General features: G+C 41.1%; 6 protein-coding genes across 6 annotated transcripts; 2 read left to right on the forward strand and 4 right to left on the reverse strand.

Annotated features, from left to right (window-relative positions):
• Nucleotides 1–11,546: 11,546 nt before the first annotated feature.
• On the forward strand, nucleotides 11,547–28,478 carry pax8 (paired box 8; the record flags this gene model as incomplete). The annotated part of the gene is made up of 11 exons (XM_080743138.1): nucleotides 11,547–11,568; nucleotides 15,372–15,537; nucleotides 16,817–17,014; nucleotides 17,428–17,504; nucleotides 17,722–17,847; nucleotides 20,427–20,605; nucleotides 21,228–21,348; nucleotides 22,641–22,880; nucleotides 24,644–24,742; nucleotides 27,124–27,210; nucleotides 28,408–28,478. The coding sequence occupies 11 exons, from the start codon at nucleotides 11,547–11,549 to the stop codon at nucleotides 28,476–28,478; spliced, it is 1,386 nt and encodes a 461-aa protein (XP_080599264.1).
• Nucleotides 28,479–65,696: 37,218 nt separating this feature from the next.
• On the forward strand, nucleotides 65,697–70,502 carry LOC308299330 (uncharacterized protein). Its single transcript, XM_080743090.1, has 3 exons — nucleotides 65,697–65,949; nucleotides 67,658–68,900; nucleotides 69,779–70,502. The coding sequence occupies exons 1-3, from the start codon at nucleotides 65,748–65,750 to the stop codon at nucleotides 70,230–70,232; spliced, it is 1,899 nt and encodes a 632-aa protein (XP_080599216.1). The 5' UTR covers nucleotides 65,697–65,747; the 3' UTR covers nucleotides 70,233–70,502.
• Nucleotides 70,503–72,021: 1,519 nt separating this feature from the next.
• Nucleotides 72,022–72,900, reverse strand: hcar2 (hydroxycarboxylic acid receptor 2; the record flags this gene model as incomplete). Its single annotated transcript, XM_080743428.1, has 1 exon — nucleotides 72,022–72,900. The coding sequence occupies one exon, from the start codon at nucleotides 72,898–72,900 to the stop codon at nucleotides 72,022–72,024; it is 879 nt and encodes a 292-aa protein (XP_080599554.1).
• A 5,721-nt stretch (nucleotides 72,901–78,621) lies between these two features.
• On the reverse strand, nucleotides 78,622–90,960 carry sapcd2 (suppressor APC domain containing 2; the record flags this gene model as incomplete). Its single annotated transcript, XM_080742555.1, has 6 exons — nucleotides 78,622–78,750; nucleotides 79,497–79,601; nucleotides 79,981–80,082; nucleotides 80,221–80,367; nucleotides 84,014–84,150; nucleotides 90,096–90,960. The coding sequence occupies 6 exons, from the start codon at nucleotides 90,958–90,960 to the stop codon at nucleotides 78,622–78,624; spliced, it is 1,485 nt and encodes a 494-aa protein (XP_080598681.1).
• Nucleotides 90,961–95,724: 4,764 nt separating this feature from the next.
• tmem141 (transmembrane protein 141) lies at nucleotides 95,725–102,091 on the reverse strand. The gene is made up of 5 exons (XM_080743044.1): nucleotides 101,948–102,091; nucleotides 98,620–98,686; nucleotides 98,108–98,191; nucleotides 97,347–97,463; nucleotides 95,725–96,159 (listed from the first exon to the last, which is right to left on the reverse strand). Exons 1-5 carry the CDS (start codon nucleotides 101,999–102,001, stop codon nucleotides 96,098–96,100), a joined length of 384 nt encoding a protein of 127 aa, XP_080599170.1. The 5' UTR covers nucleotides 102,002–102,091; the 3' UTR covers nucleotides 95,725–96,097.
• Nucleotides 102,092–131,366: 29,275 nt separating this feature from the next.
• Nucleotides 131,367–138,423, reverse strand: zmynd19 (zinc finger, MYND-type containing 19). The gene is made up of 6 exons (XM_080742715.1): nucleotides 138,285–138,423; nucleotides 136,362–136,421; nucleotides 136,143–136,249; nucleotides 135,378–135,518; nucleotides 131,892–132,072; nucleotides 131,367–131,551 (listed from the first exon to the last, which is right to left on the reverse strand). The coding sequence occupies exons 1-6, from the start codon at nucleotides 138,333–138,335 to the stop codon at nucleotides 131,408–131,410; spliced, it is 684 nt and encodes a 227-aa protein (XP_080598841.1). The 5' UTR covers nucleotides 138,336–138,423; the 3' UTR covers nucleotides 131,367–131,407.
• Nucleotides 138,424–144,179: the final 5,756 nt, after the last annotated feature.

Consider the following 144,179-nt stretch of genomic DNA (forward strand, 5'->3'; position numbering starts at 1 on the left):
AATATATTTGATCATCCAGGCTCAGACCAAATACCCTCCACTCATCACCAGCAGTCAAAATCACAAATCTTTTCACTCTATACTCCTTATTCTGGCTACCACTTGAAAAGTAACAAAGTCATATAGATGAATCAGAGTATTTAGACTAACCAGTGAAGTTTCACCAAGGGGCTGTCATGCAATTGTTATAATGATCAGTCAAGGCAGGAGATTGCAGCCATGTTTCTGTGGCCTCTTTGTCACAGTTGAGACTTTCCCTCATTGACTGTCATGTCCAGGCCTTGTCTATGTTCCTTGGTCTTAGTTCCATGTAGCTGTCTGTACCCTAAATCACCACTCATGTCATGTGTATTATTATCATGTGTCTTGTTCCCCAGTCAGTACTTGTTGGATCATTGTCATGTATTGTGTTTAAGTTTATGTTCAAGAGCTGTCTTTCTTATGTGCATTAAAATCACCCAGTCGTGGGATCTTAGTCACTCCTGTCTCGTTGTCTAGCATTTTGGTCACACATTTTGGTCGCACATGACATTACGCATGACAAACCACTAGCCCTTCTTGTTACACGTTGCCATCAACATAACATCTACCACCTCCTTGGTATGAATTAATTCTACCAAGACCTACATTTTAATAGATTTTCTTAACACAAACAAATACCATATTCTTTGTGACTGTGCAAATAGATAATTGCAAACAAACACACTTTCCTCAATGTAATAAGTGATCATAAGTGTCTATGTGATAGATAGATTGATTGATTGATTGATTGATTGATTGATTGATTGATTGATTGATTGGTTTATTAGCAGTTTGCAAACAGTACAATTATGCAAACAATGCTAAAAGCACAACACAAAATACTGGGCTTGTTTCCATCGATGGCTTGTTTCCATTGTGGTCCTAAGTATTCAATTCATAATCAAGACATACAAGAAACACACAAGATACAATACAATACAAATTGTATTGCTATTTGTGGGTCTTCAGATCATCTGAATGAGATTGATAAACTAACTGTTGTTTGACATTTATCACTATTACGACTACTACAATATAATCCATATGATTTCATCATGAGTTGCCTTGCAAATGAGCAAGGTTGAGGTATTTACCATCAGCTTGTATAACCCTATGCTAGTATATGTCCACTATCAGTCTGAAATAAGCGATTCATCTGAACAGGAGTTCCCACGAGGCAACTACACTCTGTATTATAGCCATTGGCCAACTTACTCACTCCCTGTGATGTCAGTCCCCATGGAGACCAAGTCTGATTGACAGGCACAAAGACAACATCTCTCTGATCATCAACAAGTAGGTGTGTGTGTGTGTGTGTGTGTGTGTGTGTGTGTGTGTGTGTGTGTGTGTGTGTGTGTGTGTGTGTGTGTGCGTGCGTGCGTGCGTGCGTGCGTGCGTGCGTGCGTGCGTGTGAGCGAGCGCATGTGTGTGTATGAATTATGTTTTATGACCTAGATATGCATGCGTAGTAGAAAGGACTCTCCTTCTCACATGACAGGTTGACAGAAATAGGTAGAAAAGTGCATCCTTCTATCATGGCACAACGATGTAGAAAATGTTCTCCTTCTGCCTGTGAGTCCAACTTGCAGGTTGAACTAAACACTTCTAAATGCTATACATGGGGCAGTGCCCTCTTTTGCTAATGGCTATTACAGCCTGTATGCCATTGTGGGCCATACAATGGCCATCATGCTGGGATTTTGTGAGGAGCTTGCTGGCAACAGTTATTAGCCACCGAGAAACTCAGGGGGAGCAAGGCAGCAGAAGAACAAGAAGATTTGGGGTTCTAGGGGTGCCAGCAGGAGGGAGGAGCAGAGAACAGGGTGCGGGGTCAGAGGGCAAAGCCGAATCGGAAATGGGAGGCAGAAGGGGAACAATGGATGGGGCTGGTCTGGGACAGACAAAGCTGGAGGGAGGGTGAACAGTGCACAAAACACAGGAAGATGTTCAGAGAAAAAAAGATGCAGGGGCAACATAGAGGGTCGTCAAAACAGATGGCAAAGGCTGGTTGGAGAAAAAAACGTGAACTACTGAAGAACGGGGAGGCGGAATCGACTATTAACAACACATGGATCATGAAAATAATAGTGACAATTTCAATGTGAATACATCATTCACATATGGCAACATATGGCTAATGCTGTAGGCTATTATTATATAAAGAAAAAAGACAATACTTGTATCCAGCTGTTGGTGTTTTGTACAGGAAGTGATTGCATGACTCTAGTCTAGGCAAAATATAGTAGGCATAAAGGTAAAAGTGTTCAACACCCCTAAAAGATGTTCCTATATTTTTTAGCGTGCTAACCACTCCTACAACTGGATTTGTCTGTATGTAAATATGTCCCGTGCCTGTATGGAGCAATTCTCGCTATTTCTACGTGTCATTATTCCGACTAAGGGTTAGGGTTGGGTTTAGGCATAGTTTGACTGAGGTTAGGGTAAGGGTTTGGTTTAGGTTTAGGCATAGTGGTTAACATTCACCAGGTTAGCATTCACCTTTGACAATTCAAGTAGGCTACAACTGGTCTCCGACAGGCCAGTGGGGGCGCTGTCGTACCTCTTCCTGAGTTGAGCGAAAAAGCAAGACATGGGCTCCATTTCTGCTAATAACTACAAAAATATCAACTAAATGTTACTGTTTGTGTCAGTTAATATTTGGCAGCAGCAGCATCTGCACCTGAGAGCCCTGTCCTGGAGTCTCAGCACACAGAACTATGGTTAGGCGTCACTGAACTGAAGTGAGTGAAGTTCATGCTTGCATAATATGTTGCCTTTTATTGGTTATTTGTGATAAATGTAATCCTTATCTGTCTGCCTGCCTTGAAGCTGTAGAAAATGTATGCACAGTCACTTAGCCTATCATGGAAATTGAAAGTTGGTCGCATGTTTGCTTAGCTACTCTAAAGTTTAAGTGGTAGTCCTACCCATCCCCCCCGGTCGCTTATCTCCCGATTAGGGAGTCTTGCTGGTTAAATGTGGTGTCATTAATGTTGTTGGATTGTATAATTATGATGTGTATGTCATTTGGTGAAAAAACCATAACCGTGAAGCCTCATCACCTCCTTGCTCAACTCAACAACAAAAGGCTTAAACGGAACTCCACTTTGTCCATCCATTCTTACCTATGTACCATGGTGATGATGATCAATACCCTGTGAACCAGTCAAACTAGAAAATCTACCACAGGCCTATACATACAGACTCTTATCGAATTATTTCAAAAGAATGACTGGTGTTGTGGAAAAGAGAAGTGCATGGCCTATAATGGAATCATCAATATTGAGGTGTTTTCTCAAGCTATTATGGCCTAATTATCTGTCTCATTTCGAATCGCTGACCACAAAGAGACAAGCGCGCGGGTAGATTTATAAAAGTTGTCATTAAGTGGGCTTTTCCTCGCGGGCCCATTCATCTCGCTGCCTGGGCGTGTGGAGCGACAAGAGGAGCCACGTGGAGCGAGAGGCGATGCATCACTCTGGGAAAGAACACGCACACATGCGAGTATAGGCCTAATCAGTGACGCACACACCGAGCACACTTTCCCTGCAACATAACACACACACACACACACACACACACACACACACACACACACACACACACACACACACACACACACACACAGACAGACACAGACACAGACACAGGCACACACGCACACACGCACGCACACACACACACACACACACACACACACACACACACACACACACACACACACACACACACACACACCTCTGCAGGAGTGAGAAATATTGACGCAAGAAATGCCTATAGCGCACTCCATGATCCATAAATATATCTATTATGTTTAGCAGATGCATGGGCACGGATCACCTCAAATGAAACTAAATTAATCTAATGTCTAACGAGTGACCAAAGTGGTTTTCAGTGACGACACTGTTTCATGTACACTGGTGTACACAATTAACGTACAATATGAAACCCATAGGGCCTAATATCTGTTTTATCTGTGATGGCTGGGACTGCTGGTGCTGGGTGGCAGAGAGCTTTGCCCGTCAAATCCAGGCTATCCATTAAGGCCTACGTCGTTGTCGGGTGGAAACCTTGTATCTCAAACCGTTCGTTTTGTATTTGTCATTTTAAAAATGATTTAAAGTAGTGAAAACAGCCGATCCACAAGCACACAACGCCTCCGCCGCGAGGCATTGTGTGCTTGTAGATCTGCTGTTTTCACTAGTCTTGTGCGGCATGAAGCAGGGCTTTACTTGAAGAAAAAAAATACAAATTTGAAACTAGGAGATACGAGGTTTCTGCCCGACAGTGACGAGGCCTACCTGTGACAATGTGAGCGAGGTGAGCGGATCTCCATTCAAATATGGTTCATATCATTGTTTTTGTCTGACCTTTTAACCTGGCCTCGTCTTGGCACCTGTCACGTCACAAAGTGGCCTGAGGAGATCCAAACTGAATCGTCAACAAGGCACCCCAAGAAGCACAACAACACAAACACGACAATGGAGATCTAATTCAATAGTTCAATCATGTGCACTTTGAAATTATATATTAATGAATTCAGCCATGGCCATTCATTTATTAATGTATTGTGGTATTCTTTTCAAGTTATTTGTGTATCTGCCTATATGTGGCCTAATTCGTCGTGTTTCTTTCGTTTGATATAGGCCTAAAAACATATTTTGAAACGTTTAACTTTACAATCAGTAGTGTTACAGTTTTCAAATAGGCCTATTTGTTTAGTGTTTAAAATAAAAGTGTGTGGAAATCTTTCATCTTTAAAGCTGATTAAAGTATGCAGGCCATAGGCCTACATATTAATTGTCCAGTAACCTGCGTAATTTTGGCTTTGTTTTAAATCTGTTCTTGTGATTGGAGTCGGGCGTTATTCGGTTTTGTTTTCATGGTATAGAAACTTCTAATGATCATACCCGCTAGTGACGCGCAAACCATCATGGTTTTAACTGACGACTGAGGAATTGCAGATGAATCAGTTGATGTGATAAGGATTTGTCTCTTAAGGGACAAACAAATCCAGAACACCAGAAGCTGTTTTAGTGTATCTGTTTAGTGTAGGCCTATCTGTGTATCGACTAGCACTACACAGATCCTTATTACATGTATATTGTAGGCTATGTGTAATAGGCCATATGAGGGGTCATTTTTTTATGGGTCACGACTAGAGTAAAAATCCCATATACAAAGAAATAGGCATAATAGCCTATATTTCACAAGATAGAATATCTTTTGAATCATTTCATTTTCAGAAATACATTTCTAAATTATTTTATAAACGTCCAAACAAACACACCAAAAATCCATAAATAAAATGTAATAATAATATTAATAAGTAGTGAAAATAGCCGATCTACAAGCCCTCAATGCTGCACGAACCACTGGCCGCCTATAGCCTATTGCTGCGTCCTGCGTGTGGATATTTTATCAGCTCTGGGGGGGTGATATATGAACACTGCCCCTTGGCAACAAAACACTTATATGTCACATTGTTATTGTGACAGATAGATACCAATCTGAGAGTTTTAATCCCTTGTTCAACTCTTGATAACCTCTCTGGTCTCTCATGTCCCTCGCCATCGGGCAATTGTCATTTTCGCTTTGGAGAGGAGTTCTGATGTGCTTCCATCTAAGGTTAGGACTCCCTTTAAAGTCTTTTGACAGTTTATTTATTTGAAAACACGCGCCCTATTGTCCCGTAGCGCACTAAGCGCACTGATGTAATGGCAGCATTATTTAGATTGTAATGTCGCTTGTGTTTGGTAAAAGATGGAGAATGAAGGACATCGAGATAAGGAAGTTAACTTAACGGTGTGATCATTAGGTTGGTGTGATATCATGGTTCATAGAGGCTTGGGTTTCTCTTGCATCCCAGCTATAGGCCGTTGTTTCTCAAAGTGGGGTCCGGGAACCCTCATCAGGGGTCCTTGAGGGAGTTCCAAGGGGTCCCCAGCTAAATGACAGTTAGAAACCAAATGGACCCTTATGGGTTCTGAAACTCAGAGAGTGTACAAAAATAATGTGGTCCGTAATGCATGTCAAACTGTCTGGGGGTCTTTGAAATTAAAATGGTTGGGAATCACTGCTAAATTCTTCTCTTATGGGGGTCCCTGGCAATGGCATATCTTTTCAAATAAGTCTGCGGGCTATAAGTGTCAAGTTGGGGGTCCTTGGAAAAAGTTTGAGTACACATGCAGTGAGTGAGGCTACAACTGGAATTTGGCAGAGACGAATTCAAACCTGTCGCCATACTGACCTGTAAATTATAGACAAGCTTTTGACTCATCATGCCAAATTGCTCCATCATCTAATGATGGTTGAATAAACCGACGTTGCGGTCGAAAATGGCCCATACCAACAGGTTCTCACCCCTATATGCGTAATTATTGTTGTTTGTTTGTTTGAGAACAACATTAACACTGTTAGAGTACTCGTGGGACACTGTGCAACCTGTTGAGATTTATTTCATTTTGTTATGAAAATAAATACATGTAAAAAATGAAAAACTCCTGGAAATGTATAATTACGCAAAAAAAAAAAAAAATCTGGATGACAACATTATGACTGAATTGTTTTGTGTTTGTGTCACTCACATTTTCGCAATCTATATAAAAAAAATAGCTGAAAGATTACATGGGCATGTTGGGCTACTTTTTCATTTTCTTTTTCATACGCGCATGCATTTCTATTACAGATGAGATCATCAGGCTCATCCTTTTAACGCAGGTATATCATGGAAGAGTGTATGGTTTTGAGGCGGGTGAAGTTACTCATAATTATGAGAAAAGAAACCCCCATAAAAGGATAAATATGGCCAGATCAGACCTGTTTGTTGTTTAAAAAGATGGATACAGGCACATGAGAATGCATAAATACGAAATTTAAAGCTAATTGTAAAATGTTACATGCACCCTCTTCAATATCACATACAGTGACCTCGGTGTGTCCATAAGCGCTAAAGGGTGCAAATGAATAGACATTGAACAACAGTGACTGACTGACCCTGCATGATAGACTGTCGTTGGACTGTCAGGAGGAGGACAGTCCAATTTGGCCCCCGTGAAACAAAGACCCTTTAAGAGTGAATAAACAGGACAGATCGATTATAGCTTTGTCTATGGCACGATCATTTTTCATCCTAATTGAAACGAAGCAATTAACTGATGACTATAATGGCATTTAGGTCTACTTCTCTCATAATAATTTAAGGAGAAAATTAGATAAAATTAACTTCGCATATAAATTGCGTTTTCATTAATTTGAGCATGTGTTGTCTCTATAAGATATTAGGCCTTTGTTTGTTTTGCACATTAGTCTCAGTTTTTTTTATCATAAAAATAAGTGTCATAAAAGGCCGATAGTTAAAATTACAATCTAAGAAACTTTTGTAATATGAAAATTGCTCGTTTTTCAACTCAGAAAACGGGGGTCGGTCCCTGCCTTTATTATCTGCCTGTCAGCGAATAGCCAATATACCCCTATACTGACGGATTGCAGCAAATCACGTAACAAATTGCGTGTGAAAACGGTGCACTCCAAATGAACCTGAATCCACGCGGACCCTCGGAAGGAAACACAGTGTCACACAACTTGTACACAATCTAATCAAAGTGGGAGAGCTGTCGCTGGGGGTGAACGAAAACAAGCCGTCTCTTAACAGTTTGACGAGTGTTTCCGTAAACGTCGCGGGCAGGTTTCGCCCAGTCAGTGGGTGGAATGCCATCAAAACAGAGAATCAGTCAACCATGTGGCTTTTGGGGGGACAGGACAGGTGACGCCCTCCTTTCAGAAAGACACGCCCCTCGTCCCTCGTTTCGCCCAGTGGCGTCAGTTCAGAAAAAGCTATTAAGGTATGGCAACATGACTGGTGTCTTGCACGCGCGCCTTCGCATGCAGGCATGATACATTTATTTAAGTACATTCAAATGTTCCCCTGTTTCTAGGTTTCTTGGGCTGGATATGGCAGCCTGGAACGGTTGTTCAAGTGCAGCTAAACTTGGCATGTTTAGTAAACGTGCCACAATTAACAATAATGAATTGCACCTGTGCAGCTGACCTGCGGAACCTGGGAATATACCATTCTGTCAAGATGGGGAGAATACAAGTGTGAAGAATATAATTCTAATACCTTGTTAAAGTGACCATTTTGTTAAATTTTGCATTTGTAGTTAATTTACTGTAATTTAACATCATAATAACCAGCACAGATAGACAAAGAGACATTCATGGATTTATAGTTAAAAAAAAAAGTAACTTTGATTTTCCGCCCTGGACCCAAGGTATGGCAGCTGCATACCCCTGCCATATCCATAATTGACGCCCCTGGTTTCGCCCCGCCCTCCTCCGAGCCCTCGTCCAATCGTCGCAGCGCGCCGTCCTCGGGTCTCCGCGGCCAGCGCTTACAGTTCAATAAAACCTAGCAGCAACAGCAGGGCATAGGCAGCGGCTCCTATAGACTCCCGTCTCCTCTATTATAGTGTTGAACACACGTCGAACGATCCTGGACCCACGGCAATCCAGGCGATTATATCATCATCTCCAACTTCAACTCTATTTGGATAATACTATAGCACCTGCTTCGGAAATTTAGCTTCACAGCAAAGGTAATTTTTTTAAATCCCTATTTGTTTGATGTATTTTTTATTTATTGTTAAAGGTCTGTCTGCGTGTAGCAGTGTACGGTTTAAGTTATAGAAACTAACGGGGAATCTGCATGTTCGCGCATCGCGAGCGAAATTGCGAGAGCTGCACCTGCGATCGTCTCCCGTTATTTCAATTTATAGTGATCTCTTAAAATCTGACAGCAAAGAAAAGGCTAATCCCAAAATCGAGGGTCATTCTGCACATGTATGAGATAATAGGCCTACAATAATATCAATAATTTGGTCAATGCAAATTGTTTTTGCTTTGAAAGGTGGCAGAGCACATGGGAATATTAAATAGGCTATAGGCTATGAAACGGAGTTGTTTTCCCAGATTAAAACAATACCAGTCACATTGATTCACTTTATTATTTTGCTGAGGAAAAAGTGCATTTCGGTCCAAACTAAAATTCAATATCCTATAATGTAAACGTATACAACTTTTCTTGGGATAGTTAGTTTAGGCTACAGATGGTGATAATATTGAACAGGATAGGCTAATTAAGCACGTGGCATTTATATGAGATATTGAGACCGACAATTTACTTTTAAATTCCGATTTTGCTTATATTCCGAAGCATTGCGTGCATGGCTTGGAGATTCCAAGCTAAAACTGCGACACCATATCATTTAATAGCCCATGCTCACTTGAAATAACAGCAAGAATGAAAACAAAAACAGTAATATTGCACCATTCACTTCTATAACTTTCAAAAGAGGTAGGCTATGGTATGGTTTGCATCAATGAGGGGCAATTAACATTTCAGATCCTATTACAGCAAAGCCAAAAGGACTGTATAATTAATAGGCCAAGTGAAAGTTGCTTTGGTATAACTGTTGCATTGATTACAGAATTTCGTTGTGTTTCGAGTGTGTTCAGAGTATAGTCTTTTATTTTAATAGCAGACTCATTTCGGTATATAGTTATGTATAGGCCTAAACCTTTCTTTTGTTGTGGTAATCCAGATCCAATACTCATTGACAAGTTCTAAAGTATTATTATTAGTGTTAAGAAACGCTCTAGCCCTAGTAAGCAGGCAATATAAGACTATATGTCATTTAGATGAAAACATTGTTGCTATAGCGACAACTGATAACGTTTTATTTCAAGCCAATATCGCTGAAGGTGTATGATTGTTTAAACAATGATGTCACACGAACATAGCATAATTTGAAATGTGTAAACTGATGTAAAGTTAAACTTGCGCTGGCATATGATTTAAAGTTTTACTTGCACACTTAGTGAGTAGGCCTATACATAATATCTATGTATTACTCCATAAAAAGAAAAGTTACTCTTGTGATGTTGAACTTCATTCCGTTAGAAATTTCAAACTCGTGACAGTAAAAATGCTCATTATATAACTATTTATATGATTTTGTACAAATATTAAATCATATATTTATACAATACAAATCTGAGATACATTATTATTAATATCTGAACCAGACCAAAGTCTGTATAAGTTGAGTTGAGGTCAGCTTAAGAGTAGACAAGACGTTTATTAGACCATCTTAGTGCTATATGGCGTGGTTAAGCACTGGTTTAATGGCATCGAATGAGTTTGTTTTAATATTTCAAATCAATCAAATCAATTTGCTGATAATTTAAGGAAATCAACAGATTCAACTCCGGACATGTTTGAAGGAAAACTGATGTGTTCACTGTTCAGTGTGTTGATCCAGGAGTAATGTCCTTCTTTTGGTCTGAAAAAGACTTGTACGTGATTATTAGCAGCTTATTTTTGGGGTTTGGTCTGTCTTTCTTTTTTTTAAAGCCCCATGCAAGAGCTGGGACTTTTAAATAAAAAGGAAAGTGTGGACTTAATCAAGCTTGAACACTTTAACTTTTTACTTTTTACATAACATAACATGAAGAACGATGTAAGACAGACACTGACGCCATGACATATGTAATGTTTAATATCTAATATTGCAAATTCAGCAAATCTTTGACTGGCCAGTGCATGTTGTGCAGTGCACTTGATGTCTTTATTCTGACAAAGACGCCTAAATATATGGTGCTAATTAATCACCATCATTTGATTTAAAGTTTTAACTTATTAGTATACATTGGTAATACTCATGGACCTAAAAAAAACTAAACTAAAACTATAAAGAAATGGAAATAGAAATAGTTTATTATTTCAGTGTTGAGATGTTTATTGGCAATCTGTTGACTGTTGACTGGCTGTAGGCTGATAACTGCAGTGACTGATCTATGCCCCTTTGTAAAGTAATGAGCAACTCATTATCATGTAATAAATACAGATGTAGGAGGACCAAATGTAGACTTTGGCATTTTTACTGCATGCAGCAACATCTATCTATCTATCTATCTATCTATCTATCTATCTATCTATCTATCTATCTATCTATCTTTCTTTCTAGTTTCAATACAAGTAGTCGCAGATTATAAAACTAAAGTGATCCAATACGGTCAACCAAATAAAGTAAAATAGATAGTAGGCTATACATTTTTGTTTTGCCCAGATGAAACAGAATACTGATGACAAAGCATACAGTATATGAGACAGGTGTGAAGGCCACGGATTCATACTCATCTTATTTAATTATTTCTGTCTTATATTCTTAATAGGCCAGAGCATATTAGGCATAATGGACTATTACCATCACACAACATAGCAATTAACGCGAAGCATATATACAACAGACAATCAATTTAGCAATCGATCTATCTCAATACCTCAATTAACAATGTAACACCATGCAATATATACTTTTGCAGTAATTTGAAGTGGTGGTGCTCTCAGGAATACACTCATGCCAGAAAAGGCAACACGTGGACTAAAAACGCCTTGTTAAAGTTGGACAAACTTGGACAGCCTTGCATTTGGCCAGGAGACCAAGGACCGAAACCTCAGGGATATGTCCAGTATTACGGGACGAGGTAAGTCAATAATAACTGATGTAGCCTCTATATATCCTCTTCTCTTGCCTGTGAAAAGTTGAAACGTATAGGCGGACAGCGGTCTAAATAATCGTTGAAATCGTGCACGGATCAATCAGATTCATTTTTTTTAAATTGCCAACTTTAGACAATAATTGTTAAGCAAGGCGTTGTCTCTAATTAAATTAAAAATTAAAAGGTTTTAATTGAGCTACTGTATTTTATTTAGCCTATATTGCTACCAGTTAAAACATGTCTCAAACTTATAACCCTTTTATATAAAAGCGCCTGTTGACACAAATATGCAGGCAGTTTATTCTAATTCTATTCTCACGACCTCCCCATTAAATATGCACTGACCTCAGGTATTCCATTTAAATGAACCATGTTTGCCTAAATGTATAACACTATCTCATACTAGGCCAACAACTTTGAAATCATATAGGCCTAGATATGTTTTGTGTACTTCTGTAGGCTATATGATATTGCAGTGGCGTGGCCTCGTTGAATTTCAAATGTTCAAACAAAATAACAATTGTGTTGTGTAGGCTTTGAAGTTAATTGCTCTGACTGTCAGATGGATGTTGGGGTCATCAGTGGCCATTAGCGCATCAATTGCATCAGTGATGGAGACCTGCTGGTTGCTTGGTGGGGGGGCTTGTTTATGTTTCATACCGTCGACCCGGCGGCATAAATTATGACTTCACTACAACAACAACACAACACCACCACTGCCTCGTCATTTTCTCTGAGTTCTAATAGGATGATGCTAGGAATCATGCCTTAATACTACTGACAAAACTATCCACTCACTCACTGGCCTATGTGACAACCACATTCAAGAAAAGCAGCAAGGATTATTGGCTATAGTTCAACAATTTGTTTTAACATTATGTTATATGTAGAACTATAATAGTTCTACATATAACATAATGTTAAAACAAATTGTTGATGCTTATTTTTCGCTACACGTATACAGCCTATTAATTTAATATGCCACATGATAAGACATGGGGGCTGCTAGTGCTCACAACAGCATACACGCCAGACCTACTATTTTCTGGGTGAAACCAAGAACAATGTAGCACCTTTTGACTGAGTTGAAGGGAAAGGCCTTTTTATGTATTTATCTATTCATTTTAATTTTAAAGCATATAAACAGAACAGCAGTAGGCCTATATAGGCTAATTCGGTCTAAGGGCCTATAGAATATTTTAACGAATTAAGTCACCTGTTCCCTATCTGTTTATGAATGGACAGACGCTAAAAGCAGGCTAGAAAACAATTAGTCTGTTTTTTTATTCTCTCCATCTCTCTCTTTCTTTCTCTCTCCCTCTCTGTCCGCGCGTGTGTGTGAGCTGCTTTTTTATGCGCGCGCGTACATAGTGCACCGTGCACGTGTGTGTGCGTGCGTGCGTATATTCCCCTGGGCTTTACTCCACTTTAATATCCTGCAGGTTGATGAAGCTTGGCGGGGAGATTTTTTGACACACTCCGCTAGCACCGTTAATAGCGCTCCCCTCCCAGCCTGGCCCGGCTCGGACCGCAAGCCGTTTGATGTGGAAATGAAAGCTGGGAAATAAGGGCTAAAGAAAGGAGCGAGGGGAAGCGAGGGACTCAAAAGGTTAAATTAAAAGCAATGGTATTCTTCTTACAGAGTCACTGATGCAGGCCAGAGTCAGAGAAGGGTACTAGGCGGCCAGTCGCAGCTGTAGCGTCTAGCCTGGCTATAGTGGACACTTTGGCTGTAATGTTATATATTTAAATTGAAACGTTTCTTTTTAATATTGTAATAAGTGGGCCTACACGGAAAAAAATGGAAAAATAGACAAAGTTGATTTAAACGCCACCCATGCAGTGAGAATATTATATAGGCTAATGTTCTGTATTTTACCAAACACATAGCCTAGATAGAATGAAAACAACCAACCAAAGTTGATTTAAACGCCACCCAGTGAGAATATTATAGGCTATAATGTTCTGCAGTAGGCCTATATAAGTATTTTACCAAACACATAGCCTAGATAGAATGAAAACAACCAACCAAAGTTGATTTAAACGCCACCCATGCAGTGAGAATATTATATAGGCTAATGTTCTATATATAAGTATTTTACTAAACACATAGCCTAGATAGAATGAAAACAATAGGCTACACATATAAATAATCCAACCTGAATTCAAAATTTTGAGAATTTTGTAGGCTATATCTACTACAAGGCCTATCTAGGATTTCGCCTAACAGGATAAATATATGACTATCTGCATCTTTCCCCCTTTCAAAACATCATGTGCTCAAATGAACAGCCATAAGGACTAAGCTACACATATGTTCTGCTTCATGCCACTGACCATTCAGATGCTAAGGCGTAATTATCAACCGCATTTTAAAGTTTGGAGCCAGACAAACAAGGGCGTCAGGAGGATATCATTTTGGGGTCCTTCACACGAAAATATTTGAGCACCACTCACTTAGAAACGTATTAAAAAAAAAAAGAAAAAAAAAAACCTTATAAGGATTTTAAATATTCAGACTCCGCACACATTTTCCGCACACATTTTCACGATTTTTCAAAAATCTACAAGCTCGCAGCGCGGCACCGTGAGCTTGTATATTTGCTGTTTTTCAATAGTTAAAGCAAATGGTGCGACACACCCCTGCAGACAAAACAATGATGAAGTCTCATGCGAGGAAACCCTCTGTGTTCAATAGGACAGTCCCAGGACTGAGGGGGGCATCCATCCAAGGATGTGGAGGAGTTGCTCTGACCTGTCTACACCAAAGGCTGTCAAAATTCTAGCTAGATCCCACTTATTTGGTCAGTTGCCTATACTTTTATCTCTGTTTTAAACAAGGACAAATACTTACACGTTATAACATCTTAACTCTGAATGTAACCAGATGTAACTGGTATAAATGGATAGAATAACACGTTTTACTGTGTATTAAAAACATAGATTATTTTCTTTACTGGCCGTTGCGACTGTAGAAGATCACCTTCTTTCAGGTTATTAGTGTTACTTTTAGTCTTTGCCTGCATGTCTCAAGGTCACTCTTTTAATTTACTTATAGTTTCTTTTTATAAAAATCATTTTCATTTAATTCTTAGAGGTGGTATCAGTATAGGGTACAAAGTTCATTCAATTTAAGCACGTAATTATAGGTTGTGAATTGTTCTTCATATAAACAATGCAGATTCCATTGTGGATGAATGGATCAATTGTGGAGCAATCTTTAGGCACACTTTGCACACTTGTAACAAAATGTTTCATATTCCTCAATGACTTGATAGTTACTTTGTAACATCAATATTAATTTCAATTCATTTTGTCCTATCAGTGCTACAACATCAACTGTTAATCAGTAAGCAAAAGTTATATTCATCACATGGATAATAAACCGTGCGCGTGTGTGTGTGCGCGTTTGCGTGCATGTGAAAGAGAGTGAGAGAAAGAGAGGTGTGTGTGTGTGTGTGTGTGAGTGAGTGAGTGAGTGCGCGCACGACCGCACGTGTGCGTACCTGCACATGTGTATGGGTGAGTGTGGGGGGCGTGAATGTTGCATTATGCGTTTGTAAGCGTGCATGCAGATATGTTTGGGTTCTGTGTGTGCAATGCATGCTAAAGCAAATGCCAACATGCACATGCTCTGTGTGCGTGCACCTGTGTGTGTGTGTGTGTGTGTGTGTGTGTGTGTGTGTGTGTGTGTGTGTGTGTGTGTGTGTGTGTGTGTGTGGTAGATGCAGGGGCGGGGGCTCAGGTTCCATGACATTTATGTGTGTTCATCCCCCTATCTCCCCCAGGTCATGGGGGTCTTAACCAACTAGGTGGAATGTTTGTGAATGGACGACCACTTCCGGAGGTGATCCGGCAGCGCATCGTGGACATGGCCCACCAGGGCGTTCGGCCCTGTGACATCTCTCGTCAGCTCCGAGTCAGTCACGGCTGTGTCAGCAAGATCCTGGGACGGTAAGGACAAAACGCACCTTTCGTTAACTTACTCATGCACAGCAAAATTCTCTGTTTTATTTTAACCAGTGAGAGTGTAAAAAATGCACATGTATTCTTTCACACTCTCTCGGTCTTATTAACACTGAGGATTTTAACGTGGATACTACTTATGGCCTTCCAGTACATTCTTTGTACACCGAAGGGAACTTTTAGGACAGCAGGCACTTTCCCTCGCTCATGTTGAACCGATGCACGGATTTGACCATGTATCAGACCATGTGTCACACACACGTCTGATATACATGTGATGTCAGATGACGATGAGTTTCTACAACATGGGAAGCTGAAACTTGCAGCCCATGTCGATACAATCCTAGATTTCTAAATCAAGCACTGTGTTCAAATTGAAGTAGATTGTATCGTGCCATCCTGTTGGCATGCAACTTGAACGACATGGTCGTCAGAGCAGCTATTACACCGCTCGGCACATGGCAATGGCTCGATGCTGGGGGTGCCACTCGGGCATGCGTCATGGGGCTCAAGTCCACTTCTGATTAGGGCATTAACGAAAAAGTCGACAAGTCGACTGAGTCGACTTCATTACACAAGTCGACTTGAAAGGGTAAGTTGAAAAAAAGAAATCCTTTGTATTTTTTTCTATCATTATTTTTGCTCTGTACAGCATTCAAACAGTAGGATTGCTTATTGTCAAGGACGGAATGATCCAATATTACAGTGCTATATTACATTTGGTATAACATGGTTCTATTGTGAAAATAGCAGATCTACATGCTCACAACGCCTCGCGATGCGAGGCGTTGTGAGCATGATGCGAGGGGTTGTGAGCATGTAGATCGGCTATTTTCACAATTTCTGCCTCTATATATTTGACAATTTGGACAATGTTTAATAAGAGGTATTAAAAAGTCCTTAAATTGGCACTTTAGAAATGTGAAGATACCCTCTATATACTTAAACTTTTTGTTGGTTTGTTTACAGTTGAGTGAGAAAACAATGTTGCACATTAAGTTAATCATCTGGGGACCACGCGAAATAATTGGGGGGTCGTGTGATGTGATGGCGTCATCAAACGATAAAGTCGACTTCAACTCAAACGTTTTACTGAGTCGAGTCGACTTGCAAAAATCACAAGTCGTTAATGCCCTACTTCTGATCAGCATGCCTGCCTTGAAATGCAGATATGCAATGTATCGGTGATTTGCAGAGATGTACAATGGCAATCTTTTAATTTGTTGGCAAACTCACTGAACCCCTTTCCTTGCATTCATTCCCACAGCTACTATGAGACAGGCAGCATCAAGCCTGGTGTAATCGGTGGCTCCAAGCCCAAGGTGGCCACTCCAAAGGTGGTGGAAAAGATAGCAGAGTACAAGAGGCAGAACCCCACCATGTTCGCCTGGGAGATTAGGGATCGATTGCTGGCGGAAGGAGTCTGTGACAGTGACACCGTACCGAGTGTCAGCTCCATCAACAGGTGACGAAAATAATCCCACCCGATGCAACTTGCACTAATAGAATCCTCCAGATGCAGCTTTGCACAGTAAAATCCTCAGCATTTCATAATGTACGTGTGCATGCTCAGAAAGAAATAGATAGGTTAACACTGAAGGATTTTATTGTGTTGCAGTAACATTGGAGTTCAAAGTGAGATTGTTAACGTTCTAAAATATGGGACAAAAGTACTGTATGTACAATGTGATAGGTGCGAGATTTTTGAGTTTTAGTGAATAAGATATTATGAAATGTATACATGTGTCTCTGTGGTTCAGCATAATCTCATAATGCTGGATGGAGTGTCATTCTTATGAAGTCATTCTTTGTTTGTTTTGCATAAACAGCAATCTTCCCCACTGAACATTACACTTTGATTATTTTATTCGGATCCAGAATAATTCGAACGAAGGTCCAGCAGCCATTCAATTTACCGATGGACAGCAAAGGACTAAGTCCAGGACACACGCTCAGTAAGTCTCACTCCACCCCAACACACACATCCATCTTTATATCATAACATACATCAACACACTACAGTCATGTGATGAGGGATTAAGCTCAGAGATCAGAGTATACTCAATATTTCACCAGATTAGACATGAGCCCTGGCTACAACAAACATTGGTATAATAATGGTGGCACTGTATATTTACTCTTGTTTCTGCATGTCTCTTTGTCCCTCTTAAGTCCCCAGTTCAGCAGTGACCCCTCCTGAGTCACCGCAGTCGGACTCATTAGGCTCTACTTACTCCATTAGTGGGCTGCTGGGTATCCCACAGGCCAACACCGATGGCAAGAGGAGCCTTGATGATAGTAAGTATAGACTAGAACAGTGTTTCTCAAACTTTTGCATGTGAAGGTCTTCCCTTAACTCTGACAGTAATCGAACCAAACGGGTCCATTCGGTTCCATTTGTATGCTGTTAGAGTTACATACTATGGTTATGGGTCAATTTAGACCGCCATAAAGGAACCCACAAATTGCAGGTGTGGTCACTGGTTGCCCTGACGTGAGTCACGAGGAATCTCCTGGGAAATGTAGTCCGTCTTACCATTTTGTCCCTTATGCCCATATATAGATATGTATTTGTCAGTCCTTGTCCCTATTCGAGCAGTGCTAACCGCCCATACATCTGTCTTTGTCTGTTTGTACATAATGGCCAGGGAGGGTCACATTGGCCAAGCTTCGCGGGACACTTAATGAAATTACCGTAACTCATAAATAGCACCACTCACTTCACACTGGGTGTGATTATTTGCCCGTTTCAGTCCTTGCCCCTTTTATGCCCATATATGGAGATAACTGACGTCATCAATATTAAGTCCTTGAAATGAAATTTTGAGAACCACTTGTCTAGGGCAGCTATTCTCAACCTTTTTAATTTCAAAGACCTCCAGTTTGATATGCATTAGGCCACGGACTGCCATTTGATACAATCTTTTATCTCAGCGACCTACATCTACTATGTAAAACTATATGAAAACATGGAAATGCAATATTAAGACAAAACAAACATAACACAAACAACTCCTCACCTGCACCTGAGTCATGCATGCACACAAACATAATATGGAAAAAAGAACAGCTTGTCTGGTCGAGGATCAGGAAAGCTACTGTTCACTCTAGGCCCGCCGGACTCATTCATGATTGCATCCAGGTGTACAAATTATTATTGTATACAGGTGTACAACAGGGGGCTTTCGTAGAGGGTCCCCAGTCCCTTTGGGATCCCCCAGCTCAAATGGACCTGTAAGGATATTCCATTTGTACACTCTCAGAGTTACAGACCAATTTGGTCCCAGTTTGGTTCCTAATTATCATTCATTTAGTTGGGGACTGACTGGAACCCCCCCTGGCCTGAAGGACCCCTGGGGGTCCCTAGACACCACAGTGAAAGCCAGTGTTTTAGGGGAGTCAGCCTCCAGTACTAAGGAGTGTGTGAAGCGATAATCCTGCACATACTTGGGTTTAAACAAAAGTCTTAATTGCTCCCGATGAGCATGTTGGTGCCTTGCATGGTTTCATCTGCCATCAGTGTATGACTGTGAGTGTGAAACTGTGAATGTATTAACGCACAATCATTGTAAAGTGACTTGGATAAAGGCGCTATAATGCTATATAAAGGCATGTTTTCATTGCAGTTCCGGAATTTTCCCGGCAAAATAAATAATTATAATTAGCATAACTTGCCGGGAGTTTAGTTTTTTGGGTGTTTTCACATGCCCTCATCGGCTCTTAACAGCGAAAACGCTCCCCCCATGCACTTGTGGCTTGTGGGCTTGTAGATTTAGCTTTTTTTTCCACGCGTCACTGTAAACGATGGATGACCAATTGACCATGCAGACTCGATGCTCTGTAAAACACTTTTAATCATGCAACGAGGAGAAACTATTAACTAATGATGCAGCTCTTTGAGTTGGTAAAGATTCCAGCTTTCATCACAACATTACGAGTGCATCGCATCCCGTATCATCACGTTCTCCAGACCGGACAGTTTAATTAAAAATAGGCTATAGAATACAAATAAGTTTGAACCATGAGCAAGCTCAGAAGGTTCAGAAAGGATCGCTGCATGATGCAACGTGTTGCACTCACTTGTGGGCTTAATGTAGATTATTAGCTGTGTTTTTTTTGGAGCTGTGTGGAGCTCCCTATACGTGGCCGTGTGTGTGGGTCTGTCTGTCTGTCTGTCTGTTTGTCTGTTTGTCTGTCTGTCTGTCTCCGGGTATGTAGCCTGCAGTAACCTTTTCTGGCCACACATGTTAAGGGAGGGGCGCTGTTGCACACACACACACACACACACACACACACACACACACACACAGCTCCACTTCGAACAGAGGTTCGATTTTTTCTTCTTCACGCGACACCATAAACGATGGATGACCAGAGAACGAAAGAAATAGACTTCTGCTGTGTTTGTCAATGCGATTCTAGCCTAAATAATTAATCCCCTATTCAAGGTGAAGCTGTAGACCTACTTTATTTCTATATATTCCTTTACATTCAGGTCGTTTTCAATCCCAGATACAATGTTTTAAACTGTTAACTGGCTCCTTTCATGCACCTGGTTGTCAAAAAAACGGCAAATTCACGGCATGCGTTTTCACTGGAGGGAAATTTGTATTGTCACGGTACTTTAAGCAAAAAATACTAGGTATTTTCCCGTCAAATTTCGGGCCCCAAAACTGCCGGGACACAAAATAAGTGGCCGTTTTCACATGGCGTGAATTTCAAAATTGCCGTCATTTTTGAAAAAACTCCCAGAAGTTTTGCTCAGTAAAAACGGGGCTTAAATGCACCATTTCATTTTTTTTCCCACCACGTCACTCTTTAATTCTGCCTCTCTTTCCACATCCCTCCTTGTCCCGGGCTTCCCCTTTTCTCCCCAGGTGATCAGGAGAGTTGTAGACACAGCGTTGACTCCCAGGGTAGCGGAGGCGTACCGAGGAAGCAGCTGAGAGTGGATCACTTCTCCTCGGCCCCCCAGCGCCTGGACTGTGGCTTTGACCGTCACCACTATCCCCCAGAGTCCTTCAGCTCAGCCTCCTCCAGCAGCAAGACAGAGCAAGTAAGAGTCCAGTACACAGCCCAGTGAAAGAGTAGATTCACAACACTGCAACACATTCCCCCGCCCAGCATCATCAAATACTGACGCTAGCTTGGTCAGGACCCCATGGCGTTCCTGGGTCAACGCACTGGTTACCCTTCTAGCGTCACATTCCTACGTTCACGGTGGTCCAAGCATTGCTACAGTATATAAGAAGTGGAGCGGGCACAGAAAGTCTTTTTGCATTGGGGATCTTTTTGGATAACATCATTTTCAAATGCATCGTGGGAATTGAAGTCTTTGCATCACTCCCAGGTGCGGGAGAGCGCAGTCTAGGGTTTACAACCGGAAACGCTTTTTGACTACTTAAGTCGCCGATGGCAGTGAATGTTAATGGGTAAAGTCCTTTAATAGTGTTTTCTTGTTCTATACTGTATGTGTAAACTGTTGCGCGCTCACGCTCTAACGTGACACACACACACACACACACACACACACACACACACACACACACACACACACACACACACACACACACACACACACACACACACACACACACACACACACACACACACACACACACAGCAACATACATGGACACTTGATCTACAAATAGTTAATCCCTTTGCGTCGTCCCCAGACTTTGTACCCTCTGTCCCTCATCAACGGCAACCTAGAAGAGACCAAGACCGGCCTGTCAGCATCAAACTCAGCCATTGGTCGGAATCTCTCAGCACACCAGGGTTACACCATGGTGGCTGGTAAGTCTCTTAACCACTTAAATCCAGGCCTAGTCAACACTAGACCTGGTCCTTTTCTCCTTCTACACCAAATCTCTTTGATGGTAGATCAGCTATTTTCGCAATGCTTAATGTCCACCCCAGGTAGGTAGGTGGGAGGGAGGGTGGATGATAGACAGACAGACAGACAGACAGACAGACAGACAGACAGACCGTGTATTAAGGCATTCGCCAACTATTCGAATATTTGAATATCAAAGTCACTATTCGATGTTGTTCACCGAAGTCGAATATTCGCTTTTTTTATTTTTTTTTATTGTATTCTCTATAGTTTATAAAGCTTGGCTAGATGTCAAAAGAATGAGTTGTCAATGCCCCTGGTGAATGAATTTGTTAATGCTCTATACCAGGGGTTCTCAAACCTTTTTAGGCTGTGACCCCCAAAATAAACATATTTGAACTGGGGACCCCCACCCTGACAAGCCCTTGGAATTGTAGGTATTAATGTGACTCGGTTCCACTGATAAATATTGTGAAAATAGCAGATCTACATGCTCACGTTGTGAGCATGTAGATCTGCTATTTTCACAATGTTTGCCTCTTGCTTACTTAATATTTTACAGTTTGGCCAGTCCTGTCGAATATTCGACTATTCGAATACTTTGAGGTCGAATAATTCGAATAATAAAAATCCCTATTCGTGAATGCCCTACCGTGTATGTATACTAAAACTCTTGTTTGGCCCTCTACACAGGGGCCCTATAGTGTTGGTTAATGCTAAATGCTACTTTTTAACCCCACCGGGAATAGAACTCAAAGGTCAAGTCCAATGTCTCATCAGCAACGTCTGCGTACAACAATGTTTTTGTAACAGCGACATGCAGGAAAATGACATGAACATTATGTAAATGTTGTTTAAGCCAGACATCAATGTTATTATGTTAGCGGTTTCAAGGCAACTATCAGAAAATTGATGTGTGTTCAACACACTGCATCAGCTTGTTCTGCATGCTCTTGTGTGAATAATTAATTAGCCTTATTATCTAAAGATTTCCACAGCATCCTCCGAATGCAGTTTTAACAGATGTGGAAGATGTACAATTGTACATTGTGTCTATCCAGTTCAAGGCACACTGAAACAAATCTATAAGCATACAGAACCACCCTTCATTTTTGTTTTATTAATTTCAATCAGTCTCAAGTCATTTTGTGTTCTTTTGTGTTTGTAGTTACATTCGTTCATATCAGTTATCCCATTTCTTTCCATTTTCCGTCCTTTGTGTCACACTACCCACTGCCTTTGCCACCCCCAGACCACCTACAGCCCCTACCACTTTGTCTGAAACAGGAAATGTCTCCGGAAGTGACCAGCACAAGCCCCTCCCCAAACATGGCTGCCTCCAACTTGGCCTTTGCAGAGTTGCAGGCATTACAGAGTCCTGTCTCTGTCAGTAGCACCTGCAACGGCTCCAGCCATTTCCCTCATGCCTTCAACTCATTCTCCCATCATGCACCTGTGTATGGCCAGTTCAGCAGCCAGTCATTCATTACAGGTAATAGATCCATCCATTTCATTCATTTACTATACAGTATATATATATATATATATATATATATATATATATATATATATATATCACCCATTCCATTCACTTACATAAAAACATCGCAGTCCACAGAATTGCTGAAAGTTTATTTTAACCATTTCAACCTGGCATCCATGTTTGGCATGCCATTATAGGTATACGTTTTTTTTTTCTTCAAACATATATACATTCTTTTCTTTCTAAAAATAGCAGATCTCGCTTCAATGTGTTGAAGTTGTGGCATGTAGATCAGCTATTGTCGTTATTCATCATGGTACAATGAAGTATATAGGGTTTTAAGGTATCCATAAATAAACTCTAGTAGTTGCAATATTATTATTGTATGCGCTCTTGTTGAATTGTCCAAAAAAGGGGGTTTTCAGTCAGGTGTGTAAGCCAAACAAAATGATCAAGAATGCAAAAGGAATGCTCCACAGTGGTTTTCAACACTTTCCATATCAAGGTCCATTATTTATTTGGCATTTGAGCCACGGACCACCATTTGATGAGATTTTGACAAATATTTTGTTATCGTTGGATGCAATTTTGTCTACAATACCATTCTGTATTGATGTTGATTGATTGATTGATTGATTGATTGATTGATTGATTGAAGACTTTATTAGAAGTTTGCATAGGAAAAGGTACAGTTTCATGACGGTACAGTTCACTGGTAAGGTCTACTAAAAGGAGATCCATGAAAAGACTAAGCTTATTTCCACAGGAAACCATTAAAGTATCTCATATAACATTGAATGACAGACGAATAGAACACAGTACTATGCAGTAGATATGTAAATAAAATAAAATGAAAGGACAAAAAAAGAAAACAGTAAGTCTAAACAAACAGAAAGTATGATACCATAGGAGAGCTAACAGGTAATGATGATCCATAGTGAATAAATCAATCAAAAAGTGCAAAGGTTTGCGAGCATTGCTTTCTTATTCTTAGTTACAAAATAATAACTAATATTACACTACAACTAACACAATTGCAGTGGTTGTAGCTTTAAAACAAAAGATTGGATATGTTCACATTTTCCAGCTAATAGATTTTGAGTCATTTGGAAGACTTAAAATCAGACATGATTTCTTCACTGTCAAATGTCAAAGTTTAAGGTGTGTGTGTGTGTGTGTGTGTGTGTGTGTGTGTGTGTGTGTGTGTGTGTGTGTGTGTGTGTGTGTGTGTGTGTGTGTGTGTGTGTGTGTGTGTGTGTGTGTGTGTGTGTGTGTGTGTTGGAGCAGAGCTGTCCCCCTGTCTGAGCTGCTGCTGACAGCAACAGCACAGCCTTTTCTCTACGGTCATTTTCAATTATTTTTCAAGTATGGGTCGGGCCAGGATCATGTATGTTATGATCGGGTTTGGGTAGTGTTCACTGTTCAGGTTTTTATCTTTGGGAGCCTAGGGCACAAACACAAGTTGGTTCTGAGGGGCCTTCAAATGGCCGGCCTCTCCAAAAGGAGGGCCAAACAGTTAGCACGGTACTGCTCTATATCAGCTATTATAGGAAGCCGCTCGATTTGGAGGAGGCGATATTTCCTTTATCCATGATTGTTGTCTGCTATGTTTGACTTGTATTGTATGTAACAACGTTCTGCCCTACATGCACTTTATAACTGGCTGTTTTCCTAATTATCTAACGGCACTGATATTGTTTATGTCCTTTGTACATTCGTGTACTTCTACTTATGTGGTCATAAATAAACATTTCAAATGTGTGTGTGTTTAGGTCGGGACATGGTGAGCTCCACTCTGCCAGGCTACCCACCTCACATCCCCTCTGGCCAGCCTGGCTACTCCTCCTCTGCAATCACTGGCATGGTAGCAGGTAAAATACACTGACACAGGCACAAGCATAGATGCTCAGACACAAACACACACACACGCACGCACGCACGCACGCGCACACACACACACACACACACACACACACACACACACACACACACGTACACACACACGTACACATACATGCTTGATTCTTTTTGAGATGCAGGTTTCTTAGCTTGTTTTCACCAAAAATGTAATTCCACATCGTTTTGCCCTTGAGGAAATGTAAAAATGGAATATTCCATGTGGGACAACTGACAACTTCTAACAAAGCACAGACACACAGCACATAAAACAATGTGTTGCGTTGAAGAGGCTATTACGAATAAAAAAAACGGATCCTAAAACAAAAGAGCCGCATACAACGGAATGAGGAAGAATTTAGAGGGATGAAGAGAGTAAGAAATGGAAAGAGAGAGGGAGAGTGGCTGGGAGGGAGACTTGCAGATTAACAGGGAGACTGAGTGGGTTAATGAGTTGCCTGGCTATGCTGGCGAAACGGTGTGTGTGTGTGTGTGTGTGTGTGTGTGTGTGTGTGTGTGTGTGTGTGTGTGTGTGTGTGTGTGTGTGTGTGTGTGTGTGTGTGTGTGTGTGTGTGTGTGTGTGTGTGTGTGTGTGTGCTCCTGGGCCCAGGGGGTATAGGGAACAGGCTGAGGGTTCCGCCTAGCTGCCTGCACCCCCACGCAGAGCCCTCTGACCACACATTGCCATGGGAACCGGGGGGCCCATGAGAAGGAGGTGGGGGCATATGGGGTGGGTGTTGGTATGGGGGAGGGGGGGGGGAGGCGTTAAAGGTGGCACAGTGGTATGAAGAGAGGAGTTTGGTGTGTACATGTATGTGCCCCATGTGTGTGCACCTGTGTGCATTTACATGTGTGCCTGTGTGACTATGCCTGTGTATGTAGGGGTGCCGGGTGTGCCGTTTTTATATGAAGTCTGTCCTTCGAAGCGCGAAATGAGAGGGTCTGATTTATTATTTTTCTGGTGGGCTCGCTGTGAGGAAGCGTTCATACACAATTACTCACAGGAAGGAGGGAGCCAGGCAGGCAGAGCCCATGGATTCAATCCAGCCAACATAATTACCAATTAGATATTGGAATATAAAAAGAGAGAAGAAGAAATAAAGATTGAGCATGAAAAGCTAATACAGGAAGTGTGGCGAGGAGAGGAAAGGAGAGTTGGAAGACATTTTGAAGGAGTGGAAGCCGGATGATAGGAGGAGCCAAGTGCTGAACAGAGGACATGGCGGCTAGCCACATACATACACGCACCATTGGGCTGAGGGATTTCACCCCCAGCCATCCACCTGCACCGTAGATTAATGGTTTACAGGCTGCTCTAACTGTCTCTGAGTTATGAGCTTAAACTGAGCAGATGCTGGCGTACAGACAAACAAACCTAGGAACGCTAAAGAGCTCTTGGACAATGCCATTGTCTTAACCACATGAACCCTAGCGCGTCCCTTAGCTCTGGTGGCGTTAGCGAATTCGCTAATGACATTGACCAGAGCTAAGTGTCCCTATTCTGGCCATTTTATAATAGGCGAACATTTGTCAAAAGAAGTAGATGAGCATTCTATGAAAATAGGTGAACATTCTGCCGAAATAGCAGACTAATAAGCTGCCTATTTGACATACAGCGCACCAAAGCAGGGTAGGCAGCCTTAGGCACAGGTGCCACCATTGGCACAGGAATAAGTGTGAGAGAGAATATTTTTTAAAATAAAGAAAGTGTAGTCAATTGATTAACTCTCGTCATGCAGCATATCCAGTTTAGTTTTGAGTCACACCTCAGAGCATGACTAGACTACGTCACAATTGTGCAATCACTCAGTTCTAGCTCAGAGAACGATGGCAACTAAGGTGAAGATAACTGAAATAGATGTTCGGGCATTCCAACCCTTATGGCCATACAAATATGATTTGTTTATGTTTATGGGTTGAAAATGTTTCTTGCCGAATGCCTAGTGATGATGAGCACAGTACCGCTTTAGGACTAAACAAGAGTCAACGATCAAGCAGACAACAAGGCAGGGTCAATCAGACATGATATCTCTCTCTCTCTCTCTTACTGATGTATATGTTCGGGTGGGAGTTGAATGATCATTAGAATGCCAGGATGTTAAAGATTACTACATCATACCCTATATGGACAATCAAAATCTATTGGGAATATTTTATTTTGATGTGGTGTCATAATTAAACATAATGCTGATATGGCACACTGACCATCTAGAAAATAAAAACAAGGCACCTCATGTCAAAAAGGTTGCCAACCTGTAGCAACCCCTGCAACAAAGTATATCGGGTTTAAGTGATTAATATAGTGAAGGCTTGGATATTGCTTTTTTCTAATGAAGTATTTTCTTTTCTGCTGCAGGTGCAGACTATTCCAGCCAGTCTTACAGCCATTCCCCTTACACACCCTACAGTGAAGCCTGGCGGTTCACCAACTCCAGCATACTTGGTGAGTACTGTATGACTAAAAACAACAGATGATATCAACTAATGCCTTTTACTTTACTGAATTTTACTTAGTTTCAAAATGGCAGCTGTAAAAGCTCACAACCCGTTGCACTGTGATGTGTAAGAGCTAGAATGCAATTGGAAATTGCAAGTGTGGTTGCAACTTGCAAATTAATTCCGTCTTACCATTTGCATTTTCCCCATTCAAGTCATCACAAAAAAATAATGGCCATAAATGGAGATCCCTGATGTCATCAATATTATGCCCATATTTTGGAATGCTCATATATGGATATACTGTGTCAGTCATGACGACAGACACCTATGATGTCCGTTAAATTAAGAAAGTCACACACCAATGGATAGTGTGAGGCTGTGAGCTAACGTAAAACTTCTGTTATGAATTGGAATGAGGAATTATGACATATTGTCATCTGTCCAAACTATTTCTGACTAGGAGATAAGTAGTTATTACCCATGTACTGTATATTATGGAAACAGGTTTATTTGTATTATTCATTTTTAATCCAAAGGATTTAAAAACCCAAATTCACCATGGAATTTCACATGCTTGAGTTGCTTTTTTTAAAATTCTTTTCATCTCTGATTATTACCTGCAGATCATCGGTTACTGGTAGAACAATATGAGCATCATGTTCACATCGTGTCTGTCCACATTTATCAGGATTTAAAAAGTCATATTCATTATTATATTCATTCATATGCATGCAATAATGGTGTATTAAAGTTCTGACCAGCTGCAGGAGTTTTGTAGTTGTCCGCTGTGGTGTTATTAAGTGTTATAAGTTATTATGGGTTTTCTTTTTTATAATAATGTTTACAGAACAGTGTTATGTTTTATGGCATCTAATACTTTAGAAGACCCGTAAGATTAAAGGAAGGGAATACAGAGTGTGTGTGTGTGTGTGCGCGCGCACACGCGCAAGCTTGCGTACTTGTGTGTGTGTGTGTGTGTGTGCGTGTGTGTGTGCAGTGCACGCGCGCATGTGTGTGCAGTCTGATTCCAGTCATAGGACAAGCGATCCAAGTCAGTCAGGTTTCCAGCACAACCATCTGCCACTGTGCCGCATAAGCAGGATAAAGAATATGTGACGTTCCATCAATGTCACAAGCTGGAGAAACATCCAGTGATCCAACCATTAGTGCTGACACTTCGTATCTCTGTCTCCCCCTACAGGTTCACCCTATTACTACAGCTCAGCCTCCCGTACAGCTCCCCCCTCCACGGCTGCCTATGACCACCTCTAGTTCATATGGCGCATTGATTGAAACACTGTTTCTCATTGTCTGGTCCAGGGCCCACCAGGGGTCAGACCCCGAACGGACCCTCACAGGTCTGTAACCAGGGACGTGCTGGCCATTGGGAAAAGCGGGACAACTCCCGAACGGCCGGTTCATTCCCATTAGGGAAAAATTTAAAATAAAATGTCGGCCTTCGTTCCATTTTGGGGGCTGGGCGGCCAACAAAGTAAATCGTCACTGTCGGGCAGAAACCTCGTATCTCCAAGTTTCAAATGTATAAATTATTTCGCAAAGCAAAGCCCTGCTTCATCATACAAGGCTGTTGCACAAAAGTAGTGAAAACAGCAGATCTACAAGCACACAACGCCTCGCGGTGCGAGGCGTTGTGTGCTTGTAGATCGTCTGTTTTCGCTAGTTTAAATCATTTTTAAAATGATAAATACAAAACAAACGGTTTTGGACATACAAGGTTTCCACCCGACAACGACGAAATATAACTAAAAAAAAAAGACAAAATGAGGGCCTCTCCAACTCTTTTTCCCGGGCTGACTCAGGGGCCCAGCATGTCCCTGTCTGTAACACTGGAATTTCTATCTCTCATGGGAGCCCAATCTACACTGTAAAATTCTCAGTGCTGATTTAACTCTGAGTGTCTATTAGGTTACATTTTTACACTTTCGGAGTTACAGACCCCGTTAAGGGTCTATTTGGAGTCCCTGGTGGTCCCAGGAACCGACGCTGAGCACCAGTGGATTGAAAGACTGATATGATACGGACCAAGAGTACACACTCATGAATATCATTGCAACTATCACTTCCAACTGAGGACCAAGGCATGAAAGTTGGAGAATAGATGTCAATTTTACACTGCTATGGAACTAGCTTATCGTCGTTGTCGGGTGGAAACCTTGTATGTCCAAAACCGTTCGTTTTGCATTCATAATTTTAAAAATGAGTTAAACTAGTGAAAACAGCCGATCTACGAGCACACAACGCCTCGCACCGCGAGGCGTTGTGTGCTTGTAGATCTGCTGTTTTCACTACCTTTGTGCGACGGCCTTGTATGATGAAGCAGGGCTTTACTTTGCGAAAAAACATACAAATTTGAAACTTGGAGATACGAGGTTTCTGCCCGACAGTGACGTTATGGACCATCAAGTCTGATTTATGTTTTGCCCGCGCAACGGTTTCACACAGTGAAAATAGCAGATCTACAAGCTCACAGTACATTGCAAATCTTATGTGATACTGATATACTGTCGTAGATCAAGTTCTTTCCGGCACGTGACACCGCCTATACGAAAAAGTATAAATCAGGCTTTTCACCCAAGTCATGGTTAATTAATAAGTTATCTATTTGCCATTGATGATGCCATTTCCCGTGGTAACGTTGACTCATGCACATTTACACAACTCCCAGCTGAACTCATCCAAGGAGCTGATTACAGGCCAAGGATTAATCTTGCAGTAGTACATATTGTCATTATAGCTCCAATGCTGTTTGCCAAAGAATTCCTTTCTGTCTCATCTGCAACATGGTCCAATATCAACTGAAATGAATGACTGGTGATATGCAATGTTTTATTGTCTGTTTTTGTTTACAATACTTTTTTATAAGAGGTTCTGTCCCACCATCACATATCCCTTTGTTTTTGTTTTTTTGTAATTTATGTCTGCTTGATAATTATGCTTGTTTTATATCATGGTGTAAATTCAGATGGCAGTGATGGACTTTGCTTTAACGTTTTTAACTGATGACTGCAGTTTCATGTGACACAAATCAAACTTCAAAATTCTGTCCAAAACTAATGTATATGTTTGATAATATGTATATTGTAAATATTGAACTATTATTGGGGATGTGATGCAATTTGGTTCCAAGAATAAGAAGGGTGGGTGTGGGGTGGTGATTTATCTACTGAAAAACTATGCTTGAAACATGTTTCTTTGGCTTTGATGAAATTTGAAGTTTGTTGTCATGCTGATGTTTGGTAAGATCCGTGACAATTTTTTCTGACACTGTTGTTAATATTATTAAATATGTAAATATGGAATTTCTAAGGAATTATTTTAATTAAAGCATGACACGTTATTCCGTTCATTTGTCTTTTTTATATGGCTGCATCAAAATGTTATGTATGAATTGAGGAGAAATGTCTTATATTGTTGATACACATTATTATTATTATCATCATCATCATCCTTATTATATGCAGTTTTGGCTGCATTTTAGCAGTCACCTGCAACTATGTCTATAATGTTCCATATTTTCTGCAACTCAGCAATTTAAGAGGACGAAAGCAATGATCCTGAAAGCACGCGCATCTGTTTAATTTCTTTTTTTATTTTCTGCATCATGTAGTTTTATTTGCAATTATTTTTCCTCTCTTTGCGGCCTCATTATTATACGGCCTTAACGAGGCCACGGTTCGGCAGTGCCATGGCCCCACCTGGAGCCACCACCATAACAGCCAGGCGGGGCGTGATGGATAGGCTCAGCTCTCTGTGACGGGTAGGGGCGAGCGGAACAGAATAAGCTTACTCAGCCCACCGGAAAGCTGGAGAATTTCAAAATCCATGTCTCGTTGCATTGGGAGCCTAAAAGCACTTTAACGGGTAGCCTACACATTATTGTCTATCATTATTTTATGCTTTAACTATTGAAAAATAGCAGATATACAAGCTCACAGCGCGGCACTGAGTGCCGCGCTGCGAGCTTGTAGATCTGCTATTTTTGAAAAATCGTGAAAATTAGAATTTTGACCCGATTCTATAAGTGTCTTTTGAATCCTTCTAAGTTTTTTTGAATACCCTATGTTTCTATGTCAGCAATCTGGCCAGCCATTGTCAAAGAAAAGGTCCTTTTCACTTAACTGGAGCTCAGTTAGTCTGTTCTTGAGAGACTACCATGGACTACCAGGTTCTCAAACCTTTTCATGTGAAGGACCCCCAAAATGATATGAATTTGGCCACGGACCCCCATCTCAAAATATTTAGTTCCAGGGACCACCCAGAAGCAAAATTTGAGTTAAACGTTCGCTTTGAAAATACATATATTCAAAGATTTGCACACATTTTCACGACTTTTTCCAAAAATAGCAGATCTACAAACTTGCAGCGTGGCACTCGGTGCCGCGCTGTGAGCTTGTATATCTGCTATTTTTCACTGGTTAAAGCATTCAATAATTCTAGGCCTAAATGGGTTAATGAGCCTAAAAGAACTTTGGCTTAAATGTTTTTTGTTCCCCCACACACATATACACTTCTCAGATAATATATTTTTGTTAATCGAATTGAGCGAATTTAACATCACATTGAACAGAGAAGAACTGTCATTTTTGTGTGGGCACACACTGGGCATTGGCTATCCTTTTCATTAGGCCACTGCACTGCTGGAGTAGGTTAGGCTCATTTTCAGCCAGCCATGTTCTCTTTGCTTCATGGCCTAATTCACCACCAATGAAACCTTCAAACCTAATAAAACAAGTCTTACATCAAATTACATTAGGCTATTGTCTGTGAAAATGACTTGGAACTACTCAATATCAGTGATAAACTGGCTATAAATGGGATGCGGTTGATGCAATGAACTATTGGCTATTCATCTTCTGATTAGGATTAATAGTGACACGTTTCTATTTACAGTAGGCAAAATGTATCTTTTGATCCCGGTGCCTTTGCCCTCTGCTTTTACCATCTTCCAGTGTTCACTTCCTTGCACCCCTCTCTGTTCCATATTCCACACAACTGTATGCATTGTGTAGCCTCCTGTAAACTTTGAACGATAGCTGCCTTGCACCCTGTCCCTTTGTTGTCTGAGTGGAATGCTTCACTTCAAACTGCCCATCGACTGGCTGAACACACTCATTTCTTTCCAGTCCCTTGCGCAGGCATGCAGAAACACACATCCATACATTCATATGTGTACGCATCCACAGGGGAGCTTTTAAGTGAATGTGCATTGTGCACTCTGTTTTAAACCGAGGCTAAATGAGTGCCCGTCCCCTCCCTGTGGCAGAAATATTCAAATTCCAGAGCTATGTACACAGAGCCAGCTGATGTAATGCCAAAGACATAATGACAGCAACTGTTAAACATTAACACACCCATGGAAAAAAAGAAAGAAAATAAATTATACTGACACAAACAGAAATATAACACATCTCCATGTCTCCCTATCTCTCTGTCTGTCTGTCTGTCTTACTCCCCCCCTCTCTCACACGCACGCACGCACGCACGCACGCACACACATACACACACAAACAAACTGTATTTCCTTGCTGTGGGTGACTGTGAGCCTATTAGCGATGAGGTTTTGGGCCACAGTGCTTCTAGTAATGAGCCCAACAGCACAATACAAGCACCCGTCCGGAACAGCTGAGGAGAGACAAAAGCCAGCAGGCTGGAGAGAGGGAAGAGGACACCGCTAGGGTTACTACTACATTTAGAGTGTGTGTGTGTGTGTGTGTGTGTGTGTGTGTGTGTGTGTGTGTGTGTGTGTGTGTGTGTGTGTGTGTGTGTGTGTGTGTGTGTGTGTGTGTGTGTGTGTGTGTGCGTGCGTGCGTGTGCGTGTGTTGTGTGCGTGCACACGTGCGTGCGCATGTGCAGCGGTGCACACATTGACATGGTGTTTGTGGATTCAACATCAGATGGTGGATTCATATACAGTATACTGTATGTGCGTGCGCATGTGCAGCGGTGCACACATTGACATGGTGTTTGTGGATTCAACATCAGATGGTGGATTCATGTATACAGTATACTGTATATTGCATAATATGTATTAGTGCAAGACAAGCGTACGTGTGTGGTGGGCACGTGTGTGCATGTGCGTGTGTGACTATATAGGGTGTATAACTGTGGCTTTGAAAGAGGGTCATGTGTGCCACAAACCTTACAGGGACAGATTCAGAGAGGGCTGGGGACCAGGGGCCCCTGGAGAACATTACAGGGACAGATTCAGAGAGGGCTGGGGGCCAGGGGCCCCTGGAGAACATGACAGGGACAGATTCAGAGAGGGCTGGGGGCCAGGGGCCCCTGGAGAACATGACAGGGACAGATTCAGAGAGGGCTGGGGGCCAGGGGCCCCTGGAGAACATTACAGGGACAGATTCAGAGAGGGCTGGGGGGCCAGGGGCCCCTGGAGAAATCGTTGCCCGAAAAGGCAGTTGCGGAGTGTGTGGCAATCAGTGGAATGACGGATCAGGGTTGTCCAGTGCCATGTCATCCGGAAAGCTCACTTCTTATCTCCGAGCCTGAGACATTGTCCGACCAGTGCAGACTGGCAAAGGTGGTGGTAGGTGGTGGTGGTGGTGATGGGGGGAAGCTCAGAATGCGGTCGTTTTAACCTCTTAGGCCCCATTTCCACTGTGAAAATAGACAATCTACAAGCTCAGAATGCATGGCATCGCGGCTCGATGCGTTCTGTGTTTGCTATAGCTGCTATTTACATTTTTTGAAAGACTGAAACATTTTTGAAAGTCTGGAAATATCGTGGACATTTTTTGAAAGATTTCATCTACATGACATGCCCATAAATAGGGACAGTGGGACACCAATTGTGAATGGCTACACTGAATGGGGCACCCATGTCTGTCTGCCCTGGCAGTTCAGCCTATTGTGGACCAGTAAAAAAAACAAAACACTGTGACTGAACACAGCACCTTCATTAATTGATTTGAATGGTGCGATGTGGGTGACTGATGTTCGGTCCCCCTCCACATAGAACCCACCCTGTCTCTTTGGGTGCCTCTCTGAATGTGAACAAACATTTTGAGAACCATTCAGAAAGAGCTCATTATACCGCTCTATGATGACATTTTCACAGCAATCCTCTGCAATAGTGTCCATGTCATTAAATAGTGCATGGCACGGCGGCATAGTCGAGTGGGTAGAGAGGCCGTCTGGGAACAGAAAGGTCCCTGGTTTGGGTCAAAGTTTCGCTGAGCAAGACACTTCACTGCTACCAGAACGGACCCCAGCATGCTGTGCTAATAGTGCTCTATGCTCTTAACTCATCTAGTGCCTATCCCAAAGATTTCCGGGTGGTTATTTTCATGTCTGTGGTGCCTTCTAACTAAAATACTATACAAGATAAAAGCTCACTTTCTTTTGCAGGTGAAAGTAGGCATTCTAATCTTCATTCAGAATGAAATTTGGATTTGCTGTGGCTCTGCAGAGTTGTGGCAAAATGGTCAAAAAAGGCTGGCACATATACCCACCCAAATTGGAAAAGATGCTGGCACTAAGTTAGGCTGGTAAATGCAGTGGACAAACACATGTGAAAATATACAATGACAAAAATGTTTGGACTCTACTTACTTTAGCCCCATAAAGTTTATTATGTTGTTACTTTTTATTATTGGCGGATTGTACCACAAACATACTGTATCTTCTATGTAGAAATCAATTGATTTTATATATATATAATATATATATATATATATATATATATATAATATATATATATATATATATAAAATATTTCTATTATAAAATATTAGATTTTCCTCAAATGAGTGGGCAATGAGATTTCATCTCCTCAGTGTAGGACCCAAACCAGAGAGGAACAGAGGCAGAGCAATCCAATTGTAGCCTAGCGCAGCTAAACTCTATCCACCCATGTCAACACCAGGGATATTTTCTGGTTAAAACAGGCTAGTCCAATTGCAGGAGGTTAATTTACAAAGAATAACCAATGTCCAAGAACATACACAGGCAGCAACACAAGGAATAACACAAGGAGTGTCAGAACACATAGAAGCCTAACCAGGTGTACAAGGCGAGGAAGTAACTTGACAATAGTGATATACACAACAAACTGACACGAAAACATTAAGAACAAGGGGTATAAATACTCACTCAGAAGGTAACTGAGCACATGTAATGAACACTGGGATAGCCTAAAAGACTAACAGAACACAGGTGCAACATTTGCTAATGACAGGACTGGTTAGACAATACAGGCAACAGCTACTAGGCAATACAGGAAACACTAGGACTAAACATCACAGTAAAGGTGCACATGTGTAAAAGTAAAGGCCTAACTAAAACTAAAATGCCTGGGTTTCTGAGGCTAAACTAAAACTAACAAACAAGAATGACACATTACTAGAAAATGTAAGAAATACAACTGAAAAGTAAAACAAGGACGACAGGAAAACAGGGAGAACATTACACAGGTCGTGACACCCACCTTTATGTGTAAGTCTGATTTATACATGGTTGAGCACCATTGTCGTGCACTGGAAATAGTCTGACTATTTCCAGTGCACGACTATCTATAAACCCACAACAGCGTGGGTTTTTAGATAGGCTATTTTCGACCAAGCATACGTTTAAATCAGGCATTAACTAATAATGGTTCTGAAACAAACGTGCCAGTCAAACAGAGAATGTTTTGGTATAGAAACTGTAGGTGGGGGAGACCAGCCTTAAGGGCAGGAAGTTAGTATTGACTAGAAGACATCAAGAGAAACGCACCTTTCAAAGCACACAACATCCGGATGTGCAGACAGACACACACAGACACACACGTGCACACACGTGCACACACATGCACACGCACACACACGCACGCACGCACGCACGCACGCACGCACGCACGCACGCACGCACACACACACACACACACACACACACACACACACACACACACACACACACACACAGTGCTATATATACACACACCCACCTGGATAAAATCAGCCAGGTATCAGGTACTGCCCTGAGGGAGTAGGTTGACCTCTGGGAGCTGCTGACTGCCTAGTCAAACACTCCATTGACAGAGAGGTCATTCTCTATCACACTGACCCTTTGAAAGAATACTGCTTTATCTCCAAATTGCACAGTGTAGATTGAGGATTATAGTACATTTAAGACATTCAAAGTGCATTTGATTCTGCCATTACACATAGAGATAAATAACCAATGTATTTGTTGGATGACAATTAACAATAAAAAGAGCGAAATTACAGAGAAACCCTATGCCAATGTTGGGGTTTGTTTTCATGTACAGGTTAATTACAGCAATGTAAAAACATGGCAGTCTGACCTTATAGTACATTGTGATGTAAGCAACGCAGATGCAGATAATTCAATTGATAATGGATAGATTTAGGTGTGTCGATGTGCAAGCATTGACAGTTGTTTTTAACCTGTACAGGAAAACAACCTACAAAATCAGCATATAGGGTTTCATGGCCCTTCAAATAACTGTGTAGATTTAACCTATGTAGAATGCCTTCAAGGTCCTGTATCCATATGTTTGTGTACAACTCCTGCATCTTAAAAGCCACTGAGTCCCTTCCCAGGTTGTATTGTTGGAGCCAGGAGGGTGTAGAAGAGCAGAGGGCAAAGTTAGGTCATGCGTTGCAATGCCCTTAAGCCAGTGACGTTACCTTAACTCCTGCAATGAGAGACTCCTTTGGTACAAAAGACAACATTTGCACAGGCCATGAAAGCACGGCTATGAAATGTAAAGAGTTATTCATGTTGTTGTTACTGGGTCTGCTTGGGGAGTAAAATAAAAATGTGTTATTTTAAAGTCTGGCCTTCAGAAAACGACATCAGTGAATGTAATGTGGGAGAAAGGGAGGGAATTATATTGTTAAATGTACATTGTTGTCTTTGTCTCTTGTGTTAAGATGGCATTGCGACAGCTATAAAGATGTATAATGAGTCACATGATGGTCGCTCTGCTCGTTCTGTAGACTAATTGCTTGGAAGTAACATCAGTTCATTACAGTAAGGACACACTTAGTGCACATTCTCTTCGTTTATTTTGTCCTGCACCATGAAAGCACTGTTGAGGGTGTAGAGCAGGCTATAGTGTTGTATATTTTGTTCATTATTGATTGATTATTCATGAAATTATGTGAGGTTAGATATTTAGTTGTCAAGGTCACCACCAGTTCATCTGTGGCATAGATGATGTGTCAAAGACAGAGGTTATTTTTTTTAAAACACCGCTTTGAAAATGTACACCCATATCCTATGAGGATACATACAGTAACATGAAATAAAATAAAGAGACTATACAAAAAACAACACTCAACCATTACACATACAGTATGTACCTTTTTATGCCATGTAGCACTTTGAGATTTGTGTCATATATAAAGTGTGTTACAAATAAATTGTATTATTATTTTCGGGCGGCCCAGCGTCTAGTCGGCGACCTGGCCAACTCGGAACAATGTAAATAGGGAATGAATGCCCCGCCCTTTAATGCAAACCCCATTATACCTGTTTTCATAGGACCCGTTTTGACCATCTGTCTGCCTGTGTCCATTTATGCCCATATATGGAGATATCTGTATCTGTCTGTCTGTCTGTTGGCGTCCATTTTATGTCCATATATGGAGATCACTGCAGTTATAGTTCTGGGTCCATTTTATGCCCATATATGGAGATATCTGTCTATCTGCGTCCATTTTATGCCCATATATGGAGATCTTTGACCATCTGTTTGCCTCTGTCCATTTATGTCCATATATGGAGATATCTGTATCTGTCTGTCTGCAATCCATTTTATGCCCATATATGGGGGCATTCATTTTATGCCCATATATGGAGAACGCGCGTGCCCGTGGGACGAACGGTTCTCGAGATACGCGGATTACATACATACACACACAATCACAGAGATTTTTTGTTGACTCATGTGGCGTACGTGATGTCAGAGCCTTTTATGAAGTGATGTCACAATGAGTCAGAGCTTTCGCCGATTTCCTCCGGAACAGCCTGATGTCAACAATCAACCCCGCATAAGGAGATTCCGAACGTTTCGCGCCGGTTCGGGAAAACCGCGCGTCGGGTCGGGTCGAGACCCGGCACTGCACTCCGTGCCGCGGCGGGGAACGCGCGTGCCGAATCTGAAGCCGGTGGGACGAACGGTTCTCGAGATACGCGGATTACAGACACACACACAGACAGACAGACAGACAGACAGACAGACACGCAGAGACTTCTCGCATTTATAGATAGATTATACTCGCACTCACAAACAAACCCGCACATCACCACACATTAACTCACTCCAGTACCTTTGTGGTAGGGGAGAAGACGACAGCCTTCATGTGGCCTCCCCTGTGAGTAGCAAGAGATGGTGAAGGACCAGCTTGCGAAGCAGATGTCGTCATCCTATCATCACCCAGATCACCCAGCTTGCAGATCAGGGAGCAAGAGACCGCGGAGACACTAAACACATCCACATCAGGACGGGCGGCCATCCCGACCATCAAGCACCAGCAGGGTCTGAATGCAGAGGGCCTCACCATCGCTAAACTAGGGATTGGACGATAATCACTAATATCATTCATCGTGAAATCGTCCTCTGTCATGCACTGGGATCAATTCCCCTTTTATTTGCAGAGTTGCATATCCGGTACCACTTAAATCCTCTATAATTGTTAATATGGACCTGAAAATAACGTACTTGATAGTCCTTTATTTTCACTCTCTACCAAATCTCTTTGCCAGACGTTCTGGCCCTCTTCTAGCGCCACATGAGGCCGATTCTTACAAAACACATTTTTGGACACTGCTCCTACGGATTTTGCCCTAAAATCACACAAAGTGGTACACAGTATCTCTAAAGTCATGTCATGGATCTGTCCCATTTTCCATATTCCCTCCTGATTGGCTACCATTGCCTTCTAAAGTTTGTGCAAGTGACCTAACGGTCACTTATCTCCCGATTAGGGAGTCTTACTGGTATTACTGTATAAGGAGTATAGCAGGGGTCTTCAACGCTTTCAGGCCGAGGACCCCTTAGTTGAGAGAGAGATGATGCAGGGACCCCCACAACGTTTTAAGAGATTCCATATAGTTTAATCGTTTGACAGCACAATCATCAGTGTATTTTGGATTCATGTCAATTTGTGTTTTCAGATATTTAACCACTTGAACTGTCAATAGCTAATAAACGTGACCTTTCATTCTGTACTTAGTCTGCTCTTTTTCCCCTCTACACCAAAGCTCTTTGCCAAAAATAGCCGATCTACAAGCACACAACGCCTCGCAGCGCGAGGCGTTGTGAGCTTGTAGATCTGCTATTTTTGGCTAAAGTTCTCAGAATATGGACATTAGGGTTCAAGTGCACGGTTAATATAAAAAAAGGAGAAAAAAAGTTTCTATCACTCATAGATTTGGAGGACCCCCTGTAGTAACTCTAGGGACCCCCAAGGGGTCCCGGACCCCCTGTTGAAGACCCCTGGAGTATAGGGTCAGTCTTTAGACATTAGAGTTAAATTAACACGAATTTTGCTGGGTTATTAGAGAGCTGCTGCAATGTCAAGGTGAAGGAGGGGACCAGACAGAAACCTACTAAAAGTGATTTCAAGAGTCCTGGAGAGAGAAAAAGCTGTGTTGCAACATCGACAGTCAAGAGCAAACCCATCGAAGAAGACATGAAGAGAAAAGAAGAGGGTGACCAGAGTAGAGGAACAAGCCAGTGGAAGAGAGAGAGAGAGAGAGAGAGAGAGAGAGAGAGAGAGAGAGAGAGAGAGAGAGAGAGAGAGAGAGAGAAAGAGAAACAGCTATAACTAGAGTGTGTGAGGCGTAAGCAGCAGATGGAGAATGTCTGTCAAGAGAGACATTGAGGGACAAACTGAGACTGAAAGAAATCCCTGGGTCAAATAGTTGGGCTTGAGAGTGAATTTAACAGAAGTTGTGTTTGTGTGTGTGTGTGTGTGTGTGTGTGTGTGTGTGTGTGTGTGTGTGTGTGTGTGTGCGTGCGTGCGTGCGCGTGTGTGTGTTTGGACAGATCTCTATTGGAGTTGCTTTGAGGGTTGCGCATTGTTCAAAAACAACATAAGTATTTGTATGTATAACTCGCAGTGTGAAGGAGGGGGTGGGGGGTGGCGCTGGAATGACCTTCCATGTCATGTCAGAGGTCTCCTTTGGAGGCTGGATGCCTGACTGAAAGCAAAGCAAAAAGCAGTGCACTGGAGGACGAGGCCCTAATGATCACAACTCAGCCTCTCGCCTTTTTAATTACTCAACCAGGCCTGACTGAGCAGCACAAAGCTCTCCAACCCCAGAATGGAGGGGCGAGGATGACAAAAAAATAAAATAAAAAGGCCAATTCCCTCAGACGGATGCCCTCTGAACCTTGCAGCCTAATGCAGGCCTCTCCACACAGACCCTGCTGCTAGTGGCCGCTGCATTGTGCTTGAAGAGGAGGAGAGAGTGCAAAACAAGGCTGCTGCCGCCAGTGTCATGGTCCACAGGCCATGAGAAAGGCTCTCTGGTCAAGAGCCCTATGATGCAAGCACCAGTGTTGTTTTTGACAGCAAATTTTGATTTAGTTTTAGTTCATAGTCTTTTGCTGCGACGCGTTGTGAGCTTGTAGATCTGCTAATATCAGCATGCAACCCATGAGAGCAACCAAACATAAAATGACTCTCTTCTCCACAAGTCCCTCCCTAACGTTTTAGTCTAGTTTTTATTGTTGACGAAATTGTCAATATATTTAGTCTTAGTTTTAGTCATCACAGCTTAGTTTTTATTTCGTTTTCGTCAGTGAAAAAAAACGCAGTCGACAAACATTTTTCGTCATAGTTTTAGTCGACGAAATCAACACTGGCAAGCACCCCACTGGTCCCTCTGTTACATAGATGCAAATCATTTGATCAAATTATACACAAACATATGACAAAATCTCCATCTGTCTCCGACTATAACACTTCAGTCACAGGCCTGAGAGCGTTTAGTTTAGCCAACATGTCGCCGTCTTTCCCCTCACCTAGCTGCTCCTCCGCCCAAGATGCTGTTAATAGCCCAAGGCTGCTGTCAGTCATGAGGCCCATCAGTCACCCTTCATCTGGTGAATCTGACTTTATCTTAATGGGCTGTTGTTATTCCAATGAATGAATGAAGACTGCTTCCTTTCAGAATACAACAAAACAAACATTGTCCCATTACCCCAGCAGTCACCACTTCTGTACGGCTACTGAGCAGTCGGAGGCCTGCCTGCACTGCAAAATCCTGTTGAAAGTTTTTATTGACTTTTGAGGACCAAAGACATTTTCCCATCATATTCCAATGAAATCTTTGTGTTAACCACTTTAAAGCTGCAAACCATAAGTCATATTATTTTAGTATGTTAATACAATATAACTAACACAATTTTGTCCCTGCTCTTCAATTGAGACTTTTTTAGTCCACTACTACCTGGCTGACAAGATAACATGAAATTCAAAGGGAAATATCTCACCGTGACAAATTATCTCTCTCATATAGTGTAAACTGTAGAAACCCTGGCACTTGCTTGGGTCACTTGGGTTAAAATCCCAGGTAGGACATGAAAGACTCACTCTTAACCCTGGCAAAAGTTTGGTTTCCAAAAATATCAGATCTACAAGCTCACAACTCATCAGGATGCCACGTGTCATTAGCTCATATAGACTGGCTATTTTTTTATGTCTGAATAGGGCTGAAGTGGTTAAGATAATTCATGACAACTGTATGGCCTCTCTTGTCCAGCACCTGATCCCAAGAAGACACTGCTACTCAACCAAGAGAGAATGGTGTGACCTGGGGTGCAGGCCCTTATTGTGGTTCCCATTGTTACATCACATTCCTGCCTGTACTTCTGGCAGTGGTTGAAAAAGTACTCACATTTTATACTCAAGTAAAAGTATCAATAGGGGCCTGCAATATAGCAATACTCTGTTAGGGTGCACTGCACACACACCAAAGTACCTATGAGAGTGGATTCCCCATTCCGCCAATGCATTTCAATGAGACTGGTGCGGTTTCATGCCGGTAGAGGATTTCCGCAAAAAAACGCTCCAATCACATTGAAATGCATTGGCGGAACGGGGATTCCACTCTATAGGTATTTTGGTGTGTGGGCACCCTTAGGCTACAAGTAAAAGTCCGGAATTCAAAATGTACTTGGAGTAAAAGTACAAAAGTATTGGCATCAAAATGTAGGCTACTTAAAGTACCAAAAGTAAAAGTAGCTTGAAGCTTGTAGATCGGCTATTTTCAAATAGCCTATAGGCCTATAAAATAGGGCTAAAGCGTTAATGTATATTTTATAATATTATAATGTTGTAGGATATATAAAATCTGCAAAGTAGGCCTATCTACTAACTATAGTTTTCAAATAATTGTAGACATATTGTTGTAAAAGTACAACAATATTTGTCAACATTTGTCAACAACATTTGGTCTGATGTAGGTATAGGAAATGTACATTGATATGTGTCCTTTGCATTTGCAACGTGTCTGAGCTGAGCTGTCTGTCTGTTTGTCTTGTCTTAAAATCTGAAAAATCAATAAAAATATTATTGCAAAAAGAAAAAAAAGTGAGATGTAATGGAGTAGAAGTAAAAGTGTTGGAATTTGGTCAGGTACAAAATTGTACAAAGGGTAAGACCACCCATTTTCAGTATTGAAATATGCCATTAATATAATATATGAATGACACAGTTCAATATTGAAATCAGGTGGTCTTCCCCATTAAGTAAATGTACTTAGTTACTTTACTCCACTGACTGCTGGCCAGGGACACGGAGGAGGAATGAGTGTGCATGTGTGTGGTGTGGTGTGGTGTGGTGTGGTGTGGTGGGGTGTGGTGGGGGTGTTATTCCAGACATCCTGCTCTTATTGTCAACCACCCCAGGCTGACCACTGCTCAACATGTCACACTGAAAGAGAACAAAATGGGGGCCCAGATTCCGTTGTGCGCCACCGGGAGAGATCACACACTAATAGTGTGGTCCTGGTCTGGGCCATCTAAACCACTGAGGCTTAGCTTTTTACATCTACCAGGGCATGACTAATGAAGCATTCAAATAATTAGGTTTCATAGTGGCAGTTCATACCTAGACAGAAAGATAGACAGACATAAAACAGGCAGAGAAAGACCAACTGAAAACGTTTGTTGCAAAAAGGAAATATCCAGCATTATTTTGGAGAGAAAACAAATGAGACAAAGGTGCTTTTCACGTCACATGGCTTGTGGTTTTGTCAATGGTTAACAAAATTATTAACTCTTACATACTTGACTCTATTAGCTATTGAATTAACCTACATTTATGCCTGCATTCATTTATGCATGTAGCATAAATGGCAGAAAAGCCTAAAACAAATCTTACAAAAAAATACAGTAAAAATAAGGTCACAATGAAACTGAATCAATAATATTTTATGTACAATTCTTCAATGAACAACAACAAAACTGACAATATTATTTCAAAGGTAGCCTACTGGATTAGAAGTTGGCTGTTCAGACATATTTTGTACTACATCGCCCTCTTGTGGTTGACATCTGTCAAAGCAGATTTCTTGGCCAACACTGGCAAACAAACATGAAGGTGGAGACAACTACTGGGAGAAACACTGCAGTGCTGTTGGTTACAATGACAACAGTGACAAGTTATCAAAACAAAGAAAAGATGTGGCTTAAGTCAAAGACAGAACACAGGAAAAACAAGCAACTACAGACTTTAAAACAACTTGAAAGCTAAATTCTTTGAGGTTCTTTTTTTGTTTTTGTGAAAGTGCAAACTGCAAAAAATGACTCTTAAAAAATAAAAATAACAAGACTTCCTGAGTCAGATTCTATGTGGGTTTGATGTTTGCTCCTCCTCTCTATGACTACTCCTGATGTTCAACATCAATACAAAAATATATTTTCTAGAGCAGGGTATCATTTGGAAAATGATGATACCAATCTGAATACCAGTACCTTTGAGGTGATAACAATAGCATATCAGTACCTTATTTGAATATCAACGAAAATATTTAACTTAATAAATTATTCCTTTCAAAAGCAATTTAAACACAGCCGAGCTAACAAAACAACATAACAGAATAGAAATGAAGAATTTTAAGCAAAGTATTTTTAAATGTCTTAAAGACAGCAAGGACTTCAATGTTAACTGGCATTTGGTTCAATAACTAAAAACATCAGCTACATTTGTTGCGGAGAACAGGTGTTGTGTGGATATGACAAGAACACACATCTTACAAACTGACTGTATGGTAATGTAGGGATTGACTGCCGGATTTGTTTGAGTGCCATTGTTATGCTGCTACTAGGTATCATATTGATTCAATCAATTTTCAATTCAAATAAAGAGTACTGTACCGGTACCCAGCCCTAATATTCACAAGGGTCAACGTTACATACAACAGTACAGCAACATCATTCCCAATGGCAACAGACTTGTCATCTTATAACAGTCATAATGTCACTGCTGTAAAACAGTGGTTCTCAACCTGTGGGTCGGGACCCCCAGAGGGGTCCCCAAATTATTTTGGGGGGTCCCCAGATGTTTAACTAAATGTTGACATTGTTTTCTCACTCAACAGTTAACAGACAAACATACAGTATAAGTGTATACAGGGTATCTGCACATTTCTAAAGTGACAATTTAAGGACTTTAAAGACCTTTTTAGTACCTCTGGTCAAACATTGGTCAAATTGTCAAATATTAGAGGAAGAAATTGAGAGAATAGACGATCTACATGCTCACAACGCCTCGCAACGCGAGGCGTTGTGGGCATGTAGATCGTCTATTTTCACAATGGAATAGATCCAGTCAAACTAATTGTAATGCCAACTCCTACAATTCCAAGTGCTTGTGCAGGGTGGGGGTCCCCAGTTAAAATTTGATTCTTTTGGGGGTCGCGGCCTGAAAAAGATTGAGGACCACTGCTGTAAAACACCTCCTAGAGGATTTTATTACGCCGAGGAATGACGGTCTTGCGGTAAGTCCGTCGCTCAGAGATGTTGCGCTTGACTTTGGCCAGAGGTGTTGGAGCCACCATCTCCAGGTCCAGAGAAGGGCTAGAGTGGGACTTCTTCAGTCCTACCTCCTCATCCTCCTCATCGCCCATCAAGTCTTTACACAAGGCTTTGTCAAACAGAGTGAGTTCTTTGGCGCCAACCGTGGCATCGGCCGACATATTCAAACCCTTCCAGGCCTCCAACACGCGCATGTAGATCTCATACCGACATATCTATAGTGTGAACAAGAGAAGGGTTACGTTATTTTAACCAAACTGTCTGGTAGAGCACGTTAACCACTTAAAAAAACGTAGCCGCAAAACATTTTAAATTAAATAAGCTCACGAGTACAGTATGAGGAAGACATTTCAGCCTAATACCGTGCCCAAAATGGGACACCAGGGTTAAAGTGGTTAATTTGCGACCGAAGGTCACAGTTTACCATGAGAAACGTCACAGCTTGTCCGCGTCCGTATAGACATGTACACAGCGGCAAACCCATAGACCGGTTTGTCGCTCTGACATCATGCTCTGATGTCACACTAACATAATTCCTTTTATGCCCATATATGGAGTTCCCTGATGTCATCAATATTAATGATGCCCTGTTAGAGAAATCCCTGTGATGCCAGGGGGAACAAATCCCTTTTATTCCCATATATGGAGATATGGAGATACCTGTGATGCCAGGGGAACAAATACCTTTTATGCCCATATATGGAGATCCCTGATGTCCACCATCCCTGATGTCCACATCACTGTGGCGCGACCTCAACCTTTATGCCCATATATGGAGATCCCTGATGTCCACAACGCTAATGTCCACATGCCTGATGTCCACATCACTGTGGCTTGTCGCCCTGAGGCGTCTTACTAGTACTACTAGTACTACTTACTACTTACTAGAACATCTGCAGTGGTTGGAGGTAGTCTCCCATAGACGTAAATACATACTTACATAGGCAGCAAAACCCATATTTTTTATTTAACCAAATATCCTACAGTATATCATAAAATAACGACATGACTAACATTTCTAACAAAACTTACCGCTTGAAAATTGGTTGAGAATTCAGATATAATTATTTGATTAGTTGAGAGAACAACTTGCTACACAGGATAACAAATAGACAATAAATGGCATCCATCTAAATGACATAACTAGCATCTAAATACTCAATGAGCATGGAGTACAGATGCAAATATAAAGTAAGTGTTGGGTTTTCAGCTTTCATTGCACAACACTGCTAGGAGAGATATCAAGCGAAGCCACACGTCAAAGTGATCAAACTCTGGACAGTGTCATTTCTGTTATTGACATCATATGTCACTAGCTTTTCAGACAACATACTGTACTGATGTACAGTATAAGTTACAAACACTGGCAGGCCAACTCTGTTTCCACAACACTGTTCATCCTCCCTCTCATACACATACTGTACACATGCACATTTACTTGACAACGCACACCCACCACTACAGTATTTACATGTACACAGTCTCACCACCTGGCACGATTATGCAATTTAGCTTGACAATTAATTGTCAAGTAATCGCGATTTAACTATTTAATTGTGTTTCTGTTGCTGAACATTGATTGGAACATTATGAATAAAGATTACAGATCTGTTTCTGCTTTTAGGCTTCGAAAAACAAAGGGTGCAAAGGGCAGGTATGACAAATAACGTATTTAATAATAACTAATTTAGTAACGTTATACTTTTTATGAATTGTGGAAATAGCCGATCTACAAGCTCAACACGAATCACGTGCGTGATGCGCTTTGAACTTGATCGGGCATTTCCACTGTTTTTGAAAATGTTACATAATATAATATATGAACATTATTTCAACATGGAAATGATCATATTCATAACCATTATGCAAATAATTGCAGTTGGGCGATGATGTGATAATTAGGGATGGGTATCGTCTGCGATACTTTTAATGGTATCTATTGCATGACGTCGATACTATCGGGTATCGGTTCACGTAAAAACGAACGATACCTCGTTTCGATACTCTGGAACGCACCCCTGGCCGGTCGCATCTGTAACAGTTGGGCTACTGAAAGTTTAATGACTGCTTTTGTAGGCTACACTCGTTTCTGTGGAAAATAGCCGACAATAGCCTATAATTTAGTTTATTAGTTTATTTTAATAGTTTATTATTATGATGATTATCCAACTCTCCACTCCACCACACTGTGTGATCATCATCATCACCTCTGCTCTACCGCAGCGGTAGAGCAGTTAAACTTAAATAAAAAGTATCGAAAATGGTATCGAAAAGGGTATCGTATCGATTCCCAGCCCAGGTATCGAAAAAGGTATTGTATCAATTCAAAGGTGAACGATACCCATCCCTAGTGATAATTGTAATGGCCTAACAGTACCTCATGCTGCAGGTAGTCCTCTCTGACGCGGTGTTCCTCCAGTTCTTTGGCTTTGGCCCGTCTGCCTTCTGGGAGGTTCTGGCGCAGCAGCGTCAGGTCACTCTGGAAGGACTCAAGCATTCCTGCATGAGACTGCAGCTGACGCTCCTGAGTGGAGATATCAGACAACACATCATTATGTACGCCTTAACCCAATTAGAACGGGTACACATTATTTTATGCTTTAACTATTGAAAAATAGCAGATATACAAGCTCACAGCGCGGCACCGAGTGCCGCGCTGCGAGCTTGTAGATCTGCTATTTTTGAAAAATCGTGAAAATTTCAATTTTGACCCGATTCTATTAACACATCGGGTGCCCACGTGGTGTCTACAAGTACATTTCTTTGATGTCGCTGGAGGCCCACAACGCGTTTGACGCGTTGTACAGTAAACTATACTGTACTGTAGCTACTGCACTTGGCTACCGCGGTGATGAAACAAACTCCATTTCCCAACATGCAGCGCGCAATTACGTCACCCGGACGTGCTGTGTGTCTCGTTGACTTCCTGTCTAACGGCTGCACAAAAACGCTGTTCTCTCCTAATCTAGCTTTTAAATCACTTTCATTTCAAAACGGCAGCCTCTTCTACCTGCCGTAACACAAACACTGTGGCTTAGAAATGATAAAAAACGGTCCTGACTGAAAGAAAAGATGTTTCTATGTCAGCAATCTGGTTAGCCATCGTCAAAGAAAAGGTCCTTTTCACTTAAATGGAGCTCAGTTAGTCTGTTCTTGAGAGACTACCATGTCAGTGGTTCTCAAACCTTTTCATGTGAAGGACCCCCAAAATGATATTTAATTGGCCACGGACCCCCATCTAAAAATATTTAGTTCCAGGGACCCCCCCAGAAGCAAAATTTGAGTTACAAACGTTCGCTTTGAAAATACATATATTCAAAGATTTGCACACATTTTCATGACTTTTTCAAAAATAGCAGATCCACAAGCTCGCAGCGCGGCACTCGGTGCCGCGCTGTGAGCTTGTATATCTGCTATTTTTCACTGGTTAAAGCATTCAATAACTCTAGGCCTATAGCCATGTTGAATAATTCATATTTTACAGTTAGAAGAGGTGTATGCTCCTGAATGAATGCCAACGTTTCACAGAACTGTTAACCAATTTAGTAGGTCACGAAGAAATGCAAAAACAAAAAACAGGTAAAAAAAAGAAGAGAAAGAAGAGAAAGTACCAATGTGTGTGCAGACTGTGAGGCGGGTAGGATGGGCCTACAGAACCTCCTCTGGGAGCCTACAGCGGCAGGGAAGGGAGGTGAGGAGTGGAGAGCCGACGCCAGGTTCACACGGTTGATCCAAGAGCTCATCTCTGCTCTGGACCTGTGGAGGGAGGGATTAGACATGAAGAAATGGACGCTGGCATCTAGGGGGGTAGCCATTTAGCCATTAGAAGCCATTAAAGAAGAATTCTGGACGAGTGCTTTTATTACCATAACCTGATCTTATTCCATCCATTAACCAGCCGTAGAGGCAAAAAAAAAAGTAAATTTCTAGCGCATGTTTGTTAGCTCTGACCGGAGTGGTGGGATCTAGAGTCCGTTGGCCGTTTACGTTCCGTTACGGCAGCGCATTATTGACAAAACTCTGGGGATACATCTCAACCATTATGAAGGACAGATGCAAACAAGAAAAAGGAATCATCGAGCGATACAAATACGTGATTTAGCGTGACATCCAACCACTCGCGTTCGGAGCTGCCGAGGACTAGAGATTAAATAAAAAAACAAACTGCAGCGATCGTTCTGGGATATCATAACATAAGATTAACGTAATAAAACGGTTAGTGCGGAATTAACTCACCGCTCAATTCACACCGGGTGTGATTTCTTTTATAGATCCCATCCTGTTTAATTAAAGGAGCTATAGTCAACTTTTTCTTGAAAAACGGATGCTAAAATAAAAATAATGTTTCGAAAATATTTTATAAAAAAATAAACTTCATATATGTGTTTCTATTACAAAATGACCACAAAAAGCGTAAAATAATGATAAATTAATCATTTTGGCCATTGTCAGACCAACACTTTGTTTACATTCTAGTCAATAGACTAGGATGTAAACAAAGTGTCGGCCCTACAATGAAAAAGTTGACTATAGCTCCTTTAATATGAACTGCAATTGACTCTGGATAACCATCGTTTTATGAAGTTGTCACCATATTGCAGGTGTAAATGTCACACGCACACCTACACAGTATGCAGACACCTTCCAGCGGACACTTACGAGGCTTGAAAGAGGAAAACCCTCCAGTCAGCAGTCTGCAAACGGAAGACATGTGGTTTCTTGGTGTAGTTGATCGCTGGCTCAGCCAGGGCATGGTGCACGCTCACCACCTCCTCTGTACTGTCGTACTCCTTCTTATACTCGTCCTGACACACAAACACACGCGCGCGCGCGCGCGCGCGCACACACACACACACACACACACACACACACACACACACACACACACACACACACACACACACACACACACACACACACACACACACACACACACACACACACACACACACACACACACACACACACACACACACACACACACACACACACACACACAGGTGATGAGTGAAATAAGTTCTCCTTCGAAAGAGAACTGTATATTTACGTGGGGTTCACTGTGAAACCCGGAGTTTAACTAATTATCAAGCTTATCTTCGTATAATTAATCTTCTTAATACGTTTTATTTATAACGCACTTTACATTTGAAGCAAATCTCAAAGTGCTACATTAAAATCGAAAAACATTAAGAAAACAATTAAGAATTAAAACGAGAAACACAGTGAATAAAATGATATCAGAACGTTGATCACCTAGAAAAACACATAAAACATCCATAAGACTGTCTAGGGCCTAGGCAAACGCCTTGTTAAAAAGAAAAGTCTTTAGTCCCCCTTTAAAAGTGTCAATGGACTGTGGTGCTCTCAGATGGTCGGGGAGGTCGTTCCACAGTCGAGGAGCAGCTGAGCTGATTAATCTTCTTCACTAATGCTCATTATAGGATGGTACTATTTCTGTCTACTCAGCACTCACTCTTAGGGGTGGGCTGAACTGGATAGTTTGAAAATGTGACTCCAAGCTAATGGAAAGTACAGCCTTTAGGAGATTTCACACGGGAAGCGACTGAGGCACCTAGCAATTCATTTTCAAAGGGGACCCGCCCACCCGCAGCAACTGTCCAAATGTGTTGAACCTTTCTCTATGTGACGCGTAGAGACGTGTCTGGTCACATGAGGAGAGCAGTGCCTGTGGATCCAGCTGTAACGTCGCTCCCCGCGTGAAAAGTATATTATACAGGGTTCCCACGGTCATGAAATTCCTGGAAATATTTTGAAATAAAAAAAAATATTTTTCCAGTACTGGAAAAGTTTTGGAATTGATCAAGGGTCCTGGAAGGTCCTGGAAGAAATAGCTATGCAATGTCTTTGGTTATTGATTTTGTTAATACCTCTGAAATGACAAATTAAACATTGGCCAAATTGTCAAATATTAGAGGCAGAAATTGGGCATTGCGCAAAGGAGTACGCGACTGGAAATCGGGTGAAATATTCTGGAAAAGTTTTGGAAATTAATTGGTAAAGATGTGTGGGAACCCTGTATATATATTTTTATCTTCCTGTAAAGTTACCAGGCTGTAATTAACGCCACTTTTTATTGCATCAATACAAAAATGAAATGTTTGAAATGGCCACTGATGATTTTATCGTTTGGCAAAGTTTTGAGATATCTCTCAGAATCACCTGAGAAACAGAGCATGTAGACAGAAATGGTACTGTCCTATAATAGTGTGCATTAGTGAGGACCCATACATGGAGATGATGTTGAAAAAAGGTTAAATGTTTGTTTAACTCTTGAGAGTTATCCCCTAAGGCAGGGGATTTTCAGGCCAAGGACCCCTTAGTCGAGAGAGAGAGATGAAGCAGGGACCCCCACAACCCATAGATACCATATCGTTTCATCGTTTGACAGTACAAGCATCAGTGTATTTTGGGTTGATTTAAATGTGTGTTTCCAGATATTTAACCACTTGAACCATCAATACTTAATAAACTTGACCTTTCACTCTGTACTTACTTAGTCTGCTCTTTTTCCCTTCTACACAATATCTCTTTACCGAAAATAGCCGATCTACAAGCTGCGAGGCGTTGTGAGCTTGTAGATCTGCTATTTTTGGCCAAAGTTCTCAGAATATGGACGCTAGGGTTCAAGTGGTTAATATAGAAGAGGAGAAAAAAATCTTCTATCACACAAAGATTTGGAGGACCCCCTGTAGTAACTCTGAGGACCCCCTAGGGGTCCCGGACCCCCTGTTGAAGACCCCTGCCCTAAGGGTCCAGAATGGAGATGTGTTAAATACCTTGTGCAAGTAGAGGACCATTCCCCTCAGCACCCCGTAGAAGGTTTTCCAGCTCCTCTTGCCCCAGGGAGCTGTCAAGACAGGTTAAATGATGGTTACATAGTCAAATCCTCTGTTTTAATTTTAGTGTAAAAACCAAACGGAGTCTCGTTATTTTAAATGGTCAGAAATCTACTGCAATAATGCAGTGTTTCATTCTGACTGAAAGATGTCATATTTTTATGCATGGCAAGATATTGTACCTCAAATTCACTTTAGAGGTGGGCAAGGCCGTAATAAATGAATATGTATTGGAAAACCATTGAAGACAAGCTCACACATTCAAGGTGTGACCCATTTTCATTCTGACTGAAAGGCATTTAGTCTGCATGACTATAGAATTAACATCTCAATCAACTTGCTCCACCTGTCTTGTAACAGTGATTTCCAAATAACACTGCTGAGTGTTTTCCTCCAGTGATTAACAGGTTAATATTCCTTAATGATTGAGAAGGAAATATTATTTCTGTTTATGTGTGTGTGTGTGTGTGTGTGTGTGTGTGTGTGTGTGTGTGTGTGTGTGTGTGTGTGTGTTTGTTGTATCAAATGAGATTATACTGTATTAATAAAACATTTTTTTTCTTCTTCTTTAAAGGAGAATTCTGGACACTAGCGTAATCCTACATTCATTAACCAGTCGCAGATGTGAGAAAAGGTAAATTTCTACTAATGTTTGTTAGTTCCGACCAGAGGGGTTGGGATTTTTATGGCAGCGCATTACTGACAAAACTCTGGGGATAAATCTCTTCCATTATGAAGGACAGATGTAAACAAGAAAAAGGAATCCCACTGCTTGCAGTTGGAGCTGCCGAGGACTCGAGATAAAACAAAAATAAAATAAAAAATGTACAGAAGGTTCTGGGATATCGTAACATCAGATTAACGTAATAAAACGGTTAGTCCAGAATTCTCTTAAAGTACTATAATCCTGCCACGTCTATTTTGGGTATGTCATTATAAGCAAAACATTTCATTTTTATTCATTTTATTCAAAGGGACTTTTTTTATGTTTTCTAAATCATTATTGTTATTATTATTTATAAAATGCTAATAACAATGAAAATGGAAAAAAATAGCAGATCTGCAAGCTTGCCAAATACAGCGAATAGGTAGCCAACACATTCATCTGTGTGAATGTGTCACTTTTGCTTGTTTGATAATCTACTGTGATGAAGCAAACTAGTGTCTGTATATACGACACCACTCACTGCGTTTGCCGTCGATGTCAGCGTGGGTCTTCCGCTGGAGGAAGCCTTGTTTGAACACCTTGGCTTTGCTGTTGTGAGGTACATCCTGGAAGGGGTTGCTCTTGCAGCGCGCCGGTGCATCCTCTTTTGCGTCGTCCTCCAACAACATAGAGCTCTTCAGTTCCTCCTCATCGCTGCCAACGGCATGGGAGGACAAAGACGATGACATGCAGGACAGAGAAGTGAAATTAAATGAGAGGGTTTCATAAGGACAATTCCAGTGAAAAAAGAAGAGCTTTCCCTGTGGTGATGTACTGTAGTATCGGTTCCACTTACACAGCCCATTCCAAAGGCTCATTCTTAATGGAGCTGTAGAAGTTCTGCAAGAAGAGGATAGATAAAAGACTGAATTAATTTAACCCCATTCTTAATCACTATTCTGGGCATCTCAATAGGTGAACATTCAGCAAACATAGGCGAACATTCTGTGAAAATAGCAGATCTACAGACCCCAGGGGTACCCAAGTGAACGAAGTATATAGGTTTAAGTGGTCCATAATTCTAAGGATTTACCCACTTATTACTTGACAAATGTGAACAGATAAATAATAACGTGCAAAATAGCTACACCGGGTTTAACGTGGTTAAGTCAGCACCCCTTGCACTTTGCTCAAACCAGCAGATTAAAAACAACACATTGATTTCTCAAACCGTATGAGGAATTTACTTTCAGTAGTTCCTTGCTGAAGTTCTGGCCTTCATCCATCCCATTCAGGTTGGACACAAAGTCTGAAGTGGACATGGCCTTCCCCACATTCTACGAATAAAATAAAAGGTGCATAACATGATGTATGTATACATATTATATTGCGTTTCGCTATAAATGTTTCAGGACTCACCTGTCCGTGCAAGTCACTGTTGAGAAGCATCAGGGCGCATGTGAGAGTCAGCACTGTCGCTGAGAGGGAAAACCACACATGATGGTATTATCACTGAATGCTCAATTATTATCTCTGAACAAGAATATATGGCTGCAACTATCAATTATTTTTGCGATTAATCAAGTAATCAAGATTCCCCCACCCATAAATTATATCATATATCAACAAATTATAAAAAATCTATTGAGATTATTTTGATAGACTAAATAGATTATACTCATTAACCACTTTAGGCATATTTTTTTACTTCATATAACGGTGTAGCACAAGAATAGCAGATCTACAAGCTCACAGCCCACTGGGATGATGCGATGCATTGTGACCTTGTAAATTGTAGATCTATTTTCATTTTTGAAACCTTTTGAAAAATAGATTATTTCATTAAAATAGCTTATTATAATTAACCCCTAGTCAGGACCAGAGCTCACCTGCATCGGAGAAGGAGTGAGGGTTGCATTGATGGAAGCGGCAGGAGAAATGCTGCAGCACTCGCTCTCTCTCCTGGGTTTCCCCAATTAGCAGCACCACCTTCAGGAAAGACCTGAAACAAAAAAGAAAGAACATGAAGAAATTACACAATTATGACTCCATAATCTCCTCAAAGGAGACAAGAGAATATGCACATGTTAGCTAGCTTAACCATAATACTCACCTCAGAGAGCTGTCTAGAGTCTGTCCAGTGAAATCAAAGAATTTGAGGTATTCCTCTCCCACTGCTCGACTGAAGTCATTGCTACATAAAAAAAGATAGCATTCTGTGATTCGCTATCATACATTTCCGGCAATTCCATGTAAAAATATGTTTGCTGAACTAAAATGGTGCACTAAGATGAAAGACGAACAGGTGCTGTCCTTACTCTTTGTCCAAGTGTCGGACCACGTGTTTAGGTTGAATCCCGTCCAGTCTGTAGAGCCTTTCAGCCAAGCAACAGGCCTTCTCCCTGTCCACAACTGTTTTTTTCTCCAAGGTTTGAGCAAGCTCAGGCGGACCTCCATTTGACACCACGGTCTGCATTGGTGCACCCTTTCTACAATCTAGCTGTAGATTCTGAGGCGAGTTTTCAGTCTGCCTCTTTTCCTGTGTGAACTCAGTGTCAAGAGATCTATGTTCTGCTTGGTTCTTCTCACCAGTCCGGCTGGTCTCAGCATGCAGCCCTGAAGGTGTTGAAGGCATTGGAGATGGGCTACTCATTTGCAGCGACTGGTCACTTTGCTTAGACCCTTCCGTCTGCACTGGGTGTGCTGTCACTGCAGTGTGTTGCATCAGAGCGATTAGCTCTGACTGTTTAGACCGTTCTGGTTGACCTTCCTTTTCTGGTTGAAGCTCTGTCAACTTTTCCTTTTCTGGTTGTTCTGACTCTTCTGTCTGCCCTTCCTTTTCTGGTTGGTCTGACTCTTCTGTCTGCCCTTCCTTTTCTGGTTGGTCTGACTCTTCTGTCTGCTCTTCCTTTTCTGGTTGGTCTGACTCTTCTGTCTGCCCTTCCTTTTCTGGTTGTTCCGACTCTTCTGGCAGCTTGTCCTTTTTTGGTTGTTCAGACTGTTCTTCCTTTTCTAGTTGTTCTGACTGTTCTGGCTGTTCTACCTGTTCTGACTGTTCTTCCTTTTCCAGACGTTGCGCCCATTCAGTCTGCTTTTCCTTTTCTGTTTGTTGTGACTGTTCACTCTGCTTGTCCTTTTCTAGTTGTTCTGACTGTTCGAACTTTTCTAATTGTTCTTCATGTTCTGGCTGTTCTTCCTTTTCCGGATGTTGGGACTGTTCTGTCTGCTCTTCCTTTTCTGGTTGTTGCGACTGTTCATTCTGCTCTCTGTGTTGAGATTGGTCAAACAGTTCTGGCTCTGTTGATTCGTTTGAGTATTCGTTGTAATATTGTGACGCAACCCAATTTGATGGCTGCGATTGCTCTGACGGTTCAGAGTTTTCTAAGTGCATGGGGTCAGAGTCTTGTGGCTCCACAGAATGTTCTGTTTCTTCACAATGTTTTGTCTGCTCTGATGGCGGTTCTAAACAAAATGGCTTTTCTGCTTGGTTATTCTGCTCTGGTTCCTCCTGACAGATTTCTGTGAGGAGCCAGAGCTCTGGCGGTTGAAGGACCTCTGCTCTCTGTTCAGAATTTGACGTGTGATTGACTACTTCACATGCTAGAGGCTCTACAACTACACATGCTAGAGGCTCTACAACAGTCTCATTGGAGACATCTGTATTTTCATGTATGTTTTCTAACTGCAACCATACTGTCAACTTCTGAAACTCTGACTTCTGAGTCGGTTGATCAGGCTTTATTATTAGTCCAATATGGTTGCTGCACTCTCCAAGCTGCTCCCTAGAAATTGGAAGAAATGTGTCTATTATTTATTATTTAATTATATAATAACAACACAAATGAATAACAGCCAAAGGTACAACATGAAGTAAGTGCAGGGCAGTTGTGTTTGCCTCTTCCACCCACCTGTCATTTTTTTTAAATAAAGGCTTGTCACCATCATTGCTCTTACGGTTAATACCGCTATTGCTATTCATACAGCTTAGGTTGAGTTTAAAAACGCACACATTTGCTTTCAAAGGACCACAATGCAAATAACCTCTCCGGGACTCCCGCTGGCCTAACGGTCCAGGCGCATACCACAACCACATAGGCTCTGATGCCTGGCGGCATGTCGCAGGTTCGGTTCCCGATCCTGACTACCTTTGCTGCCTGTCACTCCCCTCTCTCCCCATTTCTTGTCAGTCTTAACTGTCCTATCAATAAAAAGGCATAAAAGCCCCAAAACAATTCTTTAAAAACATAAAAAGGAAATAATCTCTTTTTTGTGTTTTGTCATTTTGATAGCTACGTACAAATGCAGTTATACATGTTAAAGGACGACTTCACCCATGTTCAATCTATCTTCATATAATTGGTTCTCATGCTTATGATGAAATCATTTTCTGTCTGTCTCTCAAAGGAGGGCTGTGGACACTTCAGAAAACCGCCTACAAGTGGCATCATTCTTAGGCAGGTTTATTTTTTCAAACAAGATTTTAAGTGTAATTGTTTAGATTTTTATGAATGCAAGAAAAATGGCTTCCATTATAGCATACTAACTTTCCAAGAATAGAAAGCCTGCAGTTTCTATCAGCTTGGATTCCCCATCGATGACGTCACTATGGTTTCTGAACTGTCCACAGCCCTCCTCTGAGACACAGACCGAGTAGACCAAAATCGTGCCATGAGCATTAGTGAGGACCAATTATATGAAGATACGTCGGAAATAGGTGAAGTCGTCCTTTAATGTACAGTTTATGAATTGCTGTCAATCAATCAATGAATAACATGGATATCCACATTGTCCTTATACAGTATGAAAACTTAAAAGTCATATTACTCACTTTTCACATGGACCATTTGGAAGAACTGACACAAGTTCTTTATTCTCTTCATTGCCATTTGTCACAGTCTCCTCACGTTCCTCATTGTAAGTTTCATCTTCGACTCTTCCCAGATGCTGCTCTTCAGTCTGGAGACTCTTTACTGTAGCAGAGCGAGGCTCTTGCTCCAAGTCAGACTGGCCAGTCAGCAGAATGTCAGGCTTTTCCTGTTCCTCTTCCAGTCTTGAGTCGACCACATTCTGCCTCTCCACCCCAGGCTCAGAGCCTACAATCCCCTCCTCTGTGATCACTAATGTCTCTGCAGGTTCAACAGCTTCTTCTGTCACCGACTGTCCATCCTCTTCCTCTATATCCGACAGTGAGATTTCTGCAAGCCCATCTAGATATGATAGGGGAAATTAGCATGTGGTCTAGTGACTAGTAAATATGTAGTCACATTAAAACAATCAAGGAGGATTTTGTAGAGTAGAAGTTTACATCACTTTAAGACAAAAATGAACAGTACACACAATTTCTATTTATATAATTCGATTTATAACGGTTACACCCACCATCAGTATCGATACATTCTGGTAGCTCCCACACTGGATCTTCCTCTTCCTGTGTTGTCCGTTTTGTTTCTTCCTCCGTATTTAACATATCACATGGCTACAGATTGCAACATACAGGATGTTGTGTTAGGGAACTTGCGATTAACCTGAAATAACTTAGACATACAGTAGCTATCGGTATATACTGTAGACAGCATGTACAAATGCAGATCTACTCTCAGGCAGACTGGTTTAGCAGAACACACACACATACGCACACGCACACACAATCGTCATTCTGTGTCCACATACATACCTGTGAAACACTTCCTTTCTCCTCTACAGTTGAGTTTAGAGGCTGTAGTTCCTCTAGCCCATCATCATACTGCGTGTCCTCCTCTGAGGTAAACTCAGTGTCTATGTCCACAGCGTGAATTGACCGCGAGTTTGTGAGAGGAGTAAAGTCTAGCCTAGCCGCACCACAAGAGTCCAGCTCATCATCCAAGCTGTTGTCGACTGTAGGGTAAGCCGTCTCAGAAGAGGGGGCAGGCATGTCCCATTGCACCGTAGCAAAAGACAGAGCTACAGAAGGATGTATCATGGGGTAAACAGGTAATATTATTGGACCCCACTGGCTTTCTGCCTCCTCGGGATCATCCAGGTCTTCAGCAGGTGGAAGAACAAGGGGTTGTTCTTTGCTGTGAACCTTGTTAACTTGGACCTCTTCCCAGACAATGGCTTGCTCTTGCTCACTGAGGTGGGGATGGTCTACTGGTGGCCAGGATTCCTTTCCAGGATTTGGAAAATGCTCATTGTCTGAATCGTATGGAATAGAGGAGAACATGCCGTCTTCTTCCATTAGCTTCTTCTTCAGTCTGCCCTTGTGTCAGGGTGTCAGGTTTTTGGCTGGGTGTGTAGCTGTGAATGCCTGACAGTTAAAAATTGTTTTCCGTTGTATGAGGAGTGGCCATATTTTAATGATGTCACCCAAACGCCATCACAACATGGGACCACTAAGATGTGGCATGACCTCCAATACAACGCAATGAATGGAAGAAAATCTGTGAAGAAGAAAGGAAAACAATTATAAATCCAAAATAAATATTTTACTACCGGTACATCTCAGCCTAAAACCACAGTTCCTTCCATGTCCAAAACTAGACACATGTTTGAGTTAGGTTGAGCATTACTAAACAAACTATGGTTTTGCCAAACTGGTTCTTTGTGAATACCTTCACCAATGTACCATTGCCACAGTTGGAAAGAATGTAATTAATCTACATGAGGGAAGTCCTGAGAGACAAATAAAATATTCATAAATAATACATAATACTCACACTGAATTTAGCAGTTAGAGCAAATAGTATTACAGCATGTTTTAGTGTTAAAGACAATTACAGATTAGCATTATAATCCTTAATAGTGCACATGAAATGAACAAAGATGAAAGAAGAACAGAAACAATTTAGAAAAGTTTTGAAACAATACAGAATATACTAAGCTCACTCACCACTTTTATAGTCTAATAAAATTCCACGAAAGGAATACTGTATCTATCTTCATTCATTCACTTGTGAAATTGTAGTCTGGTGGGACGGATGTACAGTAATGCAATGACTTATACCAAAACGTTACAAAAGCACATCTGCACTTCCTGGACACAGACATCAACCAAGCGAGTGAAAAGAATGAGAGAGAGAGATGGAGAGAGAGAGAGAAAGACACACACACACACACACACACACACACACACACACACACACACACACACACACACACACACACACACACACACACACACACACACACACACACACACACACACACACACACACACACACACACACACACACACACACACACACACAAAAAGCAGGGGTACAGCAAACATTGAGAATGACAGAGCAAAGGGCGGGGTTGAGGGGCTGCTTTTGGTAAGTGGTTTAACGGTCCAATGCTTATCTTAATACCACACTGCTGAAGTTGTGGTAATGGATAAAACCTGGAAAGATTTAAATAACGACATTCTCTGAATGGAGTTAACTCAATCCACAGATCTCATCTAAACACACGGGGCAACAACATGACATCAGCCAGCTGTGGAGTCAATGTTTGATTTCTTTTTCTGGACAGAACCCCAGTGCGACGTGGACAGCCATCAGTCAGAATGAAAACATTTTTGGTCCAAAAATAATGTTTAACCATGTGGGTTGTTTTTCCCCTCTCTCTCTCCGCCTCTTTGTCTATCTTCATTATTCTGTTGATGTCACACAACCAACATCCGAGAACATCTTTGACCACATTTCCTGTGTGGGTGCTTGCTTCTTGCTTCCTGTCAAGGTGCAACTAACTCTCTATGTCGCACCAATAGAGTGATAGTTCAATCTAGGGCAGTGTTTTTCAAACTTTGTGTGCCCAAGGCACACCAATGGACAAGTCACAAGTCAATATCTCAAGGCTCTAAGTCCAGGATGACAACATCAAGGAATGGACGAGCTGTACTGTAGCTTCCAAACCCTGCTATACACAGCAGAGGCCATGGGATGACTGAGTGAGTGTGAGATAGAATTTGCCTCTGTATTGGGAAATGAGTGCACACAAAGTACTTGAAATAAAATAAATTCAAAGTATTCATAACCTTTTGTATAGTTGTATATACTGCTATAATAATGTGTGGTTGACTTGACACAAAATCCCAAGACACCTGGTCTCACAGCACACCATTTGGAAACCGCAGATCTAGGGCAAACCTGCCTCTGCCAGGCTGGGGCCTCACAACAATCGGTACACGTTATCTCTGGATTCATATGTCTAAGATGTATCTACTGTGAGAAGATACGTTATTTAAAATAGTTGGTGTTTAAATCTGTCAAATATTTTGTTTGATATAGCAGCAGTTTAGAGATAATCTTCAGTGGTGCCTGATGAAATCTTCTGCAACATTGCAGATGGAAAACAAACCTTTTTTAAAGTTTAGAAAAGGTTTCAGATATTGCTCTATAGTTAGATCTTATGTCATTTTAACCACATAGGCCCTATCTTTTGAAAATATTTTTGAATGAATGAATAAATAACTAAATTATTTGACACTTAATTTAAAAGAGAATGGAACAAGTATGGTATATGGTTGCATGGCGGAATCATGCATCATTCTACACTTCTGAAGAAGAGCAATCAGGCTTGAAATGTCACCAAAGTAAAAACCATATACTGGGAACAGCAAAATCGGTGTGCGGACTTTTTCTTTCTTTTATTGTTGATTAACTTTAGTCCAGCACCCAGCCTATATGGCTCAGGATGTGCATGCCTTTTATGGCTGTTTAGCAGCTTATGTTTCCATTCTACACACATCACATCACAGGCCAGAGGAGATCCATATAACACAGCCTCAGGCTGTATCATGCATGAGCAAACAGAACAACGAATAAAGATACCCAATGTCAAAACAAAAGATTAAGTTGGTGAACAATAAACATAATAGGAAAACAAAGATCAGCATGATCAAACTTTAAAGAACAACATGGCCTTAGAAGTAATGTACAGTATAAGAGTCAGGCTTTGAGGACTGAAGTCTGACTTACCCTCTCTAGGCTCCTGAAAGATGATCATATGATGATACAGTGTGTGAGACTGTAGGTATGTCAAGTCTTGTGGGAGGGAAAGTCTCAGCACTAGGCTAGTGGTGTAGCTCTGTCAAATAGCTGATCTTCAGAGACAACACGTCACACACACATACACACACAAGACATCGTGCACTTACATGCGCACAGAACAATCAACTTTATTTTTAGCTGTATCTCTCTACTCTTACCATTACGTCCTGTGTTTCATGCCTACTGATGTGCTGCTATGACAACTGCATTTCTGTATCTATCCACACACACACACACACACACACACACACACACACACACACACACACACACACACACACACACACACACACACACACACACACACACACACACACACACACACACACACACACACACAGAGAGAGAGAGAGAGAGAGAGTTATCCTTCAGAGCTGCTTGTCTCGTTGCTGCTAAATAGATCTATTTTCTCCTCTCTTTGTCATTAGAGTCTCTTATTTGCCTGAGGTGTCACACAACTAAACACATGATGCAAGTCATAAGCCCTGGACGGACCTGATGTGAACCCCCCCTCCCTCCTCCTCCTCCTCCTCCTCTACTGTCCTACCTCTCCTCTCTGGATAGATCGGGATCATCATACTTCCGCCTCCTCTCTCTCCGGCTTCCAACACGGACACGCTTGAGGAAGACTGAGAAGACGGAGGGAGGAGGAGGAGGAGGAGGAGGGGTAGAGGCAGATAGGCGAGCTGGAGGAGGCAAACAAAAAAGGAAGACACGGGACATTGTGATTGGCAGTCAGCAGCCTCTCTCAGAGACACCTGAGAGGCCTGGCTGGGGCCTCCGCCCATGCGCCGCACGCCTTGAAGGCGCACACACACACACACACACACACACACACACACACACACACACACACACACACACACACACACACACAGGGGAGTGGCCTTTCTTCATTCCTGTGCAGCAGAGTGCTGTGGTAGATGAAAGACATGCTATGCAAGTTATATAAGCCAACAAAGCATTATAGGACCAAGTCTGACAGAGATGACAGGACAGTGACATCACCAGCTGGCGTCACTAATGTCACCTGCGCTTACCTGTACATCACTCACTCTGGATTAAGAGTGTCTGCTAAATGCCTAAATAGTACAATGTCCTAGTGTGTGCTAGTAGGTCTATAAGTATAAAACTGCCACTCACATTCAAACTGCCATAAGCCTACCCTGAGAGTCTGAAAGCTTAGTTTAAATAAATCAATAGCCATGTACAGTATATGGTTAAGAAGAGTGTAAACAATGATTTACCTCAGATTTCCGTGAGCAGCTGCAGTGTATAGTCACTTTGTTTAGCTTTCCCAACAAGCACTTCGGTTTTGGGGTTTTGACGTTTACTTATTTTTGGTATGTATCAGTAACTGCTTCCGAACGGCAGAGGGCAGTAAAGATGTGTGGTCTGCTGCAGCTCATAGAAGCAACAATAAAACAAACAGGGACTCCCTTTTCCCCCAGGTGTTTCGTCCAGGTGGGCGTGGTTATATGCCTGAACCTAACCAGTCAATGAACCTAACCTAACCTAACCTAACCAGTGTAAAGTAAATGTAGTTACTAGTTACTTTGCAGATTTTTACAAAACATACATTAACCACTTCAGCCCAACTTCAGCCTCAAATATACATTTCAGCCATTTGAAAATAGAAGATCTACAAGCTCACAATTATGCGACGCATTGTGAACTTGTAGATCTGCTATTTTCTGATTTTTCACATCTTATATTACATTTGTAAACTGCAGCCAGCGGTTTTTGTTTGGTAGACACTAGACACGACCAAATCCAGCACTCCAATTGGCTATAAAGCCCATGGATCTGTAACCCTACACCAGCCCATACAACAACGGGCGCGCAGCAGCGACAGCCTGCATTCTGCTACCTCCCCTCCTCTGTCCCTCTGCTCTCAAGACAAGTAGGAATAGGGAAGAAATAGCCAACCAGCAACCAAGCTTTTCTTCTGGAATTAACAAACTAGAATCCACTGTTACTGGGCTAGCTAGCCGAGAGCCTGTAGCTAGCTAGCCGAGAGCCTGTATCTTACAAGAAGTTCGCGGCCCTTCGGGCCACTCACCTCTAGAGTTCACAGCAAGATACTGTCTGTCTGTCTGTCTGTCTGTCTGTGTGTGTGTGTGTGTGTGTGTGTGTGTGTGTGTGTGTTGTGTGTGTGTGTGTGTGTGTGTGTGTGTGTGTGTGTGTGTTGCTAAAATGAAAACATTGAAATAATGAAAATAAAACATTGGCAGGCCTATTATAGTAACAATAATAACACAATTAGGCCAAAACTTTTTTTATTCAAAAAACTTTTTTTTTTTCAAAAAAAAAAATTCAAAAAATTCAAAAAATTAAAAAAAAAAATTTTTTTTTGAAGCGGTGACGCTTCCAATATACAGCATTGTCTGTTGCCGTCGTCTCACCAGTGCGAACAGGATCTGTGCATGTGCGCGCGAGAGAGAGAGAGAGAGAGAGAGAGAGAGAGAGAGAGAGAGAGAGAGAGAGAGAGAGAGAGCGAGAGAGCGATGCTGATTTCTAAACCGAAAGTGAAACTTTACAAACCGCACGGAGAGAGAGAGAGAGAGAGAGAGAGAGAGAGAGAGAGAGAGAGAGAGAGAGAGAGAGAGAGAGAGAGAGAGAGAGAGTCCACGCATGCACTGTGTTTGTGCACTGCTTTAGGCTGTTGTGTGATCACAACAGCCTATCACAACACAGAAATTATAGATCTAGAACACATAGAATTTATAGATCTAGAACACTAAATTCATAGATCTAGAACACAGAATAAAAAACAGATCTGGAACTGCTCAAATTCACCGCTTCACTTCGAACCGAGGTTCGATTTTTTAACTTTTTTTTTTAATTAAAAAAAAAAAAAAAAGCGGGCGTGGACTCTAGATGTGAGTGGCCCGAAGGGCCGCGAACCTCTAGTTTTTATACATTTGAAAACTTGTGAAATTGGTCATTCTGCATAATGAGTACTTTCTACTTTTGGTACTTTAAGTACATTTTGATAACAATACTTACTTTTGTACTTTTACTCAATTTATGAATTCCGGACTTCTACTTCCTCAGGTTCCCCTGAGGGCGAGGCGCGTTAGGGGACCGTACCTATGTTCCCCAGGTTCTATGTTCCCCATTTACCCCCACAAAAAAGGTTCTATGTTCCCCACTTACCCAAAAAAGGTCCTATGTTCCCGAGGTTCTATGTTCCCCACTTACCCCCACAAAAAAGGGTTCTATGTTCCCCGCTCAACTTAAAAAAAGGTTCTATGTTCCCCACTCATCCAACAATGTAGAAAACATTGATTTATAATTATTAATAACAACTCAAAACACAGTAATGTATTCATAGTATTCATAATTAAAGTAATTATAATTATGAATACTAGTGGGATAGGGGGCACTAGGGATATCTGGACACCATACTTGTATGACTGGGCATTTGGACGAGTGGGCACATCTTAAGGGTGGAGACATCTGGGCAACTGGGCACCTAAATTAGGATTGCCCACATGTTCTTACTGCCCAGATGTCCCACCATTTCCTGCATTTGAGCTAGGCATTTTGAGTTGGGAACATATAGCCTACTTTTTTGGGGGGCAGGGGAACATAGAACCTTTTTGTGGGGAGGGTGGGTGGGTAACACAGAACCTGGGTAACATAGAACCTTTTTGTGGTTGAAGTGGGGAACACAGAACCTGGGGAACATAGGGACCCCACTCCTTAACCCTGGCTGTAACCTCAAAACCACACCCACCTTGACGAAACACCCGGGAAAGAGGGAGTCCCGTCAGGGCCGTCTGTCCTGTCGTCACTTTCGTGCGACCCGTCTGCTGTGTGCTTTTGTTTGTTCCGCACACGGCAGCAGCGACGCACACACCCACTCCTAGAAGAAGATACATGGTGTCTTTTCTTTATGTTTTTGTATTTTGATCACTGCTAAATTCATCGCCTTGTTTGGATTGACGTTTTAAGCGTGCCCGGCTGGCGGCTGGTTGGTCAAGCATCATCATGGCCGTCTCCAACGATCTGAGAGTGTTCCTGGAGTCGTCGCTAAATGAGATCTTCAAAGCCACTGTCAGTGACATACTGGACTCGGTGGACAGGACCCTGTGTGAGTACCAGGGGAAGCTGCACCGAATGGAGAGCGAAAACGAGGACCTCAGACGGATGATCTATGCACAGAGCAGCACGGAGTCTTCTTCAGCCAGAGGTACGGTGGTCCAGGGAGAATGAAATGGAAATAGTGTTTATTTTGTATACATAAATGCCCTGTTTAGTTGTGTGCAGCGCTAGCAGGCTGGCCTGTAGCTCTGGTCAAGAGCGTCAGCTGCACTGACCTTTTGTTCAGAGTCAGCTAGTGCAAGTGGTTGTCAACCCTTTTCACATCAATGTCCATTATTCTTTTGGGCATTTGAGCCACGGACCACCATGTGATGAGATCTAGCCCCTCAGACCCAAGACTTAGAATATTTGGTTATCGCTGGATTCGATTATTATGTCCAAAATTCCATGCATGCTGTGTTGATGTTGTTGGTACCATAGGAGAGATGACGGGCAAACTTTGATCAAAATAACTCTTCTTCTACATTCTCTAATTGTGTAAGAGACCATTTGGTTTCATTTTACATTCTCAAGAGTTAAAGATCTATAAGGGTCCAATTTGGTTACCAACTCTCCATCATTTCCTGGGGACCACCTGAAACCCCCTCAAGGACCACTGGTTGAAAGTAGTTAAAGTAGCTAGTAGTGGCTATTTGATGTGACAATTGAAATCAGTATAATGTTGATGAAGAAGCTGCAATACGGAACTTATTTTAATGAATAAAAACGTATTTTAAGTAACCTATAATATGGTATAGTATGTTATTACAGTATTACTAACACATCACATCTGCAGTGGTTGCACTTGGCACACTTACCGCTTTATTCACACATACACAGTAGATAGATATTTATAACCCACTCAAGAAACCGCAACCCAGCAACCTTCAAGCACCTTAAGCCAGTGGTTCTCAAAGTGGGTTCCAGGGTGTCCTTGAGGGAGTTCCAGGGGGTCCCCAGCTAAACAAGTTAATAATATTACATATAGTTTACAAACATATACACCCTATATACAGCAGCTATTTGAAAATAGCCTAATAATTAAAAGCTCACTGGGAGCTTGTAGATCTGCTATTTCCATCATTCATTTTGAACACAAATCTTGTATGGGGGTCCATGGCACAACATATTTTCACATGGGGGTCCTTGACCTGAAAATGTTTGAGAACGAATGTCTTAAGTGCTAGGACCAATGAGCAAATGTAACTATAGATATAATAAATTAAAAGCAGAACTATAACGACATCAAAGAAATAAAGAATAGCAGCAATAGTAAGAAAGGGTAACACCGACTGTACATTGGTCATTGATTCTTGAAGGTGCTGTGTGCACGGTTCCTACTTCTAAATGTTACCCATGTGTATGTGCACGGTGTGCACTGTGAAGTATGTGCATAATAATTATATATGTATATGTATATACATTCTTTCTATGAGAAAACTGTTCAGTCAGTTGGCTTCTTAACCCATTTAGAACGGGTACACATTATTGTGTATCATTATTTTATGCTTTAACTATTAAAAAATAACAGATATACAAGCTCACATGCGAGCTTGTAGATCTGCTATTTTTGAAATTTTTTGAATCCTTCTTAAGGTTTTTTGAAAAAACGATGTTTCTATGTCAGCAATCTGGCCAACCATCGTCAAAGAAAAGGTCCTTTTCACTCAGTTAGTCTGTTCTTGAGAGACTATGTCAGTGGTTCTCAAACCTTTTCATGTGAAGGACCCCCAAACTGATATGTATTTGTCACTGTCAACTATACTATTTTGTTTCTAATTTTTGGAACCTTGTTTTTTTTTTTTTTTTTTTCACAGACATGAGTGACCAGGACACTGCACTACAGTACGGACCTCTGGAATGGGATGCTTCTGCCTTCATGTCTGCTCAGGGTGCGTCCATGTTCAAAATGTCCATATGCAGCAGTGACAAGAAGAGCTCTAGGAGGAAGAACAAAGACAGGCAGAGGGAGAATAGAACGCCATCTGCAGCCTTTTCTCTACCAGCAGCCACCCAAATGGTTGAAGAACCCTGCTGCGTGACTACGTCAGATGCCGGCGTGCCCGACCCGCCTTTAATATCGATAAAAACTGAACCTGGTGCCCTAGGTGACGGCGGCTGTGCTATCGATCTCTCCAAGCCTTCGCCCCTTCTCGTTCCAGTTCCTAGGCCAATTAAGTCAGAGAGCCCCCCTACCGTCAGCTATGAGAGTCAGGATGTGTATGGGCCTCTGGAGCTATCTCTAGGTCCCGATCAAGACTCGACAGGCGGTGACAGCGAGGTCAAAGTCACCATTGTTTCTGACAGATTCTTGGAGGTGTGTGAGGATGAGGATGCACCCTTTGTGAAGTCCGAGGAGGACGAACCTGAAGAGAATCTACAATATAGTCATGATGGAGAGGGGTTCTCTAAGGCAGGCTTACCCCCTACTGAGCATTTACTGAGCTATTACCCTGAGCCAGAAGTGGATGCTGCTGATATTAGTGGAAAGGGATTCACACCAGACGTGATAAAGCGTGCGGAAAAGGACCGCGTCCCCGAAACAACAACAGATTTCTTAGAGAACCGCGACAACTTTTTGCGCTGCCCCGCGTGTCCCAAAACCTTTAGTCGAGCGACCTCCCTCAACATCCACATTAAGACCCACAGTGGGGAGAAGGCGCACAGCTGTGGCTATTGTGGCAAGCGTTTCGGTCGGGCCGACCTCCTGAAGTCACACAAACGCACGCATACCGGCGAGCGGCCCTACTGCTGCAACATCTGCAGCAAGAACTATGCACACCCCAGTCAGCTCAGGATACACAAGCGTGTTCACACCGGAGAACGGCCGTACTCGTGTCCTTACTGCGGGAAGCGCTTCAACGAGCACAACCAGCTCAAAGTCCATCTACGAACGCACACAGGAGAGAGGCCTTACAGTTGCAACCAGTGTGGCAAGACGTTCAGTAACGCAGGCAACCTGCGCATTCACGAACGCATTCACACCGGGGAGAAGCCTTACTGCTGTGCTCAGTGCGGGAAAAGATTCAACGGTCTGGGTGATCTGAAAACACACTACAGGTAGGGCTGTCACAATCATTACATAATAATAATCGCCTAATCGCAATTATTTGAGGTAATCGCGATTATTTTGCATAATCGTCATAATAGTTTCCATGTTGAGAAATGTTAATATAGTTACAAACACTTTAAAAAAGTAGTGGAAATGGCAGATCTACAAGCTCACAACGCGCCGCGATGCGACGCGTTGTGAGCTTGTGGATCGGCTATTTCCACTATCAATGTTCTTTTTTAAGAATAAATTTGTCAAATTATGTCAGTAATTTCTTTGTATATTTAAGTTGTGTGTCATGATTGCCATGTGCAACTTCAAAGCCTAAAAAGCCAAACAGAAATGGTAATTGTCAACGACAGATACACAATTAAATCGTTAATCTCAATTATTTGAGTGATAATAAAGTACCTGAGACGAATAACAGTCTAAGTCCGTATTTAAAAATTTTGGATAAAGATATTTTTTTGATTTACCAGACTGTAAACCACAAGCTAGAAGTTTTTAATCTCTTAAAGTCTTAATGTACTCCCCTCTCATTTTGTTGAATTAGATTTTTTTACTTAAATCATATATATTAGGAATTATAAGACATAATACTTATGGAAAGTGGAAAAACAGTATATCTCCAGCAGTTTGTGGAACAACAGTCTAAGTCAGAAGCAATATTCAGCAGACAAAGGGAGCAGATAACATTAAAACCGACAATTAAACAAAATGAGGGGGGGATTGCATTAACAATTTGTGGTTTACAGTCTGGTAAATCCAAAAATATATATATTCAAAAAAAATCTAATATGGACTTACTGTTAGTCGTCTCAGGTACTCAATTAATCGTCATGTAAAATGTAAATGTCATAATCGTGACATCCCTGATTGATTGCAGGATTCACACGGGGGAACGGCCCTATAGCTGTGAGCTGTGTAAGAAGACCTTCAGCCAGGCCGGCCACCTCACCATACACATGCGCATGCACACGGGAGAACGGCCCTACAGTTGCACCGAATGCGGGAAGAAGTTCACGGTCGCCAGCAGCCTCAAACTTCACCTGAGAACTCACACGGGGGAAAAGGAGTACATCTGCTCATACTGCAGCAAGAGCTTCAGCAGGTCTGGTCACCTGAAACGACACGAACTGGTCCACACCAAAGAAAAGGTCTTCCTCTGCAGCCAGTGTGGCAAAACCTACACCGACCAGTCCTCCCTCAAAAAGCACCTAAAGATGCACGCGGCCAGGGAGATGAAGGAGGCCCAAATGGAGGGAAACACCAGCACGGCCGAGGTAAACTCTGACGCTGCCCAGTTGACTGATCCTGCTGACCCGTCTTCAGCTGTTTAACCACCTAAGACCTTTATACTTCGTTGTAGGCGTGGGCGATATGGAAAAATACAATATCACGATATTTTCCCAAGCTGTATCACGATACACGATTTTATCACGATTCTTTTTCACGTTGGTTTTTATGTTATTTTTCAAGTTACTAAAACTTGACTCTAGGTTCCTTTTTGGGAGGTCTAAATTGAACAATTTACAAGTATGTAACTCTGACAGTATAAATGAAACCAATGTATACTGTCAGAGTTAATTGGAAACCTTGACATTTTAAAGTTTGAGAACTACTGATCTAGACCAAAGTGCAGGTTTAAATTGAATTCTGCAATGAATATCTGTATTAACGATTAAACAGGATTTTTTTCTTCAATTGTATCACGATATATACGATACCTCTGAAAAGGCATATCGTGGAGACATTGTATCGTCTCAACGATATTTATCACCATATCGACCACCCCTACTTCGTTGTATGACAAATAGTGAAAATGGCTGGTCTACAAGCTGTAGCTCTGTTCTTTTCGCTGAATGTTCACCTGTTATGATGACGTGCCCAGAATAAGGACACTAGGGTTCATGTGGTTAATGAAATGTGTGAGCCAAATCCTTGAAGGTGATTAATAAGCTAAAGACTTGGAACAGATCGTGCTGTATATGATTTGTGTTACAGTGCAATACACTGTTGTCTAATCTTTGCTGTAATTTAGTAGGCCTACAATATTTAGCAATATGGTATTATTAATGATTAAATTAATTATCTCTGATGATAAAAAAAATTGTTATTCTCCTTGTAGTCTGCATACAAGCCCCATTCCCTTAACTTGATTGTTGTTTATTCTCAACATAATTGTTAACGAAATTATGAACGATGCCAGAGTTGCATATGTTACCAAAGTCTCTAACATAAAATATTTTGGAAATTATATGGGAAAAGAAAATGCTTGAATGGGTTTTTTAATTAAATGAAGGTGCTTTTATATTCTCGTTAACACTACTAGGTTTCAACAGGTAGAACATTGTGCAACATCACATTGAGTCTACAAGCAAATCATTAATATTGTGCTGTATATAGCTTTAAGTATATGGTCAGTATTCTGCTCATACTGACAAGAATGTATTTATATAGGCCTAATGTTAGACTATGAGACCCAGAGATCTTTTAATACAAATAGAACTGCGTTCAACGATATTCCTTCTCAATAACTGTTTTTACAAGCCATACTGATTTTAAAGATGTTGTGATCTTAGAAGAACATTTGTTATAGGTTGAAAGGTGTACCACCAGAAATCATGTCTATTACCACTAAGTATGTACAAGTCGGGTTGCAAGTAAGACGTAAAATATGTTTCTGTATGATGATAGGGCTACTGTAAGTGTTGTTGCAGCTGATTAATATGCCTACATAACAAGTTATTTTGAAATGGCTATTTGTTCATGGGAATTCAATGTGGAGTTTTTCTTTTGTGTGCTTCATGTCTAAATTAAAAAAAAAGATCATTCAAATGTCCCAGTAGTTTTATTTGCTGCTTATATTTACCATATCATCTAATAAAATGAGGCAATGGTTTTAGATTAGAAAACAACATTACAACACATAAAAGTCCACAATTACAGTATTTTGCAGTCAACATATTTTGTGCATAAGAGCTAATGCCACACTGTACATTAGTTATATTCAGAATAACAACATCTGTCCTTTTAACAAACATTGTGAAAACAACATACATACTGTGTACATACATATTGTTCGTACAGTAGCAAATCAAGATTTACCTCAATGCCAATTCAGTTAGGTTAACCTGTGTTACTCTGGCAACACAGACCAGAGCACCATGTCTTCTCTCTGGACAGATAGAGCACAGGCTGGATGCTACTGCTGAAGTCCATCAAGCCAAATGCAATATAGTGAATATAGCAGCGGAACACATCAGGAGAAAAATATTGCTTGAATGGGAATAGTGCCACAGGTGGAAAGTAGTTAAAGACAATGATGGCCAAAATGATTAGGACCATCTTGAAGGCTCTCTTTTTGACAGGGTGCATCTCATCCCGCCCGGGCACCGACTGCCTGAGTGCCCAGAGGATTGCGCTGTTGCAGAACACCATGAAGGCAAACGCCGCAAGGATCAGGACAGTGAAGGCCATGTCAAACTTGACGATAGTGCCCACGCACTTGCAGACGGCGTAGGCCAGCGTGACGAGCCATACTGCCGTGACCAGGGCAGCTCTGTGGTGGTCCTTGAGTTCAGTGAAGGTGATGGGGTGGAGCACGGCCATGTAGCGGTCCAGGCAGATGCAGGACAGGAAGAACGGCGAGGAGTCTTTGACGCCGTAGATGAAGCGCAGCACGTACCAGGTGCTGCTACTCGTCAGGTAGACAAGTTGGCTGATCTCCAGAGGAATGGTGAGGCAGAAGAAGATGTCCAGCACCGCCAGGTTGAGTATGTATATGTCCGAGGTGGACGACTCCCCCTTGTTCTTGTGAATGAGCCATAGCACCATTATGTTTGCTGGAATACCTAGCATCATGTTAATGAGCTGCAAGCTCAGGTACCAGATCAAGACGGCTGGCATGTGTACGCAACCCTCGTACACTGTCTTCTCTCCCTCACTGTAGTTGATGGGTCTTCGGGAGATGAACAGCAGAGAGGAGTTGATGTAAAATACCTCCATGATGGCTGGACTGGTGTGGTCTCGCAGGAGGACAACAGATGGATAGCCAATAGTGATCCACCTGGGCAAAGAATAAAATAGTACGATCAGTATTTACAGTACATTCAGCATGAGAGAGATAATTGGAGTCTGAAGGACTGTTTACCTTTCTTATCAAGACTGTTTTCCTATCATACACACCCATGTGTACTTCCCGTAAAGCTGTCTATTATTTGTCTATATCCTAATGGAGCATAAATGTCTGAATCTGCTCTCTTCATTTGACTATTTTCTGAATGAAAATAATTTGTGTTGTCGCATAGGTAATTCAGTAAATAGAAGACAACCAATAGCAATAACAATGCTTCTTCTCTTGTTAAGTACTGTATGTAAGTACGCTTTCAAGTAAATCTCACAACCTATGATTTACAGCTAAAATGGATGTAAAATAGTATGTAAAAATCTGTTTTTAATTCCATAATCATTCTAAGGCTGATATTGTAAACTGGTGTTACCTTTCTAGTCCTGGGAGCTACAGCTGACTGAACTGCACAAGTGCACAGGTGCAATATCTCTGAAAACATTCAAATGGTGCAGGTATGTTTTAAATATATATTTCTCATACAAGCACACACTATCTCCGTATCTCCGTATCAGCCTAGCTAGAGATCCACAGCTGGCTTCCGTTTAAAGTATTTCATTGACTTAACTGGTGGTAAAACATTACCAGTCTGTTTAGCACATAGCAATAACAATCATTCATGCACTGTACATGGCTGTTATAAGTGGAAAAATCCAAAAAGCAGATGATATAAGGTCTATATTGATATATATGTACAGTAGGCCTGTTTAAATAGAAATGCCAGGTGGCATTCGACTATGCAAATAAAGTGACACGTACCTGTTCAAGGAGAATAATGCAGCACAATTAATCCAGTGGTTGTGTCCCCACTCCCTACTTCATCCTTGTTTGGCTACATACAGTATGTCTCTGTATAAGCAAAAACTGAGCCCTCAACTCAAAATGAGATGTGGAAAACACCCCTTCACTCGTGACCAAAGCCATAAGAGATCCTCCTACGTCCAATCAGTGTTGTTGAGAGAAGGCAGTGGAACCTGGAAGTTCTCCCTCTGGATGTCATGATGTCTTGTCTGGCCCCCACCTGTAGGTTAATAGTAATACAGTCATTTTCCATAGCTTTAATAGATTGTCTAAACGATATAATAGCTTGTATTAATTGTAAAAGTGCTGCAGTGTACAATGAGGCCATTCATGAGGTTTATGAACGTACACTGAAATCTGAAAACAAATTTGGCACGAGGAGTTTGATTAGTTTGTTTAAAGAACATGTACAGTAGCATTAGCCATTGTCTGTTCACACCGATTGACAATGATGCAACAGGCCATCGGTGCCTGGCGGAAATTTGGTGGTAAACAACTGATGCAACAGTCCAGAAGAACCACTTTTGAAATTCATTGTAATAATGTGTAATCTGTTACATGACTCTGACATGAGTTTGAGTTGTGATGCCTGTCGGTTGATACAGACGGGCTGTGGTGACTTTTGTCTCTATATCCAGCAACACTATGAAAAGAAAGATCTTTCCAAACACAATATATTGCTGTCCAGTACTTTATTAGCCCCTATTTAAACAAACAATATTTGTATTTGGATTTATGGCTTTATAGTAGGTTGTTCAGTGTATTTGAAACTACAGTATGTACCTGGCAAGCCGTCTTATGAAACTCAACCCATGTTTGTTTACATTTGTGTAAACAAATAAGGTGTGTGTCCTGTTCATTATAAAATTAGGTCAAAGGGAAGAGAAAATGCTAATTATGTTGTAGTTGTTTGTCTGTTCAGACCATTTGATTGCTAGATTGTACTATACTTACAAACTATAACATGTCCTTTGCTTCTCTACACAGGTTCCAGGACAGTATCTTTCATTGTTCCGCACACTCATAACATTCTGTCAACACTGCTGTCCATTATAAATGTATAAATTTTTCTTTAATGACCGACAATTCAAATTTTAGTATAGAAAGTGAACAAATTGATGTCATTTGGTAATTATGGCACTCAAAGATCATAGGTCATACCGTGTTATACATTTTGAAGTACTTACTGTACATACCAAATAGATTCCAATTACATTTAAGTTAAAGATAATATACATTGCTAATCTGGGGGAATTGAGCTGGCTGTAAAGTGAAGACTCAAGCTGAATTTAAGTACCTATTCAATTTATGTTAATATGATTAAAATCATGAAAACTCCTCTTGCAGAAAGAATTAGAAAAGAATACACTGAACAAAGATATATTTAAATGTTGGGGTTTTCTTTTAAAGAATATTGGTATTCTGTAATAAGACATTTTTAAGTCCGTAATTGCCAAGAGGCGTCTCTAGACCGGGCCATTTCATTGCACTAATTGGGTGGGTGGGGTTTCTATGAGCACTGCATGCCTAGCACGATTGCATTTCTTGTTAGAATATTCCTGATGTAATCCCTTCTGAGGGTGTACAGTAAATCTGCTAGATAAATTACATCATACTATCCTAGCCTATCAAGGGGTATTTCATATCTGGTCTCCACTGGCTATAACATCATAGTTGAATCAGGCATGAAGAACTGTTATGGAAATTCAGTTATCTGTTGTGATTCGTTCTTTCACTGTCAATTTATATTAACACAGCCCGCTGAACCATTTCCAGACAACCAGTAAACTTGGTTTGTGCCGTTTCCATGCTCACTGTAAGACATTTGACCACATTAACTTTGGCGTTCCTATTTTGGGCATGTAATTATATGTGAAATGTCAGACAGATTTTCACATTTTGTGTAAATTGATAAAGTGGTTAATTGGAGTTGTTCAAGCAGTAATTGCCGATACAAACTAGATGTGTGAGGCATTTATACGCTCTCTTTCTACAATCTATTCCACAGAAAATCGTAAAACGTAGTTTAACAATGACATACTGTAGCAGATTAGCAGTACATATTAGCTGTAATTATTGATTATGCTATCTGTACCACTTTGAATGATTGGGAACATTGTGTGCAAAACATTTTTAGAAACTGTCTTTTTTATTTATTTATTAAGTATTAAATCTATATCCTAGCAATCATTGTTGTCTAGAGTGTTTGTTCAATAACAGGGGTCTTCCCGTCTCTTCAGCTCTAGTAAACAGAAAATACATTTTCTGGTCGGGTTATTTATTTCATCCAATTGTGCAAGAGAACTGACACATAATTTGAAGTGACGAAACAAAACAAATTAGCAGACAAAATTGGAACTGGAACACTATGGAATTGAAGCTGATAAATGAAATTTGTGGTGGGGTTCTCTATCTCTTGACTGGATGGAATTGGTGGCTCACTGGAAAACATTTTCTGTTTACTAGAGCAGGAGAAAAGGGGAGACCCCTGTTACTGAAGAAACGCATAAATACTATCAGAATTTTTATTTTAACATTTTATTTTGTATTTAATTTTTGCTTGTTTTTTTTCTTTTTTACCAAAAATATCACTTACAGCACCATCACAACACAAAAAATAATAAGTGCGTTACAACATGGGTTTGATACAACAACAAATTTAGCACCATTTGATAATGTTTATTATTTTACAAGTCATTCGAAGCCGACTCATATTAGGGACAGACACTAGAAAGGAAATGGTTGCATTCACCAATAATGTATTATGAGCAGCAAGAGAATTACATAACATAAGTAGTAAACAATACATAAACAACAGGATATAGCTATTTATGTGAGGACCTCCTAAAAGTACAGTTACACATTTTCTAATGCCACCCTCTAAACTGAACTCTCCTCTTAAACACAGGGAGAAATATCTAAAATGTTTTTACTGTGTGATCGTAGAAACTGCTGCTGGTTTAAAGGGGACCTTTCTGAGTGTAGCACCATCTCGTAGAAACTGCTGCTGGTTTAAAGGGGACCTTTCTGAGTGTAGCACCATCTGTGCAAACACTTAATCCCCAAGTTACACAAACAGAAATCTCTTCCTGTGTATCAAATATTCAAACTGAAAAACATGAGTAATTCTAAAATGTATTTTACCATGACTTTAAGAAAGAATAAAAACTCCACTGGGGATTTGGCACTAGATAGCCAATCTCATTAAAATGGTTATGACACCACATTGAAAGAAATCTAATAACCAAGGAGTCATTTAGTACCGCTAGCCCACCTGACCACATTCTACTCTGAGCCCTCCCAAACCAGTCCTTTGGTGACTAGGCCATTAGTTACAGAGCATGGTTTTAGCTTGAATTCTATTGTTGATGACGTGAAAAACTGATGTGACACATGGATGCGTTGTTTTTAAGTAGGCTGGCAGTGTTTTCCAGTGCCTTTGAGAGCGACTTCTTAAGACACATTACATACGAGTATGCATTATGTCAGATTTTCATCTCTTCCTCACAATAGAATAGTACGATTTATTACAAGCTAAAACAATTGGAAAAGTGCTCTTTAAGGCCACAGGCAAGTAAGGGCTCTCCAACACATTCAGTGAACACCATGCCTCTCCTCTTCAATTCTATTCTACGTGCAAACATCTCATCTTCTCAACTCTCTCTCCTTGGTTGTGCTCTCGTCTTTTTCCACTGTTGAGACAATGTCTCTGAATTCATACAAAGTTATCACAAACTGCTATATTAATTACACAACCGCTAACAGTGCTTCACACCATTTATACAAGTGAAATTCCATCTGTATCCTTTTCGTCAGTCCTCCAAAAATGCAATGAACCATTTGGATTCATTCTAAAAAATAGAAAATGAAGTAAATATCCAACAAAATGTAATATAAGTCATTGGGTGTGATTAGGGTCCAAGTACCTGGATTATTATTATTTCCTTAATATCAAAACAAGATTGATACGTCACAGCAAGCAAAATAAGTGTTTTTCCTTATTCAGCAATATGAATGTGGTACACATAAAACTGCAAAATCATTTCAGCCAATGTCTTTGTGTAACAGCTTTTGATAATATGTTTGGATATTCATGTTCTATTGCTTGTACCGCAGAGCAGCATGTGTAAGAAGTCTTCTGGGAGTGCTCAACATCAGGGCAATCCATATGGCGGGAGTGCTCAACATCAGGGCAATCCACGGGATCTCGTAGGTGCCGTTGTGTCCAGGGAGTCATCGAGTCAGATCTCAGCAAGTTCCACCCCGATAGTGTATCAGATTTTCTGATTGGTGGGGGTGGTGTCGTGGTTGGGAAAGGTCAGGGGAAAGGCAACAAATAATAGGATCTAGGATCCATTCCCTAGATAATTGGACTCCACTGTCCAACTGGCATTTTATAAGGAGTACCTTTAAGGAGTGTGGAAAGCATGTGGAGTGATGACTTAATATAGTCAGGGGTCTTGTGTTGTAGTACTGTAGTTAAAGGTGCATCACTGACACAATTGGGCAGTTGGGTAAACATGAGTCCTGTCCCACTAAGCTGACCAGAGAGAAACACTTCAGTTTTCAAAACATTCGTCCTGACAAAAGAGATTTTACAATTGGACCATTGTCTGTTTGTCGCGGTTTTATCTCAGTTCTTCATCTGTCATGGTTGTAAAAAGTAAACCTAAATACAATCCCATTCTATTGGTGATGCCATTGTGTCACATTCGATTCACGGCGGTTGTTTTGTAGTTGAATAATGGCCATTTCACGGTTGAAACATGGTTGTGTTACGGTATTGCGTGTAGCTGTGTTCATATGAAAGTAGAGTCCATGGCACTCGTATCCTGTGTGCTACGGGAACGAGCCTCAAACAGCTGTTTGATCAATGCCGACTTCTCCTGTTCCAGCTGGGTGATGCGCTCACTCTTCTCTGTCACCTCCTTCATGGACACCAAGTAGAGAAGAAAAAGAGAGAGATGAGACTCATGCATTTTACCATGTGTTGTCTTGTTGTGTGCACAGAGGTTTTGCTAGTAGTACCTTTCTATCGAGAAAATAAATGATGGTGATGGAGCCTTTCAAATAGTGGTAAGAGCTTGTTTGTTTGATCACATCCAGGCTTTTTCCTGAGCTAGTTTGATTATAGACTACCCATACTGTCTTGGAAAGAGGTGTACAGTCAGACCCCAATGGTTTTCATTGCCACATCCACCAAGTGATATAGCCACTTTCAAACCGATGTCCCTATTTTGGTCACTATAGGTGATTTTCTGTTTTCAAATACTTTCAAAAAGAGAATAAGAAAATAGCCTCACAATCACAACGCATCATAACAAGTTGCAAGCTTGTAGATTCATGTCTACCTATCTTATAGATAAGTGGTTATGGTGGGCAGAACAACTACCCACCCCAAATAACCCATACCACTTCCAATGACAGAATAATAAGATGAGCATAATGCACTGACTCAAGAGACATACATGGTCACTGAGCATCAGCTGTATGGAATGTCACCAGTGGTGGAAAGTAACTAAGTACAATTTTGAGGTATTTACTATTTGTACTTGGTATAGTACATTTTGAATTCCAGACTTGTACTTTTAACAGAGTATTTCTACATTGTAGTAGATACGTTTACTTAAGTAAAAAGGCAAGTACTTTTTACCACTGATGGAATGACACCTACCTGTGTGAGAAGACGGTTCTGGTCCTTCAGTCTTTGGATGGCTTGCGGAGGGGCTGGAGCTGGAGGCTGAGAGCTAGTGGAGAGAGTTGTGCTCTGAGGGACTGGCTGCTCAAAGGCAAAGAGAGAGAACCTTATTATCCAGCAATGAATGCAGATTATTGAGTATGCTGTCGATCCAGTTGCCTACATCTAATCTCGTCAGCAATTGCAACGGTACGAAGTGAGCGGTGCAAACACGACACACGTGCATATACCGTTTGTTGAATATCAGTTTGTTGAATAACCTAAACATTCTGGATTACGTTCATATACGTAAGATGACTGGTCATTTGAGATAAATGTATGTAATTGAACCACTGAATTGCCACTTTGTGGCTTTGGATGCAAAATAATATATTATACAGCTTAACTCTGTTAGATTATGTATTAAGTCATGTCACTGGTAAGGCTATTTTATGTGGTGCCAATTATCATCAGCACTTACCATCCCAGAGCAGGAAATGAGGTCACTAAGGCAGCGGTTGACTTCTTGCAGTTTGGGAAGCAGGACATTCATGCGACTCTGGCTGGCTTCTGTGAACAAATCCTGGTAGAAGATAAAAGGTGAGAGAAAGTTACAATCTATTGTTTTGCAAAAATAATGTGGAAGTGGGATGGATGACTGAACAAAAGTTCCATATTTTGAGTTTGATTCATTACTGACGGCACCTCTACATGGACCTACCGTGCATTGGTTACTCTGGCCAACCTGCCGCTGCCTCTCAGTGACATTGTGGATCTGACCCTGGTACCAGTCCCTCGCCCGCTCCACCACCTCCAGACCTGCCAGCAAGGAGTCTTTCTCCTGCTCCAGTTCCTTCATTTGCTTCAACTGGGACAGATGATGGAGAGGAAGAGGAACAGGGTGAGATGAAAAGAAACATGGTCAGTTAACTTACTACTTCCAAGCTGGTGCCCCTGTATGTCATTCATAACAGATGTATATCTTGCAAATTCTTCAAAACATTTCCTATAGCTCACAATCCATCAATATACAACGCATTGTTGCCATGTAGATTGGTTTTGCCATTCATTGTACGATAGCTATAGGGCTCAATTGGTTAAACACAAAAATCCCAAGGTCCTAAGACACCTGATGCCACATTCTGATTTCACTAGGATGACAACAACCAGCAAAAAGGCACTATGCAACTTTAACAAGCTTTTATGCTTTCCATGTCATCCGCAAAAAATACACGTTGCTGCCAAAATCAAATAAAAACAGACTATTATAGGCAATATATTTTCCTGACAGGACTGCGAGTGGTGAGTAGAAAAAATAAATAACTCTCATCCTTTCACATGGTCATCTGTAGTGGCTTCTTTTGTGCTGGTGGATACAATGGAGCCGTACCAATTGTGCCCGACTCTAACTCCATTCTGAACAGAGACAATGTTTAGAGGAGCAATCAGCCCGGGTGTCATGACAACCACACAGAAACCTAAGAATGGGGCAAACAGCAGACCCACTTCAACTACAGTTGCCCCGTGTGTGTGTGTGTGTGTGTGTGTGTGTGTGTGTGTGTGTGTGTGTGTGTGTGTGTGTGTGTGTGTGTGAGAGAGAGAGAGAGCGAGAGGGAGAATCCCAGCAAGGCTGCATTGAGTTGTGCTGACCAGGCTTTCCATGCGGCTCACAGCCACACAGCCCAGGCCCCACTGCTGGCATTCAGCCACCTGGTGTGTCATCTTTCCATCCCTCCATCAATCCTTTCCCACTGCCTCCTCCATGGCTCACCCAGCCACTCACTGCTGTTGCTGCTGTGCAGTGCAGTACAGTACAAAGCCATCCAATTGGACAGAGGTCCCACTGGAATCATCTGACCAATTAGTAATTCATTCCAAAGTCAATCAACGTTTAATGTGTTCTCTTGTAGTTGTAACATTGCACACTAAACATATTTCATGCATTCTGACTAATCGAATATGAAGAGATTGGGAGGGGAAGAGAAAGAGAGAGAGTACAATAGGACGCAAGGGAGGGGGGTTCAGGGGTGTTTTGTGCCGGGAATGAAGAATGACCGAGTGTCGGGCTGTGTTTGTGTTGTGGCCACTGGCCATAGGCAGGCAAATCCACTGTTTAAAAGGAGAGTTGGGGAAAATACACACAGTGGGCAAGAGACGTAAACCGAGAGTAAATGATTAAAAGGTTATGGAAAAGTGTGTCTGTGTAGCTGAGCTGGCTAACAAAACGCATACTATAAGCAGCCATACAACACAATTAATACCATGACACCCCACACACAGCTTAGCTAAAACCACAAAGAGCATTATAATGGCCTTTCAACTTGAATCTATAAAGCAACTCCAAAGAGCATGAGCTTCACCTTGAAGTATTCCAATAATATGGGCAGTTGCTAACAAGTTCAAACTAACAAACAAAAAGTTCTAATATCTGGGAAACCTAAGAGGTTTAGTCCAAAGTAGAACAATGGAGCACACGGATACAAAGCAATCAAGTTAGCGTATTTTATTAAAGTCTAACGATTCAAGTTTCACTATGGTGTGTCTTCATCAGTCAAAGGTACAGTCTGTGTCTGTCTAATCTCAGTCTCTAATAACCTACTGGCAAAAAAGCAACAATAAACAGTAGACTAAATACAGATGTCAATCAAGAACACTGCCAATCACAGACGATGTTGACAGCTGCTTATATCTGCCTTGTCAAATCTCATAATAGCATATTGGTAGGGCTGTCACGATATGACATTTTACATGACGATTAATTGTCACTCAAATAATTGGCGATTAACGATTTAATTGTGTTTTTGTCATTGACAATTACATTTCTGTTTGGCTTTTAGACTTTGAAGTTGCACATGGCAGATATGACACAAAACCTAAATACACAAAGAAATTACTGACATATTTGACAACTTACTACTTAAAAAATAACATTGATAGTGGATGCGACGCGTTGTGAGCTTGTAGATCTGCTATTTCCACTATTTTATTTTACTTTAAAAAACTTTTAAAAACTTTTGAAAACATTGTTCAACATGCAAATGTAATAATTGTGACAGCCCTACGTACGCCTCCTTCAAGCCTCCTCCAAGTTGACTACTGACAACCTGGTGTAGAATCTCTCTGTCCCCCCCTTGTCTGTTTTCCTAACCGACTCACCCAGAGGAAAAAATGTAGTGCCTTGTTGCTGTAGAGACTGCTACTGAGGGGGAAGAAGACAGTGGTGTAGGCAGCCCAGACTGCTGTCCAAGCTGGGCCGGGCCGGCCAAGCGAATCCCCTGCTTCCACCAGGCCCCTGGGCCCGACCCGGCTCACTACCATCAGTGCAGTAGCACACCAAATTGCCCAGGGTGGGTCGGAGGGGGGAGGGAAGGAGGGAGGGAAAGGGGGAGGAGAGGGGTAGGGAGGGAGAAGGTGAGGAACCACTCCCGTCAGTATGCTCCAGACAGAGAAAAGGGGGAAAGAGAATGCAAAGGAAAAGAGAGCGGGGGACGGAAAAGGGGAGAGAACGGAAGAGAGTTTTAGGGATAAAGCAGGCTGAGAGAAAATGAGAGGCAGGGGGAGAGAAAGAGAGTGAGGTACCGTAGAGAGGACAAGGGAGGCAAGAGCAGGGGACTGGAGTGGGAGGGTCTGAGTGAAAACTATTGGGAGGGGAATGTGATGGCCAATAGAAATTGTCCACTAAGCAGCCTTTTCTATATTGTGTTGGCCTGTTTAGTTTCTTTGTTTTCCGCTATCTTTATTAATACATATTATTTGTAATCATACACTTGATCTAAGCTAGAGTTTAGGTAATAGGCTTAGACTACATCTTTGCCTTGGTCTACTTGTCCAAGCCGGCCCATTGAGTACTCTCCATTTTTGCAAGTTCAATGAACAATTGAACTGAGACAATTTAAGGCCCATATAACAGCACTGTTTAATCATAAACACTTCACAAACCCACAAGTGAGCTGAGTAATAATGGCATCTACTGCTCCTAATGGTTATGATGGGTAAATGTATCAGAAGAATTTCAGGTATTTGCAAATGTACTTGACAAATACCCCAACAAGAAGTGAAGCTATATCACAGGCATGGGAACATACAGTACATACTACATAGCATTGCTGTCGGGGGTGAAACCTTGTACTCTATGTCCAAAACTGTTACTTTTCAGTAAATAGGAATAGGAATATAGTTAATGATTTAGTCACAACTTAGCTCTTGTTAACATTTGTCATGTATCAAAACCCAAACACAGAATTAACCACTAAAATAGCAGATCTAGACCCTTAAAATGTTTAAATGATTAAAAAGATTTGTACACGTCGCAATATGAGTCTGTGACACGTTGTGAGCTTGCAGATCGTCTATTTTCTTTTTTATAACGAAACAGGCCATTACTTTGCAAACAAAATGAATTATTTGGAATACTGGATAATAGTGGATATATATGGTTTCGGCACGACAGCAACGGCAGTCTTACTCCTCTGTGTGTGTGTGTTTATGTGTGAGTGTGTGTGCATGTAACAAACCATTCCATAATCCACTCCATTTGAGATGGTGTGCCGTCTCTGCTCTTCTCGGCTACGCAGATGGCGTCTGGAACCACCAGTAATAAACCCTGTTGCTGATTCACTCTGAGATCTGGGTAAACATGGCTCTGGAACACCTGGAAGAAAGAGAGCGATAATAATTCACAGGGAGTTAGAGTGCAATTTACAATTTTTTCATCATCAGTGGTTTTACTTTAGTAAAAGTATCAATACTGCAATGTAGAAATATTCTGTTAAGTAAAAGTCCGGAATTCTAAATATTGTACTTGAGTAAAAGTTCAAAAGTATTGGCATCAAAATGTACTTAAAGTACCAAAAGTAAGATTACTCACTATGCAGAATGTCCCGTTTCAAGTGTATACAAATCTTTTGAAAATAGCAGACCTCAAAGCTCACAACACGCTGACACACGTTGCTGGTAGATATTGTCGATATTTTTGTTCGACTCTTATACAACAAAGTAGTGCATTCATTCATAAAAATAAAAAAAGGATGATATATGGAGATACAAGGTTGTGATGATAGTAGAATGTATAGGCTATTGAATTAACAAATGTATATTGTCTAATAGAACGTACTATAGTATTAGTTTGTATCGTTTAGTATAGATTAGTATGGTAGTGTAGTGGAGTTTATATTGTTTTGTATAGCTTGAAATGCAGTAATTAATTATAATTGCTAGCTTTATGTAACCAAATGTTTACCATATAGGTTTGCAACCTATATGAGACCTGTCCTATATGATAATAGGGTCGACAACAAGTACACATGCATTTTGGTGGGACTGCAACAAGATATCAAATTCTGGATATCTTCCAAGCCTATGGTACGTCCTTGTAACTTCACACCGTGGGAAGATTCATAACGGAATTCTCTGAGTGATGGTGTTTGAGTTTTTAGCCATTATAAAATGTATTTGTATAGTTTTACTTGATCATGTTTTGATAGTGATGGATAGTATGAGAAAAGCAAATGTTTAAAAAAAAAACATGCTTGTTTATATATATTTTTTTTAAGCACTATGAACCTGACATCCTTATTTTTCTTTAGTTAAAATATATAGAATGATCTATAAGCTTACATTGCGGTAAGATCTTGTAGATCAGATTTCTTTTTATATATTTTTGGTTAAGTTTTATGCAAAGTTGTCTTCACCTGCCAGTAAGTTTCTTTCAAAATAACACTTCAAGATGCCTTTCCTGATCCAATCCTAACTGGATTCAACTCAAGACCTTACTTCAAGGCTGCATCAAGCTGCATTCCACATACCAGACAGGCATGTTTTACGGTACTTACAATCATTTCTCAAAGCATACTGTTTGGGTTTATGGGAGAAACCAAAGCCACTGGATTCCAATCATTTCAGTACGGTATGAAAAACATCTTACAGAGATTTTAATCTTGCTTTAGATATTAAATCTTATTACGTTGTCTTTTTTTTAATCTTTGTGTTCTAATGCATTTTCTAGTACGTATACGTATAATATTAAATGTCAATACAAAATAGTTTTAATATTTATTTATGAACCAAATTAAAACATCCACAACCTATTCGCCGCATAAAAGATGTTTAACCAACACTGACTGACTAAATTATTCAGTTCTATATTTATTTACAATAATATATGGCCAAAAACAAGACAATGACATAATTTATTGACTGCATATGGACCCACTTAAAGCCTAAATTTCAGTGTCCCTGTTCATGTTGCATCCAATGAAATGTTTCCTGTTGTAATAACTCAAATAATAATAAATGTAATTGAGAAACAGAATATCTGTTATTGTTATATGGAAAGTTTTTGGCTTTTTCAATATACTTACAGGTAAATCTATTTAAAGGGGAAGACCACCCATTTTCAATATTGAACTATGTCATTAATATACCTTAGAGGAGTTGTGTGGAAATAGAAAAAAAGTTCCCTCCCTTCTGTGTTGCCTAGAACTGGAGGATTGATTTTGGGGTTTGTATTGTAAAGTACAACTTGATGACATCACACATTGTACTTTACAATACTTTTTTAGACTTTTTTCTATTTCCACACAACTCCTCTAAGTTATATTAATGACATAGTTCAATATTGAAAATGGGTGGTCTTCCTCTTTAAGGTTATTGACAAAGAATACTAGGAGAGAAGAGTATAGCTAATGCATGTTTCAGCAGCCAACACATTTGCTTAAATTGCTGAAGCTGTGAGTTTCCATGTCTACCACAGGAGGGAGCCATAATTCCTCAAATAATGCTGAAATCAATAAATCTGCATAACTTCCCATTGAAAAGACTAAGGAAGTGGAACACATGAACAATCCTTCCTGGGCCTCCTGTGTCTTCTTGTCTTATATTTTGAATACAAAATGTGTGACATTTAACAATGTTTATGTGGTTCAATAATCCAGTAAGTAGTATTTTATTAATAGAAATGTAAGTACAACTAAACAATTTTCATAATGCAAACACATTGTTCAATGTTATAGTTTCAGGGCACATTTTCATAATTTAGTGTAGCAAGTGTAGCTCAGAAAACTTTACAGTGACATATAAAGTATCAACACTCAAGTTGACACGATTGTCCACTTGTTTTAAGTGTATACTAGTATCACAGAACATAACAACCTTCTTAACCAACTCACTAGTAGTGATGAGAAAACCTGCCAGACAGTGCGGACAGGTGTTATTCATTCCTCCATGTAGCGATGATCTCATGCAGTACAAATCACTAACGACTGCTAAGGAATGTGTTATCTACTACTTTCAAACTTGCTGTGGGAAAAGGGCAGGTTAGGGAGCATGATTAGTGTGTGCACGCGCGTGTGAGCATGTTTGTGTGCGTGCGCATCAGCTCATGTCTCCCTAACTAAGGGTTGTTCTTTATGCCTCAGAGCTAATGTTGTGTAGTCCTAGGAAGTCAGACAGGCAGCAGGTCTTGACAGGTTTTCTCAAAATAGTCTTCCTTCTCCTGCAATGTATAACCCATGTAGGCATGTATACATGAGGAAGTAAGCAGCAATGCTATGAAACAACTCTTTCTTGTTGGAATACTAATACTGTCAATCATAGAATGATATCCAGACTGACGCTGCCTTTTGAAGTATTACAACTGTCAGTAAATAATGCAACTGAACTAAGTTTGCCTACCCTAGGTCAAAGTGCATAATTACAGTAGTTAAGTGTAAATACAAAAGAAAAATGCATTACTATACAAGGTTCCCACACATTCTTACCAATTCATTTCCAAAACTTTTCCAGAATATTTAACCCAATTTCCAGGACTATATAACAATAATTCAGCTCAATAACAGGTAGCTTACTCCTATGCGCAATGCCCAAAGACAGTGTTTGCCAGTGGTTCTCAACCTTTTCAGGCCATGACCCCCGAAATAATCATTGTTTTAACTGGGGACCCGGCACCCTGACAAGCACTAAGTTGAGGAATTTTGCATAACACTGTTCTATTGTGAAAATAGCAGATCTACATGCTCACAACACCTCGCAACGCCGGGCGTTGTGAGCATGTAGATCGGCTATTTTCACAATTTCTGCCTCTAATATTTGACAATTTGGTGCATGTTTCATTTGTAATTTCAGAGGTATTAGCAAAATCTGACTATAATAATGTCATTTATAATTCATTGTGGATAGTAGCTAATACTTATGTACTTAAGTACAATGACGCTCATTGTGTTATTAACATTAACATTTAATGCAATATATTAAGCACTCATGACAACCTCACCATTGTGAGTTTAGACTGGAGTGTACAAAAGCCACTAATATTGCATCTGAGACCAAGCATGTCAGAAGTAAAAGCTTGCAATATCTCAATGCTTCTAGGTTCCACTTGGCTATTGCAGTCCAATTAACGGATTCAACTAGCATGTTCAATTATCCATTCCAACTCAGACAAATGTAACCAAGTGGTCCCTCGGTTACATTTGTACACTCAAGGTTTAAATTAATACTGTGAGGATTTTAATGTATCTAACAAGTGACAACGCTGCCCTGAGTGCGAGTGAAGTAAGTAGCCGAGAAGACCCCCAGGGCTCTGGAAGGAGTTGGTGGGGACGGTGTTACACTTATAGCTCTAGACAGGCCTGGTTAGATCAAGCACACTCTGAGAGAAAGAGCGAGAACAATTGAAAGACACGCATGGTGTAAGACGGGAGATAGGGACATTTGATCCTGCATGAGTATGTGAATATGACAGATACTGAAAGAGTAAGTGATAAGAGAGTTCCACAACTGAACTCCTCCAAGTACAACTTTAGTATACCAGGGTGGGTCAGTCTAGTAAAGACAAGCTCAAATGTACCATTGGACATTCTTAAAGCTTCCTGTCCCCCACTTGCCCCCAATAGCCATAAATTATAACTTCCAGTAGAGGGTGCTAATATGCGGAGGTTACGTCTCTCCTGGAGTTATAACGCAGAGTAAAATAGCTCTCGCTGGTTGAGCCTCCATGTCCCTAATCGCCTCAAAACATGTTTAAATCATGAAGTTGCTCACCTCATCGTCGAAACAGCTTTATATCTACCGATGAGCCCACTCGTTGGCATGTGTTAGTCCATATGTTTCTAATAAATTAATGTTTACTAAAACTTCTCTGAGACTCGCGTTTCCTCGTCGGAATGTTTCCGCATACAGAGCGCTTCAGAACTACAGAACGTTGGAATACTTCCGCATACAAAAACGTCATGTCCTAGTATGAGCAAATCGCAACGGCGATCAACGTCACGTGATATGTAGCCTCGCGTAGCCAGGCTTTTACTCATCTCGCGTGATATGTTCGGCCATTTTACCCAAGCAGTTCAAAAACAAGGAAAGCGATGAGACTCAAAGAAGTTTTAGTAAACATTAATTTATTAGAAACATATGGACTACTAACACATGCCAACGAGTGGGCTCATCGGTAGATATAAAGCTGTTTCGACGATGAGGTGAGCAACTTCATGATTTAAACATGTTTTGAGGCGATTAGGGACATGGAGGCTCAACCAGCGAGAGCTATTTTACTCTGCGTTATAACTCCAGGAGAGACGTAACCTCCGCATATTAGCACCCTCTACTGGAAGTTATAATTTATGGCTATGCCCCCAACATTCAGCCACAGCAGGGAAGGTTGGAACTCCTCGTCTATCTCCCCATCCTCAAGTTAAACTCAGACAGTCTCCCCAGAGATTTCAGATAACAGGCTTCCTATCTCTGACCTTATCTAATGGATGACAACAGGCATCTCCTGTAAAGCGCTTTGGATCAAAAGCGCTATATACATTTACCATTTACGATTTTTAACAACTTTCAACCTGGCATGATTGATTGATTGACTGAATGAATACTTTATTAGAAGTTCTCAGGTAAAGTACAGGACAGTACAGTTCAGATACAAGGTCTACTAAAAGTATTTAAACCATATGAAAGCACAATGACTTGTTTGCATTGGGGTCTTTCTGTACTGAATTCATAAGTCCTGATTGACATGTCCGGGCATGTCATTCTTTACAGGCGTGGGGAAAAAAATCTAAATGTTCAAAAATAGTGGAAATACCATAAAGCTTTGTGAGACACAGACATATTAATGATGAAGATTAAAATAGGGCTTAAGTGATCATCAGTTTCTGGACTAAATGGTTGATATCCCTCTCCCAAGACATTACACTCAGACTTTAATTGGCCACAAATAAATACTTACAGCATGTAATTGGTCTGCATGGCCTTGTATATGCAGCTGTTTAAAATGTAATTACATGCATATTAAATTGTTATGCATGTAATTGGATGATTTATTCTGGAAATCAACTCTCTACTATATTGTATCCTGTCTGGTGTCTATGTGCATGACATCCTTTCATGACAATTATGAATTCAAGAATCTCTCATGATTCATTATCTAATCTTTTTAGTTAAACATCATCACATTGAAGTCCTGAGATCATATTAGATATTATGATTCCAAGTTCCAACTGTGGCTTATTGTTGATGTTTTGGAACTCTAGCCTAACAAACATTCATTTTGAAAAAGATGGGAATGTTAAGAGACTTTGATCTGTTTAACCGTGCTCTTACTTGGCTTTTGGAGCTGTGGAGACTCCAGCGCCAGAGATTCAATGGACCGAACACGACTCTGCTGTGGTGGCTGCTTCCCGACGTGGACCTGCTGGTCAGACCGATAGCAGCCTCCTCCTCCTCCCTCTGGTCCAACGACGGGGATCCGCTCCAGACTCCTTCCACTTCTTTCGAACCCCGCGTTGAATTTGTACCGCGATGTTGGTGGTCCGCATGCTGGGAACCCACCGCGGTCGTCCTCGTGTCTGGCCCGACTCTGGAGCGAGGACGCGCGGCTCTGGTGCTGCTGCGGCGGCGGCTGTGTGTTGGTCACATTGCTCGGCCCCAAGGGCCGAACCTTGTTCTCAACTCGCGTACCGACGTTGCATGCTGAAAGTGGGGCAGGTTTTTGCAGATGCTGCTGCTGCTTGGAATGCGGCTGGCTCTGTTGTTGCGGGTGCACGGCGGCGTGGGTCTTGACAACGTGACGGTTCTCTGGGTTGAGCATCGAATATCGCAGCCCCGCAACAAACCGCTCAAAAGTCAGGCAGCCATGCGGCGGGGCGACCCGCCTCAAGCACTCCAACACCCCGCCGGGCAGGTCCTGCGTGCCCGCGCCCTGCCAGCGGCTCTCGATCTCCGAGATGTGGACATAGCCTCTTTGGCCATCATCTAAAATGTCAAAGAGGGTCCTCAAGCTGTGCAGGAATGCCTTCGGCAGTCCATCTGTTGAATACTCCGTCTCCTTTGGTTGCATTTTGACAGGTTTAAAACGATCTCCTCCCTTGCCTTGGTGGAAGTCTTCTTTTCTTGATCCAGTTCTACTATATATTGTCGATGACCCGTTGAATGTGCAGCCCTGACCGTCAGTCGCTATTAAAGCCATATGGAGTTATCAATAGTTTATAATTCGGGAAGAGTTTATACAACAGAAATGTCGCTCAAAGTTATTATAGCATACCGATCGATTGCCGAATTGTATAAACTATTGTTGGAAAAAACAAAGACTTGCTCTTTACAGGGAAATTGTTGAATGAAAATTCTGCCCTTTCTCGCCGAAACTCTCTCTTCTCTTCCAACCTAGTTCTACTAGCTCCGCAGGTCGATCGATGCATTCAATCTATTCTGTTCTTGCGGGCCCGCCCTTCAAGCGACAGCGATAGACTGGGATCAATTAAATTAACACGTTGCAGATCCGGTCGAGGACGGACACGGAAACGGTCCGTGTGTGTGCATGTATACGCGCGTGAATCACCAGATTCAGTAGGCGCGTTCTAGACCGGATCTGAGCTTTGAACAGTGAATAGGAACCAGGCTTTACACATGTCCCGAAGACAGCCTGGTGACGTGCCGTTACGTCAGCGCACATTCACACTCGCACTTTCAATCATTGGTCACGGTGAGCGGCTGCCGTGCGCCTATTGGCGGAGGCGTGTGTATGGCAGAGGTTTGAGTTGGGCTTTTGTTATTCTCAAATCTGAGACGTTGGTTATATTCACACTTCTGGATTCATATTCCAATCCACCCACACCCATGCATACTGCATAGTCCTTAAGTAGATGGGTAGGTAGGCCTATGTGTATTCTTATATGGGCAGGCATGTACTGTGCATGTGTGTGTGTGTATGTGAATGAGTGAGTAGAGTTGTATTTTAATAATTTATGCTGTTATATTATGTGTTGTTTTATCACTAATGTAATGTCTTGTAATGTAATGTTATGTTCTTATGGACTCTTGGAAGGTTAGCCCAATGGGCTAAAAGAGATCCAAATAAAATCAAATCAAATCACACCCATGAGAAAATATTGAAACAGTACCTTAAAACCGTATGAATTCACAGTTTTACACCTGAACTCTCTTTACCACCAATATGCCATAATGCCAGTGATCTGATCACTATGTCAACAATCAACGATCAAGGCCTGTCAAATATCTAGTTTTAAACACATATAACAGTGTTATGACACGCCTAAAGTGAGAGGCGTAAAGACTGCAAAAGTCTAGTCTGTTCTGTGTTCAAAACAAAGATGATATCTTTGTTTTGGTTATTTTCTTTATAATTTTCATTCTAAACAAAGAGGCAGTAGTAGTCTACTAGCATAGCCTACATGCTGGGCCCTATTTTCGTCCATGCTCTAAACCTCTTAAACTTCTTTGCCTTTTTTACTATTTTGAAAAACATTTTTAAATACTTAGCTGATCTACATCGACACGTTGTGAGCTTGTAGATCAGCTATTTGAACTATTTAAAAACGTTTTTCAAAATAGTAAAAGTTTAGTGGTTTAGGGTTTAGCATGGATGAAAATATAGGTCCTGATGTCTCATACAGTCACACAAATTCACAACAGACTAGCTGTCTGTAGTGTCTGAATCTGTCACTTACACACAGGCATGCAAATTCACAACACACACAAAACATGCGTGCACATGCACACACATGTACGCACACACACACACACATGCACACACACACACACACACACACACACACACAAACACACACACACACACACACACACACACACAAACAAACTATTCAATTGTTGTAGTCCTGTGAAACTTAGCGTGTGCGTGTGTGTGTGTGTGTGTGTGTGTGTGCGTGCCTCACATGCTCTTTCACAGGACCTCAGCGATTAAGTTTCACTGTTTCATGCTTTTAGTGTGTTCTTAAACCCACTACCTTCCTAGACGGCAATACAGTAATTTCTTCCTTTAAAATGGTTATTGTATCATATCATCTTCAAACGTGGCCTGTATTTCAACAGAGAGGAAGTGACAGCAATTATAATTATTTCAAAAAGAGCATTCTCAACTCTTCCTTGATCTCAATTGTTGCACCAATCAATCCTGCATCTGTGATTCAGTGTGTACCCACTGATGAGATTAGATTCACAATGTGCCAGAGGGCTGCATTGAATAGATTTGTTTCAGTGATTGATTGATTGAATACTTCATTAACAATTTGGAAAAAGTACTTAGGTAGCCCTGCATGAGGGCTTGTTTCCAATCTGGTATTTGGTATTCAATTCACCAAGACATTACGTATCAAGACATGCAATACTATACAAATCATCATATACTAGACAACACTCCATACGTCTGATGGAGTTAACATTGTTTTAGATAGGGAGTTATCAATAGTTATATAATATAGGAAGAGAGGTTTTGGTCATTCCACTGGGACTATTGTAAAGTGCATTGTTACATTATTATTATACATTAATAGTATTATCCAAACAAGTTTGACTGGAGAAGGTAAGGAGATACAGTAAGAGAAAGAGAATCAAATGCACTGTCCAGTGAAAGCGTGTCTCATTCTGATCACTGGGCTTATAGGGTCAAACACTCACGCTCCCACTCGTCTCCTCTCGTAGGCTACAGCTAGCTTTCATACACATACACTGTCTCACATACTGTACACACACATACACTGTCCTCCTTACTGTGCACATGCTGTAACACACGTACACACGTGAGAAAACATTCATGTTAGCTCCAGACTTATGCAGAGGCCAAATACTTCTGCTGAAAAATGGGCTCTTTTTGCGACCGTAGGTCGCACTTACTACAGAAAGCTGCTCGAGGTGTCCGTGCGTCCGTCAGTCAGTCCGTCACACCTCACACGTCACACTTTTGCCCTGCTCATATCTCGGCCACCGTTGGCCCGATCCATGCCAACATTTCCACACAAACTCCTTGCCTGCCAAACTACAACCTCCAAGGACCCCCAGAGTTCCAGGGACCCCCAGGTCCCTGGGGGACCCCCAGGTGTAAAAAAAATACCAAATGTGCAAAAGTTACCAAATGACCACCCCAACGGGGCTGCTCACGGGGAATTCCCGGGGACCACCCACTCCTGGTGCTCCAGAACGGATGCAAAAGTGGTGGCGCCCCCAGTGGAGGACCCCCTGCCACTGCAGCTCACATAAAATGCCGTAACTCGGGCTAGGAGCGTCCGGGAGAGCCGGGGCCGGTACCTAATCGTCCGCCAAGGCAACGCGGACACCCCACCCCTCATTTCTCACATGGCCCTCTTCTAGCGCCACCTACAGGCCGATTTTTAAAACACATTTTTGGCCACTGCTCCTACAGTTTTGGCCCTCAAATCACGGAAATCACTACACAGTATGTCTACACTCATGTCATCAACATGGATCCGGAAGTTTTTGGAAAAACACATTTTTGCCCTATTTGTGGAGATAAGTGACCTACGGTCGCCGATTAGGGAGTCTTACTGGTGGTTATTAGACCAATACATCCTCAGTCACTGGTACAGGCTATGCGCGCGCACGCACACACGCACATGCACACACACACACTTTCTCTCCCCTCCCTATCTCATGGCTCTCAGCTGTCTCTTTAATAAGATCACTGTGAATGTGATACAGGATTTGAGAGCTCATTTATATATGCCTCTTTTTTTTAGGCAAGGGGGCTTCAAAACCTTCAAGTCTTGTAGGCGTTTAATCAGAGCTGAATTGCTGTGGGAGGACAAGAGAAAACGAGAGCGGGGGTGGATTCTGGCAGCAGAAAGATAGAGGGGGAAAAACATTAAAGTCAATGTTCTTCATCATTCAGAATGCATTTTCTTCATTTGAAAGCATTCATCTACATTTTTCACTGTAGGTTTAAGTTAAATTATGTTTGAAGCTTCCTGCAGTCGTGGCTTTCCTTCACTGTGGGCCTATAAGGCTGGACTTTGGTCATTCTGTTTCCTCAATAATATCATACTTGAAAGAGACCATTGTTTCAATGGCCCCATTAGTGAAAGAGAAACGAGTTCAGCTATGCAAATTCAAGTCACAATGTGTTTAGACAAAACGTAACACTATCATAATCACTGTGCTTTAATTCATTAATTGAAAGGTGATTCCAACTGGGCTGCTGAACTCTACTACGATTCTAAACTTGTGATCTATAAAATGTATTTCTTATGGTTTTGTATAGCGGCAATAGACTGAGGAAGCATCAATTAACAGTAAATATTAAGTCCATACAGTATGTGCATTGTGACTTATCATGACAAACGGGCAGTAGGCTATTCATGAGATTAGTTATTAAAGCAGATGTGAGTTTTCATAATACATGATGTAAAAACTGTGCCTGTGGTGACTCTTCAACACAGACTCATTCCAGGAAGCCTCTGGGCACTCCTTTGCCATTGCATAAAAATGCCTGATTTAGGCTCCGTCGCACGGCAAAAATACCCGATCGACAAGCTCACAATGCACCATGGATGCAATGCGGTGTAAACTTGTAGACTGGCTGTTTTCGGTGCGCGACACTGTCATATGACTAAGTATAAATAAGGCTTTTACACTTCCAAAAGTAGTGGCAACCTGTTATCGATCTATATAAACATCTCTTAAATTTAAAATAATTTGTAAAATGTTTACTAATTCCAAACAGGATTAAAGCTTTGTAACATTTCTAAATAATACAGGGATTAATATGTTACCGATTGAGACAGGGTGTATTTATTCAAACATTCAGAGGAGAAGGGATGTGAATAATTGAATACTTGACTTTCAGCAAGAGTAATACAGGTCAGGGCATAGCAAAATGTTGGTGTGTAGTACAACATACCACACATTTTATTCTCTTGATTCATAACACAACTACAAAACATCCATGGTAGACGTTGTCAGTATATTAGTGCCCAGTTTGTATATACTATCTGTATTTATTTATTTAGGTTGCAATATTTATTTTGTGATTTTATATCACATGACAACATGCCATACATAATTGGGCTGTTTTTCCAATTAAGGTACAGTAAAATGAACAGCTCTACAAAGATCTGCTGATGAAGACAGAGCACTAGTGGAAAACCTCTCTGTGCCACCATGCCAACAAACACATCACAATTGAAATAATACATGATCATAAGATTAATGTTTCATTCCTCCTAAAATAACAGATTTGTGACTTCCAAGTTCCAAATATGACAATTGGTATGAAATGTGACTTTTCAATCTATGATTTTGACGTTTAAGGTCTGACAATAAACCTGTTTTTTGTGTCATTCCATTACATCACCATAAGGAGTCTTCTTAGGGCCTGTTTGTTCCTCCACCTTTGGCACTGAAAGATAGACAAAATAATAATAGATTATTAGAGGCAGCTAGAAAATATACATTTCATTAATTCCTTCTGACCTAAAATCTTTTTTTTTTTAATGCAATTAAGCATTTAGCAGACGCTCTTATCAAGAGCGACTTACAAGCACAAGATCGTATAATAAGCCAACTTAATACTTTCAACTAGTCATCTTAAATTTGGTCATGTCATTATAGGCAATTTCTTTCCAAAATAGTAGAGCTTCAAGGCGCCACAATGAAACATATTTTGAGTTTGTACTGTAGATAGGATATTTTCACTATTCATCATAGGGCTTAAGTGATTAAGAGGTATTGGCGGCACATCAACTGTGCATGATACAAAGGCCAAGTCTGAACAATGTGAAAAATGGATGATTACAAACATATGTGAATAATAGCACATGAGGCATGGACAAATTGGCCAAAAACTCACTTTTAGAAATTTAAGTTGACGATTACTTGTCACACAAATAATTGCGATTAACATTTTTGGCACTGAATATCGCAACATATGAATACAATATTAATTTCTGTCTGGTTTTTAATTTCTTTCTGTTTTTTCTTCATAATCACAAATTGCACAGGGTAGATACTAGGTATGACAAATAACTTGAATACACAAATAAATTACTGAGACATTTAATAATTGGATTCCATTAAAGAAATGTAAATTCTTTTTGCAAAAATGGCTGATCTACAAGGTTACAACACATCACGAATGTGTTGTAAGCTTGTAGATCAGTTATTTCCTCTTTTTTTTTACAATTCACCCTTTGTTAGCCTTCTGGTTGATCCCTGACTGACCAACCAGCAGGCTCTATCTGCCTTGTCCTGCCCTGGTTCCGCCTTTTTTATGTTGAAATTGCTAAAACATAATTTGTGGATAAATAAAAACATTTAAAAACATGCTGAGTCACTATATTGCCACTGAGCAGCTCCATTTTACTGAAACCAAGTTTGAAATTAGAATTGAACACACAGAATAACAATACGAAGCAACTGAATTAAATTGTAGTGGATGGAGTGTCCCACCGAGTGTCCTACCAAGACACAGCAACCAATGGGTGTGAAGAGGGGCGGGACAACGGTGGGACTTGACAAAGGGTGAATTATGATGATTAAGCAAAATAATTGCAATTATCTCAAATAACTGTGATTAGGCTAACTCACTTTCTGGTGCCGGTGGAGATCTGTCAGGGACTTTGCCTGTTTCTAGTAGAATCCAAAGATCTGTACACTTTTGTGTTTCCCAGCGTGTCACTGCATAGCTCCCAACTGATGAAGCCACTGACAACAGACGAGGGTAAGAAAAATGACAAATAAAGACACTGTGAGTGACATGTCTGTCTGGTCTGGTATACAGGATACTGTACAGCAGGGGTGGGCAACTTTGATGATGGAGAGGGCCACTATATTTCCACACTCACCCAAGAGGGCCACAATGCATATACATCGCAAAAATAGCCGATCTACAAGCTCAAACCGCGTCACACTGCGACACGTTTTGAGCTTGTAGATCTGCAATTTTTGGTATTTTTGAATTGGAATGCTGAAAACTAACTTTTATGTTTTATTTTTATTTTATTTAGTTATTTCAAATGCTTTCATAATGTTCTTCTTATGTTAACTTTATGAACTTAAATATAAATACATTGGACATAAAAAAAATACAATAACATTTTAATTCTAGTCATTAAGCTACTAATATACTGAAGTAATTAAAGCAGGTAATTTTTCCATGTTTGGAATTGTAACAGCTGAAATCAATAATATAACAGTACACCAATATCAACCTGTGGGCCGCATTAAGTGAAGGTGGGGGCCGCATGTGGCCCCCAGGCCGCCAGTTGCCCATGTATGCTGTACAGTACTGTATATGGAGTGAACTGGTGGTTACAGACTATTCACCAGCTTGATGGATATCATCTCACCAACTGATATAAGTAGGTTCCACTGAAAGGGATAAGGCAGCTTCATCTGCAGAACTCTTTGAATTGCAAATAAACCAGTGGCACCTAGAAGGAGAAAACGACAACACAACAGGATACATCTGACTATGTGCATCATCATTTTTAAAGGATCTCAATTGAAGCAAGCTAAAAGCTTTCTTGTGGTCTTAATTCTTTTAGTTGACCTTGTACCAGTGAACGGTATGGTCATGTACCTTTTCCTATATGCAAACCTCTAATAAAGTCTTCAATCATTCAATCATATTTTTTTATTTATGGAATTTCTTAGATTTGTTTGTTAGTTCATTTTTTTTTTATGTAGGAAAAGAAAATTGGATTTTTACTCAAGTCGTGACTCGTAAAAATTGGTCCGAACGACTATTTGGGAAACAGTGATCTATATAATAATTAATATAATGCAACATTAAAAAGCATTCTAACTGTAACTTATTACAATCAAGGTCTCTCAACAGATAACAGGAAAACAAACTCACCCAAAACAAAGGTCCCAGTCCCTTTCATGAAGGCATGGGACTGACAAGCAGCATATTGCCCTAAACCCTAAGAGGAGAATAATACAACATCAAATACATTATTGTTTTTTTGCACAATCACGATTTTTCAAAAATAGCAGATATACAAGCTCACAGCAGAGAACAGACAAAACATTCACACTTTCAACCAAGACAGGACAAAAGACAGAGGGAAACACGAGGGGGGGGGGGGGGGGGGGGGGGCGGGGGAAGAGTCTCTGCTCAGGCTAATTGTTAAGTTTGTTTGTGATCGTGAGCGTGCCGATGTAATCCAGCACGGGCTGCCACGTTTTGTGGAAGGATTCCAAGGAACCTCGGAGGGAGAATCTAAACAAGTTTGATACAGTATAGAATTTCGTGAATCCATCTGTTGTGTGATGGGTCAAATACATTATTGTATCCAGTGGTGGGAAAAGTACTCAAATGTAATATTAACACATCGGGTGCCCACGGTGATTCAAGGGTTACCCTCGCAGGGGCCCACCGTCTCCATGGCAACACGTCATTTACGTACCTTCACGTCGTAGAAAAAGTATCCGTAATACGTTGAGTAAATGTAATCCAAGTATCTACAGTTTATTTTCACGATGATCTTTTCTTTCAGTCAGGACAGCTTTTTACGTGACACACACGCCACAGCGTGTGTCACGGGCGGTAGAAAGGTTCGCGTTTTGAATATGGTGATTGAAAAAGGAGAGGAATCCGCCATGTTACGTACCTCTGCGTTACTGGGAAAATAGTATCCATGATCCGAGTAAATGTAATCCCAGGATATCCTGTTTCTTTTTACGATAATGTTTTCTTTCAGTCAGGACCACGTTTTACTAAACCTGGGCCACAGCGTTTGTGTCACGGTAGGTAGAAAGGACCGCGCATTGAACATGATGATTGAAAAATCTAGAATAGGAGAAGAATCCGCTATGTTACGTTTCTCCGCCGAGACTCCGCACGGGAAAATACTAGTACTCGTCATGATACGTACTCGGATACATAGAGGGACGATAGAGTAGGAACAGAAGCTTGTGAGTGGCTGGAGGGAGACGGCACATGCTGGTCACGTGTACCGCGCTGCATTTTGGGAAATGTAGTGTTTTTCCCATAATGGTTGGTGTTTGATCACCGTGGTAGATCCTTCATTGCGGTAGCAATGTACAGTAACTACAGTACAGTAAAACGCGTCAAACACGTCGTGGGCACTGCGGCTGGGCCTCCAGAGAAATCAAAGAGATTGGCGTGTAGACACCTCGTGGGCACCCGATGAGTTAATACTACAATATAAAAATACTGTGTAAGTAAAAGTCTGGAATTCAAAATGTAATTGAGTAAACGTGCAAAGGTAAACGTAGGCTACTCATTATGCAGAATGTCCGACTCCTATTTCAACTTTTCAAATGTATACAAATCTTGCATTGTGAGGTTGTAGATCGTCTGTTTCCAAATGGACAAGATGTATATTATGGTGTGTCATAAATAATTTAAATCTACAAAGTAAATTGTAACTAGCTGTCAAATAATTGTAGTGGAGTAAACGTAGCCTACAATATTTCTATCAGAGATGTATTGGAGTACATGTAAAAGCACAGAAATGGAAATACTCCAGTAAAGTGAAAGTACCTCAAAAGTGTAGCCTACTTACTCTATGTACAGTACTTGAGTAAATGGTAGCAGGAAAGGTCGACCTAAAACAAAGTCGACCTCATTCGCACGACCGCGCGTCAAGGCCACGGGTAGATGCAGTCATGCAGAATACACCAAAATCAAATCTTTGCGTCTGGGGTCCCTGGCACAAAATATTTTGCGATGGGGGTCCGTGGCCAAATACATATCATTCTGGGTGTCCTTGACATGACAATGTTTGAGAATATAGCAACATACGGGTTTTTTCCCCCAGAAAACTGTAGAATGTGCCCATCAGTGGTTAAGGACCCCCAAAATGTGTTTTTGGCCGCAGACCCCAATCTCAAAATATTTTGTTCCACGGATGGACCCCTAGCCGCAAATTGCAAGTAACACTAGATTTCTTTATAATCGGATGAATCTAGGGTTGCAATACCTCCCATAGGTAGCCAATGCATCAAAACGTTATTTTGCTATCTGATTGTATTAAACGACGTCAAACTCACCAATATTGGGGCTGTATGGACAGCTTGGAATTTACTCTTTCTATCTGCAAAGTGTTTGTTTCCAAATAATCCACCGTAAACATGTTATGATTTATTTTCGGTCAAGAAATCCGAGCAGACATGGTTTATTTTCTAAGTGTTGAACTTCAGAAGCATTCGTCTTCTATAACACAGCGTCCTGCTGCCTCCTGCATTACTTAGAACGATGTGGTCACAGGATCACTGAGCAATTTTCCACAAGCGCTTCCAAACTCCAGGACTTAGAAAAAATAATCACCTCAACCAAATTTCTTGATAGAAACTGGCTCATAACATGTCTATGGTGGATCTTTCTAAAACAAACACTTTGCAGATAGAAAGAGTACATTCCAAGCTGTCCATACAGCCCCAATATTGGTGAGTTTGACAATCAGATAGCAAATGCATTGGCTGCCTATGGGAGGTATTGCAAACCCCTAGGGCTAGGCTATCGCAAAATATTTTGTTCTAGGGACCCCCAGAAGCAAAGATTAGATTTCGGTCTATTCTGCATCTAGCTTAAGCCTTAAAGGCCACAGACTCGTTGGGAAACGAGTTTGGGTCGAGTTTGTTTTAGGTCGACCTTTCCTGTATTCGAGTAAATGTACTTAGTTACTTTACACCAGTAGTTCTCAACCTTTTCAGGCCGAGACCCCCAAAATAATCATATTTCAACTGGGAACCCCCACCCTGACAAACTAAATCTAATGCCAACTCTAGCACTTGGAATTGTAGGATTTGGCATTACATTTAGTTTGACTCGATCTGTTCCATTGTGAAAATAGCAGATCTACATGCGACACACAGTGTCAAGGCATTTGAGAGCATGTAGATCTGCTATTTTCACAATTTGAAAATGTTACCATTTTGCCAATGTTTAACCAGAGGTACTAAAAATATCTTAAAGGACACTTTAGAAATGTGCAGATAGCATACACAGACACAGTATACACTTATATACTTCATCATGTTGTTTTGTTAACTGTTAAGCTAAACATCTGGGGTCCCCACAACATAATTTGGGGACCACCCATGGGGTCTCGACCCACAGGTTGAGAACCACTGCTTTACACCACTGATTGTATCTGCCATCAACCTTGGAAGCATCACAGCTAGTACAGGATGAACAATGAATGAATGTTACCCACAGGATGTTTTGCTGCCAGGGCATCGTCTACTTTCGTGAGCCCGATGTTGACCATGCTGTTGTCTGTGAAGATGAAATACTTGACGCACTAAGTTGGAATATCGATCACAAGAGGATATTCTGCCTCCACTTGCTCTTATTTATCATTATTATCCAGCTGTTATCTAACTTGCCACACTGACTTCCGTGTTGCTGCAATTTGAGACAACAAGACTTGTTTTTCTCGACACACATCGCCGCCATGTGGAGTGGAGGTGATGCTGCAAATGTCTACCAACAAGTCTGATGAAAGCTCAAAGCTCTGTCTGAAAGCTGTTATTGTCTCCACCAGCCGAAGGCATGGGGGAGAATATGTTTTCCCCTCCGTCTGTCCGTGTGTCCGTCCGTCCGTCCGTCCGTCCGTGCGTGCGTGTGTCCTCGCAGTTTGTGTGCAGCTAATCTCAGTCGCCGTTGGCCCGGTCGCTGCCAAAGTGAGCACACACATTCCCTGGATGCCAATCTAGAACCTCTGCCTTAAATATTTCAAATGGGCTTTTTCTAGCGCCACCTAGTGGCCGATGTTCGCAAGACACATTTCTGTGCACTACTCTTACAGATTTTGTCCAAAAATCCTACAAATCGGTAGGCAGTATCTCGACAGTCATGTGATCGACACGGATTTGTCCGATTTTTCATATTCCATCCTGATTGGCTAAGATTGGCTTCCAAAGTTTGTAGGATTGAGCCATTTGGAACAAAATGCCTCAAATCCCAAACGCAAAGTGCAATTATCATGAAATCGCGCACACACGTTCCCACTAGGTCGAAGAAGAAATGCCACTTCAAATTTTTGAAATCAGCCTCATGGTGGCGCTATAACAGGCCGATTTGTGGTTTTACCTATAACTCCATCGATCAGTTTCAAACTTTGTAAGCGCATTCCCTAGAGGCCAAGGAAAAACCCTTTCCCTGCATTTTTCACATCAGCCTTTTATAGCGCCACCAGGAGGCTGACTTATGCAAAACACAATTTTTCCTATTATTCCTTGAGATTTTATCCAAAAATCATGCAAATCGGTACACAGTATCTCTATAGTCATGTGATCAAGTCCGATCCGTCTGATATTTCATATTCCATCCTAATTGGCTAATATTGGCTTCCAAAGTTTGCAGGATTGCTCCATTTTTGAACAAAATGCCTCAAATCATCAACGCAGCTTGCAATTACCGTGAAATTTGCCACACATATTCCCACTATGTCAAGGAAAAAATGCTACCATTTTCACATTAGACTGTTATAGCGCCACCAGCAGGTAGACTTTAGCAAAATACATTTTTGGAACACAATGCTTCAAATCATGCATGCAGCGTCCGATTGCCATGAAAGGTCTAAGGTGAAGAACATATGCCACCCTTTTTACATTGGCCTATTATACAGTAGCACCACCAGGACGCAAGGCCTGGTGGAGACCTGTGCTCGGAAGAGCACTGCTTCTAGTCTTAATATGTCCTGGCTGTAGCAGTGGTGTAAAGTAGCCTAAGTAGGCTACATTTACTCAAGTACAATTATTTACCACTTTACTGGAGTACTTTACTTCTACTCCACTACATCTCAGAGGACGATATTGTACTTTTTACTCCACCCCCCTATACTATTCTATAACTTTAGTTATCAGTTAGTTAGTTACTTTGTAGATGGATTATTGTTACAGAACACACTAACAGTCCTGTAGTGTGCCATTTGAAAATAGCAGCTCAAAATGTCTATACGTATTGTGAGCTTGTAGATCGGCTATTTTCAAAAGTTTTTTTTAATGCACATCTCACTCATCTTAGTGAGTACTTTTACTTTTGGTACTTAAAGTACATTTTCATACCAATACTTTTGTATACTCAAGTAAATTTTGAATTCTGGACTTTAACTTGAAACGGTATTTCTGTTGGAAAAGTTTGGTTAATATTATTATAAAGTATTGTGTGTGTACCATTTTTTGTATAACGGTCAAACATCATGATCCTTTAATTATGTTTCATTGCCACTCTGTGTTCCAAAACAAACCCTGTGATTCTAACATTGTTATTAAAACAACTCTTCTACCTTGATATTTCACTGGTAAACCATCTTTAAGTAAACAATCTTTATCCTTATGGGGTGACGGCAGGAGCCGTCAACAACCAGATTACACCATCAGTCAACAACTCCACTGATGAAGGCCATATCAGCCTGTGACATGACCACTCTACACGATGACATCATTAAGATATGACCCATCCTATTGTCTTGATCATATAAAACTCCATGTCAACTGTCTATTTAAAGCAATATGACTCTCCTCTTTATTTGACTGGACTGTTGTTTTTCTCTGTGGGTGGAAGCTGAGTCCTCTGCAAATTGATTACTTTCTAAAGGAATTAATATACCTATCAATTTCTACATAGCAGTATTGATACTTTGAATTCTGGACTCTTGTAGTATTAGTGGTATACATTTGGTAAAAAAAAATGTAATACTTTCCCCACCACAGCCGGTTAGTTGAATTGTAACTTGGCTAGTTTAGGAAACATTTCTGCTCTCTACTTAAACATTGACATCTTTCACTCAGGAATGTAGGGTGTGAGGGAAGTTGCACATAGCCCCTCAAAATTAAAGGCTCCATTCTATTTTTTATTTTTGCGTTATTAATTAAATAATTTAATTTGGTTAACATTTGTTATAAGGTCCTCTTTGAGCTAGTGGAGAAACCTGCTTAGATTCTATGTTCCCTCAGTGTATAGGGTTAGATATAGGGTTTGGTTTAGCATTAGTTTTTAGGGAACATAGGGCTAAAGGGCCAGGCCCATTCCCACTGGGCCAGATAGCAGATAAAAAAAATCTCTTTCTCCAGATATTTTTCCATTCAAAGTGGATGGTAGATACAGATAAAAATATATATATCTACCACAGATATTTGCCACAGATACTTTTATCTGTGGCAAATATTTTTTTTATCTGTATCTACCATCCACTTTGAAAAATATCTGGAGAAAGAGATTTTTTTATCTGTTATCTGGCCCAGTGGGAATGGGCCTTTAGGGAACATTATGCTCCCATTCATTTCAGGTGTTAAACTGGAACAGATAGACCAAAGGAGGACAATAATTATTATAAAAGTGAATGTAGCATAGGCCTAATAATTGAACAATATTCTGAGCTTTTGCTGTGAGGTGATGGTTTTGTGTGTGTTTACTGTTTTTGGTTACAGCAGTCTGATGACGAATTAAAAAGACAGTTCCAAAACCTGTTTCTCAACTAATGCACTTTAACACAATCTACTCTCAAAACTGATTGGCAACAGCATACTGGGATGTCTATATTGCACCCATAGACTGGCCTTGTTAAAACTGACATAACAACTAAAAACTCTAAAGGTCATGTTGCTATTTGTAATGATCATGAAAATAAGTAATTTAATCCAATACTCCAAACAAATAAAACCCCATGAGTTTAAACAAACAGTTCAAATACATTTAGACTTGTGAGAGAGACACTAAGCTGAATATGTTCAAATGTTCCACACCAAAAGCAGTATGAACACAAGCAATGAAGCCAATAATAAATGAACACATGAAAACTCCTGCTGACAGATGTCTCAGTGAACATGAGAAGAGAGCAGCCCCTTGATCGCTGAGACATTCCTATTGACTGATCACACCATAAGAGCTCTATCGAGGGTTGGGTGGTGGGTGGTACTCTGATGGGGCAGGCTGCTGGTCGCAGGGGTATGGGTATCTGATAGGGAGACAGATGGAAAGAATGCAACAATCACTGACACAACCACAACCACACACGCACGCACGCACGCACACACACACACACACACACACACACACACACACACACACACACACACACGCGCGCGCGCGCAAACGCATGCACGCACCCACATTGAAACACACAGAAATAAAACATTTGCAAAAGATGCTTCAAGTCACACAAAGATGCCAAAGAACAATTTATAATAAAAATATTCCAATAGAAACTTCTCACATCTGACTTAATTTCTATCTCTTCCCATTCATGGAACAATAGGACATCTGCTTTAATCTAAACTAGTCGTGTGCCCGGGGTGTGCGATGAGGGATAGAATGTAGGAGTCTCAGAAGTAATGTTGGGTGTCCAGTTGTGCAATACCCATTGTATCCTTCTGTCTGGCTGGGACTCTTTTATGCCCATATATGGTGTTCCGTGTCCAGGCCAGTCTGTGATGTCATCTCCAGATTTGGGCACTGTAGTGATGTCAGTTGGGCTTTGTACCATGGTAGCGACAGTGTTAAGTATCAGAGATGGCAGCATTTCGGATGAATGGAGAGCACCCCCCTTTGCTTCGAGTTCAAAATAGATATATGGCTGTGTGTCACTGGTCCATCATAACATTTTCCACAGGTATTCTGTTAGGTGTCTGATGCAGCTAATAATGTAAAAAATACCATAACAAGTCTTTTATTTTTTGGGTTAAAATATAAAAAGTAAATATAGCTGCAAGCAGCGATAAAGTGTCCAAGGCATAAAAAGCAGGAAAGCAAAAAGGCATCAAGGGAAAGAAAAGAAGAATATCAAAGAAAAACTAGAAGCAGTGTTCTTCCGAACAGGACTCCGGCAGGTCAGGTAGGTTTTTTTTGGCCTAGCGGTGACTCTATAATAGGCCAAAGTGAAAAGGGTGCCACGTGTTCTTGGGCCTTTCACGGCAATCGGACGCTGCATGCGGGATTTGAAGCATTTTGTTCCAAAAATGTGTTTTGCAAAAATTGACCCGCTGGTGGCGCTATAACAGGCCAATGTGAGAAGGGTGGCATCTGTTCCTTGGCCTAGTGGGAATGTGTTTGCAAAATCTCACACACATAGCAGGCTGCGTTTGAGACATTTTGTTAAAAAAGGAGCAATCCTGCAAACCTTGGAATTCAATGTTAGCCAATTAGATAGAATATGATATCTGACAAATCCGTCATGATTACATCACTGTAGAGATACTGTGTACTGATTTGTGTGATTTTCGGATAAAATCTGAAGGAGTAATATCGAAGAATGTGTTTTACATACTGTAAGTTGGCCTTCTGGTGGCGCTATAAATGGCAGATGTGAAAAATGCAGGGCACAGGTTTTTCCTTGGCCTCTGGGAAGTGTGCATACAAAGTTTTAAACTAATCGGTGGTTATAGGTAAAAGCACAAATTGGCCTCTACACAACATGTATGCAAAAGACTGTATGCCTATATAGAATCTTTGGTATGACACGACCGGGGTTTGAACCTGGATCTCCCAGTCTCAGGGCAGACACTCAAACCACTAGGCCACTGAGCTGGTACATGATGTCGTTGCAATCCTTGGAAATCACAACATAGGTGTAGACATGACAGTTTGTATTATAATGCTTGTTTCAGGATTTATGATGCAAAATACATTATTTAGTAATGGCGGATATTAAAATACGCATCAAGGGGGGTTGGGGGACATTTTTAGGAAGGCTCCATATCAGACATTGTTCAAGGAACCAAACTGTGAAGTGTACCAAATATCATGGTTTTACGCTTATATAAACCCCAGGCGGGATTCGATCCAACGACCTTCTGCATGAAAGGCATATGCCCTGACCACTACACTAGGCAGCCACAGAATCTGTTAGCCATGTTTGTTTAAAAAAAAAGTTCTATGTAGGCTGAGTGCCTTGATTTTATTGATTTCTTTTTTATATTTTGGAGGCTTGGGGTGAAATCAATCTGAGTAAATGTAATCTGAGTATTTCTGACATTTTCGAGTGATCATATTTTCTTTTACTCAAAACGGCCGGTAGAGAAGGGCTCATTTTAAACATGAACGTGATCTGGAGTTAGATCAGACGTGTCAACATTAAAGAGTTTGACATACGCACATGCCATGGGCATCCAGGATGTTAACATCAACTCTACCCAACGTGGGGTTCGAACTCACAACCATCCGAATATCAGGCACAGGCACTGACCACTACACTACGGCAGTCACACATAATGGACCTGTCATTTAAAAAAAAAAGATAAGAAAAAAAAAAGTTTCATGTAATGTACTTGACGCCTTCTTTCAAAATTATATAGCGCCCCCCTTTGGCCAATTGGGGTAAGATTGGTTTCAGTGATATTTGGACTAACCCTCTATAGTAGTTCATCATGAAATTTTACTTTGCATGTATGTTTTAGAGGCAGAAGAATAATTTGCATAAGACTTGCAATGTTGTTATATAGCGCCCCCCTTTGGCCAATTGGGGTAAGATTGGTTTCAGTGATATTTGGACTAACCCTCTATAGTAGTTCATCATGAAATTTTACTTTGCATGTATGTTTTAGAGGCAGAAGAATAATTTGCATAAGACTTGCAATGTTGATTGAATTATTAAAAAAGCATGTTTCAATAAAAAAAAAACGATCTGACAGATCTTTAGATATTGGTCCAAAGTTCATGTAAAAAAAGTTCCGTGCACGTGACGCGAAAGTTCCGGAATAAAATCGGGTTTAAGTGTTTTACAAACTGCTCAAAATTGCGGAAAATCTAAGGGCGGAGCTTACTTAACAAAGACACGGATGTCTTCCGCTTGAGTCAAGGCACGCGTGTAAGCAAGTTGCATGTCTTCAAACGAAACGAGGCATGACTTATGCCCCTTTAAAGTTTGAGTTTTCAAACGCTTCGTATAGCGCCCCCCTTTGGCCAATTGGAGTAAGATTGCTTTCAGTGATATTTGGACTAACCCTCTACATATTTGCCAAATGCTATGAATGTGTCACTTTGCATGTATGATTTAGAGGCAGAAGAATAATTTGCATAAAACTGCAACATTGAGTGAATTATTAAAAAATTATGTTTCGCTTTAAAGAAAATCCGGCCGCTGTGCGATGACCGTGTTGGTCCAAAGTTCATGTAAAAAAAGTTTCGCGCACGTTACGCGAAAATCCCAGGAGGAGATAGATTTTGACTGTTTTTCATATAATTCAAAATTGTGGGAGAGGTAAAGGTCAGAGGTCAAAAGTCAGAGCGTAAAAGTTGTTCGGCATGAGGAGACGCATACGTGTATACAGGTTTCATTGCTGTACCTGAAACAGGGCATGAGCTACACCAGTTCAAAGTTTGCACTTTCGAAGGCTTCCTACAGCGCCACCCTTTGGCCGATTGTTGCGAGCTTCGCGTTTTAGCCGTTTGGCATAGTCCTCTGCCATACTGCCATGAACGTGTCACTTTGCATGTATGATTTAGAGGCAGAAGAATAATTTGCATGAAACTGCATTATACGGTTAATTATTAAAAAATAATGTTTCGCTTTAAAGAAAATCCGGCCGCTGTGCGATGACCGTGTTGGTCCAAAGTTCATGTAAAAAAAGTTTTGCGCACGTTACGCGAAAATCCCAGGAGGAGATAGATTTTGACTGTTTTTCATATAATTCAAAATTGTGGGAGAGGTAAAGGTCAGAGGTCAAAAGTCAGAGCGTAAAAGTTGTTCGGCATGAGGAGACGCATAAGTGTATACAGGTTTCATTGCTGTACCTGAAACAGGGCATGAGCTACACCAGTTCAAAGTTTGCACTTTCGAAGGCTTCCTACAGCGCCACCCTTTGGCCGATTGTTGCGAGCTTCGCGTTTTAGCCGTTTGGCATAGTCCTCTGCCATACTGCCGAGTTTCGTAAAAAGCGACTGCACGGTCTAGCCGCTAGAGCAAAAGTGGCGGAAGAATAATAATAATAATAGTAAATATAGCTGCAAGCAGCGATAAAGTGGCCAAGGCAGAAAAAGCAGGAAAGCAAAAAAGCATCAAGGGAAAGCAAAGAACAAATCAAAGAAAAACTGGAAGCAGTGTTCTTCCGAACAGGACTCCGGCAGGTCAGGTAGGTTTTTGTTTGGCCTAGCGGTGACTCTATAATAGGCCAAAGTGAAAAGGGTGCCACGTGTTCTTGGGCCTTTCACGGCAATCGGACGCTGCATGCGGGATTTGAAGCATTTTGTTCCAAAAATGTGTTTGGCAAAAATTGACCCGCTGGTGGCGCTATAACAGGCCAATGTGAGAAGGGTGGCATCTGTTCCTTGGCCTAGTGGGAATGTGTGTGCAAAATCTCACACACATAGCAGGCTGCGTTTGAGACATTTTGTTCAAAAAGGAGCAATCCTGCAAACCTTGGAATTCAATGTTAGCCAATTAGATAGAATATTATATCTGACAAATCCGTCATGATTACATCACTGTAGAGATACTGTGTACTGATTTGTGTGATTTTCGGATAAAATCTGAAGGAGTAAAATCGAAGAATGTGTTTTACATACTGTAAGTTGGCCTTCTGGTGGCGCTATAAATGGCAGATGTGAAAAATGCAGGGCACAGGTTTTTCCTTGGCCTCTGGGAAGTGTGCATACAAAGTTTTAAACTAATCGGTGGTTATAGGTCAAAGCACAAATTGGCCTCTACACAACATGTATGCAAAAGACTGTAGGCCTATATGCAACAGACATAAAAAACTGTTACACCTGGACAGTTTGATTATGTACTGTACATATTTTCAGTTTCAAATTCCTGGGTGTTCACATAACAAACTCACTCACATGGTCTCAAAACAGTGAAGGTATCCTTATGAAAGCACAGCAGCGATTGTACTTTCTGAGGCGCCTCAGGAGATTTGGCCTGAGCACCAAGGCTCTTGTTAATTTCTATCGCTGTACCATAGAAAGTGTTTTGACAGGATGCATCACAGTGTGGTTTGGTAACGTGACTGTTCAAGACAGTACACAGTTACAGAGAATTGTGAAGAGAGCTGCCAAAATCATTGGCACAGAATTACCACAGCTACACACAATCTATAACACACGCTGTAAGAAAAAGACAGAGAACATCTTAAAGGACAGCTGTCATCCCGCCCATTCCCTGTTCTATCTCCTCCCATCCAAAAAACGTTACCAGAGCATCAAATCTCACACCACCCGTTTCAGTAATAGTTTTTATGCTCAAGCAATCAGGTTGCTTAACGAAGAGATGGAAGCGAGACGTAGGTAGTCATGTGCAATATACGCAGTTTTTATACTGTACACTGTATGGTTGTTTTGTTGTTTTTGGGTTGTCCTGGGTGACCTGTTGTTGTCTTGTTTTTTTGTGTGTAATAAGGCTGAGAGTGCTCCTGGCACAAGCATTTCATTGTATGTCTATACCTGTATGGATATGCATTTGACTAATAAACCTGAACCTGAACCTAGTAAGCCTTGCTGAGCTATGAAGATCATATGAATCGGCACGGCTATGAATCTCATAGGGCAGGAGCCTATCTCCTGTTTCTGTAGCGTAAGGCAACTTGATGTACAAGTACACCCCCTGGACATGACGCTAGCATGTCACAGGTAGTTTCCCCCATTCCAACCCCTGATTCTGAGTTTCAAGCAGGGAGGCACTGGGTAACATTTTTTAGAATCTTTGGTATGACGCGACCGGGGCTTGAACCTGGATCTCCCAGTCTCAGGGCAGACACTCAAACCACTAGGCCACTGAGCTGGTACATGATATCGTTGCAATCCTTGGAAATCACAACATAGGTGTAGACATGACAGTTTGTATTATAATGCTTGTTTCAGGATTTATGATGCAAAATACATTATTTATTAATGGCGGATATTAAAATACACATCAAGGGGGGTTGGGGGACATTTTTAGGAAGGCTCCATATCAGACATTGTTCAAGGAACCAAACTGTGAAGTGTACCAAATATCATGGTTTTACGCTTATATAAACCCCAGGCGGGATTCGATCCAACGACCTTCTGCATGAAAGGCATATGCCCTGACCAATACACTATGCAGCCACAGAATCTGTTTGCCATGTTTGTTTAAAAAAAAAGTTCTATGTAGGCTGAGTGCCTTGATTTTATTGATTTCTTTTTTATATTTTGGAGGCTTGGGGTGAAATCAATCTGAGTAAATGTAATCTATTGTATGTATTTCTGACATTTTCGAGTGATCATATTTTCTTTTACTCAGAACAGAAAAAAAACGGCTGGTAGAGAAGGGCTCATTTTAAACATGAACGTGATCTGGAGTTAGATCAGACGTGTCAACATTAAAGAGTTTGACATACGCACATGCCATGGGCATCCAGGATGTTAACATCAACTCAACCCGACGTGGGGTTAGAGCTCACAACCATCCGTATATCAGGCACAGGTACTGACCACTACACTACGGTAGTCACGCATAAAGGACCTGTCATTTAAAAAAAAAGAAAAAAAAAGAAAAAGTTTCATGCATACAAAGTTTTACACTAATCGGTGGTTATAGGTAAAAGCACAAATTGGCCTCTACACAACATGTATGCAAAAGACTGTAGGCCTATATGCAACAGACATAAAAAAAAAAAAAACTGTGATACTATGCACCTGGACAGTTTGATGATGTACATAGTAAGCCTTGCTGAGCTATGAAGACCATATGAATCGGCCAGGCTATGAATCGCCGTTTCTGTAGCGCAAGGTAACTTGTTGTACAAGTACACCCCCTGGACATGACACTAGTATGTCGCAGGGAGTTACCCCCAATCCAACCCTAGATGTTGAGTTTCAAGCAGGGAGGAACTGGGTCCCATTTTTTAGAATCTTTGGTATGACGCAACCCGGGTTTGAACCCAGATCTCCCAGTCTCAGGGCAGACACTCAAACCACTAGACCACTGAGCTGGTACATGGTATCATTGCAATCCTTGGAAATCACAACATAGGTGTAGACATGACAGTTTGTATTATAATGCTTGTTTCAGGTTTCAGGATTTATGTCATGGTTTTATGCTTATACAAGCCCCAGGTGGGATTCGATCCAACGAGCTTCTGCATGTAAGGCATGTGCCCTGACCACTACACTAGGCAGCCACAGGATGTGTTAACCATGTTTGTTTAAAAAAAAAAGTTCTATGTAGGCTGAGTGCCTTGATTTTATTGATTTCTTTTTTATATTTTGGAGGCTTGGGATGAAATCAATCTGAGTAAATGTAATCTGAGTATTTCTGACATTTTCAAGTGATCATATTTTCTTTTACTCAAAACAGCCGGTAGCTCATTTTAAACATGAACGTTAGATCAGACGTGTCAACATTAAAGAGTTTCACATATGCACATGCCATGGGCATCCAGGATGTTAACATCAACTCTACCCAACGTGGGGTTCGAACTCACAACCATCCGAATATCAGGCACAGGCACTGACCACTACACTACGGCAGTCACACATAATGGACCTGTCATTTAAAAAAAAAAAAAAGAAAAAAGAAAAAGTTTCATGTAATTAACTTGACGCCTTCTTTCAAAATGATATAGCGCCCCCCTTTGGCCAATTGGGGTAAGATTGGTTTCAGTGATATTTGGACTAACCCTCTATAGTAGTTCATCATGAAATTTTACTTTGCATGTATGTTTTAGAGGCAGAAGAATAATTTGCATAAGACTTGCAATGTTGATTGAATTATTAAAAAAGCATGTTTCAATAAAAATAAAAAATAAACGATCTGACAGATCTTTAGATATTGGTCCAAAGTTCATGTAAAAAAAGTTCCGTGCACGTGACGCGAAAGTTCCGGAATAAAAGCGGGTTTAAGTGTTTTACAAACTGCTCAAAATGTCGGAAAATCTAAGGGCGGAGCTTACTTAACAAAGACACAGATGTCTTCCGCTTGAGTCAAGGCACGCGTGTAAGCAAGTTGCATGTCTTCAAACGAAACGAGGCATGACTTATGCCCCTTTAAAGTTTGAGTTTTCAAACGCTTCGTATAGCGCCCCCCTTTGGCCAATTGGAGTAAGATTGCTTTCAGTGATATTTGGACTAACCCTCTACATATTTGCCAAATGCCATGAACGTGTCACTTTGCATGTATGATTTAGAGGCAGAAGAATAATTTGCATAAAACTGCAACATTGAGTGAATTATTAAAAAATAATGTTTCGCTTTAAAGAAAATCCGGCCGCTGTGCGATGACCGTGTTGGTCGAAAGTTCATGTAAAAAAAAGTTTCGCGCACGTTACGCGAAAATCCCAGGAGGAGATAGATTTTTACTGTTTTTCATATAATTTAAAATTGTGGGAGAGGTAAAGGTCAGAGGTCAAAAGTCAGAGCGTAATAGTTGTTCGGCATGAGGAGACGCATAAGTGTATACAGGTTTCATTGCTGTACCTGAAACAGGGCATGAGCTACACCAGTTCAAAGTTTGCACTTTCGAAGGCTTCCTACAGCGCCACCCTTTGGCCGATTGTTGCGAGCTTCGCGTTTTAGCCGTTTGGCATAGTCCTCTGCCATACTGCCATGAACGTGTCACTTTGCATGTATGATTTAGAGGCAGAAGAATAATTTGCATGAAACTGCATTATACGGGTAATTATTAAAAAATAATGTTTCGCTTTAAAGAAAATCCGGCCGCTGTGCGATGACCGTGTTGGTCCAAAGTTCATGTAAAAAAAGTTTCGCGCACGTTACGCGAAAATCCCAGGAGGAGATAGATTTTGACTGTTTTTCATATAATTCAAAATTGTGGGAGAGGTAAAGGTCAGAGGTCAAAAGTCAGAGCGTAAAAGTTGTTCGGCATGAGGAGACGCATAAGTGTATACAGGTTTCATTGCTTTACCTGAAACAGGGCATGAGCTACACCAGTTCAAAGTTTGCACTTTCGAAGGCTTCCTACAGCGCCACCCTTTGGCCGATTGTTGCGAGCTTCGCGTTTTAGCCGTTTGGCATAGTCCTCTGCCATACTGCCGAGTTTCGTAAAAAGCGACTGCACGGTCTAGCCGCTAGAGAAAAAGTGGCGGAAGAATAATAATAAATATAGCTGCAAGCAGCGATAAAGTGGCCAAGGCAGAAAAAGCAGGAAAGCAAAAAAGCATCAAGGGAAAGCAAAGAAGACATCAAAGAGAAACTAGAAGCAGTGTTCTTCCGAACAGGTCAGGTGTTTTTTTTGGCCCACTGGTGACTCTATAACAGGCCAATGTGAGAAGGGTGGCATCTGTTCCTTGGCCTAGTGGGAACGTTTGTGCAAAATCTCACACACATAGCAGGCTGCGTTTGAGACAATTTGTTCAAAAAGGAGCAATCCTGCAAACCTTGGAATTCAATTTTAGCCAATTAGATAGAATATGATATCGGACAAATCCGTCATGATCACATCACTGTAGAGATACTGTGTACTGATTTGTGTGATTTTCTGTCTATAGCTGCAGAGCGAGATGAACAAATCTCAGTGAGTTGCAAGGGCCCCATAGCCTAGTGCAGTGTTTGTTATTTTTGCCTTTTTCTTGAGTTTTGCCTTTTGTTCCCGTTCCCGAGTTCTCTATTTTTAGATTTTTGGCAAAGTTTATTTTTGCCATTTTTGAATTTTGGGTTTCACTGTACAACTGCATGGTGGGGGCTGGATAAATAAAAATCTTAACGAGACACAAATTGCTTATTATAAGCAGACATGGCAACCCAGGTACATTCAGAGCCCAGAACGCCAACTACTGACACTTTAATGCAAGGACAACAGGAAATCAAATGTTTTTCAGGACAGCTTTTTCAGCTCCCACCTCTTTCAGGATATGAACAGGATAACAGGGGCGGTGCCAGGAATAACATGAATATATAGAGATAAATAGTAATACTGAATAAAAGTACAAAGGTATTGGCATCAACTTGAATTTTTTTGAAAATAGCAGATCTACAAGCTCACAATGCAATGCAACGCATGAGCATTTACTGGAGTAGCCTAGAAGTAAGAGTATACAAGTGAAGTATAAAATACCTCAAAATTATACTAAGGATAGTATTTGAGTAAATGTACTCAGTTACTTTAACACCACTGGCATTGTAGACCCAGATGCTTGTGAAACATGATAAAGAAATAGTCATGCAATAGTATGAATTTCAGTTTATTTACACAAAGGATTTGCAATTGCAAAATATTGTAGCAGCATTATTTTCTGTAAGTGGCTAGCAGAGTCAGACTTAACTAAACTTAAATTGTTTTTATTGAAAAACGTTGAGGGGAAGGCGGCTGGGGGTCAAAACTTGGAACTTTAGGGGCTCACATGGGGCTGCTGTCCTGTGGGCAGAGCAGACTATGGATTCCAATTGGGGGGTGTTGGAACCCAGCCAGCCTAGGTGGGGGAGGGAGAGAGAAATGAGGTGAGCTTCAGAATAATTACAGTTGAGCCACAAGGTAGAGAAGAGGTGTTCAATCTGCCCGTTCCACACAGTTCAGAATAATGAACCCACTTACACTGCCTTTCTTTGGCTTCAATGAAGCAATCTGGGAGCTGGTACTGATTGTCAGCTGATTGTCAGATGGGCTTCAGGTGTGAGGCTGAGCTTCCCCTGCATGGTTTGAAACAATAAATGAATAAATGAATGCACTCAAACATCATTACTTTATAAAGAAACTCAAAGTCATTACTTCAAAATCAAATCAAACTAGGAATGAGTGTCACTGCGGCTGCTTTTTCCTACCCATAACCATAGGTCAGACAGGATTGTGTCAGTCTTTCTGCAGGCTCGCCATCTTTCAGATTCAGTTCTAGGCAATAAACCTGGCCTGGATCAAAGAAAAAGGCCAAATGAATAGAAAAACAACAAATTCAAATAATCTGCTGCACTACAGGCTTGAAACAAAATAATTCCATTAATCTGCCCAACTAGGCATTGGCATTAAACTCAAAATACATCAATTCAATAATCAACATTGCAGCTAACATACAAGCATTACATTCCAAAAGAAATCGTTTAACATTTAGATCCCAAAACCAAAAACAACATAACATTTCAGAGCACATGGTTAGCTTACCAAGTCACATTGTTCCTCCATCACACACAGCCAGTGTATCGAGTGGATCAGGTAGGTATGGTCAGGTGAGGTAAATCTAAAAGCCAAATTATAGTATGGGTAAGTATAATGAATGAAACTGTTAGAAATTGGAATAGTTGTTGGAATAATGAACAGTGTACAGACCTGCAGCTGCTGCATAATGTAGCAGTGAGTAGCAGCAACCACCAGCACCATGCGGCTTCCAAACAATCTGAGAGGGGGGGAGTGGCCTCAACTCAACCACTATTTATACCCTTGCTTAAGAAGGTTGCCATGTTTGGTCGGGTTGCCATGTTCAGTTGCAGTACCAGGGTTTTCACGGCAAAATGTTGTAAAATGTATTTTAAATGCATGAGGTAAGGCTTGAACAGGGGACTTCTGGAATGATAGACAAAGGCCTTACCAGGTGAGCTATGCACAGCTCTGCACAGTGAGAAAATATTACTTTAAATGTTTGTTTTAGAGGCAGAAGAATAATTTGCATACAACTTGCAATATTGATTAAATTATTAAAAATGCATGTTTCAATTTTTAAAAAATCCGATCTGACAGATCTTTAGATGTTGGTCCAAAGTTCATGTAAAAAAAGTTCTGTGCACGTGACGCGAAAGTTCCGGAATAAAAGCGGGTTTAAGTGTTTTACAAACTGCTCAAAATGGCGGAAAATCTATGGACGAAGCTTACTTAACAAAGACACGGATGGCTTCCGCTTGAGTAAAGGCACGTGTGTAACCAAGTTGCATGTCTTTAAACGAAACGAGGCATGACTTATGCCCCTTTAAAGTTTGAGTTTTCAAACGCTTCGTATAGCGCCCCCCTTTGGCCAATTGGAGTAAGATTGCTTTCAGTGATATTTGGACTAACTCTCTACATATTTGCCAAATGCCATGAACGTGTCACTTTGCATGTATGATTTAGAGGCAGAAGAATGATTTGCATAAAACTGCAACATTGAGTGAATTATTAAAAAATAATGTTTCGCTTTAAAGAAAATCCGGCCGCTGTGCGATGACCGTGTTGGTCCAAAGTTCATGTAAAAAAAGTTTCGCGCACGTTACGCGAAAATCGCAGGAGGAGATAGATTTTGACTGTTTTTCATATAATTCAAAATTGTGGGAGAGGTAAAGGTCAGAGGTCAAAAGTCAGAGCGTAAAAGTTGTTCGGCATGAGGAGACGCATATGTGTATACAGGTTTCATTGCTGTACCTGAAACAGGGCATGAGCTACACCAGTTCAAAGTTTGCACTTTCGAAGGCTTCCTACAGCGCCACCCTTTGGCCGATTGTTGCGAGCTTCGCGTTTTAGCCGTTTGGCATAGTCCTCTGCCATACTGCCATGAACGTGTCACTTTGCATGTATGATTTAGAGGCAGAAGAATAATTTGCATGAAACTGCATTATACGGTTAATTATTAAAAAATAATGTTTCGCTTTAAAGAAAATCCGGCCGCTGTGCGATGACCGTGTTGGTCCAAAGTTCATGTAAAAAAAGTTTCGCGCACGTTACGCGAAAATCCCAGGAGGAGATAGATTTTGACTGTTTTTCATATAATTCAAAATTGTGGGAGAGGTAAAGGTCAGAGGTCAAAAGTCAGAGCGTAAAAGTTGTTCGGCATGAGGAGACGCATAAGTGTATACAGGTTTCATTGCTGTACCTGAAACAGGGCATGAGCTACACCAGTTCAAAGTTTGCACTTTCGAAGGCTTCCTACAGCGCCACCCTTTGGCCGATTGTTGCGAGCTTCGCGTTTTAGCCGTTTGGCATAGTCCTCTGCCATACTGCCGAGTTTCGTAAAAAGCGACTGCACGGTCTAGCCGCTAGAGCAAAAGTGGCGGAAGAATAATAATAATAATAATAATAATAGTGCTGAAGTCCAATAACAATGAGTGGCCAAGGCTTTTGCCACTTCGTGGCCTTGGCCACTAAATAGCTGCAAGCAGCGATAAAGTGGCCAAGGCAGAAAAAGCAGGAAAGCAAAAAAGCATCAAGGGAAAGCAAAGAAGACATCAAAGAGAAACTAGAAGCAGTGTTCTTCCGAACAGGTCAGGTGTTTTTTTTGGCCCACTGGTGACTCTATAACAGGCCAATGTGAGAAGGGTGGCATCTGTTCCTTGGCCTAGTGGGAACGTTTGTGCAAAATCTCACACACATAGCAGGCTGCGTTTGAGACAATTTGTTCAAAAAGGAGCAATCCTGCAAACCTTGGAATTCAATTTTAGCCAATTAGATAGAATATGATATCGGACAAATCCGTCATGATCACATCACTGTAGAGATACTGTGTACTGATTTGTGTGATTTTCTGTCTATAGCTGCAGAGCGAGATGAACAAATCTCAGTGAGTTGCAAGGGCCCCATAGCCTAGTGCAGTGTTTGTTATTTTTGCCTTTTTCTTGAGTTTTGCCTTTTGTTCCCGTTCCCGAGTTCTCTATTTTTAGATTTTTGGCAAAGTTTATTTTTGCCATTTTTGAATTTTGGGTTTCACTGTACAACTGCATGGTGGGGGCTGGATAAATAAAAATCTTAACGAGACACAAATTGCTTATTATAAGCAGACATGGCAACCCAGGTACATTCAGAGCCCAGAACGCCAACTACTGACACTTTAATGCAAGGACAACAGGAAATCAAATGTTTTTCAGGACAGCTTTTTCAGCTCCCACCTCTTTCAGGATATGAACAGGATAACAGGGGCGGTGCCAGGAATAACATGAATATATAGAGATAAATAGTAATACTGAATAAAAGTACAAAGGTATTGGCATCAACTTGAATTTTTTTGAAAATAGCAGATCTACAAGCTCACAATGCAATGCAACGCATGAGCATTTACTGGAGTAGCCTAGAAGTAAGAGTATACAAGTGAAGTATAAAATACCTCAAAATTATACTAAGGATAGTATTTGAGTAAATGTACTCAGTTACTTTAACACCACTGGCATTGTAGACCCAGATGCTTGTGAAACATGATAAAGAAATAGTCATGCAATAGTATGAATTTCAGTTTATTTACACAAAGGATTTGCAATTGCAAAATATTGTAGCAGCATTATTTTCTGTAAGTGGCTAGCAGAGTCAGACTTAACTAAACTTAAATTGTTTTTATTGAAAAACGTTGAGGGGAAGGCGGCTGGGGGTCAAAACTTGGAACTTTAGGGGCTCACATGGGGCTGCTGTCCTGTGGGCAGAGCAGACTATGGATTCCAATTGGGGGGTGTTGGAACCCAGCCAGCCTAGGTGGGGGAGGGAGAGAGAAATGAGGTGAGCTTCAGAATAATTACAGTTGAGCCACAAGGTAGAGAAGAGGTGTTCAATCTGCCCGTTCCACACAGTTCAGAATAATGAACCCACTTACACTGCCTTTCTTTGGCTTCAATGAAGCAATCTGGGAGCTGGTACTGATTGTCAGCTGATTGTCAGATGGGCTTCAGGTGTGAGGCTGAGCTTCCCCTGCATGGTTTGAAACAATAAATGAATAAATGAATGCACTCAAACATCATTACTTTATAAAGAAACTCAAAGTCATTACTTCAAAATCAAATCAAACTAGGAATGAGTGTCACTGCGGCTGCTTTTTCCTACCCATAACCATAGGTCAGACAGGATTGTGTCAGTCTTTCTGCAGGCTCGCCATCTTTCAGATTCAGTTCTAGGCAATAAACCTGGCCTGGATCAAAGAAAAAGGCCAAATGAATAGAAAAACAACAAATTCAAATAATCTGCTGCACTACAGGCTTGAAACAAAATAATTCCATTAATCTGCCCAACTAGGCATTGGCATTAAACTCAAAATACATCAATTCAATAATCAACATTGCAGCTAACATACAAGCATTACATTCCAAAAGAAATCGTTTAACATTTAGATCCCAAAACCAAAAACAACATAACATTTCAGAGCACATGGTTAGCTTACCAAGTCACATTGTTCCTCCATCACACACAGCCAGTGTATCGAGTGGATCAGGTAGGTATGGTCAGGTGAGGTAAATCTAAAAGCCAAATTATAGTATGGGTAAGTATAATGAATGAAACTGTTAGAAATTGGAATAGTTGTTGGAATAATGAACAGTGTACAGACCTGCAGCTGCTGCATAATGTAGCAGTGAGTAGCAGCAACCACCAGCACCATGCGGCTTCCAAACAATCTGAGAGGGGGGGAGTGGCCTCAACTCAACCACTATTTATACCCTTGCTTAAGAAGGTTGCCATGTTTGGTCGGGTTGCCATGTTCAGTTGCAGTACCAGGGTTTTCACGGCAAAATGTTGTAAAATGTATTTTAAATGCATGAGGTAAGGCTTGAACAGGGGACTTCTGGAATGATAGACAAAGGCCTTACCAGGTGAGCTATGCACAGCTCTGCACAGTGAGAAAATATTACTTTAAATGTTTGTTTTAGAGGCAGAAGAATAATTTGCATACAACTTGCAATATTGATTAAATTATTAAAAATGCATGTTTCAATTTTTAAAAAATCCGATCTGACAGATCTTTAGATGTTGGTCCAAAGTTCATGTAAAAAAAGTTCTGTGCACGTGACGCGAAAGTTCCGGAATAAAAGCGGGTTTAAGTGTTTTACAAACTGCTCAAAATGGCGGAAAATCTATGGACGAAGCTTACTTAACAAAGACACGGATGGCTTCCGCTTGAGTAAAGGCACGTGTGTAACCAAGTTGCATGTCTTTAAACGAAACGAGGCATGACTTATGCCCCTTTAAAGTTTGAGTTTTCAAACGCTTCGTATAGCGCCCCCCTTTGGCCAATTGGAGTAAGATTGCTTTCAGTGATATTTGGACTAACTCTCTACATATTTGCCAAATGCCATGAACGTGTCACTTTGCATGTATGATTTAGAGGCAGAAGAATGATTTGCATAAAACTGCAACATTGAGTGAATTATTAAAAAATAATGTTTCGCTTTAAAGAAAATCCGGCCGCTGTGCGATGACCGTGTTGGTCCAAAGTTCATGTAAAAAAAGTTTCGCGCACGTTACGCGAAAATCGCAGGAGGAGATAGATTTTGACTGTTTTTCATATAATTCAAAATTGTGGGAGAGGTAAAGGTCAGAGGTCAAAAGTCAGAGCGTAAAAGTTGTTCGGCATGAGGAGACGCATATGTGTATACAGGTTTCATTGCTGTACCTGAAACAGGGCATGAGCTACACCAGTTCAAAGTTTGCACTTTCGAAGGCTTCCTACAGCGCCACCCTTTGGCCGATTGTTGCGAGCTTCGCGTTTTAGCCGTTTGGCATAGTCCTCTGCCATACTGCCATGAACGTGTCACTTTGCATGTATGATTTAGAGGCAGAAGAATAATTTGCATGAAACTGCATTATACGGTTAATTATTAAAAAATAATGTTTCGCTTTAAAGAAAATCCGGCCGCTGTGCGATGACCGTGTTGGTCCAAAGTTCATGTAAAAAAAGTTTCGCGCACGTTACGCGAAAATCCCAGGAGGAGATAGATTTTGACTGTTTTTCATATAATTCAAAATTGTGGGAGAGGTAAAGGTCAGAGGTCAAAAGTCAGAGCGTAAAAGTTGTTCGGCATGAGGAGACGCATAAGTGTATACAGGTTTCATTGCTGTACCTGAAACAGGGCATGAGCTACACCAGTTCAAAGTTTGCACTTTCGAAGGCTTCCTACAGCGCCACCCTTTGGCCGATTGTTGCGAGCTTCGCGTTTTAGCCGTTTGGCATAGTCCTCTGCCATACTGCCGAGTTTCGTAAAAAGCGACTGCACGGTCTAGCCGCTAGAGCAAAAGTGGCGGAAGAATAATAATAATAATAATAATAATAGTGCTGAAGTCCAATAACAATGAGTGGCCAAGGCTTTTGCCACTTCGTGGCCTTGGCCACTAATAATAGTAATGATGAAGTCCAATATCAATGAGTGGCCATTTGCCACTTCGTGGCCTTGGCCACTAAATATAGCTGCAAGCAGCGATAAAGTGGCCAAGGCATAAAAAGCAGGAAAGAAAAAAAGGCATCAAGGGAAAGCAAAGAAGAATATCAAAGAAAAACTAGAAGCAGTGTTCTTCCGAACAGGACTCCGGCAGGTCAGGTAGGTTTTTTTTGGCCTAGTGGTGACTCTATAATAGGCCAAAGTGAAAAGGGTGCCACGTGTTCTTGGGCCTTTCACGGCAATCGGACGCTGCATGCGGGATTTTAAGAAAAAATGTGTTTTGCAAAAATTGACCCGCTGGTGGCGCTATAACAGGCCAATGTGAGAAGAGTGGCATCTGTTCCTTGGCCTAGTGGGAATGTGTGTGCAAAATTTCACACACATAGCAGGCTGCGTTTGAGACATTTTGTTCAAAAAGGAGCAATCCTGCAAACCTTGGAATTCAATGTTAGCCAATTAGATAGAATATGATATCTGTCAAATCCGTCATGATTACATCACTGTAGAGATACTGTGTACTGATTTGTGTGATTTTCGGATAAAATCTGAAGGAGTAATATCGAAGAATGTGTTTTACACACTGTAAGTCGGCCTTCTGGTGGCGCTATAAATGGCAGATGTGAAAAATGCAGGGCACAGGTTTTTCCTTGGCCTCTGGGAAGTGTGCATACAAAGTTTTACACTAATCGGTGGTTATAGGTAAAAGCACAAATTGGCCTCTACACAACATGTATGCAAAAGACTGTAGGCCTATATGCAACAGACATAAAAAACTGTGATACTATGCACCTGGACAGTTTGATGATGTACATAGTAAGCCTTGCTGAGCTATGAAGACCATATTAATCGGCCGGGCTATGAATCTCATAGGGCAGGAGCCTATCTCCTGTTTCTGTAGTGTAAGGCAGCTTGATGTATAAGTACACCCCCTGGACATGACACTAGTATGTCGCAGGGAGTTACCCCCAATCCAACCCTTGATGCTGAGTTTCAAGCAGGGAGGCACTGGGTCCCATTTTTTAGAATGTTTGGTATGACACGACCCGGGTTTGAACCCGGATCTCCCAGTCTCAGGGCAGACACTCAAACCACTAGGCCACTGAGCTGGTACCTGTCATCATTGCAATCCATGGAAATCACAACATAGGTGTAGACATGACAGTTTGTATTATAATGCTTGTTTCAGGATTTATGATGCAAAATACATTATTTAGTAATGGCGGATATTAAAATACGCATCAAGGGGGCTTGGGGGACATTTTTAGGAAGGCTCCATATCAGACATTGTTCAAGAAACCAAACTGTAAAGTCTACCAAATGTCATGGTTTTATGCTTATATAAATCCCAGGCGGGATTCGATGCAACGACCTTCTGCATGAAAGGCATATGCCCTGACCACTACACTAGGCAGCCACAGGATCTGTTAACCATGTTTGTTTAAAAAAAAAGTTCTATGTAGGCTGAGTGCCTTGATTTTATTGATTTATTTTTTATATTTTGGAGGCTTGGGGTGAAATCAATGTAATCTGAGTATTTCTGACATTTTCGAGTGATCATATGAACGTGATCTGGAGTTAGATCAGACGTGTTAACATTAAAGAGTTTGACATATGCCATGGGCATCCAGGATGTTAACATCAACTCAATCCCGACATGGGGTTTGAACTGCCAACCATCCGCATACCAGGCACAGGCACTGACCACTACACTACGGCAGTCACACATAATGGACCTGTCATTTAAAAAAAAGAAAAAGAAAAAGTTCCATGTAATGTACTTGACGACTTTTTTCAAAATGATATAGCGCCCCCCTTTGGCCAATTGGGGTAAGATTGGTTTCAGTGATATTTGGACTAACCCTCTACAGTAGTTGTGGGGCTCATTTTAAACATGAACGTGATCTGGAGTTAGATCAGACGTGTCAACATTAAAGAGTTTTACATATGCACATGCCATGAGCATCCAGGATGTTAACATCAACTCAACCCGATGTGGGATCTGAACTGACAACCATCCGTATACCAGGCACAGGCACTGACCACTACACTACGGCAGTCACGCATAATGGACCTGTCATTTTTTTTTAAAAAGAAAAGAAAAAAGAAAAAGTTTCATGTAAATCTACAGTAGTTGTGGGGCTCATTTTAAACATGAACGTGATCTGGAGTTAGATCAGACGTGTCAACATTAAAGAGTTTGACATATGCACATGCCATGGGCATCCAGGATGTTAACATCAACTCAACCCGATGTGGGGTTTGAACTGACAACCATCCGTATACCAGGCACAGGCACTGACCACTACACTACGGCAGTCACACATAATGGACCTGTCATTTTTTTTAAAAAGAAAAGAAAAAAGAAAAAGTTTCATGTAATGTACTTGACGCCTTCTTTCAAAATGATATAGCGCCCCCCTTTGGCCAATTGGGGTAAGATTGGTTTCAGTGATATTTGGACTAACCCTCTACAGTAGTTCATCATGAAAATGTTACTTTGCATGTATGTTTTAGAGGCAGAAGAATAATTTGCATAAAACTTGCAATATTCATTGAATTATTAAAAAAGCATGTTTAAATTTTTAAAAAATCCGATCTGACAGATCTTTAGATATTGGTCCAAAGTTCATGTAAAAAAAAGTTTCGTGCACGTGACGCGAAAGTTCCGGAATAAAAGCGGGTTTAAGTGTTTTACAAACTGCTCAAAATGGCAGAAAATCTAAGGACGGAGCGTACTTAACAAAGACACGGATGGCTTCCGCTTGAGTCAAGGCACGCGTGTAACCAAGTTGCATGTCTTCAAACGAAACGAGGCATGACTTATGCCCCTTTAAAGTTTGAGTTTTCAAACGCTTCGTATAGCGCCCCCCTTTGGCCAATTGGAGTAAGATTGCTTTCAGTGATATTTGGACTAACCCTCTACATATTTGCCAAATGCCATGAACGTGTCACTTTGCATGTATGATTTAGAGGCAGAAGAATAATTTGCATGAAACTGCATTATACAGTGAATTATTAAAAAATAATGTTTCGCTTTAAAAGAAATCCGGCCGCTGTGCGATGACCGTATTGGTCCAAAGTTCATGTAAAAAAGGTTTCGCGCACGTTACGCGAAAATCCCAGGAGGAGATAGATTTTGACTGTTTTTCATATAATTCAAAATTGTGGGAGAGGTAAAGGTCAGAGGTCAAAAGTCAGAGCATAAAAGTTGTTCGGCATGAGGAGACGCATAAGTGTATACAGGTTTCATTGCTGTACCTGAAACAGGGCATGAGCTACACCAGTTCAAAGTTGGCATTTTTCAAAGGCTTCCTACAGCGCCACCCTTTGGCCGATTGTTGCGAGCTTCGCGTTTTAGCCGTTTGGCATAGTCCTCTGCCATACTGCCGAGTTTCGTAAAAAGTGACTGCACGGTCTAGCCGCTAGAGAAAAAGTGGCGGAAGAATAATAATAATGAGAAAGTCCAATATCAATGAGTGGCCATTTGCCACTTCGTGGCCTTGGCCACTAATGATGAAGTCCAATATCAATGAGTGGCCATTTGCCACTTCGTGGCCTTGGCCACTAACAAGAATCTCTCCGTTTCTCCAGCTCTTTAATAAACAGAAAGTACATTTCCAGGTGGGTTACCATTTACCAATTTTATCCAATCAGTCATTTATCAGTTGAATTTTTAGTGTTCCAGTTCCAATTTTGTCTGCTTTCTGTGATTACTTCCACTTTAACTTGTTTATCCTGTATCCTGATTAAATAACATATCATATCATGACTTGAAAATGCATTTTCTGTTTACTAAAGAGCTGGAGAGACAGGGAGACCCGTTACTGTACAAACACTATATTATATTGACTTTGTCTTACTGGCTTGTGTAGCACTCTTACAGCACTTCAGCCGGATGGCTGGACTACACAGTGAGAAGGTGAAAAAAAAGATGAAAGCGCTTCTGGCATACATGCATATTTCTAAGAAAACAACTCAACCTATTATAGTACAGAGACTTTATTCAGTCTTACGTTTTGTGACCTGGTAAACCAGGTGATCCGAGATTTTCCAATCAGCAAGGATTAATTAAAATATCCATAAGATTAACACTCTTTTTGAGTGGTGCTAACCAGGGCGTTGTCTGTATGTAAACTCAGTACAAAAAGAAAGGAAACTTGACTTCGGTCCATTATCTCCCCTTTAATAATACCAATTTGTATTGTGTTGTATCATTTCTATCGTTGATTCGTCACCTTTACAACGAGGTACAGTTTGTAAGCATCGGGCATTCGTGGAATGAGCACCCCAGTCAAGCGTGTGGACTGTGGGTAGCGCTGACCCAAAAATGGTCAAAATGGCCTGGCAGGCCTGCAAGTACTGTTATTTTGGTGTTCACCTATCGGTTGCTTGGAGCATTGAATGATTGCACTTTCCCACAGTAATAAGTAAAAGAAAAAAACAACACATATTGGCAATTTTTAAACTTTGTGTCTCAGTGTCAGTGTCAGGGAAGCCCAAAACAAGAGTAAATACCAGCAGAACAGTATTGCAAGCTATTTTGGCAAAATATTGGTCGGCGCTACCTACACGTTTGGCTGTGTAGCTCATGCCTCGAATGCCCGATGCTTACAAGCTGTAACTCCCCTGTAAAGGTACAAATGGTATAAAACACAATACAATTTGGTATTATTAAAGGGGAGATATAATGGACCGAAGTCAAGTTTCCTTTCTTTTTGTGCTGAGCTTATGTCCGTCCTGCAGTTTGGCATTGGCCAATCTTCACGGGTTGCTTAATGAAATTAATTAACACATAAAAAGGCACCGCTCACATCACACTGGGTGGGATTTTTAATGAATTACTAGCCTGCAAACTATATAACATTTATATATAAAACATTCAATTTAAATTCATATGATTTAACCAGTTTAACCATTTTCTACCAAGTGTGGCAAGAAATGTAAAGAAAATATCTAAATCAAATATTTGCAATGCAGAGGGGGGTGGGGAGTTTGCCATGTAAACATTTGGGAACCCCTGGACTACAATATTCACAGCATCTCACATTATCTTCTGTAGGGTTTGTCAGTCCAACTTAAAGGGATATTACACTTTCAAAACTTTTTTTTCGTCTAATCAGGCTTGTATGAACACCCTGAACAGTTTTTAATTTGCTTCATTCAGTATTTAGATATTTGATGTAAATGTTACCACCTCCAACACGCCCAGGCCCTCTCCACATACACACCCATTGTAACTTCAAACTCCATTTTAACCATGATAGATTCATTAAAAACACCCATTATTTTTTCTGGTGACTCATAATACCCTCCTAATACGTGAGCAGACCGTGTTTTTTCAATAACCTTTATTTTTTATTTTTAATAATTCTTTGGGAAAATGGAAAACATTAAATACAATAATATTTTATTGAAAATAAATGAAAAAAGTTATTGAAAAAACACGGTCTGCTCACGTATTAGGAGGGTACTGTGAGTCACCAGAAAAAATAATGGGTGTTTTTAATGAATCTATCATGGTTAAAATGGAGTTTGAAGTTACAATGGGTGTGTATGTGGAGAGGGCCTGGGCGTGTTGGAGGTTAACATTTACATCAAATATCTAAATACTGAATGAAGCAAATTAAAAACTGTTCAGGGTGTTCATACAAGCCTGATTAGACGAAAAAAAAAGTTTTGAAAGTGTAATATCCCTTTAAATACATGATCAGTTTCCCATCAGCCTGTGAATGTGTGCCTATAGTATATACTGTACATAAAATCTATGCAAGTCAGTCTTGAGTTTGGCATATAGGCCACACACATTTTCAACAGCCCAATGATCACATTTTATCCACATTTTATTCTTTTATTTTATCATTTTACAGTGAAGAGATGGTCAGTTACGCCCAACTGTACTTCTATTCACATACTGTAGCTCTTTATTTCTAGGTGATTAATGCTTATATTCTTACAAAACAAAAGGATTTATGACACATTCTGTACACTCCTGCCGCCGATCACTCCCCATCCAATCATGACAAAGACTTTATAGCCGGGGACCCACAAGCCCAAAAGCTCAAGGAATAGGGTAGGACTTGGTGATTTTCTGCCGTACTTTTTATTTCTGTTTTATCTATTAGTTTGGTCATTAAGGTCGACAGAATGAGAGGCCTGCTCTGCCGGAAACATCGCGAAAAAAAGTTATGGCCATTTGTATATTCACTGTCACATTGACTCCACTAGAAATATATATTTTCTTAAAAGTCTGCTTTAAGTAGCATGTGAGGGATCAAACTAGGGGTTCTTCATGATTCTGAATCCATTGCAAGCCTTTGTTTTGCATGAAAAACATTCCTTGGGTTAACTTTCGGCTCCCCAAAAGTGTGAAAAATTGACAAAAAGTGATGACTCATCACTTTTCACACTTTTGGGGAGCCGAAATCTATCCCAAGGAATGTTTTTCATGCAACACAAATGCTTGCAATGGATTCAGAATCATGAAGAACCCCTAGTTTGACCCCTCACATGCTAATTCATTCAGTCTTTATTTCTTTTTTAAATATTTATAGTGGAGTCAATGGGACAGTGAATATACAAATGGCCATAACTTTTTTTCGCGATGTTTCCGGCAGAGCAGGCCTCTCATTCTGTGGAGCTTAATGACCAAAATATTGAACAGAAATAAAAAAGTACGGCAGAAAATCACAGGTCCCCTCCCATTTGGGTGACTGGGTCCCCGGCTATTAACATGGGAGCCAACATTTGAGCGCAGTGTTGAGAACCCATCCACATACATATACCCATACATACAAAATAAACAATCAACAAATCGCATGTACATCTGGTGCCACATGCAAATATGTTTGTCTGAACTCATCACCTAAGACACAACAGGAAGACACACACACATTGAGCGAGTGTGGATAATACAGTGAAAAGTTGGTGCTTAGGGATGAAACTGAAACCAATTTACATAAATCATACCTGTGCAGCAGAGAGAAAAAAAAGAAACAAAAGGGAACTGGTATTAGGCCTTTTGAATATCCAGTCTCCTACATAAAGTCAACCTGGGCATTATGTGGGGATTTCAAGTGTTTTATCCCAGGACGTCCCTCACAGAGGAGTATTCAAGCCCGAGTTAAACTTGGTTGTGTGGGGGGAGGTCGTGCACCAAAATAGACGATCTACAAACTCACAATTTCACAAAGTGTCCCAGAGCGAGCTTGTACATACTGTATTCTCGTCCATTATCGCTAAAACTGTCCGCAACTATAGGCAAGCATAAATCCGGCTTCATTGATAGTGTAAGCAGAGCTGGGCTTGAAGGACCAGCCATGGAGGTGTAGAGATGGATTCATTCAGTCAGAATGAGGACATTTACCATTAGAAAAGAACAATGCCAGGCCCAGATCTCCCAATATACCCACGAAAAATGTGATTTCTGTGATTTTGCTTCAATAGCTACAATGTGGTTTAAAATAATGTGCTTCACAATGTTTTATTAACATATTTCAAATCAATAGGGCTTTTTCCAACAAAACATAAATAAAAGTTACAACACTGGATCCTGCTGCAACAACATACTAGGTGTCAAAATCCTAATAGTCAGAAGATTCAATTTGATCGAATGGAGGCGTTGCAGAGTGCATGCCACTTAAAAACCTTCAGTTGTCCAATTTTAATCATTCTTTAAAAAGGAATGCCAATCAGTAACATGAAGGTTTATACTTAACATACTTAGGCCTAGCCAATTCAAATTCAGCTTTCTTTGAAATGTTCTGATCTGATTAGTCATTCATTAGTCATAAATATTTTTTTACCAAGGAAATATCCAGTATAGTCCCCCCCCCCCCCGCACACAAGATCCTGAACAAATATCTTCATCAAATCATGGGCTGTAAAATTCTCTAATATGGCCCCTTTCAAAAGCAAGAGACACACACTAATCAACGCCCCTTCACCACTTCAGTGTCCTTCAGTCTGTATAAAGGCAGCATACACACACACACACGCCCATCCACACACACAAACAAACAAACACACAATACTGGTAGTGTGATTCAATCAGTGAGATCGATCTGTTGCATGTTCTGGTTGGTCTCAGGAGAGAATGACAGACAGAGGTGGCTATGGTGGTGAAGGACCAGGACAATGGCAGCCATGTGTACCAGAGAGGTCACAGGGGGAGCAGTACAGTGAAAAGGTCCATGTCCCATTGTACCAGCTTAATGACAGGTACTGGAGCCCCTAGATCCCAAATCGCACACACATCAAACCCAGCTGGTGGGTGGAGGAAAGAAAGGTGGATGACAACTGTCCATAGTCGACTGTGGTCCAAAGTGTGCCAACTTTTTAAAATCAGTGGAACAACTTCTCTCCCTCACCTCACAATACAAATCCATAGCAGCAGGTGGAGCTCGAGGATCTCCAACCTCAAGAAAAAATAATAATAATTTTAATAATAATATAATAATAAGGTTTCCCAAACATCCCCATCCACACGGGAAGCAAGCTATGGAGATTTACCAGTTCTGGGAAGTGGTAGTTGTCTTTTTGTTTTATTCTCCTCCATCTCTTCAATCCCAATCACCCCATCAACCAACCAACATTGTCCTTCGTCAGTCTCTTGTCAGCAGATTATTATTTATTTTTTCTCATTTTTGCACTTTGTCCCCCGTCCCCTCCCCTCCCACAAGTCTAATCCTTCCCCCCATTCTCTCTCTCTCCTCTTCCTGGTGAGAATGGAGGGAGGGGATCATCGTTCAGGCTCGGACTCCAGGGCCAGCACCCGTTTGCGCTCACGACACTGCTTCTTGTGGGCAGGCCAGTCCCTCTGCTGGCACTGGGAGCCGCAGTAACGTGCCACCTGGCAGCGCCCACAGATGTTGAACTCTCTGAGCTGTGGAGAGGCATGAAAACAAGATCACCTTCAATTGTGATCAACATACAATTTGCTAAATTATCAAGTGGACACGTTACCGCTGAAAACTTTTCAAAGCATACAGCAGTTTGTTGTAATTTCAAGGAAGTAATTGGAACATCAAACTTGCTTAATTGAAACTTGCTTAAGATATTTAATCCACACCCTAAATATAATTGTGTAGTTATTTCTTTGTCCAAGCCATGTTACTGATGCATTTTATGCAATCAAACCACTGTTTGATTTGAAAACATTAAAATAAATGACTTAAACATCATCCAAGATGTTTTTGTTAAAGACTGCCAGTGAGGATACGTACCCTCCTCTCAATGAGTGAACAAGGAGGGTAGTGACACTCATAATAGGTGCATGAGCATTCCTCCTCCTCCACTAGCTCCCCGTTGGCATTGTAATAGCGCGTTCGGCTCAGCTCAAGGTACTGTTCTTCCACTGGGTCAGCTGGCACTTGCTGGATGGCCAACCAATACAAGGACTGCTCTCTGAAGGTGGAAAACAGAGAAAGAACAGGTGGATATTTTAGTGAAAATACATTACAGGTGGATACTGAGAAAAAGCATCCACTACACAAAGTGAATGAATGAATGAATGACCTTTATTTATATAGCACACTTCACAGCACGAATGCACAGAGTGCTTTACAGAGATACACAGTAAAAAAGTAAGCTCTACAGTTGCAGAGTTACAGAGATACACAATAAAAAAGTAAGTAAGCTCTACAGTTGCAGAGAATACACCAATCAATAAAAGAGAATAAATTAAAAACACCTATCAGTAACAGAGAATACACAAGAACAAGGTCCAGGGGGAGGGCGTTCCAGAGCTTTGGGGCCATCGCCTCAAAGGCTCGCCCTTTGTTACTAAATTGGTCCAAGGGACCTCAAGGAGGTGCTGACTGCTGATCTGAGTGAGCGAGTGGTAGGGTTAGGACGGATAAGTTCTGTGATGTAGATAGGGGCTCGGCCATGAATTGCTCTAAAAGTTAAAGGGAGGATTTTGAAATGGAACCTGTAGTGTACCGGGAGCCAGTGCAGAGAGGCTAGAATGGGAGTGATGTGACATGACTTTTTTTGACCTAGTGAGTAACCTGGCAGCAGCGTTATGAACCAGCTGCAATTTGTCAATGGATGTTTTGTTGAGACAGGTAAAAACTGAATTACAGTAATCTAGCCTGGATGAAATAAATGCATGGACGGACATTTAAAGTTCAGAGTGGGATATGATGGTTCGGAGTTTTGCAATATTTCTGTGAGTGATTTGACATGATTATCCAGGTGCCAAGTGCCAACGTGGCTGGCTGCAAACTGCCACGCGCCACCCAGCACCACCGATACATGTGATGTCACCAGTCACTTCTTTTCAACTGAATCTCTGGGTCTAGTACGGGTCTCCAGACCCGGAGCTCATTTATTGCTAAAAACAGTGGTATAGCCAAGTGTGTCCGTCACCTCCTGCTCCCCTCACCCCAACAGAGTAATCACAGACTAGCGTGCGTAGCTACTAGCGTGCGCTCTGCTTTGTGCTTCTGTTTGTTGTTTGTGTTAATTGGAGTGAATTGGTCTAGTTATTAATTGGTCCATTTATGCTACTGTATTTAAAGACGACCCGGGGTTGTGCAGTCACAGTGCGGGGTGGGAATAACTAAAATAAACCTTTATTCAATGGAATGCATTGAAGTGTACACATGCCTTCTTTTCCATTGTGTCTTATGAGTGGGCAGGTTCTTTCTCAACCTGCCCACGCACATGCCTGCATGATGTCAGTGTGATGTGGTCTGATAAGCAATCTATACACACAGCATGCTGTTGAATAGTGATTTGTTGAATGTGTCACATTACATCATGTTGTACCAAGAGGGGTACGTTGTAGTCAAAAGTGGAAATAGAATAGCTACCGGAAACAAAAAAGCAAGATCAAACCAACAATTAACCCTGAACAACTTAAGAAACAACCGAGTGGACTGATTCTCTGGTCTCTGCCAGATATGTTTTGAACCAGCAGTTTTCCCAGTTGAAAAAGTGATTTGCCAATTAGTGACGGGCTGGGGATGGGTCAAACAATTAGCCAATTACGTGCTGTTGTCAAGCTGTGTACAAGAGCTGAGGTGACAAGTGAGGAGTAATAATAACCAGTGTTAGGAATTAAAGTGTGTAGTGAATGATTCAGTCAAATTCAGAAAAAGGTTTCGTTCAAATGATTTGTTCAACACTTTGTTCAGTGCTTGGCTGAAGATCCGCCTGTGTGGCACAACCACTTACTGAACTGAAACACACGACAGGTTGTTCACCGACTGATCAGCACAACACATTCCGGCAACCGTCCCCTCAGGTAAAAGGATGTTGTCGCACACTTGAAATAATGTAGTATGATTTTTGGTTAACGAAGGCCCAAACTACACAGTTTACTGAGAGAATTGGATACGTTGATCTCTCATGATTGTTTAGGGAAATCAAATCCCGCCCCCTTGGAAAGTGCTTAAAGGGGAAGCACTTTTTCAATATTGAACTATGTCATTAATATACCTTAGAGGAGTTGTGTGGAAATAGGAAAAAAGTTCCCCCTCTTCTGTGTTGCCTAGAACTGGAAGATTGATTTTGGGGTTTGTATTGTAAATTACAACTTGATGACATCACACATTGTACTTTACAATACAAACCCCAAAATCAATCCTCCAGTTCTAGGCAACACAGAAGGGGGGGAACTTTTTTTCTATTTCCACACTCCTTTAAGGTATATAAATGACATATTTCAATATTGAAAATGGGTGGTCTTCCCCTTTAAAGGAGTAGTTCACCCCCAAAATGACTTTTTTTCTATTGATTAGTCACGCCATGGAGACTTGAGTTCAATAATATTTTTATTTTTTTGTCACAAGACAAGACAAAAATGTGATAACAATAAATTTACCCCCATTCGTTCCCTGGGTGACTTGAATGAGTTTTTGATGCGGGATGCACACGCAATGACATCACTGGGGGTAAATTTACTCAAATCAAATTTTTGTCTTAGGAATGTGACAAAAGGAATGTAAAAAAATTAAAATCAACTGCAGTGGAAACTAGTGAGAGAGAGGGACTTTAAATTAAAGGGATTCAGTATTTAGATATTTGATATTCATTTTATCAGACACGCCCCCTTCCTATACAAACCCATTCTAACACCAAACTCTATTTTAGCATGTTTGATAATGTGATAGTTTCCATCGAACACAAGTGTTGTTAATGGCAATTGTGGCACGGAAAAGACAGTTTGTCATCATACGGATGTTTTACCGGTGATTATACAATATTAGGAAAGTGTCATTTCAGAAGATGTGTCTAGCAATTTTAGACTAGTATTAACCCATTATTTTAAACTTTAGCTATTGAAAAATAGCAGATATACAAGCTAACAATGCTGCACCAAGTGCCGCACTGCGAGCTTGTAGATCTGCTATTTTTGAAACATCGTGAACATTTTTGCAAATCTTTGAATATATATTTTTTTCAAAGCAAACTTTTTTAACTCATCTGCCTCTTGGGGTCCCTGGAGAAATATTTTGAGGGTCCATTGACATGAAAAAGTTTAAGAACCACTGATTTAGAAGAAGGATTTAAAAGACATTTATAGAATCGGGTCAAAATAGACTCACAATTTTTCAGAAATAGCGGATCTACAAGCTTGCCGCACGGCACAGTGCCACGCTGTTGAGCTTGTACATTTGCTATTTTTCAATAGCTGAAGCATAAAATAATGGTTAAAGTGGTTCAAGTCTAACGCAACACAGAATAGCTGTGGTACTACTTACCTCTGCTTGCTGGAGATCTCCTCAGGCTTGGGGCTCCAGCCCACTGGAACCAGGCGCAAATTGTCCAGACGGTTGTCCACTGTCACAGAGTTGATGTGGACCACTTGAAAACTGGGGGCAATGCCTCCTCTGTGCTTCTCCCTATCGAAAAATATATGCACATTTAGAATGATCTGTCAGACTACAAGTTGCAGAATAACAGCGGTTAAAAGGGCCCGGGCAGCTAGTCAGAATACTGACGCAGCCTGACAGCGTGTCGTGGGTTCGACTCCCGAACCCGACGACCATTCCTGCGTGTCACTCTCTCGTTCTCTCTCTCTCCGCATTTCCTGTCAGACAACTGTAATCTATCAATAAAAGGCAAAAAGCCAAAAAGATATAATATAAAAAAAGAAATTATTAGCCACATTCAACCTGCCATTCCTATTTTGTGCATGCCGTTATAGGAAAACATTTTCAGAAATTTTAAAAAACAGCAAAAGTAGCTGACGGAGGAAATGGCCCCAGAAAACGCCCACAAAAACTGTGAAAAGTGATGACTCATCAGTTTTCATCACCAAACCATCATTTTCTGGGGCCATTTTTAGCCCATGGAATGTTTTTTGTGCAAAACAAATGCTTGCAATGGATTCAGCATCATGACAAACCCCTAGTTAGACCCCTCACACCCTACTTAAATAGGGGTATTTTCCTCCTGTATAGAGCCCAACTTGATTTGGCCACTGTGGCGCACTATACAGTATATGTATTAATTAATCAACTCACCAGAGCAGCTCATGTAGTGGCCTGCCTGCCCATCGCCCTTTACCAATGTCAAAGGCATAGGCAAAGATCTTTGCCCCATTGCCATCCGCATCAACCTCCATGCGTGCCTACAAGTGATATCAATGCAAATGTTGAACACGAAAATACACTATTATATAGTATACAACAAAGCTGGAAAACCTAACCCAGATCTGTTCAGTAATATGCAAATCCATTTACCTCAAACGCATAGTTTTCCACCAGCGGTATGTCTTGTTCATCAATCAGTGTGTATTTAGTCTGAAACAGAAACATTTTCTTTATTGCACTAAACGAAAACAACTAAAACCCTAATAAGTCTAACAACTGTAAGAGCACCTTGAAGGCATGTTTAAAACAGGTTTCATCAGAGGTGTTCAACAGGGGGCCTGTGGCCCATAGGGGGTCCTCAGAGTTACTAAAGGGGGGCAGCTGAATCTTTGTGCGCCAACCACTGACTAGCATCCCTATTCTGCGGGGAACATTAGCTGAAAATAGACAATCTAATAAGCTCACAACGTAGATTGGGTATTTTTGGTAAAGTGGCTTGGTGTAGAGGTTGAAAATGTCAGAGCCAAAGGTCAAGTTTAATAAGTATTGAGGGTTTAAGTGATTAAAGGGTTCACCCCCAAAATATTTTTTTCCCCTATTGATTACTCACCCCATAGAGACTTGAGTTCAATATTATGTTTTTGTCACATTCCGAAGCTTTGTAGGGCCATTCCGGAATGCATTTGGGTCTCCATCAGGAAACAATGGGGGTACACTACATTTATTATAATGAAGTTATTGGCTTAGAAATGTGACAAAAACAAAAAATATTATACAACTCAAGTCTCCATGGGTGAGTATGGATAGAAAAAAGGTTATTTTGGGGGTGAACTACTCCTATAAATGGCTGAAATAAGCAAAAACCAAACCATACAGCAAATGAAGTTATTTATGAAATCTACATAAGTTACGGTTTTTATACAATCGTTGAAGACCCCTGATCCTCATGTTTACAAAGCAGATGGGGACATACAATGGGCTTCCTACAAGACATATACATTGTGACTCAAGTCTCAGTGCAAGTGGATCAGATCTTTAAATGTACTAGAAATGAAGGAAGGGCACATTATCACATACAGAACACAGCAATATACCAACATCGAATATCTCTGAGGAAACCGTGCACCGTTGCTTAAATAATTCAACGCAGACTGGATGCTACAGTGGGACCGAAACAAGCGTTTTGAGTGACATTGAATTTCATATTTTTTATAGGACAAGTATTTTTACAGTGTTAAATTAAATGTGTCAAGCAAACGTCTACTGGTCAGTAGTAACCAACGTTAACTGTGGTAAAATCGGTGATGCTCTGCAGATGGGGAAGCTGATCATTGATGTACAAGTACCAAATGGACCCGTTAGTTACAGACATACACTCAGTCAGTGTTTAAGCACCACTCAGGATTTCAATGTGCAGTCTGCAATGCATATATGGCGCAACTTGAGTAAAGGTTAATCAAAATCATATGTGTGGAGACAGTTTGAGCCATGAAGCGTAAACCATGTTTTATCATATTATTATACCAGAGCCCTGCCGCGTTACACAAAAGATAGTGGATATAACGTAATTAAGGGTTAACGTTAGCCGCTGGCTAGCTGATGTTAGCTTTAAACCTCGCGTCACCAGGCAGGCTCTCCGCAGACAGTACCTGTGGAAAGCCTGGTTTCCGACCCACTTTAAACAGAGCTATCCGCTCTAGAGCCCGCCTACTAGAAAACCCGTATCCGCCACATCCATAGGGTCACATCCATGGTGTTTCCGTATCCGCCGACACCCTCAAGACCGGACGTGTCAAACTGGCTAAATCGAATTGTTCCCGGTCTGCGCTAGCTTTAGCGGAGATGGAGGAAAAATCAAGTCGAGTCGGCGCGCTGCATCGCTAATCCGCTGAAATACAAACTGTACGAGGTCTAGAACATTTTGCACGGGCGCCGTATCAACAGCGGTTGTTTGCAATTGAACCGTTTGGTCAACAAGCATCGCCAACGGCGAGTTTATGTGCGCTACTGTGATCACGCGCGGGCCCTCCTCTTGCTCGTCGCACATGGCAGCCCTCCTCGGATCCGGCTCACCTTCCCGGCCACACGGCCAAGTCGAACGATCCCGAGCTTGAAATCCGACATTGGGGAGAGAGATCGCAGATGGTCACACCACGGCAGCTCAACTTATGATCCACTTGAACGATGTTGAAGTTGAGAACTCGTCAGGGCGACCCCCCTCAGCCCCAGTGCGATGCCAGTTTGTGGGTTTAATGGGTTCAGCCTTCCTTCCCACTTGCCCGTTTTTCTAGTTCTCTACACTCCAGTAGCAGCAGTGAAACCCCACTACTGACACACACCGCTACTGGCGTAAGGAAGACGAACAACGTTTGGGGACTTGCGTCAAGTAAACTGCTGTAACGGTCGGGTTTCCGATCAGCGGACTTCAAAGTAAGACGAGCACAGAGCACTCTGAGCGCCATGCATTTACAATTTGTTTTGACTACTCAACCCATAGATATATATAAGAATATATATAAGAATATATCTATGACTCAACCTGCCCGGCCTGGCGTCTCTATTTGGGGAATATAATTATAGGTGATAAATAAATATGTTAATATAATTTAAATATGTTTTTTTTTAAATGGCCACAGTAGAACCACACTTGATCGCCTCTATTATTATGCAAGTAAAAACAGTAGAAACTTCATTCAATGTGCCTACTCATATGGCACAGTAATCACCTGGGTGCGATTTAATTATGTTTTAGACGACCAGAATAAAAAATATCTTCAAATGACAGCCTATAATTAAAGCAGCTGACCCTTTTAGCATCCATTTTATGCAAATCACAGATTTGAGTAGGCTAGTAGTTTGAGTCTTCTACTCTTCTTTCAAGTAACTAATGACTTGCCTGCTGCATATTGTAACTGCAGTTCAACCTTTACAGTCTGAGCTCAACGCTCCGACATCAACGCTCTGTGATGTCAGGGGAACCACACTAACGGAATCCCTTTATGCCCATATATGGAGATCCCTGATGTCATCAATATTAAGCCCATATCTAACAGGACTTCATATGGGAATGCCCATATGGAGGCCAAATCGGCCACATACCACACAGAATCCATATATGGCCAAGACAGCCCATATCTGTGTGGCTGGTTCTGAATGGTAAATGCTATTGGTGCCTTTATCCGAGGTGCTTTACATAGATTGTGCAACACACACACACACACACACACACACACACACACACACACACACACACACACACACACACACACATTCATACACCGATAGCGGAGGAAACCATGCAAGGCACCAACCAACTCACTGGGAGAAATTAGGGGTTCAGACTGTATCTTGTGTTGGCTGTGTGTGAATCACTATAGATTTGAACCTGGTGCTTGAGAAACCAAAACATCACACAGTGTGATGTTTTCTCAAGCACCAGGTTCAAATCTAAGTTATCTTTAAGATGCTCTTACTCCCCCTCTAACCTCGCCTCACCAGGCTTTCCCCTGAGAGAAAGCCTGGTCTTCGTTTACTAAACGGGCCGTTTGATCCGGTCGGGAGCGGAAGAGCTCTTACGTTTTTCTGTAGTCCAAAACGGACTACACTTTGGCCGGAAACAACGACCGGAAACAGTTTCAACCCAGTTTAGCGCATGCGCAAGTAGTTAGCGCATGCGCAAGTACGGGTTAAAACTGTTTCCGGTCGTTGTTTCCGGCCAAAGTGTAGTCCGTTTTGGACTACAGAAAAACGTAGGAGCTCTTCCGCTCCCGACCGGATCAAAAGCCCGAAATTGGAAGCCAGCCCAGGCTACTCCCCCTCCAAATCGATGCATTGATACCAAGTGTCATCATTTGTTTCCTATCTGGAGAGATTGCCAGAGAGTGTTTTTAATCTAATATGAAGCACGCACATCTTGTCTCCTGTAATTAGGAAACGATAAATTATAAATAAAGAATCCACTATAGTCTGACAAACTCAGGCAGCTCTGTTGGGTTTTCTTCCACCACACTCTTGCACACACACCTAAAGCACCACCTGTTGGCATCTTTCTGTCTGAACTGTTGAAAGCAGACAGAGAACCTCAGGCTGTAGTCTGGCCCTGAAGGGGTTAAGATATGACAAGTACCTGGGGTTCTACCCCACTGAGCCTTTAACGTTATCAGTAAAATAATCTAAAGTCAAATCTATAACCCACACTCAACCAAAATGGAGCAGTGATATGACTCAATGAATCTTCGTGATTTTTGTAAAACAAAATCAATACAAACCCAACAGACCGAAAGAAGCAAGTAAGAATTAAGTGTTAATCTCCAACATTAATGTCACAGCCTCATGTTCCTTTGATACCAAAAAGAACAACAAGAAAGAGACAGTATTAGAAAAGGCACAGGCGTTACAAAGTCTTAATTAAGAGAGATATATTTTATACGTATATAATTGAATAACATTTATATAAAATAACATTTATATAGGCTATATAAATATTAACTTATCATATGCCTTTTCAAACCATGTTAGACATTGTCCCAAGATAATTTGACTACATTGCAGGAAGTGGATAGTGTATACTGATCACAACATTTGATTTGGAGATGATTAGTACATCTTGGAAGTAATCTTCCCAGCTAGGGATGAAAAGCATTCAGAGTTGATCAAGCTGATCTCTATTAGTCTGTGGCAGTCTATTTATATGAGGGACCTTGAGGCAGACTAGTACTGTCTGTGCTTTGTTTAACCAAGAGATTTAGGATATATAGACGTGGCCCTGCCCTGACCTTACTGGTCTCCCATTGGACTGCTGCCATTCCAGCACTTACAGTATGTAGCACATTTTAAACTTGGCCTTGAATTCGTTTGATTTGCTTGTTTGTGTGCTTTTTTTCATTTTTGTAAATTTTTATATTGGTGCCACACTATAATCATGCTGAACAGGCCCCACATGAAAGTAGGACCTCCTGGTTAAATAAAGGTTATATGAAAAAAGCTAACAAATCATTCCTTGACATCAGATCACACCCTATTGGACTGAAATAAAATCTGCCAAAAAACAGTACAAAAACTGAAATTATTATTTAGTCACAACCAGCTGAAAGCCATTTCACCTCCACTGTCTCCTAAAATAGGAGATCTACAAGGTTTTGGTGCGAGACACAGAGTATTTGAATCAATCACCTGTTGAATTCAATTGAGTGAGTTGACTCATGAGTGAAACATTGATGATTTTAAAAATCGATTTTAAGCATCAAGGAAATATGAATTATGAAAAAGATGGTATTAGGATTGTGGTAATTGCCATGTATTCTGGTTGTGATAGATAGAGGAGAGAGTGCATCATGCATGATGTATGAATCTCTGCCTGGTTGTGTTTAGTTCCATTCCATATGCCACTAGCGCTCTCTGGTGGATAGACAGGTGTAAGAAAAGCAGGCATAGCACATTGGTCATATTTTGTACATTTACTATAAGAATATACACTTAATTTGTTCTCTTAGCACTTACACAACTATAAGAGTAAATGAAGTTGAAGAACACATATAAATTAAACTATAAACGTTCTTATGAGAGGACTCAACTAGGGTTTAAGTGTTTTTTTAGGTACTTCTTGACCCTGTATCTCATTGGGGGGGGAGGGGGATCGACTCAATAGAGAGAAAACTAAAGCAATGGCAATGGAGCTTGTAGATCTGCTATCTTCAAAGGATTTTATACATTTGGAAACTTGGGAGATTTGTATAATGAGTACTTTCTACTTTTTTTGTACTTTAAAGGAGTAGTTCACCCCCAAAATGAAAAATGTTCTATTGATGACTCACGCCATAGAGACGACAAAAAACTAAAAATATTATTGAACTGTCTGAAAGTATCTGTGGCGTGAGTAATCAAAAGAAAAAAAGTAATCCTTTAAGTAAATTTTGATGCCAATTGTTTTGTACTTTTACGCAAGTAAATTTTGAATTCTGGACTTTTACTTGTGACAGAGTAGTTTTACAATGCAGCAATTGCAGTATTGAATGATACTTTTACTTAAGTAAAGAATCGCACCTGTGCTTATCAAACACGACACACGTGCATATCTCCTTGTATGGGCCGCTCTGTCCGTGACATCAGCTGAGGTGATGTCTGTCTCTGCGTACTTTCTATGACGTTAGTCTCGGGTGACGTTGGTCTCGTACAGCCCAGACATAGAGACATAGGGACAGCTAGACATAAGCCAGCTAGACGTAGGAGCGGTTAGCACCGCTCAAAATCACACCCAGTGTGAAGTGAGCGGTTCCTGAGTGAGTTAATTTCGTTAAGCTCGTGATTGCCAGACCCATGAAATGGGTAGGCCTACATAAGCAAATGTCGGTCTGTCTGTCCGGGTTTTCTATATAAAGGGTATATATGATGATGACATGATGATGACATGCCTACAAAAGGCATGATGTCATAAATGATGATGACAGACAGGGGGTCTGGCACAACCAGGTTGACCTGGTCTAGTTGGTGTACATGTACATACATGCCAAAACGTCCGGCGAAGCTTGGCCAATGCCAATGTGCAAGTCGGTGTTGTGCGGCAACGGTTTATGTTGGTTGTGACATCACACCTGAGCTCGGTCTGCCTATATAAGTTGAGGTACACTTGACAGAGAGGTCAAGTGTACAGTGAGTGATCATGGCAAGGTTTTTGAGGTCCAATTTGAGAAACATCATCAGCACAGACTTAAGGATGTCTGGTCATCAGATGGGTGAAATGGGTCAAGGTGCAGGAAAAGGTGGAGGGGGTGGTGGATCTGTCAGAGCGGCAGGTAGAGCCTTTGGAAAGAAGCAGGCTGCTGAGGAGGAGATGCACTTCAGGCGTAAGGAACAGGAGCTGCTGCAGAAGCTTGCCGAGCAGAAGAAGCTGTTGTACCCAAGCCCCCAGAACCCAGGGCTAGATTTGAAGCAACCCCGATGGTGGCCAAAGTTGGAACTGCAGCCTAAACGCGCATTTTGGCCCCGCCCCTCCACTCCAGACAGGAGAGGAGAGCAGCGTGACGTCATTTTGGAACCACGGTGGTTCCAATTCCCCCAGAATGCACCTGGATTTAGCTACATGCTAGCACGTAGCCGTTGCTTCAAAACGCCACTGAGCACTTGCATTGAAGTTATAGTGGGGGCGGGGCTCGTCCGCTCTCTATTTTATACTCTATGGTTGTACCACATAGAGGAACTTGCACGCCACAAGAAGCAAATTGAATCAATAGAGCTGAAGACAAACCAAGATTGGACCATCAAAGAAGTTTTGGGCGGTATTGCATTGGGCATGAAAGACGTTTTGGGCGGTATTGCATTGGGCTACATTGTAGGTACCATGGTGGTACCGTATTTCGTAGCCTTATTTCGTAAGGACCGTAACTCAAGGGAGAAGAGAGACAAAGGGCAGAGTGATTGAGAGATTCATGGTGATAAGATAAGAATTATGATACATAATTCTATGTTTGTGTATGAAGCTCATATGACCATATTATGAACTGAGCTTACAGTATAAGAGACCACATTTTGGTCGGATACTGTAGGGTCAGGCTAAAGATTACAGGTCATAATAACTTTGGCTGCCCTGAATGTAATCATGTTTTGATATACTGTGATACTATGATATAAGTCACTAGTGGTGGAAAACACTACGTGGCACGTTCTTCCTGTTACTTCCTTGTTATGATATGGGAACGAATCAATGAGTCCCACGATCTTACTGTCCTAACTGTACTCTTTATATACTGAATGTAACTTCCATTTTGGGAGAGAGAGAATTCTCAACCTGCCAGCTAGTGGTGGGGAGAGAGATTTAGAACGCTACCACTATGGTATGCTCACTGTTTTGTCTTCCTTGTCTGTCTCTCTTAAATACAGCAATCTAAGAAATATAGTCCTTTGGCTCGTCTCTTCTTATTTTCACTATGGATTTAGAGATCCATAATTTATTTATTAATTGGTCCATCGAGC

This window comes from Nannobrachium achirus, assembly GCF_963921795.1.
Source record: "Nannobrachium achirus genome assembly, chromosome: 15".
Taxonomy (NCBI): Eukaryota; Metazoa; Chordata; class Actinopteri; order Myctophiformes; family Myctophidae; genus Nannobrachium; species Nannobrachium achirus.

What these genes read in the sequence shown, in the direction of transcription:
- LOC308299330 (XM_080743090.1), top strand. Translation starts at nt 65,748, where the DNA reads ATGGCCGTCTCCAACGATCTGAGAGTGTTCCTGGAGTCGTCGCTAAAT. An exon ending in GGAGTCTTCTTCAGCCAGAG is followed by an intron (nt 65,950 to 67,657) that starts GTACGGTGGTCC and finishes TTTTTTTCACAG; the next exon opens with ACATGAGTGACCAGGACACT. An exon ending in GATCTGAAAACACACTACAG is followed by an intron (nt 68,901 to 69,778) that starts GTAGGGCTGTCA and finishes GATTGATTGCAG; the next exon opens with GATTCACACGGGGGAACGGC.
- tmem141 (XM_080743044.1), bottom strand. Translation starts at nt 102,001, where the DNA reads ATGGTCAACATCGGGCTCACGAAAGTAGACGATGCCCTGGCAGCAAAA. An exon ending in GAACCTACTTATATCAGTTG is followed by an intron (nt 97,464 to 98,107) that starts GTGAGATGATAT and finishes GTCTGTTGTCAG; the next exon opens with TGGCTTCATCAGTTGGGAGC. An exon ending in ATCTCCACCGGCACCAGAAA is followed by an intron (nt 96,160 to 97,346) that starts GTGAGTTAGCCT and finishes TCTATCTTTCAG; the next exon opens with TGCCAAAGGTGGAGGAACAA.
- zmynd19 (XM_080742715.1), bottom strand. Translation starts at nt 138,335, where the DNA reads ATGTCGGATTTCAAGCTCGGGATCGTTCGACTTGGCCGTGTGGCCGGG. An exon ending in GAGATCTCCAGCAAGCAGAG is followed by an intron (nt 132,073 to 135,377) that starts GTAAGTAGTACC and finishes TTCCACCTTCAG; the next exon opens with AGAGCAGTCCTTGTATTGGT. An exon ending in GTTCACTCATTGAGAGGAGG is followed by an intron (nt 131,552 to 131,891) that starts GTACGTATCCTC and finishes GCCTCTCCACAG; the next exon opens with CTCAGAGAGTTCAACATCTG.